Source organism: Mustela lutreola, chromosome X (assembly GCF_030435805.1).
Source record: "Mustela lutreola isolate mMusLut2 chromosome X, mMusLut2.pri, whole genome shotgun sequence".
NCBI classification, from domain to species: Eukaryota; Metazoa; Chordata; class Mammalia; order Carnivora; family Mustelidae; genus Mustela; species Mustela lutreola.
The window spans coordinates 109,355,900-109,500,078 of record NC_081308.1 but is presented as its reverse complement, the minus strand read 5'-3'; positions in this window follow the sequence as shown (position 1 = coordinate 109,500,078).

Below are 144,179 nucleotides of genomic sequence, written 5' to 3'. Positions count from 1 at the left end.
AAAATGCATGTTAATATCTATAATACAAGCTGTAGAATTCTACTTTGTTTCTAAGTTAATATTTTCAGAATCAACTTGTTCTTAAGGCTATCTTCTTTGATGAACCCATAGCTCAAGGCTTAGATAATTCAAGGGACACATCTAATAGAATATATCTGTATCTATATCTATATCATCTATTTCTGTACCTATACCTATCTATATATCTGTATTACATGTGTTTTGATTTCCAAATACTGGAATTTCTGTAAGTTATGCCTCACACCACTTTCACTCATCAGCACTGTTAAGTTGTAAATGTGTAGAAGGCAAAAGCCATGAATGGGAGGTCTGCTTTGTGATATCAAAGTTGTAGTATATGAAATTCTATATTATAGCACAAAGGCTTAAATGTTTTTTTCATTATAAAATTTAATACAATACATAAATACAGACCCCAAATTATCTCTGCTTTCCAACTCAGAATCAACTTGATAAAGTCTAAACTTCCTTCAAAAGTCAGCTAAAGATATACCTACTCTTTATTTTTTAAATATTTATTTATTTATTATTTTAGAGAAAGAGAGATAATATGAGTGTGGGGGGACAGAGGGAGAGAGAAAGGAGCCTGACGTGGGGCTCCACCCCCAGACCCTGGGATCATGACCTGAGCTGAAACCAAGGGTTGACCACTTAACTGGCTAAACCACCCAGCTACCCCATACCTATTCTTTAAATATGTATTTTTTTTTCTAAAATAAATGTGTACTATTTGATCAAAAAATTAATAGTTTAAAATAGAAAAAATTGAGTCAAAAACTTAATATCTGTTTATTTCTATTCAAAATGCATACTGTACATCTTATTCATTGTAAAGTTTGTCAATTATAAAATTATTTTTGCTTGTATATGCATTTATGTAATATTTGAAGTTCTATGAGAATGGTTATGTTTTTGTTTTAGCTATACACGCACATTGTTATTTAATAGTACTCACCATAGGTGTTGAATTAATGAATAGATAAGAAAGAAACTTTTCATAATTCTACATTAAAAATGAATGATTCTTTTTCCACATGCTCTACTACCTATTGTCAACATGTGTGCATGAAGATATAATTATTTATTTTCTCTAATCATCTGATATTGACATAAAACCCATTTTCTACTTTTGCATAACCTTCATAATTACCACCTCATTAAGTACATAGAATTACATTGATATAATATGTCATAAGTTACTTTACTATTCAAATTTCATGAATACATAATGCTACAGTTAAATGTTTGCACACACATACTTTTTTCTGAAACGTTTCTTGGAGAGAATTTCTATAATAGAAGAGGAGTGAAGTGGTTGTGTACAAATAGTGATAAAACCTGGACTAATAATAAAAATCAACTATTTTAAAGTACTAGAAAACATCCAAAGCAGAGCAAAGTCAGAGGACAGTTTCTTCTTGAAAAACTGTATATGCAAGAGAAAAGAAATGTGAATTTTACTCTTCTTGGCTCAGGCAGTTACCCAAACAGAAAATGGTTGGGCAGAAAATAATAGCTCTACTAGTTTGATAAACAACAGAACAGATGTTAGGACTGGATAATAAGCCATAAATTAAATACAGAGATTCCGGAAGAAGGGGCGCCTGGATGGCTCAGTGGGTTAAGCCTCTGTCTTTAGCTCAGGGTCCTGAGATCAAGCCCTGCCTTGGGCTCTCTGGAAAAAAAAAAAAAAAAGAAAGAAAGAAATTCTGGAAGCAAAAGACATGAGAAGGAATGAGACCCAAAATCTTACTGTAACTCTTAGCTGTCTACTAAACTACACATGTGCATGGCAAAGCACAAGTGACACAGCACAAAGAAATAAACAAAACAAAACAGAACATAACACCTAACAGGGGCCAGAAAGGTGTTTTGCATTGAAAGACACAGCTGCACTGGATGAGTTTTTTGAAGTTGCTCCTTTCTCAACTGTATGGATTCCTCCCAATGAAGGCTACCTGGGAAAGCATAAAAGGAAGTCTTATTTGACTTAGGGTATTAGATGATAGAGCCCAAGTATGGTCAATCAACTGGAAATTTAAAGAATACCCAGAAGCAAGGACACTACAGAGATTACCTGTGAAATCTGCCTATGAACCCTGTCCAGAGTTTTGGTCTAGCAACAAACTACAATTTCAGAGGAGAACCCAGAGAACCATGTTAAAAAATACATCAGGTATGGGTGCCTGAGCAACCCATTGGGTTAAGCCTCTGCTTTCAGCTCAGGTCATGATTTCAGGGTCATGAGATCGAGCCCCACATCATGCTCTCTACTCAGCAGGGAGCCTGCTTACCCCTTTCTCTCTCTGCCTGCCTCTCTGCTACTTGTGATCTCTCTCTGTCAAATAAATAAATAAAATATTAAAAAAAAAGAAAAGCTCATCAGGTAAAAGCTACAAGAGATAGCAGCTGTTGCCCACTATAAGGTAGAAATAATTTAGTAACTGGTTCAAACAGCTACCTACAAGAACAATGACAACAAAAATTCCCAGAAGATCATAGGTGGCAACTGAGATATACATGAATAAAGGTCACTGGAAATGACAAATATGTGGATTAATATAGTATATAACAAAAATATTTTGTTATCTTTATATTAATATAATAAGAGTTATATGACAATTTCAAGCAAAACATTGTATTGAAGGTTTTATAATTCATACCATTTAATATACTTAAATCATATTTGGTGACAATAGTACTAAGAATTAGGTTTAAACAGAAATATACTTGTGCAATATTCTTGTATTTTTTGGAGGTAAGTCAGTATTAAAACTATATACATTATGTGAATAAATGATGCATATTTAAATCTTTGAGAAGTCATCAAATAAGAGCTAAAATAGTCCAAAAATTCAATAAGTCTGACTGATTAATAACCTAAAAGAAAACATTAATAAAAGTAGAAATTATTATAGCCAATCAAATAGAAATTCTGTAGTTGAAGTGTGTAATACATGAGCTGGAAATTTCACTTGTTGAGTTTAACGGATTTGATATGCCAGAAGAAAGAACCAGTGAGTAAGAACATTGATCAATAAATATATTCTAGTCTGAAGTAAAGAAGGCCAAAAGAATAAAAAGTGAGTAGAGCTGCAGAGACTTGTGGGACATAATCAAGAATATCAACACAGGGGGAGGAGGTAAGATGGTGGAGTAGTAAGAGGGCCCTAGGCTTGCCTTGTCCCCCAGCTAGATAAATATCAAATTATTCTGAATACCCAAGAAATCAATCTGAGGACAGACATAGAAAAAAAAAAAAACTACATGAATAGAAAGGAGAAGCCTCATAATGGAAGGTAGGAAGTGCAGAGACATGATTTGGGGGAGAAAGTGATCATGGGTGTAGTGGAAGAGAGAGGGCTCTGGTCACAAAATGAGGTGAGAGAAAGGCCGGATTGGGGAGAGAGAGGAGAACACACAGGGGATCACACAATGAAAAAAGGAAACACTTTCCTCAAAGCCACTGACTGGGAAAATGAGCAGTGCTGATTTTTGTGAGTTTTCACAATCAGCAGGGCTAAAAGACTGGAGTTTTAAAGGTCTGCTGCATGGTTGGTGTGGAGTCCTGAGGGTGCTGAAGTGCTCTTGTGGACAGGGATGGCAAAAAGCCCAGGAGCAGAAAGTACAATCTGAGGATACCCTGGGAGGCACTGGGATAGATGGTTCCCCCTTCATAGAGCACAACTAGAAGAGATGGCATCCACTCTCTGAAGGAAAGAAGAGCCTGAAGATACCATTACCCTCCCTTGTCTGTCAGCATAGGTGCAGAGACACCTGCTGAGACCAGCTAATCTAAACACTGGCTCTTTGCAGTGCTTTACTAAAAATTTCATGCTCGAGTAGGTTGGTGCACCTCCCTTTCTGTGACAAAACTGCATCAGTCCCAGGGCAGTGAGACCTCCCTTAGAGGATCAGTGTGGGTCCCCACCACACCAGGTTCCTAAACTTTGGAGTTTTTAAACTTAGCCAGCCTGCCTGAAATAAAATATAGGTGCACAGCACTACCAGGCAGTCAAACAGCCCAGATGCAAACAGGGTGAAGTCATGGATCTGAGAGACACCTGGGACACATTGGGGAAATGTTTTCACTCTTCTGGGAAGATTTCCTGGACAGCAGCAAGTGGAAACTCTCCTCTCCAAGGATGAAGGGAGGGGGCTGGTGCCATTTCTCTCACTTGCTCCACAGCATAAACTAACTTCAATAAGCAGCATGACACCAACACCAGTGGACAAGCCTCTTACACCAAGCTCCCCCGCCACACTCGTTCAACATGTGCTGTTTTTTCTAAGGCAGGTGTACCTGAAAACAGTAGACTCCTCCCACAAAACACCCAGTACAAACCCCCTGCATGAACAACATCTAATGACCACAGAGTTCTTCAGAGAAATAGCACCAGGTCTCTTTTGACAAGCCAAGCAGAGCACACCTAGTTAAAACTTGCCACACTATGGCCAATGTCCAAACAGTCACCCCTTCAGGCAAAGAGAAATTCTGCCAGACTGGCCAGAGGGAAAGAGTAGCCAAAACACAGCAGCAGAGGGCACATAGCATACACAAGAGACACATTCTGAAGCACTAGGTCCTGGACAGTTTATGACATCTTCTTCATAAAGCCATTACTCTCAAGAGCAGGAAACATAATAGGTTTTCCTAACTCACAAAAGATAGAGACCTAGACAAAATGCAAAATGGAAGAATTCATGTCAAAAGAAAAAGAAGAAAAAATCACGGCCAGTGTTGTAATCAAAAGAGATATAAGCAATATGTCTGATTCAGAATTTAAGGCAACAAAGATAAAGATACTAGCTGGGTTTAAGAAAACCATCTATGACACCAGGGAGTCCCTTACCACAGAGATAAAATATATAAAAACTAGTCAAGTTAAAATGAAAAATGCAATAACTGAACTCAAAACTAACTGGGTATAAAGACCAAAATGATGGAAGAAGCAGAGGAATGAACAGGAGATACAGAAAATAAAAGTATGGGAAATAATGAAGCTGAAAAGAAGAGGTAAAGAAAAATATTAAATCACAAATGTATATTTCAGTAATTTAGTGAATCAATAAAGCATAATAACATTAATGTCATAGGAGTCCCAGAAGAAGAGTGGGAAAGGAAGCAAAAGGTTTATTTGAGGAAATTATAGTTGAAAACTTTCCTACTCTGAGGAAGGAAAAAGATATTCAAATCCATAAGGGCACAGAGACCTCCCATCAAAATAACAAAAGCCAGCCAACTCCAGGACATACTGCAGTAAAATATGCAAAATACAGTTAGAAAAAATCCAGAAAACAGAAAGGGGAAAGAAATTCTTAACCTATCAGGGAAGACAAAACAGGTTAGCAGTAGATATCTCCAAAGATACCTAGAATACCAGATTAGAGTGGCATGATGTATTCAATGTGCTGAATGGGAAAAATATGAAGCCAAGAATACTATATTCAGCAAGGTTATCATTCAGAAGAGAAGGGGTGATAAACAGTTTCCCAGGCAAAGAAAAACTAAAGGAATTCCTGACCACTAAAGAACCCATGCAAAAAATATTAAAGGGGACCTTTAAATGGGAAAGAATGACCAAAAGCAACAAAGTCTAGAAAGGAACAGAGAAAATCTCCAGAAGAAATGAAAAAAAAGTAATATGATGACACTATATTCATATCTATCAATATTTACTATGAATGTAAAAGTACTAAATGCTCCTATCAAAGGACATAAGGAATCAGAATCGATTTAAAAGCAAAACAAAACAAAAAACACATCAATATACTGCCCTCTAGAGACACATCCTAGACATAAGGACACCAGCAAATGGAAAGTGAGGGGATAGAGAAACTTCTACCATGCAAATGAGTCTCAAAAGAAAACTGGAGTAGCAATACTTCTATCAGACAAATTGGATTTCAAACCAAAGTCTACCAAAAGATGAAAAATGGCAGTATATCATAATAAAGGTATCTATTCAACAAGATCTCAAAATTATAAATATTTATGCCCCCAAAATGGGATCAGATAAATATACAAAATATATTGGAATATTCTTCAGAATAGATAAACGCTAAGTCACAAATCAGGCCTCAGAAAATACACACACACACACAAAAATGAGATCATACCATGCTTATTTTCAGACCATAATGTTATGATACTTGAGTTCAAACACAAGAAAAACTTTGAAAGTCCACAAATACATGGGCCTTAAAGAATATCTTACTAAAGAATGAATGGATCAACCACGAAATCGAAGATGAAATTTTAAAAAATGCATGGAAATAAATGATAGTGAAAACACTACTATTCAAAACCTTGGGGATGTAGCAAAAGTGGTCATCAAAAGAAAGTATATAGCAATACGGCCTACCTAAAGAAGCAAGAAAAGTCTCAAATACACAACCTAAAATTACACCTGAAGGAGATAAAAAAGAAAATATGAAGCCCAAAGCCAACAGAAGAAGGTAAATAATAAAGATTAGAGCAGAAATAGTGATATAGAAACAAACAAACAAACAAGCAAACAAAGTAGAACAGGTCAATGAAACCAGGAACTGGTTCTTTGAAAGAATTAATAATACTCATCAACCCCTAGCCTGACTTATCAAAAAGGAAAGATAAGGGATCAAATAAATAAAATCACAAATGAGAGAGGAGAAATCACAACCAACCCCACAGAAATACAAACACTTATAAGATAATACTATGAAAAATTATATGCCAACCAATTGGGCAACCTGGAAGAAATGGACAACTTCCTAGAAATTTATAAACTATCAAAACTAAAACAGGAAGAAATAGAAACTTGAACAGACCAGTAACCAGCACAGAAATTGGTTCAGTAATCAAAAATCTCCCCAAAACCAGAAGTCCAGGGTCCGATGGCTTCACAGGGGAATTCTACCAAACATTTAAAAAAAAGAGTTAGAGAGGAAGAAAGGAGAAAGAAAGAAAGGAAGAAAGAAAGGAAGAAAGAAAGAAAGAAAGAAAGAAAGAAAGAAAGAAAGAAAGAAAGAAAACCTATTATTCTTATGTTCTTTCCAAAAAAGGGGGGGGGGGAATGGAAAAGAAATGAAAAAAAGTCCAAATTAATTATATGAAACCAGCATTATCCTGTTTCAGAAGCAAAATTATCCTGATTCAAAATAAAGACTCCACTAAAAAAGTAAATTACAGGCCAATATCTCTGATGAATGGGGATGCAAAAATTCTTAACAAATACTAGCAACTCAAATTCAACAGTACCTTAAAAGAATGATTCAGTGGGAGGGAGGCAAGATTGTAGAGGACTAGACAGCCCATTTCAACTAGTCCCTGGATTTTAGTTGGATATCTATCAAACTATTTTGAACAAAGACGACATCAGCTTGAGATATAAGAATACATATCCGAATCTCTACAAGTGGAAAATGACTGCTTTTTGCAAAGTAGAATGTGAAGAGTTGTGAATCTGAGGGGATATACCAGAAGGTAAACAGAAGGGGGAGGAATCCCCCATAAGCTGGGTCTTGGAAAGTGATATAACACTGGAGAGCAAAATCAGAACTCTTAGATATCTGTTTTAGTGAGAGACATGACTCCCTGAAAGTGGCTCTGGAAATGAAAAGGCAAAATTCTAGGTAGGGTATTGGTCTCAGTATATGGGGAACCAGAAAGCATAAGGGGATGCCTGAACTGATAAAGTGCCCAAGAAGTGGAGCTAGGAATGATCAGGTTATAGTCAGCAAGTCCAAGAAGGGACTCTCAGCTCAGATCGCCACAAATTTCAAGCCTGGCCTTTCAGTAACCACTCTATTCCTGAGCAGCCTGAAAATGTCTAGAACCTGCCTGACCAGGCAAAAATATTCCTGTCATAGAGGCAAAAAGTATACCACCCGAAATCAACAAGTTCAAAAAGACCTCCAAACAATTGTGAAATTCATGAATCATAATTTTAGACAAGAGGTCTTAAGGAAATCTAGGGAGAAGAACTACCCTACATACAGAGGAAAGACCATCAGAATAATGACAGTCCTGTCCACAGAAACCTGGCAAGCCAGAAAGAGCTGGCAAGATGTATTCAGGGCACTAAATGAAATGAACATACAACCAAGAATACTTTATCCAGCTAGGTTCACATTCAGAATGGATAGAGAGATAAAGAGCTTCCAAGACTGGCAAGGTTTAAAAGAGTATGTGTCCACCAAGCCGGCATTACAAGAAATTTAAGGGGGTTCTACAAAAGAAGAAAGAACCCAAGAGTGACATAGAACAGAAGTTTACAGAGACAATCTATAGAAACAAGGACTTCTCAGGCAACATGATGTCAATAAAAACATATATTTCAATAATAATTAACAATGTGAATGTACTAAATGCTCCCATAAAACGGCAGATTTGCAGATTGGCAAAAACAACAAGGCCCATCTATATTGCCTATAAGAGACCCATCTGAAACCTAAATATACATCCAGACTGAAAGCAAAGGGATTTAGAAACATCTTTTATGCCAAAGAGCCTCAAAAGAATGCTGGGATAGCAATTCTCATATCAGATAAAATAGATTTTAAACAAAATACTGTAGTCAGAGATACAGAAGAACACTACATAATTCTTTTTTTTTAATTTTTAATTTTTTATAAACATATATTATTATCCCCAGGGGTACAGGTCTGTGAATCGCCAGGTTTACACACTTCACAGCACTCACCAAACCACATACCCTCCCCAATGTCCATAACCCCACCCCCCTTCTACCAACGCCCCTCCCCCCAGCAACCCTCAGATTGTTTTGTGAGATTAAGAGTCTCTTATGGCTTGTATCCCTCCCAATCCATTCTTGTTCCATTGATTCTTCTCCTACGCACTTAAGCCCCCATGTTGCATCACCACTTCCTCATATCAGGGAGATCATATGATAGTTGTCTTTCTCTGCTTGACTTATTTCGTTCAGCATGATACGCTCTAGCTCCATCCGTGTTGTCGCAAATGGCAAGATTTCATTTCTTTTGATGGCTGCATAGTATTCCATTGTGTATATATACCAAATCTTCTTAATCCATTCATCTGTTGATGGACATCTAGGTTCTTTCCATAGTTTGGCTATTGTGGACATTGCTGCTATAAACATTCGGGTGCACATGTCCCTTTGGATCACTACGTTTGTATCTTTAGGGTAAATACCCAGTAGTGTAATTGCTGGGTCATAGGGCAGTTCTATTTTCAACATTTTGAGGAACCTCCATGCTGTTTTCCAGAGTGGTTGCACCAGCTTGCATTCCCACCAACAGTGTAGAAGGGTTCCCCTTTCTGCGCATCCTCGCCAGCATCTGTCATTTCCTGACTTGTTGAAATTAGCCATTTTGACTGGTGTGAGGTGATATCTCATTGTGGTTTTGATTTGTATTTCCCTGATTCCAAGTGATATGGAACACATTTTCATGTGTCTGTTGGCCATCTGGATGTCTTCTTTGCAGAAATGTCTGTTCATATCCTCTGCCCATTTCTTGATTGGATTATTTGTTCTTTGGGTGTTGAGTTTGCTAAGTTCTTTATAGATTCTGGACACTAGTCCGTTATCTGATATGTCGTTTGCAAATATCTTCTCCCATTCTGTCAGTTGTCTTTTGATTTTGTTAACTGTTTCCTTTGCTGTACAAAAGCTTTTGATCTTGATGAAATCCCAATAGTTCATTTTTGCCCTTGCTTCCCTTGCCTTTGGCGATGTTCCTAGGAAGATGTTGCTGCGGCTGAGGTCGAAGAGGTTGCTGCCTGTGTTCTCCTCAAGGATTTTGATGGATTCCTTTCACACATTGAGGTCCTTCATCCATTTTGAGTCTATTTTTGGGTGTGGTGTAAGGAAATGGTCCAATTTCATTTTTCTGCATGTGGCAGTCCAATTTTCCCAACACCATTTATTGAAGAGGTTGTCTTTTTTCCATTGGATATTCTTTCCTGCTTTGTCGAAGATTAGTTGACCATAGAGTTGAGGGTCTATTTCTGGGCTTTCTATTCTGTTCCATTGATCTATGTGTCTGTTATTGTGCCAGTACCATGCTGTCTTGATGATGACATCTTTGTAATAGAGCTTGAAGTCCAGAATTGTGATGCCACCAACATTGGCTTTCTTTTTCAATATCCTTTTGGCTATTTGTGGTCTTTTCTGGTTCCATATATATTTTAGAATTATTTGTTCCATTTCTTTGAAAAAGATGGATAGGACTTTGATGGGAATTGCATTAAATGTGTAGATTGCTTTAGGTAGCATAGACATTTTCACAATATTTATTCTTCGAATCCAGGAGCATGGAACATTTTTCCATTTCATTGTGTCTTCCTCAATATCTTTCTTGAGTACTTTATAGTTTTCTGAGTATAGATTCTGTGCCTTTTGGTTAGGTTTATTCTTATGTATCTTATGGTTTGGGGTGCAATTGAAAATGGGATAGACTCCTTAATTTCTCTTTCTTCTGTCTTGTTGTTGGTGTAGAGAAATGAAACTGATTTCTGTGCATTCATTTTATATCCTGACACTTTACTGAATTCCTGTACAAGTTCTAGCAGTTTTGGAGTGGAGTCTTTTGGGTTTTCAACATATAGTATCATATTATCTGCGAAGAGTGATAGTTTGACTTCTTCTTTGGTGATTTGGATGCCTTTAATTTCCTTTTGTTGTCTGATTGCTGAGGCTAGGACTGCTAGGTTTATGTTGAATACCAGTGGTGATAATGGACATCCCTGCCATAATCCTGACCTTAGCGGAAAAGCTTTCAGTTTTTCTTCATTGAAAATGATATTTGTTGTGGGTTTTTCATAGATGGCTTTGATGATATTGAGGTATGTGCCCTCTATCCCTACACGTTGAAGAGTTTTGATCAGGAAGGGATGCTGTTCTTTGTCAAATGCTTTTTCAGTATTTATTGAGAGTATTGTATGGTTCTTGCTCTTTCTTTTATTGATGTGTTGTATCACATTGATTTGTGGATGTTGAACTAAACGTGAAGCCCTGGAATAAATCCCACTTGGTCGTGGTGAATAATCCTTTCAATGTACTATTGAATCATATTGGCTAGTATTTTGGGGAGAATTTTCGCATCTTTGTTCATCAAGGATATTGGTCTATAGCTCTCTTTTTTGATGGGATCCTTGTCTGGTTTTGGGATCAAGGTGATGCTGGCCTCATAAAATGAGTTTGGAAATTTTCCTTCCATTTCTATTTTTGGAACAGTTTCAGAATAGGAATTAGTTCTTCTATAAATGTTTGGTAGAATTCCCCTGGCAAGCTGTCTGGCCCTGGGCTTTGGTTTGTTTGGAGATTTTTAAGGACTGTTTCAATCTCCTAACTGGTTATGGGTCTATTCAGGCTTTCTATTTCTTCCTGGTTCAGTTGTGGTAGTTTATATGTTTCTAGGAATGCATCCATTTCTTCCAGATTGTCAAATTTATTGCCGTAGAGTTGCTCATAGTATGTTCTTATAATAGTTTGTATTTCTTTGGTGTTAGTTGTGATCTCTCCTCTTTCATTCATGATTTTATTTATTTGGGTCCTTTCTCTTTTCTTTTTGATAAGTCTGGCGAGGGGCTTATCAATCTTATTAATTCTTTTAAAGAACCAGCTCCTATTTTCGTTGATTTGCTCTATTGTTTTTTTGGTTTCTATTTCATTGATTTCTGCTCTGATATTTATGATTTCTCTTCTCCTGCTGAGCATAGGGTTACTTTCTTATTCTTTCTCCAGCTCCTTTAGGTGTAGGAAAAGTTGTTTACCTGAGACCTTTCTTGTTTCTTGAGAAAGGCTTGTACGGCTATATATTTTCCTCTCAGGACTGCCTTTGTTGTGTCCCACCGCTTTTGAACTGTTGTGTTTTCATTATCTTTTGTTTCCATGATTTTTTTTCAATACTTCTTTAATTTCCCGGTTGACCCATTCATTCTTTAGAAGGATGCTGTTTAGTCTCCATGTATTTGGGTTCTTTCTAAACTTCCTCTTGTGGTTGAGTTCTAGCTTCAGAGCATTGTGGTCTGAAAATATTCAGGGAATGATCCCAATCTTTTGATACTGGGTGAGTCCTAATTTAGGACCGAGGATGTGATCTATTCTAGAGAATGTTCCATGTGCACTAGAGAAGAATGTGTATTCTGTTGCTTTGGGATGAAATGTTCTGAATACATCTGTGGTGTCCATCTGCTCCAGTGTGTTGTTTAAGGCCTTTATTTCCTAGCTGGTCTTTTGCTTGGATGATCTGTCCATTTCAGTGAGGGGAGTGTTAAAGTCCCCTACTATTATTGTATTATTGTTGATGTGTTTTTTTGATATTGTTATTAATTGGTTTATATAGTTGGCTGCTCCCACGTTGGGGGCATAGATATTTAAAATTGTTAGATCTTCTTGTTGGACAGACCCTTTGAGTATGATATAGTGTCCTTCCTCATCTCTTATTATAGTCTTTGGCTTAAAATCTAACTGATCTGATATAAGTATGGCCCTCCTGCTTTCTTCTGATGTCCATTAGCATGGTAAATTCTTTTCCTCCCCCTCACTTTAAATCTGGAGGTGTCTTCGGGCTTAAAATGAGTTTCTTGTTGGCAACATATACATGGGTTTTGTTTTTTTATCCATTCTGATACCCTGTGTCTTTTCATTGGGGCATTTAGCCCCTTAACATTCAGGGTAACTATTGAGAGATATGAATTTAGTGCCATTGTATTGCCTGTAAGGTGACTGTTACTGTATATTGTCTCTGTTCCTTACTGATCTACCACTTGTAGGCTCTCTCTTTGCTTAGAGGACCCCTTTCAATATTTCCTGTAGAGCTGGTTTGGTGTTTTCAAATTATTTCAGTTTTTTTTTTTTTTAAAGATTTTATTTATTTGTCAGAGACAGACAGAGAGAGAGTGAGCGAGCACAGGCAGACAGAGAGGCAGGCAGAGGTAGAGGGAGAAGCTGTCTCCCTGCCAAGCAAGGAGCCCTATGTGGGACTCGATCCCAGGACCCTGGGATCATGACCCGAGCGGAAGGCCGCTGCTTAACCAACTAACCCGCCCAGGTGTCCCAATTCTTTCAGTTTTTGTTTGTCCTGGAAGCTTTTAATCTCTCCTTCTATTTTCAAAGATAGCCTAGATGGATATAGTATTCTTGGCTGCATGTTTTTCTTGTTTAGTGCTCTGAAAATATCATGCCAGCTCTTTCTGGCCTGCCAGGTCTCTGTGGATAAGTCAGGTGCCAATCTAATATTTTTACCATTGTATGTTACAGACTTCTTTTCCCGGGCTGCTTTCAGGATTTTATCTTTGTTACTGAGACTTGTAAATTTTACTATTAGGTGATGGGGGTGTGGGCCTATTCTTATTGATTTTGAGGGGTGTTCTGTGAACGTCCTGAATTTTGATGCTCATTCCCTTTTCCATATTGGGGAAATTCTCGCCAATAATTCTCTCCATTATACCTTCTGTTCCCCTCTCTCTTTCTTCTTCTTCTGGAATCCCAATTATTCTAATGTTGTTTCATCTTATGGTGTCACTTATTTCTCGAATTCTCCCCTCGTGGTCCAGTAGCTGTTTGTCCCTCTTTTGCTCAGCTTCTTTATTCTCTGTCATTTTTTCTTATATGCCACTAATTCTTTCTTCTGCCTCATTTATCCTAGCAATGAGAGCCTCCATATTTTATTGCACCTCATTAATTGCTTTTTTGATTTCAACTTGGTTAGATTTTAGTTCTTTTATTTCTCCAGAAATGGCTTTTATATCTCCTGAGAGGGTTTCTCTAATATCTTCCATGATTTTTCAAGCCCGGCTAGAACCTTGAGATTTGTCATTCTGAAATCTTTAACCAAATGATAAGAGATCCCAAATCGTGAGGGGGGAGAAAGGGTATAAAAAGACATTCAAAAAGAATAAAAAAAAAGAAAAGAAAAGAATTAAAAAAAAGAAAAGTAAAGAAAAATATAATAAAGAAAAATATATATATATATTAGATAAACTGGTTTAAAAACGTTAAAAAAGAAAAGGGTAAAAGTCAAAAAAAAATTAGCAGAAGAAGAGAAAAAAAATGAAAAAGAAAAAAATTAAATTAACTGCAAGACTAAAAAAATCACAGGGAGAAAGCCATGAGTTTTGTGCTTTGCTTTCTCCTCCTCTGGAATTCTGCTGCTCTTCTTGGTATTCAAACTGAACTCCTTGGTAGTGGACTTGTTCTTGGCTGGATTTCTTGTTGATCTTCTGGGGGAGGGGCCTGGTGTAGTGATTCTCAATTGTCTTTGCCCCAGGCGGAATTGCACCGCCCTTACCAGGGGCTGAGTAATCTGCTCGGGTTTGCTTTCAGGAGCTTTTGTTCCCTGAGCACTTTCTGTAGAGTTCTGGAGGACGGGAATACAAATGGCAGCCTCCTGGTCTCTGGCATGGAGGAGCCAAGAGCCCGGGGCCCCACTCCTCAGTGTGCCCTCAGAGAACAGCGCCCAGTTACTCCCGTCTGCCTGAACTCTGGCCGCACTCTGAGCTCACCGAGCCTGCGACCAGTTCAAGGTAAGCCTGAGCTGTGATCTTACTGTAGGCTCTGTCTCTGTAGCCGGTTTTCCCATTCCAATACCCACAAGCTCTGCGACATTCAGACACCTCCCATCCTTCTGTGACCCTGCGGGACCTGAGGCCACGCTGACCCCGCGTGGGCTTTGCCCCAGTTTAGCCTCTGGAGCGATGTCCGTCAACGGAACAGACTTTGAAAAGTCCTGATTTTGTCCTCCGTTGCTCTGCCACTTGCCGGGAGCCGGCCCCTACCCTGGGGTCTATCTTCCCGTCACTTTGGATTCACTTCTCCACCAGTCCTACCTTTCAGAAAGTGGTTGTTTTTCTGTTTCCAGAATTGCTGTTCTTCTTCTCTTTGATCTGCCGATTGATTTGCAGATGTTTGCAATCTTTAGATAAGCTATCTAGCTGATCTCCTGCTAACTGAAATAGTCTCAGCCTGCTACTTCTCCACCATCTTGACTCCTCCCTGAACACTACATAATTCCCAAAGGAAATATCCACCAAGAAGATCTAACAATTATAAATATTTATGCCCCCAATATGGGCGCAGCCAATTACATAAGAAAACTGTTAATCAAGATAAAGTGTCATATGGACATGAATCCATTAATAGTAGGAGATCTTAACATGCCACTCTCAGTAATAGACAGATCATCCAAGCAGAAAATCAATAAAGAAACAAGAGCATTGAATGACACATTGGAACAGATGGACCTCATAGATATATACAGAACATTCCACCCTAAAACAACAGAATACACATTCTTTTTGAGTGCACATGGAACTTTCTCCAGAATAGACTACATACTGGGTCACAAATCAGGGCTCAATTGATACCAAAAGACTGAGATTATTCCCTGCATATTCTCAGACCACAATGCTTTGAAACTGGATCTCAACCACAAGAAAAAGCTTTGAAAGAATTCAAACACTTGGAACCTGAAGACCATCCTGCTCATGAATGTTTGGCTCAATTAGAAAATCAAAGAACTTAAACAAGTCAGGGAGAGCAATGAGAATGAAGACACATTGATACAAAACCTATGGGATATGACAAGGTTGTCAAAGGGGGAAATATATAACCATCCAAGCCTCACTCAAAAAATTTTTAAAATCCAGAATACACCAACTCTCTTTACACATTAAGGAACTGGAAAATCAACAACAAATTAAGCCAACCCCATTCACATGTAGGGAAATAATTTAAGACTAGACCAGAGCTCAATGAATTAGAAACTAGAGATACAGTGCAACAAATCAATGAAACTAGAAGCTGGTTCTTTGAAAGAATTAATAAGATCCATAAACCACTAACAAAACTAATCCAAAAGAAAAGAGAGAGGACCCAGATAAATAAAATTATGAATGAAAGGTGAGATCACAACTAACACCAAGGAAATAAAAACAATCATCAGTAATTATTAACAGCTATTTTTCAATAAGTTAAGCAACCTAGAAGAAACGGATGCACTCCTAGACATCAATAAACTTCCAAGACTAAAACAGGAAGAAGAAATTGACAACCAGAATAGACCAGTATCTAATAATACGATTGAAGTAGTGATCACCCCCCCCTCAAAAAAACAAGACCCCGGAACCTGACAGACTGCCTGGGGAATTTTAACAAACACTCAAAGAAGAAATTATACCTAGTCTCCTGAAGCTCTTTCAAAAAATAAAAGCGGAAGAAAAACTTTCAGACCCTTGCTATGAAGACAGCATTACCTTGATCCCATACCAGACAATGACCCCATCAAAAAGTAGAATTTCAGACCAATATCCCTGATGAGTATGGATGCCAAGATTCTCAACAAGATTGTAGCTAATAGGATCCAACAGTACATTTAAAAGATTATCAACCACGACCAGGTGGGATTTATCCCTGGCATGCAAGAGTGGTCAACATTTGCAAATCAATCAATGTGATAGAACAAATCCATAAGAGAAGAAAGAAAAACCACATGGTCCTCCCATTTAATGCAGAAAAGACATTTGATAAGATACAACATCTGTTCCTGAATAAAAATCTTCATAGTATAAGGATAGAGGGAAGTTTCCTCAAGTTCATGAAATCCATCTATGAAAAACGCACAGCAAATATCATTCTCAATGTGAAAAAGCTGAGAGCCTTCCCACTGAGATCAGAAACATGACAAGGATGTCCACTCTCACCAAAATTATCCAATGTAGTAACAACAATGAGACAATAGCAATGAGACAATAAAAAGAAATAAAATGTATTCAAATTGGTAAAGAAGATTTGCCAAATTGGCAAATCTGTTCGCAGATGACAAGATACTTTATGTGTAAAACCCAAAAGACCCCACTCCCAAATGACTAGAACTCATACAGCAATTCAATAATGCAGCAGGAAACAAAATCAATCCACAGAAATCAGTTGCTTTCTTATACACTAACAAGGAAAATATAGAAAGGGAAATTAGAAAATTGGTTCAATTTACTATAGCACCAGGAGCCATAAGATATCTGGGAATAAACCTAACCAAAGAGGAAAATGATCTGTACTCAAGAAATTACAGAACACTCATGAAAAATATTGAAGAAACTAAACAATTAAAAAGCACTTCATGCTCATGAATCAGAAGAATAAACATTGTTAAAATGTCTATATTGCCTAGAGCAATCTACACTTTCAATCCCATCTGATCAAAATTACACCAGCATTTTTCCAAGTGCTGGAACAAACAATACAAAAATTTGTATGGAACCAGAAAAGACCTCGAATTGCTGAGGGAATGTTGGGGAAAAAAAAAAAAAAAAAAAAAAAAAAAACTGGGGGCATCACATTGCCTGATTTCAAGCTTTACTACAAAGCTCTGATCACCAAGATAGCATTGTACTGGCACAGAAACAGACACATAGACCAGTGAAACAGAGTGGAGAGCCTGGATATGAACCATCAACACTATGTTCAACTAATCTTCAACAAAGCAGGAAAAAAATATCCTTTGGAAAAAAGACAGTCTCCTCAATAAATGGTGGTGGAAAATTGGACAGTTATGTATAGAACAGTGAAACTCAACCATTCTCCAACACCATGCATAAAGATAAACTCAAAATGGATAAAAGACTTCAAGGTGAGGCAGGAATCTATGGAAATCCTAGAAGAGAACATAGACAGTAATCTCTTGAACATTAGCCACAGCAACTTCTTTAAAGACACATATCCAAAGGCAAAGGAAATAAAAGTGTAAATGAAGTTTTGGGCCTTCATCAAGATCAAAAGTTTTTGCACAGCAAAAGAAACAGTCAACAAAACAAAGAGGCAACCCACGTAATGCGAGAAGATATTCACAAAAGACACTACAGACAAAGCACTGATATCCAAGATGTATAAAGAACTCTTCAAACTCAACACCCAAAGAAACAGATAATCACATCAAAAATGGGCAAAAGACATGAACAGACACTTCTCCAAAGAATACATAAAGATGGCTAACAGACACATGAAAAAATGTTTATCATCATTAGCCATCAGGGAGATTCAAATCAAAACCACATTGAGATACCATCTTACAGTAGTTGGAATGGCCAAAATCAACAAGACAGTAAACAACCTGTGTTGGAGAGGATGTGGAGAAAGGGGAACCCTCTTACACTGTTGGTGGTAATGCAAGTTGGTGCAGCCATTTTGAAAACAGTGTAGAGATTCCTTAAGACATTACAAATAGAGCTACTTATGACCCTGAAATTGCACTACTGGGTATTTACCCCAAGGATACAGAAGCAGTGAAAAGAATGGCCACATGTACCTCAATGTTCATAGCAGCAATGGCCACAGTCGCCAAACTGTGGCAAGAGCCAAGATGCCTATCAACAGATGAATGGATAAAGAAGATATGGTCCTACATACAATGGAATATTATGCCTCCATCAGAAAGTTTGAATACCCAACTTTTCTATCACCATTGACAGGACTGGAGGAGATTATATTGAGTGAAATAAGCCAAGCAGAGAAAGTCAGTTATCATATGGTTTCACTTACTTATGGAGCATAAAGAATAACATGGAGAACATTAGGAGAATGAAAGGAAAAGTGAATTGGGGAGAATCATAGGGGTAGATCAACCATGAGAGACTGTGGACTCTGAGAAATGAACTGAGGGTTTTGAAAGGGAGGAGGTGAGATGGGTGAACATGCTGGTGGATATTAAGGAGGGCACATAGAGCATGGAGTACTGGGTGTGGTGCATAAATAGTGAATCCTGGAGCAATGAAAAAATAAAATTAAACAACAACAACAAAAAACCAGATACATAGGCCAATGGAACAGAATGGATACCCCAGAAATGGACCCTCAGCTCTATGGTCAACTTCCAATGAATCAGGAAAGAATATCCAATTGAAAAAACAAACAAACAAACAAACAAACGACAGTCTCTTCAATAAATGTTGCTAGGAAAATTGGACAGCTATATACAGAAGAATTAAAGTCAAACATTCTCTTAGACCATACACAAAGAGAAACTGAAAATAGATGAAAGACCTCAAGATGAGACAGAAAGCCATCAAAATCCTAGAGGAGAACATAGGCAGTAACCTCTTCAACAACAGTCACAGCAACTTCTTTTAAGAAGTCTCTCTAAAGACAAGTGAAACAAAGCAAAAATGAACTTTTAGGGCTTCATCAAGTTAAAAAGCTTCTGCACAGCAAAGGAAACAGCCAACAAAACTAAAAGGTAACCCATGGACTGGGAGGAGATATTTGCAAATGACATTACAGATAAATGACTGGTATCCAAGATCTATAAGGAACTTCTTAAACTCAACACCCAAAGAACAAATAATCCAGCCAATAAATGGTAGAAGACATGAACAGACACTTCTTCAAAGAAGACTTACAAATGGCCAACAGACACATTAAAAAATATTCAACATGACTAGCCATCAGGGAAATTCAAGTCAAAACCACAAGGAGATACCACCTCATACCAGTTAGAATGGCAAATATTAACAAGACAGGGAACAACAAATATTGACAATGATGTGGAGAAAGGGGAACCCTCTTTCACTGTTTGGGATCCAAGTGTATGTTTGGGACACATGCACTGTCTGGAAAACAGTATGGAGATTCCTCAAGAAGTTAAAAATAGAGTTACCTTATGACCCAGCAATTGCACTACTAGGTATTTACCCCAAAGATACAGATGCAGTGAAAAAAAGGGGCACATGAATCTCACTGTTCATAGCAGCATTGTCCAGAGTAGCTAAACTATGGAAGGAGCCTAGATGTCCTTCAACTGATGAACGGATAAAGAAGATGTGGTTAATATATACAATGGAATATTACTCAGCCACCAGAAAGGATGAGTACCTACCATTTGCATTGACATAAATGGAACTGGAGGTGATTTTGCTAAGTGAAGTAAGTCAAGCAGTGAAAGACGATAATCAAATGGTTTCACTTATATGTAGAACATAGGGAATAGTGCAGAAAACCATAAGGGAATGATGGGAAAACTGAATGAGAAGATATCAAAGAGGGAGATAAAGCATGAAAGACTCTGGACAAACTGGAGGTTATAGAAGTGAGGGGGTGGGGGGATGTAGTATCTAGGTGATGAGTATTAAGGAAGGCATGTGTTGTGATGAGCACTGGGTGTTATATGCAACTAACAAATTTTAAACACTACATCACAAACTAATGATGTGATATATGTTGGCTAACTGAACATAAGAAACAAACAAAAAAATGAATGATTCACCACCATCAGGTCTGATTTATTCCTGGGCTGCAGGTGTGGTTCAATATTAGCAAATCTGTCAATGTGATACACAATAACAATAAAAGTAAGGGTAAGGACCATATAATACTCTCAATAGATGCAGAAAAGTTATTTGGCAAAGCACAACAACCATGCTTGTAAAAAAACCCTCAACAAAATAGGGTTAGTGGGAACATCCTCAACATCATAAAGGCTGTATATGAGGACCTACAACTAATATAATCCTCAATGGGGAAAATCTGAGAGTTTTCCTCTATGGTCAGGAACAAGACAGGATGTCCACTCTCACCACTGTTGTTTGACATAGTAGTGGAAATTCTAGCCTCAGGAATCAGACAAAAACAAGAAATAAATGGCATCCAAATAAGCAAGGAAGAAGTTAGTCTTTCACTATTTGCAGATAATATGATACTCTATGTAGAAAACCTGAAAGATTCCACAAAAAAAAAAAAAAAAAAAAAAAAAAAAAAAAACTAGAATTTATACAGGAATTCAGAGAAGTCACAGAAAACAAAATCGACATAAAGAAATCTGTGGCACTTATATACACTAGTAATGAAGCAGCAGAAAAAGAAATCAAGGAACAGGCTTATTTATAATTGCATTAAACACCATAAGGTATGCAGGAATGAACCTAAATAAAGAATAAAAGATGTGTAATCTGAAAACAGGAGAACACTCATGAAAGTCTTTGAAGAGGACACAAAGAAATGGAAAAATATTTCATGCTCATGGATTGGAAGAACGAATAATGTTAAAATGTCTCCAGTGCCCCCAAAGTATACACATTTAATGCAATTTCTATACATTTGATGCAATTTCTATCAAAATACCACCATTATTTGGGGGGGAAGAGCTGAAACAAACAATCCTAAAATTTGTATGAAACCACAAAATTTCCTGAGTTGCCAAAGCAATCTTGAAAAAGGAAAGTGACTCTGAAGGCATCACAGTTCTGGACTTCAAGTTATACTACAAAGCTGCAGTGATCAAAACAGTTAAGATATTGGCACAAAAACACACACACACATCAATGAAGCAGACTGAAAAGCCCAGAACTGAATCCACAACAATATGGCTAATTAACCTTTGACAAAGCAGGAAAGAATATGCAATGGGGAAAAAAGGCAGTCTCTTCAACAAATGATGTTGAGAAAACTGGACATCTACACTCAAAAGAATGAAATCAGGCCACTTTCTTATACCATACATAAAAATTAATTCCAAATGGATGAAAAACCTAAACATCATACAGGAAACCATCAAAATACTAGAGAAGAAAACAGGCAGCAACCTGTCTGACATTGGCCATAGCAACTTCTTTCTAGGTATTTCTCCAGAGGCAAGGGAAACAAAAACAAAAATGAACTGTTGGACTTCATTAAGATAAAAAGTGTCTGCACAGTGAAGGAAATAATCAACAAAACTAAAAGGCAGCCTACAGATTGGGAAAAGATATTTGCAAGTGACACATGTGATAAAGGGTTAGTATCCAAAATATATAAAGAATTTACAAAACTCAAAACCCAACAAACAAATAATGCAGTTAAAAAATGGGCAGTAGTCATGAAAAAACAGTTTTCCAAAAATGACTTACAGATGGCCAACAGACACATGAAAAGATGCTCAACATTATTCATTACTATGGCAATACAAATCAAAAGTACAATAAGATACCACCTCATGCCTTTCAGGATGGCTAAAATTAACAACACAGGAAACAATAGATGTTAGTGAAGATGTGGAGAAAGGGAAACCCTCTTCTGCTGTTGGTGTGAATGCAAACTGGTATAGCCACTCTGGAAAGTATCATAGGGGTTCCTCAAAAGGTTAAAAATAGAAATACACTATGACCTGGCAACTGCATTACTAGATATTTACCCAAAGGATACAAATATACTGATTCAAAGAGACACATGCACCTTCATGTTTACAGCAGCATTATAAACAACAACAAATTGCATGAAGAGCCCAAATGTCCATTAACTGATGACTGGATAAGAAAGATGTGGAATATATACAATGGAATATTACTAAACCATTAAAAAAGAATGAAATTTTGCCACTTGCAATAATGTGGATGGAGCTAGAGTGTATTACGTTAAGTGAAATAAGTCAGCCAGAGAAAGACAAAGACAAATACCATATGATTTCCTCATATGTGGAATTTAAGAAACAAAAAAATTGGACATAGGGGAAAAAATGAGCAAGGCAAACCATAATAGAGACTCTTAACTATAGAGAACAAAAGGAGCGTTGCTAGAGCGGAGGTAGGCTAAATGGGTAATGGGCAGTAAGGAGGGCACTGGGTGTTTAGTGTTAAGTAATAGATCATTAAATTCTACCCCTGAAACTAATATTACTCTTTATGTTAACTAACTGGAATTTAGATAAAAATTTGAAACTTAAAAAATAAAAGGAGTGTACTTGTCATGATGAGCACAGGGTGATGCATGGAAGTGCTGGATTACTATATTTTACACATGGAATTAATATAACATTGCATGCTAACTAACTGAAATTAAAATAGAAGCTTAAAAAAAGAACATCAACATATGCATAGTGGGACTTCCTCAAAAGGCAAGAAAAATGTATAAAAAAGTATTTTAGAAATAATAACCTAAAGGATACCTGGGTGGCTCACTTGGTTAAGTGTCTGCCTTTGGCTCAGGTCATGATCCCAGGGTCCGGGATTGAAGCATGCATCAGGCTTCCTGCTGAACAGGGTATCTGCTTCTCCCTCTCCCTCTTTCTGCCACTCCCCTTTCTTGCATGTTCTCTTTGTATGTGTGTGTGTGTGTGTGTGTGTGTCAAATAAATAAATAAAAATCTTTTTTTCCAAAAGAAAAAAAAAAAGAAAGAATGCCACAAAATTACATAAATTACATTTTAAAAATAAACATACACATGTGAGATGATCACCAAACTTCTAATATGGTAAAAATCAAAGAGATTCTATACTTCATAGTACCAAAAGAAAAACAAAGACAATATTGAAAGTAGCAAGAAAAAAAGTAACTCATTACATATAAGATATATGAATATTAATAACCAATTTAACATTAGAAACCATGGATACTACAAGGTATTGGAATGACTTATTCAAAGTTTTCAGTAGTAATATTAACACAGAATTTTCCAGGAATTCTACATTCAGGTAGCATCAGCAAGATGGTTGAATTGGAAGCCCTGACTTCTTTTCCCTATAGGAACACAGCTTTAGCATTACATGGATTAGTTACTTTTGTAAGAAATCTGAAAACTGAATGAGATTCTCCCACACCACAAGGAAGTACAAAACCAACCAGATCAGAACTAGTAGAAAAATTTTGAACACCTACTTGCCACAGTCTCTACCTCTAGCACAGTGCCATATGATTAAGAGAAGACCCCAAATTCCCAGCTTCAACTTTAAGAAGGAAAAAGCTATGCCATGCGTGAAAGTTCCAACTTTTCCAGGTACTGCTCAAAAGCTAAGATTCTGCTTGCCTGTCTTGGAATATTGATGGGGTTTGGCATAGTCTAGATGTCTGGGAAGCACTGCAAGCAAATTTGGTCGTTTTAAGTAGCATGAGAGAACTTGCCACAGCCTCTTCCCTGGCCCCAGAGTAGAGTAAGTAGGTAAATAACTATCTTTCAGCTTTTTGCTGAGGAGGAAAAGAGTTACACCTTACATTCAGTGTTTCGACTTTGCCAGGGGACACCCCAGAGACTAGCTTATGTCTTTCCTATCTGGGAATGCTGACAGAGTGTGGTATACTCTAGATGTCTAGAAAGTGTCTAAAAATAAAGACAGCAGTTTGGAACACTGAAAAAGTTTGAGAAGTCCATGATATCTTTTGCCAGCCTGACTGGCGAAGGTCTTCCCCTATACAAGATCGATCTGTGAAGACTGGAAGAGTTGGTGTTTTTTTCTAACATGTAGATACCAACACAAAGACTCAAGCAAATGAATAAATAGTGAAATATTATCCAACATAAGAAAAAAAGTAAAACTCTAGAAACTGACTCTAATGAAACAGATGTATAGGAACTCCATGACATAGAATTCAACATAATAATAATAAAAATGTCCAATGTACCAGGAAAGCAATGCATAAACAAAGAGATAGGTGTATGGTATATGAATACAATACAATATTACAAATGTTTTAAAAGAAGGAAATTCTTCAACAACATAAATGAACTTTGAGGACATTATCCTAAGTGAAAGCAGCCAGTCACAGAAAGATAAATACTCTGTGATTCTACTTAAACGAGATATCCAAAATAGTCAAACTCATAGATGCAGATAATAAAACCACTAGTGGTTGCCAGGGATGGGGAAAATGGAGAAATGGGAGTTGCTATTCACCTGGTATAAAGTTTCAGTTACACAAGAAGAATAGGTTCTAGATATATGCTATGTAGCACTATGACTATAGCTAACAGTACTCTGCTGTATACTTTAAAATTTGTTAAGAGGATAGATCTCATGCTAAGTGTTCTTACCACAACTTAACAAAAAAGATTCTGCATCTAGTAAAAATCCTCCATATATTATAGAAAAATTAAATCATCTCCAGGTAATCAAAAACTGACAAAGCATATCACTAGCAGATATTCCCTAAGAGAAATATTAAAGAGAGTCCTTCAGGGGGAAATGAAAGGACCCTAGACAGTAATCTGAATCTTCACAAAAAATAAAGAATATCAGAAAATGTAACTAAATAGGTAAATATGAAAGAAAGTATTAATCTATTTATTGTTGCTATCTCCTAAGCTCTATTCTATCTGATTTAGAAGATAACTGCATAGAACAATGATTTTAAATCTGTTTTTAACCAACGTACAATGCATGTATTTTTTTGTAAAATACAAGTATGCAATTTACATAAAGCAATAGCACAAAACAGGAAGAGGAAATAGAGCTATATTTAAGCAAAATTTTTCTATACTATTTAAGTTGATATTAATTAGAGCTAGATGGCTTTTGTTTGGTTTTGGTTTTGGTTTTGGTTTGGTTTGGTTCTTCGGATTTTGTTTTTATTTTTGTAATCTCTGTGCCCAATCTGGAGCTCAAACTCATGACCCCAAGATCAACAGTTGCCTGGGCTTCCTACTGAGCCAGCCAGGTGCCTGAGGCTAGATGTTTTTAATGTTAATTGTAAACTCTAGGCCAATCACAAAGAACATTACTTAAAAATATAGTAAAAGAATTGTCAAGAGAATGAAAATGGTATACTATAAAGTACCTGACAAGAAAGTAGGCAAGAATTATGGAATGGAGGAACAGAAAAAAAGATATAGACAAAATAGCAAAATAGATGATGTTGATCCTTCTTATTAGTAATTACATTAATTATAAATGAACTAAACACTCCAATTAAAACATCAATCAGCAAAATGGGTGAAAAAACTATGACCTAAATACATGTTGTCTACCAGAGACAAACTCTAGACCCAAAGCCACAAATAGGATGAAAGTTTAAAGATGGAAAAATAATATGCCATATGGACAATTTCCTCTAACTAGTGGTAGAAGTCAGAGAAATTAAAAGTGTGAATAGGATATAATACACCATTGCTGGTTTGAAATGGAGGGATACCTAGACCAAGGAATATAAGTGACCTCTAGAAGCTGAAAGTGGACCCCCACTGACAACCAGCAAAGAAACTGAGAACTCAGTGTTAAAACTGCAAAGAAATGAAATTTTTTTTAAAGATTTTATTTATTTGACAGAGAGAAAGATCACAAGTAGGCTGAGAGACAGGCAAAGAGAGAGGGGGAAGCAGGCTCCCTGCTGAGCAGACAGCCTGATGCAGGGCTCGATCTCAGGACCCTGAGATCATGACCTGAGCCTAAGGCAGAGGCTTAACCCACTGAGCCACCCAGGCGCCCCAAGAAATGAAATTTTCAACAACATGAATGAGTTTTGAAGTAGATCCTCTCTAAAGCCTCTGTTTAAGAACCCAGTGTGGCCAGCACCTTGACTTTGATGCTGTGAGCAGAGGAACCCAGTTGAGGCTGCCTGGACTTCTAACCTACAGAACTATGAACGGATATATGTTTTTTTTTTTTTTTTTTTTTTTTAACCACTAATTCTGTGGCTTTGTCAAAATTTGTCAAAGAGCAATAGAAAACTAATATAGTCTCATGTTTTCTAATTGTTTCACGTGCCTTATCTTCCTTAGGAGATTGCAAGCAACTGGAAGGATAGAACCAAGTCTTGTAAGTATAGCTAGCACACAAGGCATATAACATGATACATTAAAGATCAGGATCAGGTAATTGAATAAAATACCAAGATTCACTTATATTTTTGCTTACCCCACCTGAATATCCCTGACTTCTCAATCATCCCTAATATGTCCAAGATTCTTTTAGGGTAATGTAACAGACTTAGAATAATGTAGCTGGGGTAAAACAACAATAAGAAAAACAACAACAACAACAACAAAAACTCTACATTTTAGGGAGGTTCCAACAATTTCAAGATTGTATTTAAAATACAAAATACATTTCATCTTTTTGAGTAATTAATATGCTTACATCCTATTAGGGAAGACAAATACTGTGTATCCATTGTTACTGTTTCATAACTTACTTTCTTTGGCTTCCAATAATAAATCATACCAATATAAATTTTTTTTCAGATCTCAATATCTCACAAGTTACAAATGCTTATTAATTTCTATAATATCCTTTTTCTTTATCATTTTAGTTTAATTTTACATAAGGGCACTCTGAAAGTAATGAATTTTCAGAAGTGTATGTACACACTCTCACTTCCCTGAAGAAAATGTTCTTCTTAACATTAATAACTCTCTTATTAGATGCTCTGTTGGGAATATGTAAGTGATAAAATTATCACAAAGTTAATATCTCTGTCAGTTTTTAGAACAAAGAAAAAGTAACTTCCCTTCATGTAAAGATAATGAACAATTAACAAGTAAAATCATAATTTCACAGATAGTTGCCCATCTAAATTCACTCATATTGAGGAAAGAAGTAAAGCTACATTAAATTTTAATCAGATTTCACAGCTGCTGAAATATATTCATGAAATACTTGATTGACATTCCTAACACAAACAGAATAATCTATAAAAAGGACTATTACATTTTAAGGTCAGTCATGTCAAGTTTATCCTCCTACGTTCAAAATTTGTCATATTGAAAGATTGTAGCTATTTCCTTATTTTCTTAGTTCATTCCTTATGACTTCATCTGCAAATAAAATTTATGCAAATGTCTAAAATTAGGTTGGAAAAGTTATGGTTCTAACATAGAGGAATGGGTTTTCCAGGAATGAGTTATCATTCTGCTTTTTCCAAATGGATTTGTTGATCATATAAGAAAGCTTTGTATGCCCAGCTTTGTAGTGAAATTATATTAATTTACCCTGTTGTAACAATAATATTACTTTTATTACTTTATGGTCTATTATTATATGATCTCTATACATACTTCCATTATAGACCCTCCTTGTAATATTTCTAGAGTTCTAGGTATGAAAGGAGGCAAACATAAAAATAATCTATGAATGCAGGTGAAAATTTCTCTAAGAAAAAGTACACAAGAAAATACTGATTTGGGGCGCCTGGGTGGCTCAGTGGGTTAAAGCCTCTGCCTTTGGCTCAGGTCATGGTCTCAGGGTCCTGGGATCAAGCCCCACATCAGGCTCTCTGCTCAGCAGGGAGCCTGCGTCCTCCTCTCTCTCTGACTGCCTCTCTACCTACTTTTGATCTCTGTCTGTCAAATAAATGAATAAAATCTTAAAAAAAAGAAAATTCTGATTTACCTAATAGATGTTTCAGAGAAGGTAATTTGCTTTACAAAAAAGAAGCATTTTATTTACAATATTTAGTGTGACATTTAAATAATACTTGACTCACCTTCCATATAAAACAATATGCACTTTCTCATTTTAACTTAGTTTATTTTTTCTGTTTTTTTTTTTAATTTCTTTTCAGCGTAACAGTATTCATTGTTTTTGCACCACACCCAGTGCTCCATGCAATACGTGCCCTCCCCAATACCCACCACCTGGTTCTCCCAACCTCCCACCCCCTGCCCCTTCAAAACCCTCAGGTTGTTTGAGTGTCCATAGTCTCTCACGGTTCACCTCCCCTTCCAATTTCCCTCAACTCCCTTCTCCTTTCCATCTCCCCATGTTCTCCATGTCATTTTTTTAGGTTCCACAAATAAGTGAAACCATATGATAGTTGGATCTCTCTTCCTGACTTATTTCACTCAGCATAATCTCTTCCAGTCCTGTCCATTTTGATACAAAAGTTGGGTATTCATCCTTTCTGATGGAGGCATAATACTCCATAGTGTATATGGACCACATCTTCCTTATCCATTCAGCCACTTTGGAGAATAGTGTGGAGATTCCTCAAGAAATTAAAAATAGAGCTTCCCTATGACTCTGCAATTGTACTGCTGGGTATTTACCCCAAAGATACAGATGTAGTGAAAAGAAGGGCCATCTGTACCCCAAAGTTTATAGCAGCAATGGCCACAGTCGCCAACCTGTGGAAAGAACCAAGATGCCTTTCATTTTCATTTTTTTTTTTTTATTTTGACAACAGCACTTAACATGTGATCTAGTATCCTAACAAAATTTTAAGTGAACATCATCTCTAACTATACTTTCAGTGTTACACAGAAGATTTCTAGAGCTAATTTATCTTGCTTGACTGGAACTTCACTTGCCTGCCCCATTAGTGGGTCCCCATTTCTCTCTCCCTACAGCCCCTGGCAACCACCATTCCATTCTTTCATTTGATGAATTTGAATATCCTAGATTCCTCATATAAATGGAATGGTTATCTGGGTTGCTTAGTCAGTTGAGCATCTGACTCTTGGTTTCAACTCAGTTCTGATCTCATGGATCCTCTGATTGAGTCCCCTTTCAATCTCCATGCTCAGCAGAAAGTCTGATTAAAGATTCTTTCCCTCATCCTCTACCCCTACCCCCAATCATGTTCACTCCCACACACTCTCTCTCCTCCCCTCCCTCTAAAATAAATAAATCTTTTTAAAAAAATAAGGGGAATGCTGCAGTAATCGTCTCTGTGACTGAATTATTTTACTAAGCATAATGTCTTCAAGGTTCATCCACCTGGTAGCATATTGCAGATTATTTTATTTTTTAAAGCTGACTAGCATTACATTGTACATCTTGTGAAAAGTGAAATGAAATGGAGTCGCATATGTCTAGGGGTTTTAAAAGTAAGCCAGTTTGAAAAGTCCTTTATAGATCTTTATCTATATCTTTATCTGATAAGACATCTGCAAATATCTTCTCCCATTCTGTAGGTTGTCTTTTGGTGTTGTCAACTGTTTTCTTTGCTGTGCAAAAGCTTTTTATCTTGATGAAGTCCCAGCAGTTAATCTTTGCTTTTGTTTCCCTTGCTTTGGAGATGTGTTTAGCAAGAAGTTGCTGTGACTTATCAAACTCAACACCCTAAAACCAAATAATTCAGTCAAGAAATGGGCAGGAGACATGCAAAGACGTTTCTCCAAAGAAGACATACAGATGGCCAATAGACACATAAAAATTTTTCAACATCACTCAGCATCAGGGAAATGCAAATCAAAACCACAATGATACCACCTCACAGCAGTCAGCATGGCTAACATTAATAAACCAGGAAACAAAAATGTTGGCAAAAATGTGGAAAAAAGGGAACCCTCTTACTGTTGGTGGGAATGCAAACTGGTGTAGCCATCTGGAGAACAGAATGGAGGTTCCTCAGAAAGTTAAAAATAGAGCTACCTTACCACCCCTCAATCACACAATTGCACAGTTTGGAGGTTCCTCAAAAAGTTAAAAGTAGGGGCGCCTGGGTGGTTCAGTGGGTTAAGCCGCTGCCTTCGGCTCAGGTCATGATCTCAGGGTCCTGGGATCGAGTCCCACATCAGGCTCTCTGCTCAGCAGGGAGCCTGCTTCCTGCTCTCTCTCTCTCTCTCTGCCAGTCTCTCTACCTACCTGTGATCTCTCTCTCTGTCAAATAAATAAATAAAATCTTAAAAAAAAAAAGTTAAAAGTAGAGATACCATACCACCCTGCAATTACACTACTAGGTATTTACCCAAAGGACACAAATGTTGTGATCCAAAGGGATACCTGCACCCCAATATTTATAGCAACAATGTCCACAAGAGCCCAGATGTCAACTCTGCCTTTTGTCTATGTCAACTGCATATACCAGTTTTCCTCATCCATTGTGTCTATGGACATTTATGTTGCTTTGACATCTTAGCTATTGTGAATAATGCTGCAAGAACATAGGCATACTAACATCCTTTAGAGATTCTGATTTTATTTTTTTGTATAAATAATCAGAAGTGGAATTGCTGGATTATATAGTCGTTTACTTTTTAATTTTTTGAGAAGCCTCCATACTATTTTTATAGTACCTGTTCCATTTTTAATCCCTACCAATAGTGTAAGAGTTTCAATTTCTCCATATCCTAAACATCTGTATTTTGTGGTTGTTTGTTTGATTGATTTTTTACCATGTTATGTTAGTTATCATAAAATACATCATTTAGTTTTTGATGCAGTGTTCCAAGATTCATTGTTCATGTACAATACCCAGTGCTCCATGCAACACATGCCTTCCTTAATACCCACCACCAGACTCACCCATCCTCCCAACCCCTCCCTTCTAAAACCCTCAGTTCGCTTCTCAGATTCCACAGTCTTTCATGGTTCATCTACTCCTCTGATTTACCCCAATTCACTTTTCCTTTCCTTCTCCTAATGTCCTCCATGTTATCCCTTATGTCCCACATGTAAGTGAAACTTACTTGACTTTCTATTGCTTGACTTATTTCACTCAGCATAGTTTCTTACACTGTTGGTGGGAAAGCAAGTTGGTGTGGCCACTTTGGAAAACAGTGTGGAGATTCCTCAAAAATTTAAGAATAGAGCTATCCTATGACCCAGCAATTGCAGTACTTGGTATTTACCCCCAAAATACAGAGGTAGTGAATGCTTTATTTTTTAAAATATTTTATTTATTAATTTGAGAGAGAGAGAGAGGGAATGAACTGTGAGGAGGGGCAGAGGGAGAGAAAGAAGTAGACTTCATTCTGAGCAGGAAGCCTAATGTAGGGCTCAAACCCAGGATGTGGAAATCATGACCTGAGCCAAAGGCAGATGCTAAACCAACTGAGCCATGCAGGTACCCTTGTTTGTTTTGTAATAGCTATCCTGACATGTATGAGGTGATGTGTCTTTCATGGAAAAAAAAAAAAAAAAGTCTATTCAGGTTCTTCACCCATTTTGTTTTCTACTAACTTCTTTTTATGGCAAATAATGCATCATAGTTTGCTCTGGCCATTTTTTTTTTCCTGAAGCTTAGTAACTGCTCTGTGCTTTTCATCTTAGTTTTATTTGTGCTGTTTATCTGCTTAGTTTTATTTATTCTTACTACTAGTTCTTCCATTTCTTTTAATAGCTTCTCAACATAATTTCTACAGATTCTATCACCACCCAGTTATTTATCATTTCTGTATTTTTATTATTCTACTTATCACTTCTGGAAATCTACAATAACTTCTCTCTATACTAGTTGTTTCCTAAGCTTCCTTTTCCTGGAACTTACTTTTGCATTTTGCTTAAGTTATATTTCCTAATTTTATGTATTTTCCTAAAACTTGTGTGTGTGTGTGTGTGTGTGTGTCTGTAATGCACCATCCATTTATTCCATCAGATTCAAGATTAGTATTTATTCCTTTAATTTTTCTATATTTTTAAAAATGTTCACAAACGAGTTAATTAAAAATGTAAATGTACAAAAAACTAAAAATGATGGCACAGAGGCAAAAAATTAAGGTGATGACCCTTTCAATATGCCCATCTCTTGAGTTACTCTGCTTCAGTCTAGTCTACTTGCCTTCTAGACTTGATGAATGCCATCTTAGTATCTCCCTGAAGTATCATTTTGGAGAACATTTTTAACCTGATTTATTTGGATGACTAGTTTTCTGTCACCCCATTTGTTTGTTTGTTTGTTTTTAACTCCCTCTTTTTGGATCACACATTTTAGTATCTTTTGGGTTTTTATTTAAATTCTTGTTAGTTAATATACAGCATAGTATCAGCTTCAGGTTTACAATATAGTGAATCAACTCTTCCATAAAACACCTGTGTTCATTACAACAAATGCACTCCCTAATCCCCATTACCTATTTAAACCCTCCCCCACCCACTTCCATTTTGGTAGCCATCAGTTTGTTCTCTACAGTTAAGAGTCTATTTCATGCTTTGCCTGTTTCTTTTTTTGTTTTGTTTTGTTTTGTTTTCCCTTGGCTCCTTTGTTTTATTTCTTAAATTCTACAGGTGTGTGAAATCATATTGTATTTGTTTCTGTTACTTATTTTACTTAGCACAATACTCTGTAGTTCTATCCATGTCATTGCAAATGACATTATTTCTTCTGGCTGAATAATATTCCATTGAATGTATATACCACATCTTCTTTATCCATTCATCAGTTGGTGGACACTTGGGCTATTTCCATAATTTGATTATTATAATGTTTCTATAGACATAGTGGTAGAGGTATCTCTTTGAATTAGTATTTTTATATTCTTTGGGTAAACAGCTAATAGTGCAATTGCTGAATTACAAGGTAGCTCTATTTTTAACTTTTAATGAACATCTCTATTTTCCAGAGTGGTTGCACCAGTTTTCATTTCCACTAACAGTGCAAGAAGTTTACCCTTTTTCTCCATCTCCACCAACACCTGTTGTTTCTTGTGTTGTTTATTTTAGCAAATCTGATAGGCATGATGTTATATTTCGTTGTGGTTCTGTTGTGCATCTCCCTGATGATGATGTTGAGAATCTTTTCTTGTCTGTTGGCCATCTGAATATATGTTTTGGAAAAATGTCTATTCATGTCTTCTCCCCATTTCTTAATTGTATTATTCATTTCTTGAGTGTTGTGTTTTATAAGTGCTTTGTAGATTTTGGACACTAAGCATGTACAAGATACACTATTTGCAAATATCTTCTTCAATTCTATAGATTGTCTTTTAGTTTTGTTGACTGTTTCCTTCACTGTGCAGAAGCTTTTTGTTTTGTTGAAGTCCCAATTGTTTACTGTTGCTTTTGCTTCCCTTGCCTCAGGAGACATAGCTAGAAGAAAGTTGCTAGACCCATGTCAAAGAAGTTATTACCTGCCTTCTCTTCTAGGATTTTGATGGCTTTCTGTCTTGCATTGAGATATTTCATCTATATGGAATTTACTTTCATTTATGGTGTAAGAAAGTAGACCAGGTTCATTATTTTGTATGTTGCTGTCCAGTTTTCCCAACACTATGTTTTGAAGAGACTCTCTTCTTTCCATTGGATATCCCTTCCTTCTTTATTGAGGATTATTTGACCATATAGTTGAGGGTTCTTTTATGAGTTTTCTATTCTGTTCAATTGATCTATGTGTCCATTTTTATACCACTACTATCTTATTTTGATTACTGTGACTTTGTTACATAGCTTGAAGTCTGGAATTGTGATGTCTCCAACTTTTCTTTTCTTTTTATGATTAATTTGGTTATTTGGGGTCTTTTGTGTTTCCATACAAATTTAAAGATTGTTTGTTGTAGCTCTGTGAAAAATGTTGGTATTTTGATAAGGATTGCATTATATGTATACATTGCTTTGGGTAGCATAGGCATTTTAACAATACTTGTTCTTCCAATCCATAAACTTTCCATTTCTTTGCATCATCTTCACTTTCGTTCATAAATATGGTATGATTTTCAGAGTACAGATCTTTTACCACTTTGGTTAGGTTTACTCTTAGGTATCTTATCGTTTTTTAATGCAATTATAAATGGGATTGATTCCATGATTTCTCTTTTGGCTGCTCCATTATCAGTGTATAGAAATGCTACAGAGTTCACTACATTGATTTTGTATCCTGCAACTTTACTGAATTCATGTATCAGCTCTAGCATTTTGCGGGGGGGGGGGAACTCTTTCAGGTTTTCTGTATATGGTATCATGTCATCTATAGGTAATGAAAGATCTGCTTCTTCTTTGCCAATTCAGATACCTTAGTATCTTCTTGTATCTTCTTTAAAAAGTGTTCAGAGAAGGTAAATGTTCCTTGAATATACATTCCTGAAAATTTCTTCACTATAGCATTACACTTAATTTTTGCCTGGGTATAAAATTCTAGGTTGAGAATCATTATACACTAAAATTTTTATGTATTATGTTAGTCATCATAGAGTATATCATTAGTTTTTGATGTAGTGTTCCATGTTTCATTGTTTGCATGTAACACCAAGTGCTCCATGCAATCCATATCCTCTTTAAAATCTATCACCATGTTCATTCATCCACTCCATCCTCTCCCTTCTAAAACTCTCAGTTTTTACATCAGAATTTTGAAGGCACTGCTTAACTGAATTCAAGTATGCAGGGTTCTGTTAAGAGATATAAAGAAATTCTGAAATCTCTATTTAGGTGACTTTTTGCTTCTTCTCTAGACACTTAAAGCTTTCTGCTTTCAGTGTTCTGAACATCCACTCTGGGAAAGGAACCATAACAGTATCTTTGTGCTTCATTTTCATCACTCCCATATTACTATAGAAATATTAAAATGACACTTCCCTAAAATATTTCTCTTATTACTAGACAAGTTGATATATGTAAAGTATTTATGTAAAGTTTTAGATCACTCTATCAGGTATGTTGTAAGGGGCATGTAAAAGTTCTCTAATATTCCTATGCTCGAAAATTTTCTTGAATCATCAATTTGATCTAAACTTCCTCTCCATTTTCTCTGCTGTTTTCGATGAAATTCCTATAATTGAGATTTAGTGCTTCTTAAGGTTGGTTGTTTTATTTTCTTTTACTCCTATTTTCTTTGTCTTTATCATTATGTTTGACTTTCTGGAAGAATTCTTCAACTTGAGTGTCTAAACTTTGAATTTAGTTTTTCATTTTTGTTAATATATTTTTAGCTTTCCTGAACACTCTTTTGTTCTAATTTCATGAATGTAGTATTTCCATTATTTTTCTGAACTTGTAATAATAATTTCTGAAGTTGTTTTTTTTTTTCTCCTTTATCCTTTCCATATTTCTATACAGAACTTGATATTAGTGCCCCACCAACATCTCCTTCACTTGACTAGTGCAAGCATTTCCTAGATGCTGGTATGAGTACTTCCTGGTAGGGAACCGCAGGTGTCCCCACTTCAGAGCACTGTACTTAGTAGAAATGAAGAAGCACTGCCCAGAAGTTTATACCCTCCTCCAAGCAGCCAGCTTGCTTCCACTGATTGACTAACAAGGATAAAAATAATGTGCCACCTTCTTCCAAGGTGAGACTACCTCTATGGTATGATTTATATCTCATTACTCCTCATTAGCCTAAGCTTTGGCTGTTTCCAGAAGATTGCTTTGCTTTCTTCACCTGTCTTATATAGTTGCTGAGATAGTATAACACAAACCCTCTACTTTTGCAAGCACCATCACAACAATCATTTTTCAGAAGAATCTTATCTGCTTCTGGAGAGCCTAACTTAAGACACTTCCTTTATGTATTTTTTTTAATGCTTATAGTTTTTCTTATTTCTTTTCAGTGTTCCAAAATTCATTGTTTATGCACCACGCCCAGTGCTCCATGCAATACGTGCCCTCCATAATACCACCAGGCTCAGCTAACCCCCCCAACCCCCTTCACCTCCAAAACCCTTGGTTTGTTTCTCAGAGTCCACCATCTCTCATGGTTTGTCTCCCCCTCCAAAACCCTCAGTTTGTTTCTCAGAGTCCACCATCTCTCATGGTTTGTCTCCCCCCCCCAATTTCCCCCATATCACTTCTCTACATCTCTCAATGTCCTCCATGTTATTCCTTGAGGTTTCTTTTTTTTGTTTTGTTTTGTTTTGTTTTTTTAAGTAGGATCCATGCCCAGTGTGCAGCTCAATGTAGGGCTTAAGCTCATGATATTGAGATCAAGACCTAAGCTGAAATCAAGAGTCAGAGGCTTAAACAATTGAGAAACACAGGTATTCCCACATTCTCTTTCTTTAAAGTTGTTCCCCACCACCATGGTGTGTTTTTAAGATTTATTTCTCTATAGAAGCTTTCCTTACACAACTTGTAATTTGATATTAAAGTGTTTACCATTTTCCTCTTGGAGAAGTCAGATTTCTCATGGAAGTCTATTTCTGTCTATGCTGGAGGGTAAGAGCATGGCTGCAAGTGTTTTGGGAGGCTAATGGAAGAAGATACTCCGGGGTTTCATCATTCAGTATTCTAATTTGAGACTTCCTTTTAACTGGAAAACTTTTGTAACTTGAATTTTGTGCATGTCCCCCTATATATGACTGAAATATTGATTAATTAAAATATGCCTGATATCTAAATAACACTTTATTTTCTTAAGGGCTATACAATTTTCATGATATGTTGAAAAAAAAAACAAAAACAAAAACAGTGGCTTTATGTTAAGTGCTCAATTTCTAGTTGTGACATTTTTTCAAATGTATGTGTGGTCTCAAGGAGTTCATTTAATATTTTCTAATCTCACCTTCTTTCCTGTAAAACGGTATTTTGGATGTGGAATGGAGAGAGAGAGAGTAGATTAAAAAGTATAATTATTTTCATACAAAAATTCCCACAAGATTATTTCAATGTTTGTTACAAAAGATGTATCCATACCTGATGTAATTTCTACAAAATTTTCTATTAATTATTTAAAAACTGTACTATCATGCAGTTTCACAGTGAAATTTTAAGGTTGAAACACATTAAGATGTAATGTGATGCTGGAATGCAGTTTCCCAAAGTTATCATTACTTCACACTCAAAGGAAAAATTTGGGAAAAGAACTCTCCAGTTAAGGAAAGTTGTAGATTCATGAAAAAAAATCTCCTTCAATCATTGCTGAATAATTTTTGAAACCACAGACAGCTTTTGAGGTTAACTGGCATTCTGTTTTTTTTTTTTAATTTATTATGTTATGTTAATCACCATATAGTACCCTAGTTTTTGATGTAGTGTTCCATAATTCATTGTTTGTGTATAATATGCAGTGTTCCATGCAATCCATGCCCTCCTTAATACCCATCACCAGACTCTCACCCATCCCTGCAACCCCCTCCCTTCTAAAACCAAAAGTTTGTTTCCCAGAGCACATAGTCTTTCATGGTGTGCCTCCCCTCCAATTTCTGACCCCCCCCTTCATTTTCCTCTTCCCTCTTCTCATGTCCTCCATGCTATTTCCTATGTTCTACAAAAAAGTGAAACCATATGATGATTGAGTTTCTCTGCTAGACTTATTTAACTTAGTGTAATCCCCTCCAGTCAGTTCCATGTTGATAAAAAAAGTTGGGTATTCATCTTTCTGAAACCTGAGTAATATTCCATTGTGTATATAGACCACATCTTCTTTATCCATTTGTCTGTTGAAGGGCACCTCAGCTCTTTCCACAGCTTGGCCACTGTGGACATTGCTGCTATGAACATTGGAGTTCATTTGGCCCTTCTTTTCACTACAACTGTAACTTTGGGGTAAATACCTAGTAGTACAATTACTGGGTCATAGGGTAGCCCTATTTTTAACTTTTCGAGGAACCCCACACTGTTTTCCAAAGTGCCGATAACAGCTTGCATTCCCACCAACAGTGTAAGAGGTCTCCCATTTCTCCACATCCTCACCTACATTTACTGTTTCCTGCCTTCTCAATTTTTGCCATTCTAACTGGTGTAAATGTGGTATCACAATGTGCTTTTAATCTGAATTTCCCTGATGGCTAATGATGATGAACACTTTTTCATGTGTCTGCTGGCCAGTTTTATGTCTTCTTTGGAGAAGTATCTACTCATGTCTTCTGCCCATTTTGTTGACTTGATTGCTTTTTGGAAGTTGAGTTTGAAAAGTCCATTATAGGTCTCAGATATCAGCCCTTTATCTGTAGTGTCATTTGCAAATATGTTCTCCCATTCCGTGGGTTGTCTCTATTTTGTTGACTCTTTCTTTCATTGTGCAGAAGTCTTTTATCTTAATAAAGTCCCAAAAGTTTGCTTTCACCTTTGTATCCCTTGCCTTTGGAGATGTATCTGAAAGAAGCTGTTGTGGCCAAAGTTGAAGGGCTTACTGTCTATGTAATCTTCTAGGACTTTGTTGGATTCCTGTATCACATTGCAGTATTTCATCCATTTAAAAAAAATTTTTTTAATTTATTTTCAGCATAACAGCATTCATTGTTTTTGTACCACACCCAGTGCTCCATGCAATCCGTGCCCTCTATAATACCCACCACCTGGTACCCCGACCTCCCACCCCCCAGCTACTTCAAACCCCTCAGATTGTTTTTCAGAGTCCATAGTCTCTCATGGTTCACCTCCCCTTCCAATTTCCCCCAACTCCCTTCTCCTCTCTATCTCCCCATGTCCTCCATGCTATTTGTTATGCTCCACAAATAAGTGAAACCATATGATAATTGACTTTCTCTGCTTGGCTTATTTCACTCAGCATAATCTCTTCCAGTCCCGTTCATGTTGCTACAAAAGTTGGGTATTCGTCCTTTCTGATGGAGGCATAATACTCCATAGTGTATATGCACCACATCTTCCTTATCCATTCATCAGTTGAAGGGCATCGTGGTTCTTTCCACAGTTTGGTGACTGTGGCCATTGCTGCTATAAACATTGGGGTACAGATGACCCTTCTTTTCACTACCTCTGTATCTTTCGGGCAAATACCCAGTAGTGCAATTGTAGGGTCATAGGGAAGTTCTATTTTTAATTTCTTGAGGAATCTCCACACTGTTCTCCAAAGAGGCTGCACCAACTTGTATTCCCACCAACAGTGTAAGAGGGTTCCCCTTCCTCCACATCCCCTCCAACACATGTTGTTTCCTGTCTTGCTAATTTTGGCCATTCTAACTGGTGTAAGGTGCTATCTCAATGTGGTTTTAATTTAAATCTCCCTGAGGGCTAGTGATGATGAACATTTTTTCATGTGTCTGATAGCCATTTGTATGTCTTCATTAAAGAAGTGTCTCTTCATATCTTCTGCCCATTTTTTGATATGATTATCTGTTTTGTGAGTGTTGAGTTTGAGGAGTTCTTTATAGATCCTGGATATCAACCTTTTGTCTGTACTGTCATTTGCAAATATCTTCTCTCATTCCATGGGTTGCCTCTTTTTTATCTTTGTGTATGGTGTAAGAAAATGGTCAAGTTTCATTCTTCTGTTTATAGGTGTACAACTTTCCCAGCACCATTTTTTGAAGAGACTGTCTTTTTTCCAATGGATATTTCTTCCTGCTTTGTTGAAGATTATTTGACCATAGAGTTGAGGGTCCAACTCTGGGCTCTCTACTCTGTTCCATTGGGCTATGTGTCTGTTTCTGTGCCAATACCATGCTGCCTTGGTGATCACAACTTTGTATTATCACTTTAAATCAGGCAATGTGATACCTCCAGCTTTGTTTTTCTTTTTCTATATTTCTTTGACAATTCAGGGTCTTTTCTGGTTCCATAGAATTTTTAGAATTGTTTATTCCAGCCCTTTGCAAAATGTCATTGGTATTTTGATTGGGGTGGTGTCGAAAGTATAGATTAATCAGGGAGTCATAGACATTTTAACAATGTTTATTCTTCCAATGCATGAGCCAATCCATGAGCATGGAATGTTTTTCCATCTTTTTTTGTCTTCTTCAATATCTTTAATGAGTGTTCTGTAGCTCCTAGAGTATAGATCCTTTACCTCTTTGGTTAGGTTTATTCCAAGGTATCTTACAGTTTTTGGTGCTACTGTAAATGCAATTGATTCTTTAATTTCTCTTTCTAGTTTCATTGTTAGTGTAAAAGAAAGCAACTAATTTATTTGCATTGATTTTTTATACTGCTACATTACTGAATTGCTGTATGAGTTCTAATAATTTCGGGATGGATTTTGGGATTTTTACATAAAATATCATGTCATCTGTGAAGAGATTTTGACTTCTTCTTTGCCAATTTTAATACATTTTACTTCTTTTTGTTGTCTGATCACTGTTTCTATGACTTCCAGTGCTTGTTAAACAATGGTGGCGAGAGTGGGGATCCTTGTCATGTTCCTGATATTAAGGGAAAGGCTCTCAGCTTTTCCACATTGCAAATGATATTGTCTGTGGGATCTACATATTTTGTATTTTTTATGAAGTTGAGGAATGATACCTTTATCCCCATACTCTGAAGAGTTTTAATCAGAAATGGATGCTGTATTTTGTCAAATGCTTGTTCTGCATCAATTGCAAGGACATATAGTTTTCCTCTCTCTTCTTATTAATGTGTTCTATCATGTTGATTGATTTGCAAATATTGAACCAAACTAGCATCCCAATCCTATTCATGTACTGTTGGATCCTATTACTAGGGTCTTGAGAATTTTGGCATCTGTATTCATCAGGGATATTGGTCTGAGATTCTCCTTTTTGATGGGGTCTTTGCTTTGTTTGGGTATCACGATAATTCTGGCCTCATAGGATCAGTCTGGAAGCTTTCTTTCTGTTTCTTTTTTTTTTTTTTAAGATTTTATTTATCCAGTTGACAGACAGAGATCACAAGCAGGCAGAGAAGCAGGCAAAGAGAGAGGAAGGGAAGCAGGCTCCCCGCTGAGCAGAGAGTCCAATGCGGGACTCAATCCCAGGACCCTGAGATCACGACCTGAGCCGAAGGGAGAGGCTCAACCCACTGAGCCACCCAGGTGCCCCCATGTCTCTAACTTTTTAAGGTAATGCAGTTACAATAACCTTTATGTACTTATCTGCTACTCTTGAACACTGTCATTTCTAGATTGGTTTCTGTTTATTGATTTCTGTTACCATTTATGATTTACCATTTATGATTATGAGCCACCCAGGTGCCCCTCTGTTTCTAATATTTTTTAAAAAACAGCTTCAGGGGAATAAATACTATGTCTTCTTTGACTATTTGGTACAATTACCCAGGGAATCCATCAGGTCCTGGACTCTTGTTTTTTGGGAGGTTTTTGATCACTGTTTCAACCTCGCTACTGGTTATTGGCCTATTCAGGTTGTCAATCTCTTCCTGTTTCAGTCTTGGTAGTTTATATGTTTTCAGAAAGGCTTCCATTTCTTCTAGGTTGCTGAATTTATTGGCATATAGCTGCTGATAAAATTTCTGATAATTATATTTATTTCCTTGGTGTTAGTCGTGTTCTCTCCCTTTCCATTCATAATTTTATTAATTTTGGTCCTTTCTCCTTTCTTTTGGATAAGTCTGGCCAGTGGTTTATCGATTTTATTAATTCTTTCAAAGAACCAATTCTAGTTTTGCTGATGTGTTCTACTGTATTTCTGGTTTCTAACTCATTGATCTTTACTCTAATATTAATTATTTCCCTTCTAGTCCATGGGTTTTGGTTTAATTGGTTGTTGATTCTCCAGATCTTTAAGGTGTAAAAAGAGTTTATGTATTCAGGATTTTGCTGTGTGTGTGTGTGTGTGTGTGTGTGTGTGTGTGTGTGTGTGTCTTGGATGGCTATGTATTTCACGATCAATACCACCTTTGCTGTATCCCATAGGTTTTGGACCAATGTGTTTTCATTCTCATTATTTTCTGTTAATTGTTTAAGCTCTTCTTTGATTTCCTGATTGATCCAAACATTCTTTTTTTCTTTTTTAAGATTTTATTTATTTATTTGACACACGGAGAGAGATAGTGAGAGACAGAGCACAAGCAGGGGGAGTGGCAGATAGGCAGGCAGAGGGAAAGGGAGAAGCAGGCCCCCCGCTGAGCAAGGAGCCCGATGTGGGGCTCGATCCCAGGACACTGGGCTCATGACCTGAGCTGAAGGCAGACGCTTAACTGACTGAGCCACACAGGTGCCCCGATCCAAACATTCTTAAGCAGAATAGTCTTTAGCTTCTAAATTTTTGGATTTCTTCCAAATGTTTTCTTGTGATTGAGTTCCAGTTTCAAAACATTGTGGTCTGAGAATATGCAGGGGAAAATATCAATCTTTTGGTATAGGTTGAGACTTGATTTGTGGCATTATGAGGTCTATTCTGGAGAAAGTTCTGTGTGTGCTTGAGAAGAATATGTATTCTGATGTTTTAGGGTGGAATGTTTTATATATATATATATATATATATATATATATATATATAGTCTATCTTGTCCAGTCTATCATTTAAAGCTCTTGTTTCTTTGCTGATTTTCTGCTTAGAGAATCTTGTTGAGTGTTTTGAGGTATCCTACTCTTAATGGATTATCTTAAATAAGTCTCCCTCTTTTCAAAAATATTTTATTTATTTATTTGAGAAAGAGAGAGAGCAAGCATGAAAGGGGGAAGGTCAGGGGGAGAAGCAGACGCCCTCTGAGCAGGGATCCTGATGCAGGGCTGGATCCCAGGACTCCAGGATCTTGACCTGAGGTGAGAGCAGTTGCTCAATGAACTGAGCCACCCTGGTGCCAAATAAGTCTCTTTATTTTAGTTAACAGTTGGCTTAAGTAATTGGATGCTCCCATGTTGGGGGCAGAGATATTTATCATATTTAGATGTTCTTGTTGGCTAGACCCTTTAAAAATGATATATCATCCTTCTGTATCTTTAACTACAGTCTTTAGCTTAACATTAAATTTCTGATAGAATTGCTACCCTAGCTTTCCTTTGAGGTTCATTGTCAGAGATGATTCTCCATCCCTTTACTTTCAGTCTGAATGTATCTTTAGGTTCAAATGAGTCTCTTGTAGACAGCATATGGATGGGTTCTGTCTTTTTATCCAATCTGCAACCTGTGCCATTTTATGAGAACATTAGGCCCATCATGTTGAGAGTGATTACTGAAAGGTATGATATTATTGTCATCATGCTGCCTGTAAAGTCCTTGTTTCCATAGAATGTCTCTGTAAATTTCTGTTCTATATTACTCTTAGGGTCTTTATCCTTTTATAGAACTCTTCCTTAATATTTCTTACAGTCATCACATATTCTTGTTGATTCAGTCAGTCCTGGAAGCTCATTATCCCATCCATTCTGAAAGACAGCCTTGCCAGCATAAAGAATTCTTATTTCTATGCTCTTCTCATTTAGTACCCTGAATATGTCTTTCCAGCCCTTTTGGCTTGCCAGATCTCTGTGGACAGGTCTGATATTATTCTTATGTTCCTCCCTCTGCAGAATACAGAATCCCTTCTCCCAACTGCCCTTCAGATGGTTCCCTCGGCTCTAAATTTGTGAGTTTTACTATTACATGCCTGAGTGTTGGTGTGTTTACCTTGATCTTGGGAGGGGTCCTTTCTGCCTCTAGTACAGGAATGTTTGTTTCATTCCCCAGATTAAGGAATTTCTCAGCTATGATTTGCTTACATATGTATTCTAATCCTCTCTTTCTCTCCACCCCTCAGTGATCCCAATAATTCTCATATTGTTAGGTTTCATTGTATCATTTATTTCTCTAATTCTGTTTTCATGGATTTTAAGCTGTATATTCCAAGCCTCCTCCTGATCTTTCTTTTCTATCAGTTTGTCTTCTAGATCACTAATTCATTCTTCTGCCTCATTTACCCTAGCTGTTAGAGTATCTAGATCAGATTGGATCTCATTGATACCATTTTTTAAGTTCTGCCAGATCTGATCTCATTTCTGCTCCTAAAGAATCTATGTTGCCAGTAATAGTTTTCTCCAGGCTGGCGATTGTTTTCCTAGCTGCTTCCCTGAAGTCTTTTTCTGGTATCTTGCTTATATATATATATATATATGTATTGGATCTGTGGTAGAGGATACTGTCTCTGGGTCTTTTCTTTGTTGGAAGATCCTTCTCTTAGTCATTCTGTTGAGTTGTGGTTGAGGCGATGTGCAACTGAAAATATCAAGGTGTACCCTGGGAAAGTTTGGAGCAATCAGAAGCCACCACCAAAATGAAACAAAACAAAACAAAAAACCAAAAACCCAGTTATAATGAAACCTAAGATTTATAAAGTACAAAAACAAAACAAACAAAAATACCCCCCCCCAAAAAAAGGAAACCAAAATAAAAATTGGGGTGGATGAAGGGAAGGTGGCTCTAATCCCTAGATGTGGGTGAGGAAGGGTATTTCAGTTCTTCCTGGGTGTATTTTGTTCTCTTTGTTTGAAAACTCTACTTCCCACAGATACAGGGAAATAAAAATGAGTATATTTATAAAGGTAGTATTGGATAGGGTTAAAAGGACTACATTGAAGCTATACTTATATCTATCTATCTATCATCTACCTATATAAAGAAAAAGGAAAAAAGTATATATGTGAAAAAGTTCATGTTAAAATTCTCTATGGAATATGTTACATTAAACATCTATTGAAATGATAAGTAAATTAAAAAAAAAACAGAAGAAAGAATGAGAGAAAGAAAAAGAGAAAGAAAAGTTGTATCTAATAAATACAGTCCGTGAGGCAAGACCAGGAGCTTTGTATACTGTTTTCCCCTAGTGTGGGGGTTTTAGTTTTATGGGGATCCTGAGGTTGCTATTCTATTGTTCTTCCATCTTGTTTTCTGGAGGAGGGGTCTACCAGGTTTTTTTTAAGTCAATCCTGGTTGGGCAGAGTTGCCCTGCTTCCCATCAAGGTACTGTGCTTATGGAAACTGTTTTTTGGGGCTTTTGTTCTCTGGAAGCTTTTCTTTTCTTGCAAATTTTCATGCCTTTCCAGAGTGTCAGAGCAAAGCAAACTGTCTGCATCCAGACCTCCACCTCAGATGAAAGAAGCCACAGTGCTCCTTTGTGAATCCTCCAGAATGCAGTCTCCCCCTCTATAAGCACCACTGCAAACCACAGCATCCCACACTGCCAGTGATCCTCTCAGTGGTGGACCCTGGCCCTCACTTTTCTCTGCTCCCCTGTGCCACCAAAACTGGAACAGTGTTGGTCCAGTCAAGCCCAGGCCCTGGTGGCCACCAGCCCTGGGTGTGTAGGCACATGTCCAAGGCTAGTCCTCTCGGGCACAGGCTACAGCTGCAGCCGGCCCTGGAACTGTGGGCCCAAGTCTGTGCCTACAGCCACTTGGTCCAGACATTTGGCCCTTAAGCCCCTGTGTTCTGTCCGAGCACTCTTATCGGTCCCTCCCAATCCCACCACTATTGTTCTCAAAGTTATCACTAGTCTCCAGGTGCAGGATGCTTTTGCACTGGGATATTGCTTTCCAATGGCTAGTTTCTGGTGGCTCTCTCCCCCTTCTATTAATCCTCTGATATCTGTTCATGCAGTCACAACTCTGTCCTTCGTACCTCTCTGCTGATAATCTTCTGCCCCCACAGAGATCTAGATGTGCATCATTTTACATCTCAGACTGATTTCATGGGTGTTCAGAGTGGCTTGGTAGATTTCTAGCTAAATTCATGGGCCCATTCCCCCGACTCCTCTGTCATCTTGAAAAATTAACTGGCATTCTAAATCTTCTAGCTACTCTGATCATTGATCTTTGTATTGGAGCCTTTTGGATTGTCTGGCCATAGGCTAATTTTCTGAGAACCATGTTTTTGGAATGGCAAAATGATGTATGGGTGTCATCTGATGTAAGATGGACAAATGTAAGAAGGACTAATCAGAGACCCTTCTTCAGATATTTGTAACTGTATTTGTAACTGTAGCTGAGAGAACTATATAAGTTTCTCTTCAAGTTTGTTTTTTGTTTGTTTGTTTGTTTTTTACTTTTAACATATAAATTCTGTCATGCAAACTGGAGAAACAAAGAAAGATGGTCTCAGGACAAAGACAATGAAATAGAAAATAATAATGAAAACCCTGATGGCATCATTGGCCTTAGTTCTTTTCTTATTTCTTATTTCCTTCTGTCCTTGGATTACTTGAGAAATCATATTTATTTACAATAAATTATATCTTTCTTGCTTAAGCTAACTCGAGTGGTTTAACTGCAACCCAAAAAGTCCTAATGTATTCTAATTATTATTATTTATTCCACTATTTGATCTTGAACTCAGAATTAGATAAGTCAATATCATAGAAAAGTCAATATCATAGAAAACAATGGTTCTGGGATGCCAGGGTGGCTCAGTTGGTTAAGCCACTGCCTTCGGCTCAAGTCAATATCATAGAAAAGTCAATATCATAGAAAACAATGGTTCTGGGATGCCAGGGTGGCTCAGTTGGTTAAGCCACTGCCTTCAGCTCAAGTCATGATCCTAAGGTCCTGGGATCAAGTCCCGCATCAGGCTCCTTGCTCAGCAGGGAGCCTGCTTCTCTCCCTGCCTCTGCCTGCCTCTCTGCCTGCTTGTGTGTACTTTCTCACTCTATCTCAGGCAAATAAATTTTTAAAATCTTTAAAAAAAAGAAAACAATGGTTCTTAAATCTGCTACATATCTTTATGGGCTTTAAAAATCTAAAATTCCATTTTGGTGGGAGTGGAAGCATGGAGAAAGCAACAACTACTTGTGAAATATAAACTTTTAGGAATTTAAAACCTATATCCATTCACCCAGGAACAATGCCTATGAAAATCCATCCCAAGGAAACTGATCCAAAATGTAGGAAATTTTAAATCTATTAATATAAACATGATTTATAGTGATGAAATCAGAAAAAAAATCTATATGAATAACAACTTTTTAAATTGTGATAGAAAATTTAAAGCAATAGTTTTTTGAAAATGAATTTTAATAATGTGGAAATATTACTTCCATTTTAAAGAAAATATTTGAAATTTTGCAAAAAAATAAATTTCGTATTAAATTCCTCTCACATATTAAGATCTCCTTGAATTTTCATGCAAAATTTTCTTATCATAAAAGAGATTAAAGACAAAACAAAGAAAGAAAAAGACATACCATGCTCATGGATTAGAAGAACAAATATTAAAATGTCTATACTACTCAAAGCAATCTACAGATTTAATGGTATAATAAAACACCAACAGAATTTTGCACAGAAATAGAATTGGAACAGAAACTAGATCACAGAACTAGAACAGAAAATTTTAAAATGTATATAGAACCATGAAAGACCCCAAATAGACAAAGCAATTTTGAAAAAGAAAAGCAAAGCTGGAGGTATTGCAATTCCAGGCTTCAAGTTATATAACAAAGCCACAATAATCCTAATAGGTTGTACTGGCACAAAAATAGATGCTCAGATCAGTGGAACAGAATAGGAAACCCAGAAATCCACTATTATATGGTCAATTACAAAGCAGAAAAGAATATCCAATGGGGAAAAAAAAGTTTTCAACAAATGGTGTTGGAAAAACTGGAGAGTAATACCCGAAAGAATGAATCTGGGCCACTTTCTTACACCATATTAAAAAATAAACTCAAAATGGACTAAGACCTAAATGTGTGACCTAAAATTATAAAAATCCTCAAAGAGAGCATATACAGTAACATCTCTGACATTGAACATAACGACATCTATGTCTCATAAGACAAGATAAATAAAATCAAAAATAAACTATTGGGACTACATCAAAATTAAAAAAAAAAAAACAAACTTCTGTATGGTGGAGGAAAAAAAAAAACTAAAAGGCTATCTATCGGATGGGAGAAGATATTTGCAAATGACATATCTGATAAAGTGTTAGTATCCAAAATATATAAAGAACTTATAAAATTCAACACCCCCCCAAAACAAATAATCTAACTCAAAAAATAGGCAGAAGAAATGAACAGACATTTCTTAAAAGAAAATGTCCAGATAGCCAACAGACACATAAAGACACTTCTCCAAAGAAAACATACAAATGGCCAACAGACACATGAAAAAATGTTCCACATTACTTGCCATCAGGGAAATAAAAATCAAAACCACAATTGAGATATCACTTTACACCAGTCAGAATGGCTAAAATAACAAGACAAGGACCAAAAAATGTTGGTGAGGATGTGGAGAAAGGGGAACACTCCTACGCTGTTGGTGGGAATGCAAGCTGGTACAGCCACTCTGGAAAAGAGTATAGAGATTCCTCAAGATGTTAAAAATAGAGGTACTGTATGACCCAGCAATGCATTACTGGGTATTTATCCCAAAGATACAGATGTAGTCTACAGAAGGGGCACATGCACCTCATTTTCCACAATAGCCAAACTATGAAAGCAGTGTCCACAATAGCCAAACTGTGCAAGGAGCCGAGATGTCCTTCAACAGATGAATGGATAAAGAATATGTGATTCATATATACAATGGAATGTTATTCAACCATACGAAAGATTGAATAACTGCCATTTGTGTCAACATGGGTTGAACTGGAGGAGATTATGCTGAGTGAAATAAGTCAATCAGAGATTGACAATTGTCATATGGTTCTACTTATATGTGGAAAATAAGAGTAGAGGACCATAGGGGAAGAGAGGGAAAACTGAATGGGAAGAAATCAGATGAAGACAAACCATGAGAGAATCTTAACTCTGGCAAACAAATTGAGGGCTGTAGAAAGTAGGGGGGGGGGAGATGGAGTAATGGGCTGATGGACATTAAGGAGGGTATGGGATGTGATGACCACTGGGCGTTACACACAATTAATGAACACTACATCAAAAACTAATGCTATACTATATGTTGGCTAATTGAATTTAAATTCAAAAAAAGATGCTCAGCATCAGTCATCATCAGAGAAATGCAAATTCAAACTTCAATGAGATATCACCACACACTTGTCAGAATGGCTAATATTAACAACACAGAAAGCAACAGACGTTGGTGAAGATGCAGAGAAAGGGGAACCCTCTTGCTCTGTTGGTGAGATTGTTAGCTAGTGTTATCACTCTGGAAAATAGTATAGAGGTCCTCAAAAGTTAAAAATAGAACTACCCTAAAATCCAGTAATTGCACTACTCAGTGTTTACCCAATAATTATAAAAGATGAATTCAAAGGGATACATATACCCCATTTTTTTTTATAAAGTCTCAAATGGAATATTATTCAGTCATGTAAGAGAATGAATTCTTGACATTTGCAATGTATTGTTAAGCAAAATAAGTCAGTCAGAGAAAGACGAATATCATACGACTTCACTCATATGTGGAATTTAAGAAACCAAAGGTGGGGAGAGAGGGAAGACAAACCAAGAAACAGGCTCTTAACTATGGAGAACACTGATGGTTGCCAAAGGGGACGAGGTTGAGGAGTATGGTTGAAGTAGGGGATGGGGTTTAAGAGTACACTTATCTTGATGAACACTGAGTAATGTATAGAATTGTTGAATCACTATATTATCAACTTGAAACTAATATAACACTGTATATTAACTAACTTGAATTAAAATAAAATTTAAAAATAAATTAAATTGACGTATTTAAAAGTGATCTATATTGGTTAACATTTCCATTCTCTAGTTCATCTTACATGTTCAGAACACTGTTTAAAGATGCATATCTTTTTCAGATTATGTTAAGGATTATCTCATCTATAAAGAAAAATGGAAAACTTTGGCATTTTCTATATATACATTGTTGAACCTATTTGCAGAAGAAGAAGAAGAAGAAGAAGAAGAAGAAGAAGCAGGAGGAGTAGGAGAAGAAGACGGAGGAGAGGAAGGATAAGAATAAGAATAAGAATAAGAATAAAAAGAGGAAGAAGAAGAGGAGGAGGAAGGAAGAGAAAGCTATTTGTCATTCTACTTAAAGAATTTTAATAATTCAGAAAATTTCTGAGCTTTTGAAAATATGATATTTACTATGGACATATTAGGTCTATGTAAAGACACAATGGCACCTGAAGAAAAACTAGAATGAAATCAGAACCTCTGACATCGTGACTAACTGAAGCATTCAGCCCAGAATTTTAATGAGTAATGATGAAGACCCTATAGGTCCATAGTGAATATCGTATTTTCAAACATGCCCCTTATTTTTTTTTACATTCTGGAATTTGATGAAACAGTCTGTTTTTGCTTAGTACATGGCATTTTATAGATTTTAGAACTATCCAATCTCAGCTGAAGCAATATTCTTGTACTCAAAAAGTTACAAAAGGGTTAAATATAACACCCATGGTAAAATTAAAATTATAATCACATTTGTTGTAATTCAGAAAAAATGAAATATCAAATACTAACAACCTTTGACTAATATATGTGTTATAACCATATTAAGTTTTAAGAGCTCCCATTTCATATTCCCATGTTCTTTACTATGGCTGATACTTCCCAAGGTTCTAATAAGAACGAATAATAAGAATAATTAGAAAAAAAAAGTTAAACTCACAAAAACAAAACAGAATGGAGGTTGCCAGAGGTAGGATGTTGGAGAAATGGGGATGTGTTGGTCAAAGGATACAAACTTTCAGTTTCAATATAAATAAGTTCTGATAATCAATATGGTACAACATGGTGATTATAGTTAATACCACTGTCTGTATGCTGGAAACTTTCTTAAAATACATTTTAAACATTATCTCTCTCTCTTTCACACACACACACACACACACAATGTGAGGTAATAGAAATGTTAATGAATTTGATTGTGATCATCATTTCACAATGTATACACATACACGTCACACACACCATTTTAATTGTCAATTAAAAGTTTTACATTTATCACCTCATTTAATGATATCATATATCTCATCACATAGATACTAGAATACTAGAATATGATAATTTTATGGATGGGGAAGCACAGAAAGTATAAATGATTTTACCAAGGGCATATAGTTACAAAGGGTTGGAGCCAGAATTCAAACCCTGGCAATATGACCCCAGTTTTGTTATCAAAAAGTAAACTTTCCCAAAAGATATTGGCCTGACTTTTGACTAAGAATTTTCTTGACATTGATATAACAGGTTGATTCTCTTCTCTCCTCAAACTGCTTATTTCACTCAATTTAATGAACCAACAGATAAAACGTTAACATATTCTTCATTAGCATTATTCATAAATCTGAAAGCAAAGGAATGGAAGAAAAGCAACTGTGGTATAGGGACCAGTAGACATACAATGTGCAGGTTGCTAAGGTAGACGATAGTGAGAAAGACCTCTCTAAAGAAAATAAATTGTACCTGGAAAAAATGCCATGCCCTCTATTTCCCTTTTGTCCACAGATTTAAGCATCAATATGTACTACTGTTTTTAATTTCTGTAATTAAAGTATTTATCAGATATTTTAAAATAAGTATAAGAAAAGAGCCAAATAAGAAAATAAGAGGCTAGAATTCAATAAAGGAAAGTTTAGTGCTCCCAAATTTGCTGGATTTTGGTCTTCCCCTTCTTGAATTGGCAGTATATCAAGATATGCACAAACTAAATTAGGGAGCAGCTCTATACAGCATTTCCTCTCTACTCTGCATTCTCTGAATGCACTGACCAAAGGTTTCTTAATTTCATACATCATTTACAACTAGTTGTGTTGCTCTGTAGTCATTACTGGGCTCAGCCTGAGCACCAAAAAGGAACACAAAGCAACATATAGACATACATATTTGGCATTGTCACAATGCAAAATAGTCCAAGTCCACTGCACTATGACTCTAGAAAAGTCACACACCCAGAATATAAAGTGCCCAAGAACTAATTAATCTTTGTGATTGTTTGTCAAAGCAAGTCAGATATGTATGCCAATTCAAAATAAGTCCCTCACTACTGTGGAAGTCATATTAAATAGCTGAAGGAACCCAAGGCAGGAGTTTTCTTAATAGAATGAATGTTGGGCATGCTTTCTATTTACCAAATTTAACTGTCTCATTTATTAGACTCACTGTCAGTCATCAAAGTTAAATTTTAAGCTTTTGTTGAGATAAGAAATTATGACAAGAAAAATCTTATTTACGTTGGAATTTGAGGTTATTTTAAAATGCTTTGTTTATCTGTTGTACTTTTTTTTTTCCCCCACCCAGTTCCCCTGTAGGAAGAGCAAATACATTGCACTTTTTAGAGGTTATTGGTTTATGTCACATTATACATACTCAAACTTTGTCCTTTGGGTAAAATGCCTATCTTTGTGAGATATATGTCTAGGACAAATTTAGCATGACCTATGCATCAGTCAGGGTTCTTCCTAGAAGTAGAACAAATGGTATATATATATATATATATATATATATTCTGAATATCTATATCTAATGTACTGAGAGAGGCTGAGTTCTTTGAGGAATTGGATTACAGACCATGTAATTATGGAGATCAACAACTATGAAATCTGCAAGGCAGGCTAGCAGGATAAAAATTCATGTAAGCATTGATGATGCAGTTTTGAGTCCAAAACTCATAAGACAGAACAGCAGAGTGAAAACTGCAGCATAATTTTTATGTTACAGTCTAAAGGGCTTAAACACCTTTGGAAAACCTCAATCTTTGTCTTTAGGCCCTGGACTGATTGTATGAAGTTCACCCTCATTATGAAGGGTAATCTGCTTTAACTTCAACTGATTGTAAATTTTTATTGCACATAAAAATATTTTCATAATAATTAGACAATTATTTAACCAAATAAATAGGCACTATACCTTAGCTAACCTGACACATAAAATTACCCATTATAACCCAAACACACACACACACACACACACACACACTCCAGCCTCATTATCACTGTGTTCTAAACCACTGACATTAATCATGTTAAATATTTAAAGAAAATTTTATATAACACATTTTTAGTGGTTAAAGTCCATGAATTACTAAAAAAAAAAAAAAAAAAAAATTGAACTTTCCTTGATGGCTTTCTGAGAGGTATGCTCTTCTTTTCACTGAAATTAATTATATGACAGTTAATATGCTAATCTACTGAGAATGAAGTAGTATTCCTGTAAGTAGGTTGTTTTCTTTTCTACCATTCACAGGGGTTGAGATTCCAAAATGTGTAAATGCTTAGTTTTGCTTAGCTAATAGTACTGAAGATAAATCTATTCATTACAGTATTTATCCTCTTGGCAATGGACCAACATTACTTAAACCAAGCTAAAAACCTCTCGAAATAAAATTTCATGTACCTAGTGCCATTTTGGAAAAGAAAATGTTTGATGGACTAGTTTAATGATTGAAGGCTACAAGAATGCCATTTTGGACAGCTTTTAAATTACACTGCTTGCCATCCACGACACAGATATTCAGAGGCTTGGATAGTTTACCTATATAGTCATAAACCATGTGATAGCAGATGGGATTTTGTATCTATCACCTGCTAAATATGGATCAGTATCTACATTTGAAAATTAATTCTGTAATATTTAGAATTATTAGTTAGTGGTCAGTTTTCCTCACTTAATTTTGAAGTCCATGTTAATTTTTTCTAGACAAACCGGTGCTTTTCTCCAAAGGTTACCAACTTTATCAATTTCATTTAGAAACTATTTTTTTTTTTTTTAATTTTTTATTTTTTATAAACATATATTTTTTATATACATATATTTTTATCCCCAGGTCTGTGAATCACCAGGTTTACACACTTCACAGCACTCACCAAATCACATACCCTCCCCAATGTCCATAATCCCACCCCCTTCTCCCCAACCCCCTCCCCCGGCTATTTTTGAATGTCTTTTGTTTTCAGTGCTCTAAGATTCATTGTTTATGCACCAAGCCCAGAGCTCCATGAATACATGCCCTCCTTGATCAAAAGCTTACTTCTATCAGTAACAAACTAAGGCTACAATTCAGCATAATCTCAGAAAATTAAAACACATCCTTTATTAAAATTTGGACATGCCTATTAAAATTAATTGAGACCTTAGCTCTTTGCTAGACTCTTTCTTAATGGGCTTGGAGAAAAAGAGAATAAATCCAGAAAACAAAATACTTTTTTTAATGACTATGGTCCGTATTAATTTTGGTTGGTTTAAACTAAAATTAATTGTATATTTCTACTTTAAATGTTTATGACTATCTTCCAGGAAATACATACATGTTTTTAAAAACCAAGAAAGTACTTTATTTGTCAAGCAAACAAACAAATGAACAAAAACAATACTGAGAAAATACAAGATAAAACAATTTAAAAGAATAGTATTAATTTAAAGGTCAGATTTTGCTAGTTAAAAGGACAACCTAGCCAGTGGATTATTAAAAGCTTCATTAATAGTCAATGAATTGCTGGCTGCAGTCATACTTTTGTACAACTGCTAAACCAGGGACAGAATTTATTCATTTAATTTAAATCTTGTGCTTATAGTTCTCTAGTGATTTCATTAGACAGATGAACTGACTTGTACATGACAGAGTTTTCCTTTTGGAGTTTGATGTATTTCATGCACATTGATTTCTATGGAAGACCCAAAGAAAACCACACCTCTAATGTGATTTCTGAATAACTAGATTTTAGTTACTGAGGAAGCTAGAGTTGAAACAAATTTTGGGCAGAGTCCCTAATCTCCTGTGTATGTATCTAAATACTGTAATATTGCATTTCAGTTAACTCCTTTATGTTTGGTTACAAAATTTCCAAATATACTTTTATATCAGAAGATAAAAAATACTATCAAATCACAAGAATATATGAGCACTTTACTAAATTTTAGTAAAAATAGAAATGCTTTCACAATGTTTATAAGAGTATTCATACATTCAACCAAGGAGTTATCATGAACACATGTAAGCAATGTGATTTTAGTTTGTGGACACTTAAAACTCCAAAATTCTGAACCTTATCTTCTCTATCTTCTAAATAGTGAGAAATATCAGTAATTCCTTTTTTCTTTCATTCAATTAAATCAGCAGAATAGAAAAATTGGAAAACTGCACTGTGTTTTCCTTTGCTGATGTTCAAAATAATGGTAACAAATTATGCGCTATGAAAAAGTAAGATTTTCTGTACCAGCATTAGTGATTCAAGATAGGTCTCTCTACTAAGTTATCTCACTGATCTTGTGCCATCAAAATCCATTCTTCCTACTATTACGTTATGGGAAGTGTAGATAGTTATGACATGTCGGATAGCCCCCTAAGCATATCAATAAGGCTAGAGAGACAACAAAACAAAGGGTTTTGTTACCAATCAAGCAATTGATATTGAGCATCTCAAGGGTGCTTTGAGATCAGAGTATTAGGGGAATTACATTTTCCACACATGACAAATATACTGTTTCCTTTCTTCCCTCCAAAAACAGAAAGCTAAAAAACAAGAACCAAATCATCTTCCTGTATGACAAAGAAATCCTTGCTCAGTCTTCTGACCTGAAACACTGTTATATTCAATATATCACACAATAAAAACAGTAACATTGCACAATGTACCTGCAATGAATGTTTAAACTATATTAATATTCATTGAGTAATCATTTTAACCATGGTTTTATGTAAGCCAGACCAAATCATGATAATAGATCTTAGATTCCTGTTTCTTCACACTGTCACTGAATTGGATCAACACTGTTCATAGTAAATAATCAAAATATTGTAGTCATGAATTGCCTTGAAAAACTAAGTAGTGGTAAATTAATAGTGTCAGAGATTTAAAGCAGATTCTTCAATATAGCAAATGAGATCAGAGCATATAAAAGAAATGACAGTCTTGGAAGGTCCCAAGTTTCTCAAAATAAAAAGCTAATGAGCTATCTGTGGTGCCTCTATATAAATATCCTGTTTTAAAAATTCTTTGAATAAACAGGAATATATACTATCTTGATACAAGAAGTGCTGTGAAAAGTATATCAAGTATATATTCCTCTCTTTAATGAGTGATCCAAATAACATGCTCATGTAGTAGATGCTTCAAAATTTCATAATTATTTGCTTTGTTCATATTTATATCATTTAAATGACTTTTCAGAATCATAGAAAACTACTAAACCTGAATAAAGCAAATAAAAGGTTTGCCATTCTCTATCAGTTTATCTGACTCTACAAAAGAAACTTCTAAGAAGCCAAATAAAACACATGTTCATTAGCCTCATGTTTTCATAGTTGGAGTGACTTTGTCCATTCAATTACTCTATGATTCTCTCTACTTTCTAAAGAAGCTATTTTTCATATATAGATAGATAGATAGATAGATTTTAAGGAGGAAAATATTACAAGAATACACCAGATAAGCATTTCATGAATCTTGACTTATTCCCATGTAAACTGAAAAAAAAATTTCTGAGATATTGTAAAAATAATGAAAAAGAAAATTAAGAATATATCCCTTAAATAGTTTCAACATATCATTTAGCTTAAAGTTCAGCTCAAGCCCAATGTTTCCCTGTTGATTTTGTCTGGATGATCTATCCATTGCTAAAAATGGGGTATTGAAGTCTCTTTCTATTGTCTTATTTTTGTCTATTTTTTCCCTTCAGAGTTGTTAGTATTCACTTAATATATTTAGGTGCTTCAATGTTGGGTGAATATATATTTATGATTATTATATCTTCTTGAGGAACTGACCCCTTTATTATTATGTAATGACCTTCTTTATCTCTTGTTACCATTTTTGTCTTAAAGTCTATTTTATCTGATATAAGCATAGCTACTCCAGCTTTATTTTGGTTTTCATTGGCTTTGTTAATATTTTTCTACTACTTCACTTTGAGTCTGTGTATGCCTTTAAAGACGAAATTGCTGTCTTGTAAGCAGTATGCAGTAATTAGATCTTGTTTTTGTTTTGTTTTGTTTTTGGACAATTCAATATATTACATCTAGAGTAATTGTTGATAGGTATAAACTTACTAATGTCATCTTATTAATTGCATTGGGACTTTTTTTGTAGTTCTTTTTTTCTTTTATTGCTGCCTTCTTTGGGACTTTTTTTCCCCCTTATAACAGTGTATGTTCTAATTCTCTTTTTATCATCTGTGAATATGCTGTGGCTTTTGCTTTGGATTACCATGAAGTTTACAAAAAAGAAAAATCTTAAAAATATAATCTAGGGGATGTTCCTAGGAAGATGTTGCTGCAGCTGAGGTCAAAGAGGTTGCTGCCTGTGTTCTCCTCAAGGATTTTGATGGATTCCTTTCGCACATTGAGGTCCTTCATCCATTTTGAGTCTATTTTCGTGTGTGGTGTAAGGAAATGGTCCAATTTCATTTTTCTACATGGGGCTGTCCAATTTTCCCAGCACCACTTATTGAAGAGGCTGTCTTTTTTCCATTGGAAGCAAGGGCAAAAATGAACTATTGGGATTTCATCAAGATCAAAAGCTTTTGCACAGCAAAGGAAACAGTTAACAAAATCAAAAGACAACTGACAGAATGGGAGAAGATATTTGCAAATGACATATCAGATAAAGGACTAGTGTCCAAAATCTATAAAGAACTTAGCAAACTCAACACCCAAAGAACAAATAATCCAATCAAGAAATGGGCAGAGGACATGAACAGACATTTCTGCAAAGAAGACATCCAGATGGCCAACAGACACATGAAAATGTGTTCCATATCACTCGGCATCAGGGAAATACAAATCAAAACCACAATGAGATATCACCTCACACCAGTCAGAATGGCTAAAATCAACAAGTCAGGAAATGACAGATGCTGGTGAGGATGCGGAGAAAGGGGAACCCTCCTACACTGTTGGTGGGAATGCAAAGCTGGTGCAGCCACTCTGGAAAACAGCATGGAGGTTCCTCAAAATGTTGAAAATAGAACTGCCATATGTCCCAGCAATTGACTACTGGGTATTTACCCTAAAGATACAAACGTAGTGATCCAAAGGGGCACGTGCACCCAAATGTTTATAGCAGCAATGTCCACAATAGCCAAACTATGGAAAGAACCTAGATGTCCATCAACAGATGAATGGATCAAGAAGATGTGGTATATATACAATGGAATACTATGCAGCCATCAAAAGAAATGAAATCTTGCCATTTGCGACAACATGGATGGAATTAGAGCATATCATGCTTAGCGAAATAAGTCAAGCAGAGAAAGACAACTATCATATGATCTCCCTGATATGAGGAAGTGGTGATGCAACATGGGGGCTTAAGTGGGTAGGAGAAGAATCAATGAAACAAGATGGGATTGGGAGGGAGACAAACCATAAGTGACTCTTAATCTCACAAAACAAACTGAGGGTTGCTGGGGGGAGGGGGTTTGGGAGAAGGGGGTGGGATTATGGACATTGGGGAGGGTATGTGCTTTGGTGAGTGCTGTGAAGTGTGTAAACCTGGTGATTCACAGACCTGTACCCCTGGGGATAAAAATATATGTTTATAAAAAATAAAAAATTAATAAAAAAGAAAGAAAGAAAAAAATATATATATAATCTAGGGGTGTCTGGGTTGCTTAGTTGGTTGGGCATTTGACTCTTGGTTTTAACACAGGTCCTGATCTCAAAGTCATAGGTTCAAAGCCCAGGTCAGGCTCTGCTCAGTGGGGAGTCTGACTGAGATTCTTTCCCTCTTCCTCTGTCCATCTTGCTCATGTTCTCTTTTTTTCTCTCTCTCTTTCTCTCAAATAAAGAGATAAATCTTTAGAAAAATATATAATTATTTATCACTGGCCAATTAGTTCTTTCTTGACCTTGAGCCATGCACCTTGGGGAAGGTGGGGGGGGCAGTAAAAGACAAAGTGCATCTCTTACTTACCCTCTCCAATGTAGTCAATTCCATACAATGTGCTGGGATTCATTTGCTAAAAATCTGGACTTCCACAAAAGCTTTCTGCTTTATGTGTGACTATCTAAGACAGTGATTTCTAGGGGCTTCTGGACCATGACCAAGAAGATTTGGGGCCAGTTCAGGGGTCAGTGCAATGTCCACAGCAAGGACCAAGGTATCTATGACAATTGTATAATGTATAAGGGGACAAGACTCCTCCTGGGTCCTTTGGCATATGGTGCTAAATCCCAACATACACAACTTTTGTCAATGGAGAGATGACAAATTATTATTATTGAGGGGTGAATCCAGTGAGGGACTTCTTATTCAACCATATTTGCTAATACCAATCACCTCTCACTTTTTAAGGATAATTTCAAAGAGTAGAGAATTCTATATATTATGTTTTTCTTTTCTTTCTTTCTTTCTTTTTTTTTTTTTTTTTTTTTTTTTTTTTTGTAATCTCAACATCCCTCTCTTCTTGTTGGAATGGTTACTGAAGAGAAATCAGATGTATTTCTTATCCTTGTTTCTTTATTGATAAGGCTCAACACACTGGGTATAGAAGAAACATACCTCAGCATAATAAAGGTCATATTTGACAAACCCACAATTAACATCATATTCAATGCTGAATTATTGAAAACTTTATTGATAAGCTTTGTTTAGGTGTTTTTCTTTATTTTTTTTTTAATTTGAAAATGATAAGATTAGTTGTGTTGTGGAGGGGAGCATTTATCTTTCTTGATGTTCTCTGAATATCCTGAAGCTATGGTTTGTTGTCTGACATTAATCTGGTGAAATTCTTAGCCATTTTTGTTTCAAATATTTATTTTTATTCTATCTTTTATTCCCTCAGCTGGATTCTAATTTAGTTGCTCTGAAGTTGGGTGCATATACATTTATGATTTTCATATCCTTTTAATTTGATGCAACTAAATATATTATGCAAATGCTAACAGATCTGGAAGAAGAAGTAAACAATGACACAACAATAGAAGGGAAATTGAATACTCCATTTCCAGCATTAGATAGATAGATCCTCCAGGCAAAAAGCCAATTTAGAATCACTGGAAAAACCATACTTCAGATGAGATGGGCCTAATAAATATATAGAGAACTTTCCATCAAATAGCAGCAAAATATACACATTTTTTTTAGTGTGCACAGAGCAGTTCTCAGGATAGATTATGTGATGGGTCACAAAATAAGTTTTAGCAAATGCAAAGAAATTGAAAATATACCAAGTATATTTTCTCACCACAGGATTATGAAACTAGAAATCAATAATATGAGAAAATCTGGATACTTCACAAATATGTGAAGATTAAACAATGTGCCACTGAATAGCCAATGGGTCAAAGAAGAAATGAAACAAAATTGTTTTCTTGAAACAAAAATCAAAACACAATCTATCAAAACTATGGGATGCTGCAAAATCACTTATAGCAGGAAAGTTTATGCCAACAAAATGCATACATAAAGAAACAAGAAAGAACTCAATCTTACATCATCCATCAAATAACTTGAAAAAAAATTAAGACCAATTTTAGCAGAACAAATAAAATAACAAAACTCAGTGCCCAAAATAAGAAAGAAAGAAAGAAAGAGAAAGAAAGAAAAAGAAAGAAAGAAAGAAAGAAAGAAAGAAAGAAAGAAAGAAAGAAAGAAAGAAAGACCAGGACACAACAGAAAATGTCAATGATACTAAGCTGTTTTTGGAAAGGAAAAGAAACTTGACAAATCTTAGCTAGACTAAGAAAAAACCCCACAATATTAAAATAAATAAAATCAGAAATGAAAGAGGAAGCACTTATAACTATACCACAAAAATGCATAGGGTTGTATGAGACTACTGTAAAATATGCCAACAAATAGGATAACCTAGTAGAAATAAAGAAAAAAAAAATTCCTAGAAACATACAATCTACCCAAATTGAATCATGAAGAAATAGAAAACCTGAGTTGACAAATAATGAGCAAGAAGATTTTATCAGTAGAAAAAAAAAACCAAAAACCCTCCCAGCAGGGGTGTCTGAGTACCTCAGTTGGTTAAGGATTTCTCTTCAGCTCAGGTCATGATCTTGGGGTCCTGGGACTGAGCTACACAACAGGTTATCTGCTCAGCAGGGAACCTATTTATCCTTTTCTCTCTACCTGACTCTCTGCTGACTTGTGCTCTCTGAATTTGTCTCTCTCTCATCAAATGAATAAATAAAAATACAAAAAAAAAAAAAAAACTCCCAAACTTGCAACATAAAAAAGCCCAGGACCAGATGGTTTTACTGGTAAATTCTACCAAACATTTAAAGAAGAATGAATGCCAGAGCACCAGGATGCCTGGGTGGCTCAGTCAGTTACGCACCCTACTCTTGGTTTTGGCTCAAGTCGTGGTCTCATGGATCATGATCATGGATCCAGCCCCACATCAGACTCCAAGCTTAATAGGGTTCTTCTTGAGAGTCTCTTCCTCTGTGTCTCCCCACTTGCACAAATTTGCTCATTCTCTCTATCAAATAAATAATCTTTTAAAAAATAGAGTGAATGCCAATCTTCTTCACATTGTTCCAAAAAATTAAAGAGGAGGTAGTACTTTCAAACTCAATTTTAATTGTTATTTTTTAAATTCAGGTATAATTAACATATAATGTTATATTCAGGCATATGATATATTGATTCAACAATTCTATATATTACATAATGTTCACAATGATAATTGTAGTCTTCATCCCTTCCACCTATTTTTATGAGGCCAATATTATCCTTATAAAAAAAAACAGATAAGGACACCACAGGACAATAAAAGTATATATCAGTATATCTAATCAATATAGATGTAAAAACTCTCAACAAACACTAGCAAATCTAATTTAAAAACACATTTAATGGATCATACACTATGACAAAGGGGAATTTATCTGGGGAATACAAGGATCACTGAACATAAGCAAACTACCAAATGTGACACACCACATTAATAGAATGAAAAATAAAATAATATGATAATTTCAATAAATGCAGAAAAAATTAGACAAAATATAATATCCTTTCATGAAAAAAAAGTGCCCAACACATTGGGTATAGAAGAAGCATACCTCAGCATAATAAAGGTCATATTTGTCAAACCCACAATTAACATCATATTAAATGTTGAATTATTGAAAACTTTTCCTCTAAAATCAAGAACATGATACAGATGCCCACTTATCACTCTTATTAACATAGAACTGGAAGTCCTATCTCAAGCAATCAGGCAAAATAAATAAATGAAACATATCCAAATTGGAAAGGAAGAAGTAAAATTGTCATTGTGTTATATAATCTTATATAGAGATAAAATTTTAAAGATTCAACCAAAACACTGTTAGAACTAATCAACAAATTCAGTAATGTTGCTGAATACAAAATTGGCATATATAAATCAGTTCTGATGTTCTACAAAATATCTTAAAAAGAAACAAACAATCCCATTCAGAAAAGCATCAAAAACAATAAAATACTTGGGAATAAGTTTAACCAAGAAGGTGAAAAATCTGTACACTGAAAACAACAAGACTTTATGAAAGAAACTGAAGACACAAACAAATTAAAAAGAATATCCCCATGTTCAATTGCACCCATGTTCATGGATTGGCAGAAGTAGTATTGTTTAAATGTATATATTACCAAAAGCCATCTATAGATTAAATATAGTCCATTTTTTGAAATTCCAATGGCATTTTTCACAGATATAAAACAATAATCCTAAATTTTGTTTGGAATTACAAAAGACCACAAATAGTCTAAGCAATATGGAGGGAAAAAAATGCTGGAAGCACCATGCCTCCAGATTTCAAAATCTACTACAAAGCTACAGTAATTAAACAGTATGGTACTGGTTGCCTGGGTGGCTCAGTTAGTTAATCAACTGCCTTCAGCTCAGATCATGATCCTGGAGTCCCGGGATCAAGTCCTGCATTGGGTTCCCTGCTTGGCAGGGAGTTTGCTTCTCCCAATAACCTCTCTCCTCTCATGCTCTCTCTCTCTCTCTCAAATAAATAAATAAAATCTTAAAAAAAACAGTGTTTTCAGTGTACAGATTTTTCACCTTCTTGGTTAAACTTATTCCCAAGTATTTTATTGTTTTTGATGCTTTTCTGAATGGGATTGTTTGTTTCTTTTTAAAATATTTTGTAGAACATCAGAACTTATTTATATATGCTGATTTGGATATGTTTCATTTATTTATGAAAATAGACATGTAGAACAATAGAACACAATAAAGATGCCAGAAATAAACTCTCACGTATGTGGGCCACTAATATTTGACAGAAGATACAATAACATTCAGTAAGATAGTTATAGTCTCTTCACAAACTGTGTTGGGAAACTGGGTAAACATATGCAGAAAATGAAATTAGACCCCTGCCTTCTACTACTGATTAAAGATTTAAACATAAGACCTGAGGAATAGGAGTTAAGATAGTAGAGTGGTAAGATCTTTTGCTTGCCTCATCTCTCAAACACATTAGATAATTATCAAATTATTCTGAATACCCAGGAAAGAAATCTCAAACTGCACAACAGTGGGAGAAAATAGGTCACATTGTGGAAGGAAGAAGGTGTGGTGATGTAATTTGGGAGAGAAAAGAATCACAGATGCTGTGGAGGGGAGAGAGCCCTGATCAAAGAGAGAAGAGAGAGAAATAGAAAGAGAAGAGAGAGAGAGAGAAAGTAAGAAGAAATTGCACAAGAAAAACACCTCCCCCAAACCTTTGACTGGGAAGATGACAGGGGCTGATTATCTTGAGTTTTTTACAAGCAGCAGGGCTGAAAGTCTGAAGTTTGCACCATCACCACAGTTAAGCCTGCCAGGCATAGCAGTGTTCCTGCAGAGAAGGAGGGCAGAGGCCTCAGAGCAGATGCCATGTTCTGAGGATCCCCTGGGTCACACTGGGAGAGACAGTTGTCCTTCCTGGAGTGCATTTAGGAGAGAAATCACTGTTTCTTGGGGAATAGAAGAGCTGGTGGGAAACATTGAGCTGAACTGTTCATTAACATAGGAGTAGAGATGCCTGCTGAGGGCAACTAACCTGGATGTCGGCTTTTTGCTACAATTTACCATAAAATCCAAGGCTCTGCCTGATTATGCAACTGCAGTTCTGGGACACACCAGGACCAGTCACAGCATGGTGAGACCCTCTCCCAAAAGGTCAGTGTGGGTGTGGTCGATGCCAGGAAAATTTGGAGATTTGAACCCCAGCTATGCATCTGAGAAAAAAACACAGGACTACTGTGTGCTGCCAGGTGGGCATACAGCAAAGAAATAGACAGGGTGAAGGCAGGGATCTAACAAAAACATGGAATACAAGAGGAGAGATTGTCCACTCTTCTCTTGGGCTACCTAAAGAACAATGGGTGCACAATCCCCTCTCCCAGGAAAGAAGTGCTGCTATTTTTTCCTCTTCCCATGAGCACGGATGGACTTCAGGGAGTTGTACAGGACACACAGTGGAGGCTTGAGCCACATACACCAATCTCCACACACATGCACCTTGCAGGTGCCTTTTCTAATAGGTCAAGTGTGATTGAGAACCAGAGCAACAGCAGGTCCTTCCCTGGAACACCAGCACAACCCCCACACACATGGTCTACTGATCATAGAGTGCTGCTGCAAAGTTTCAGCTCTAGTGTAATTATGACTGAACAGACGTTTTCTTAACATACAAAAGAAAGGGACCTAGATAAAATGCCAAGACAGAGGAATTCACCCCCCCCCCCAAAAAAAGAACAAGAAGTAGTCATGGCCAGGGAGTTACATCAAAAGAGATGTAAGTGAAACCATATGATAATTGACTCTCTCTGCTTGACTTATTTCACTCAGCATAATCTATTCCAGTCCCATTCATGTTGCTACAAAAGTTGGGTATTCGTCCTTTCTGATGGAGGCATAATACTCCATAGAGGAGAAGGGAGTTGGGGTAAATTGGAAGGGGAGGTGAATCATGAGAGACCGTGGACTCTGAAAAACAATCTGAGGGGTTTGAAGTGGCGGGGGTGTGGGAGGTTGTGGTACCAGGTGGTGGGTATTATAGAGGGCACAGATTGCATGGAGCACTGGGTGTAGTGAAAAAATAATGAATACTGTTTTTCTGAAAATAAATAAATTGAAAAAAAAAGATGAGATTGGGGGGGAGAGAAATTATAAGTGACTCTTAATCTCACAAAACAAACTGAGGGTTGCTGGGGGGAGGAGAGTTGGGAGAAGGGGTAGGGTTATGGACATGGGGGAGGGTATGTGCTATGGTGAGTGCTGTGAAGTATGTAAACCTGGCAATTCACAGACCTGTACCCTGGGGAATAAAAATACATTATATGTTAATAAAATAAAAAAAAAATAAAAACAAAACAAAACAAAAAAGAGATGTAAGTAATATGCCTGAACCAGAATTTAAAACAACATTAATACAGACACTACTTGGGTTTGAGAAAAGCATAGGGAAAACAAACAAACAAACAGAGACACCCATACTGCAGAGATAAATGACCTAAAAACTAGTCCTGCTGAAATAAAAAATGCTATAACTGAGATGCAAAACTGACCAGATGTAATGGCCACAAGGACAGAAGCAGAAGAATGAATCAGTGATATAAAAGATAAAGTTATTAAAAAAATGAGCTGAAAAAAATGGAAAGAAAAATACTGTATTATGAATGTAGATTTAGGGAACTCACCAACTTCATAAAGCATAATGATATTTGTATCAGTGGAGTCCCAAAAGAAGAGAGGGAAAAGGGTTATATGAGCAAATTATACCTGAAAACTTCCCTAATGTGGGAAAACAGATACCCAAAACAAGGAGGAACAAAGATCTCCCATCAAAATAAAAAAGGCCAGACAACACCAAGACATATTGTAGTAAAATTGCAAAATACAGAGATAAAGAAAAAAAAATCCTGAAAACAGGAGAAAAGAAAACATTTTAATGTACAAGGGAAGACAAATCAGTTTAGCAGCAGATATCTCCAAAGAAATCTGGCATATCAGAATAAAGTGACATGATATCTTCAGTATGCTGAATGGGAAAAAAATATGCAGTTAAGAATATTTTATCCAGTTAGGCTGTCATTCAGAATACAATTAAATATAAAGTTTTTCCCAGAAAAGAAAAACTAAAAGAGCTCCTGACCACTAAACCAATCCTGTAAGAAATATTAAAAGGGGCCTTTGAGTGGAAAAGTCCAAAAGTGACAAAGATTAGAAGGAACAGAGAAAATCTCCAGAAGCAAATGATTTCACATGTAATAAATTCATACCCATGAATAAATTCATACTCATGATGATTCACTTTGAATATAAATGGACTAAATGCTCCAATCAAAAGACCAAGGGTCACCCATGGTTGAGCCTGGTGGTGGGTATTAAAGAGGGTATGTATTGCATAGAGCACTGTGTATTATATGAAAACAATGAACCTTGGAAAACTACATCAAAAACTAATGATGTATTGAATGATGACTAACATAACACACACACACAAAAAGACAAAAAGTATCAAAATTGATACAAAACAAGAATCATCTATATACAGCCTACCATATACTCATTTTAGAGCTAAAGACGCCTACAGATTGAATGTGAGGAGGATAGAAAAACATTTATTGTGCTAAGGGACATCAAAAGAAAGCTGGAATAGACAAACTTATATCAGAAAAATTAGATCTTAAGCCAAAGACTATAATAAAATATGAAGGGGCTCCTGGGTGGCTCAGTGGGTTAAAGCCTCTGCCTTCGGCTCAGGTCATGGTCTCAGGGTCCTGATAGAGCCCCACATCAGGCTCTCTGCTCGGTGGGGAGCCTGCTTTCCTCCTCTCTCTCTGCCTGCCTCTCTGCCTACTTATAATCTCTGTCTGTCAAATAAATGAATAAAGTCTTAAAAAATAATAAGATACAAAGAAGGACACTATATCATAATAAAAGGGTCTATAAAACAAGATCTAATGGTCGTAAATATTTATATATATATATATATCACACATATATATGTATTCATATTTATTGTCAAATATATTAATATATTGATATAATACACATAATATGTAATATTTATTATATATTATATTGCAAATACACAATTATAATTGTATATAATTAGATTACATACTAATATTAATTATTATAGATCAATAATTGATTATATATAAATTATATTTGATTTAGTAAATGTAATAATTATATATAGAATATATTAATGTGATATATATTAAATTATATAAATTATAAAAATGTATATATAAATAGATATATAAATATATAACTTAATAACAAACATAAAGGAACTCATTGGTAATAATATAATAGTAGTAAGGGACTTTAATACCCCACACACAGCAAGGAGCAGATAATCTAAGGAGAAAATTAACACAGAAACAATAACTTTTAAAGACATACTGGAACAGATGGACTTAACAGAACACTTCATCCAAAAGCAGCAGGATACGTATTCCTGTCAACTGCACATAGAACATTCTCCAGAACATATCACATACCAGGTCATAAATCAGGCCTCAACAAGTACAAAAAGAAGATCATACCATGCATATTTTCAGGATACAATGTTATGAAGCTTGAAGTTGACCACAAGAAACATTTTGGAAAGCCCACAAGTACATGGGCATTAAAAAACATCCTACTAAAGAAGGAATGGGTTAGGGGCGCCTGGGTGGCTCAGTGGGTTAAGCCACTGCCTTTGGCTCAGGTCATGGTCCCAGGGTCCTGGGATTGAGTGCCGCATCCGGCTCTCTGCTCAGCAGGGAGCCTTCTTCCTCCTCTCTCTCTCTCTCTCTCTCTCTCTCTGCCTTCCTCTCTGCCTACTTGTGGTATCTCTCTGTCAAATAAATAAATAAATTCTTAAAAAAAAAAAAAAAAGGAATGGGTTAACCAGGAAATTAAGAGAATGGTTGAGTTTCACATTGCTGTCCAATTTTCCCAGCACCATTTATTGAAGAGACTGTCTTTTTTCCACTGTATATTTTTTTCCTGCTTTGTCAAAGATTATTTGACCATAAAATTGAGGCTCCATATCTGGGTTCTCTACTCTGTTCCACTGATCTATGTGTCTGTTTTTGTGCCAATACCATGCTGTCTAGGTGATCACAGTTTTGTAGTAAAGCTTGAAATCAGGCGATGTGATGCCCCCCAGTTTAGTTTTTTCTTTTCAACATTTCTTTAGCAATTCAGTGTCTCTTCTGGTTCTATATAGATTTTAGGATTGTTTGCTCCAGCTCTTTGAAAAATGCCTGTGGAATTTTGATTGGAATGGCATTGAAAGTATAGATTGCTCTAGGCAGTACAGACATTTTAACAATGTTTGTTCTTCCGATCCATGAGCATGGAATGCTCTTCGACCCTTTTTGTGTCTTCTTCAATTTCTTTCATGTGTGTTCTGTAGTTCCCCGAATACAGATCCTTTACTTCTTTGGTTAGGTTTGTTCCCAGGTATCTTATGGTTCTTGGTGCTATAGTAAATAGAATCAATTCTTTCATTTCCCTTTCTATATTTTCATTGTTAGTGTATAACAAAGCAACTGATTTCTGTACATTGATTTTGTATCCTGCCACATTACTGAATAGCTATATGAGTTCTAGTAGTTTGGAGGTGGAGTCTTTTGGGTTTTCCATATAAAGTATCATGCATCTGTGAAGAGAGGGATTTGACTTCTTCATTGCCAATTTGCATACCTTTTATTTCTTTGTGTTGTCTGATTGCTGTTGCTAGGACTACTAGTACTATGTTGAATAACAGTGGTGAAAGTGGACATCCTTGTTGTATTCCTGATCTCAAAGGGAAGGCTGTCAGCTTTTCCCCATTCAGGATGATATTCACTGTGGGTTTTTCATAGATAGATTTTATGAAGTTGAGGAGTGTTCCCTCTATCCCTATACTTTGAAGGGTTTTAACCAGGAATGGATGCTCTATCTTGTCACAAGGTTTTTGTTTTTGTTTTTGTTTTTCCTGCATCAATTGAGAGGACCATGTGGTTTTCTATCTTCTCTTATTGATTCATTCTATCACATTGATTGATTTGTGAATGTAGAACCACCCTTGCCTCCCAGGAATAAATCCCACCTTTTGTGGTAAATAATCTTTTTAATGCACTGTTGGATCTTTTTAGCTAGGATCTTGTTGAGAATCTTAGCATCCATATTCATCAGTGATATTGGTCTGAAATTCTCCTTTTTAGTGAGGTCTTTGCCTAGTTTGGGGATCAGGGTAATGCCGGCTTCATAAAAATATTCTGAAATTTTTCTTTCTGCTTCTATTCTTTGAAACAGCTTCCGGAGAGTAGGTATTATTTTCTTCTTTGAAAGTTTGGTAGAATTCCCCAGGGAATCCACCAGGTCCTGGGCTTTTGTTTTTTCAGAGGTTTTTGATCACTGCTTCAATCTTGTTACTCAATATTGGTCTATTCAGGTTGTCTGTTTCTTCCTGATTCAATATTGGAAGTTTATTGGATTCCAGGAATGCATTTCATCTAGGTTGCTTAGCTTATTGGCATATAACTGTTGATAATAACTTCTGATGATTGTTTCTACTTCCTTGGTGTGAGTCATGATCTCTCCCTTTACATTCATAATTTTATTAATTTGGGTCCTCTCTCTTTTCTTTTGAATTAGTTTGGCCAGTGGTTTATTGATCCTATTGATTCTTTCAAAAAACCAGCTTCTACTTTTGTTGATGCATTCTACTGTATCTCTAGTTTCTATCTCATCGATCTCTCCTCTAATCTTGATTATTTCCCTCCTCGTCTGTGGGGATGGTTTAATTTGTTGTTGATTCTCCAGTTCTTTAAGGTGTAAAGATAAAAGGTGTATTCTGGACTTTTCAGTATTTTTGAGGGAGGATTGGATGGCTATGGATTTCCCCCTTAGGATCACCTTTGCTGTATCCCATGGGTTTTGGACTGATGTGTCTTCATTCTCATTGGTTTCCATGAATTGTTTAAGTTCTTCTTTGATTTCCTGGTTAATCCAAACATTCCTAACCAAGGAGGTCTTTAGCTTTCAGGCATTTGAATTCCTTCCAAACTTTTTCTTGTGTTTGATTTCCAGTTTCAAACCATAGTGGTCTAAGAATACACAGGGAATAATCTCAATCTTTTGGTATCAGTTTAGTCCTTATTTTTTACCCAGTATGCAGTCTATTCTGGAGAAAGTTCCATGTGCATCCAAGAAGAATGAGTATTGTGTTGTTTTAAGATGATATGTTCTGTATATATCTATGAAGTCCATCTGGTCATTCAATGTCCTTGTCTCTTTATTGATTTTCTGCTTGGATTATCTGTCTATTACTGAGAATGTAATGTTAAAATCCCCTACTATTAATGTATTCATATCAGTATGACTCTATATCTTGATTAACAGTTGTCTTATGTATTTGGCTGTTCCCATATTGGGGGTATAAATATTTACAATTTTATATCTTCTTGGTAGATAGACCCTTTAAGAATGATGTACTGCCTTTCTTTATCTCTGTCTACAGTCTTTAGTTTAATATCTAATTTACGTGTATGAGAATTGCTATCCCAGCCTTCTTTTGAGGCCCACTGGCATGAAAGATGCTTCTCCATCCCTTCACTTTCAGTCTGGATGTATCCTTAGGTTCAAAATGGGCCTCTTGTAGACATCATATGGACGCATCCTGTCATTTTATCCAAACTGCAACACTGTGCCATTTTATGGGAGCGTTTAGGCCATTCATGTTGAGTGTGATTATTAAAAGACATTTTTATTGACATCATGTTCCCTGTGAAATCCTTGTTTCTGTAGATTGTCTCTGTGAATTCCCATTCTATGACACCCTTGGGTTTTTTCTTCTTTTGCTGAACCCTCCTTAATATTTCCTGTAGTGCCGGCTTGGTGGTCACATACTCTTTTAAACCTTGCCGGTCTTGGAAGCTCTTTATCTTTCCATCCATTTTGAATGTCAGCATTGCTGGATAAAGTATTCTTGGCTGCATGTTTTTTTCATTTAGTGCCCTGAATACGTCTTGCCAGCTCTTTCTGGCTTGCCAGGTTTCTGTGGACAGGTCTGATGTTATTCTGATGGGCCTTTCTATACATGTAAGGAATTTCTTCCCCTAGCTGCTTTCAAGAGCTCCTGTCTAAAATTATGATTCATCATATTCATAATCAGGTGTCTCGAGGTCTTTCTAGATTCTATGATCTTTGGGGGTAACTTTTCTGCCTCTAGGACACAAACACTGGTTCCATTCCCCAGATTCGGAAAATTTTCATGGAGAATTTGTTCAAGTATATCCTCTAGTCTTCTTTCTTTCTCTCCCCCCTCCAGGAATTCCAATAATTCTGACTTTGGAATCTTTCATGGTGTCATTTATTTCCCTAATTCTGTTTTCATGGCTTCTAAGCTGTTTGTTCCAGGCCTCCTCCTGATCCTTTTTCTCTATCAGTTTGTCCTCTAGATCACTAATTCTATCTTCTACCTCAGTTACCATAGCTGTTAGGTAATTTAGATAATATTGAAACTCATTTTTAACTTCTTCCCTGTGGCTTTCACTTCTGACCTAATCGCTTCTGTGTTGCCATTATGTTTTGTTTTGTTTTATTTTGCTTTTATCCAACTCAGCCATTGCTTGGATATTTGTTACCCTAAATTCCCTTTCTGACATACTGTTTATGTTCATATCCAATAGCTCTGATGGAGAGAGTACAGTCTCTGAAATTTTCCTCTGTTTGGCATTCCTCCTCTTAGTCATTTTGTTGAAAGATGGCTGAGGGGATGTGTAGCTGAATGTATCAACCATGATGCAGGCAAGGTGTACCCTGGGATGCTTCTGAGTTATCAGGCATCCCCACCAAGAAGAAAGAAAAAAGAAAAGAAAAAAAGAGGGAAAGAGGGAGATGGGGGGAAAAAAGGAAAAAAAAAGAAAAGAGAAGTCCCAGCCAGAATGAGCCCCAACGTTTAGACTTTCTTGTTTGTCAAAAATGGACAAACAAGAAACAACAACAACCAGAAAAAAAATGACAAAAGTAAATGACAAAAAAAAAAAAAGAACCCAGCCCAAATGAACCCCAGTATAAGATTTATATAATACCAGAATAAAAACAAATTCACAGAGACACTGACAGAAGAAAAAGTTGGGAGGGTGGTTATAAATCCTCAGTGTGGGTGAGGAAGGTTGTTTTGATTCTTCCTGGGTCTATCTAGATATCTTTGTTAAAGGACTCAACTTTCCAGAGATAAAAGGGGATTAAAACTGTTTTATATATGGGGTAATATTTATTAGGGAATGAGGATACCTTCAAGCTTATCTCTATATGAAAATTTAAAAAAATAGAAAAGAGAAAGAAAAACATAGTTTTTTTAAATCAAAATTTCCAGTTAAAAGGTTATTACGGAATTTGTTGTATTGTGATGGCAAATTGGTCTAAAAATAACAAATAAATAAATAAAAAGAATGAAAGTAGTGGGAATGAATTAAAAGTAAAAGTTGTATCTATGAGGTATACAGGTTTTAGGACAATACCAGGAGCTTAATATCTTCTTTTCCCCTGATATTGGGGTTTTATAATTTTATGGGGACCCTGTGGTGGTTGTCCCCTTGCTGTTTTGTTGTCATTGTTGTTTTTCTTGTTGTTTTGGCTGGCTTTCTGGGGGAGGGGCCTGAGGCATTGTTTTTAAGTCAGTCTTGTTTGGGATGAGTCCTCCTTCCCCCTATCAAGGGGTTGGGCACTGAGAAAACTGGCTTTTGTTCTCTAAAGGGTCTGCCCCCCCTTTTTTTTTTGGAGATTTAGAGGGAAGCAAACTGTACCCAGACCTCCTTCTAAGGGAGAAGTCTCAGTCTGTTCCCCTCTGGGTGATCCAAAGCATGCAGACTCCCCTTTTGTCCCCTCCCACCAGCAGAGCACATACCCATCCACCTTCTCAGGGGTCACAAGAGCTCCGGCTTCTCTCTGCACCCTGGTTCTACTAAAGCCATGATATTGGTCCAGGGAGCTTGCTTCCAGTGATTGCCTTTGCTGGGCAGCTGTCTGGGCAGGTCCAGCTGAGCCCAAAGATCCCAAACAGAGACAGCCTGGTGAGATTTTCACAACCACCTGGACTGGAAGTGTTCAGACCCTAAGCTGATCCTAGCACCCATTGCCTAGTGCCCACACCGACCTCTCTCAGAGGAGTGTGTCGTGCAGCACACATGTTAAGTGCAAAAGGCTGTGGTTCCAAAGAGTGCAGGCTGGTATTTACCCAGACTCTCATGAGTGTCAGTGGCTCAGGTACCATGGCCTGGAGGCTTTGCCACACTCTCTCTGGCAGGGGTTTTCACCAGCAGTGGCTCTCTTGGGTCCATGGGCTTAATTCCATACCTCTGACTGCCTGATTCCACCAGTTGCCCTTTAAGATCTTTTGCTCTCTTTGAGTGCTTTTAACCAGACTCCAAGTTAATGCTGATCCCCAATCACAGGACACTCTCATATTGGGATATTAGTTTTGAGTGGGTTGCTTCTGGTGGCTCCCTCTCCTTTCTGTTTATCTTCTGATATCAGTCCAATGTACCCACTCCACGTCGCCTGTCCACTGGCATCTTCTGTCCCCATAGAGATCCAAAAGTGTATAATCCTACATTTCAGGCTAATTTCATGGGTGTTCAGAGTGTTCTGGTAGATAATCAGCTCACTTTAGGGGACTGGTTGAAACGGTATCTCCTACTTCTCCACCATCTTACCCCCCTTCTGGACCAACCCCATAATAATCCTAACTCAAATTGAGCAGATCTACTCCATATATACAGTGAGGTAATAGGTGGCAAAAAAAAAAAAATCCATTACACTAAGTATATTGACAAACTGTACACAAAATTAAATCAAATATTTTCATTGGAATATAGATATCTAGACATTGTTGAAATTTCATCATAAATGTGAGTTTTTAAAAAAACACATTAAAAAAACAACAACAGAAAAGTAGGGGTAGCACATATTACATTTCTTTTTAACATATTACCCAATTATTAGGTCTATCCTAATTCCTTACTCAGTTGATCCACTGCACTAGAAAATAGCCCATCAATACCTTTCAGTCAGTAATGACCTTGGCATCACATATACTACCTTTCTTTTAAGTTCACCAAGCATAGGGGTCTATTACATCCATCTGCCACATTCTGTTATCTGAAAGTAGATTGATTTAGTGATGATCTAGTACTGCATGTGCACTGACCAGACATTGTTCTTCTTTCATCCAATTTTCCTAACAGTGATTAGCACTTTATATTCATTAACTCACTTGGTCTTCTCATGATTTTCTTTTCATCTGTAAGTCTAAATAATTTTCTATCATCAAAAACTCTGTTACTTCCTTTTTTCTTACAGTCCCAAAAAGACAATGAAACTACACTGGAGAGGACAACAAAACAAAGCAAAACAGAACAGAACAGCAGCTATTCCTATTATCACTTCTTTTTACATGCATTATGGGGTTTGGTAATTCAATAAAGTTTCAATAAGGGAAATATGGGTCATATTCACAATCTCACAAATGCTATATCTTGTATATCACAGAAACTGTACCTTTTACTCTGGGCTTTTAAATTTAGAAATGAGGAGACTAAAGAGCAGTAACTGGGAGAGTTCAAGTCCAGTTTATCTACTCTTTTGCCCAGAAAAAAAAAAAATAGCCACACACACACACACACACACAGCTTCTCAACTTAGGATGAGGTTATGTCCCAATAAACACATTGTAACCTTAAAATACTAAAAGCCAAAAATATATATAAGGGGTGCCTGGGTGGCTCAGTGGGTTAAAGCCTCTGCCTTCAGCTCGGGTCATGGTCCCAGGGTACTGGGATCAAGCCCTGTATCAGGCTCTCTGCTCAGCAGGGAGCCTGCTTTCTCCTTCTCTCTGCCTGCTTGTGATCTCTATCTGACAAATAAATAAATAAAATCATATATATGTGTGTGTGTGTGTGTATATATATATATATATATATATATATATATATATATATATATTTAATATACCCAGACTACCAAATATCATAGCTTAGGCTAGCCTACTTTATATATGCTCAGAACATTTATATTAGTATACAGTAATACAAAATCATCTAACACAAAGTCTGTTTCATAATAAAGTGTGAAATATCCAATGTAATTTATTAAATACTGTCCTGAAGGTGGAAAAAAAAAAATAGTTGTATGGGTACAGAATGGTTGTAAGTACATGAGTTGTTTACCCTCATAATATTGTGGCTGACTGAGCTACAACTCACTTCCCCTGCTCAGCATCACAAGAGAGTATCCTACTACATATCACTAGCCCAGGAAAAGATTGGAATTTGGGGTGGCTGGGTGGCTCAGTCATTAAGTGTCTGCCTTTGGTTCACCCCACATCAGGGCTCCCTGCTAGATAGGAAGCCTGCTTTCCCTCTTCCACTCCCAGAACTCAACAAAAGTAGAGACTTGTGTTCCTGCTCTTGCTGTCTTTCTTTCTGTGTCAAATGAATAAATAAAATCTTTTTTAAATGATCAGAATTCAAAATTCAAAATATAATTTCTATTGAATGAACATCATTTTACACCATCATAAAGGTGAAAAATTAAGTAAAACTATCATAAATTGCAAAACATTTGTATATATAATCACATAGAACAGGAGAGGAAAAAGTAAAGACATGCACGCACTAAAGAAATTACGGTGCTAAACACTTGATTGGTTCTTTCTTTTTATTTATTTGTTTGTTTGTGTTTTTTTTTTTTGGATTGGTTCTTTCAAGTGGAAAGTTTAAGTCTTCTTAAAGCTTTGGAATTTTTTTTTCTACATTCTTTCTTTTTTAAAAATGTCATCGCCTCTACTCTCATTCTTTTCTTGGATTCTATCATTCAATCCTCCTGGTTTCATATTTTTTCCTTCTATTTTCCACATTTTTAGTATATATATTAGGAGTGTTGTGTTTGGTGGGATTTTTGTTTTGAGGGATTTTATTGCCTTTAGCATTAAATCAACTTATTTAACTTTTTTAAAAAAATAATAAAACAGTATATGTTACAATATAAATGACCAAGTGTCACTCTGGCACATAATATAGTGAAGTAATAAGATTTTTGCTGCAACATTTAAAATCAATATGTGACATTTAAAGATTCAGATTGATAAACATACATTATTTTGCCACATCACAAAAGCCACAAACTTGATTGCTGTTTTGGCATAATTGTTGAGCAATTCTTGTTAAAGTGCTTAACAGAATAATGTACAAACTTCTTTTGATATACACTGTAATCCCAAGCCTGGAAACAGTACCTTTTTAAACCTATATAAAATATTGGGTTTTTGTTCAAATACAGTTGACCCTTGAACAAGATGGTTTTGGACAGTATGGGTCCACTTATATGAGGATTTGGGTTATATAGGGTATGTGTATATTAAGCTTTAGTATATAAATATCAAAGGTTTTCTAAAAAAAATTCTGATTTCTTTATATGAAATGGAGTATTTCATATCATGGCTAGTAATATTTGATATTCTTGGTTTTTAAAAAATCACTTTCACCATATACAAGCACACTTTCTTGAAAGCTGCCATTTTTACTTTTTCCTTCATAATCTGAATTCTCTTTTTTTTCCGCTTGCTATATTGTGCTGACTAGTACTTTTGGGAAAATGTTGAATAGAAAAGGTGATAGTTAATATTCTTGTCTCATTCCTGGTGTCAATGTAAAAACTTTTAATATTTTATTATCAAGTGTGGTATTTACTGTAGATTATTTTTGACAGTCTATATCAGATTAAGGGAATTTCTTTCTAGTCATAGATCAATAAGAGATTTTCAAATAATAGACTTTACTTTTAGAGATGTTTTAGCCTTACATGAAAATTGAACATTAAGTATGAGGGTGGGATGCCTGGATGGCTCAGTCGTTAATTGTCCACCTTCAGCTCAGGTCATAATCCCAGGATCCTAGGATTAAGCCCCTCATTGGGCTCCCTGCTCAACAGGAAGCCTGCTTCTCTATCTCCCACTCACCCTACTGTGTTCCTGCTTTTGCTGTCTGTCTGTCAAATGAATAAATAATATCTTTTAAAAAGAGAGAAAGAAATAAAGTATAGAGATTACCCATATATCTCCTTATCAACACTGTACCCAATTTTCCATATAATTAGCATCTTGCATTACTGTTATACATCTATTATAATTGGTGAAACAATTTTGATACATTTATTATTTAACCAAGCCCAGTGTTTGCATCAGGGTTCACTCTAATTTGGACATTTCTGTTTTTGACAAATACATGCTATGATATATCTGCCATTATTACATTATAAGAAATAGTTTTCCTGTCCTAAAAATCCCTGTGCCCCACCTATTCACTCCTACCTCCCTCCACCCCAAACCTGTGTCAAGCACTTTTTTTTTTTTTTACTGTCTCTATAGTTTTGCATTTGTCAGAATTTCAGTTAGTTGGAATCATAAGTTTTTCCTACATACTGCTTTCATTTAGCATTATACATTTAAGTTTTCTCCATGTCCTCGAAGGCTTGATAGCTAAATTATTTTTGTCACTGAATAATATCCCACTGCATGGTAGTGCCATGCTTTACTCACTGATTGAAGGACAGCCTGATTGCTCTGATAAATAAAGCTATTCTAAACATTTATCTATGATTTTTTTGTTCAGACATAAGTTTTCAATTCATTTGAGAAATTACCTGGAAGCAAAATTGCTAAATAGTATGGTAACATTATGTTTACCTTTGTAAGAAAATACCAAACTGTCTTCCAAAAGTGGCTATACCATTTTCTATTTCTGTTCCTGCTACTCCACAACCTCACTAGCATTCGGTCCTATCAGTGTTTTGGATTTTGACTATTCTAATAGGTATGGCGGTATCTTCTTATTTTAATTTGAAATCCCATAATGTATAATGTTAAATATAAAAGAATAGAAAAAGAGGTCACATACTGGTAAAATATATATATATATATATATATATATATATATATATATATATAGTTTTTATTTACATTCCAGTTAGTTAACATGCAGCATAATATTTTCAGGTGTACAATATAGTGTTCCAACACTTCCATTACAGACCTGGTGCTCATTAGAACAAGTGTACTCCTTAATCCCCATCACCTATTTCATCCATTCCCCAACCCTTTCCCCTCTGGTAACCATATTATAAAGAACCAGTTTGTTCTCTATAGTTAAGCGTCTCTTTTTGGTTTGCCTCTCTTGCTGTTTTTCTCTCCCTTTGCTCATTTATTTCTTGAATTCCATGTATGAATAAAATCATATGGTATCTGTCTTTCTCTGACTTTCTTATTTCACTTAGCTTACCTCAGTCCTGCTCCATCCATGTCATTGCAAATGGAAAGATTTCATTCCTCTTGATGGCTGTGTAGTATTCCATTGCGTATATATACTACCCCTTCCTTCTCCATTCATCAATAGGTGAACTCCTGGGCTGTTTCCATAGTTTGGCTATTGTAGATAATGCTGCTATAAACATCGGGTGCATGTATCTCTTCAAATAAGCATTTTTGTATCCTTCAGGTAAATAACTAGTAGTGCAATTGCTGAATCATAGAGTATTTCTATTTTTCACTTCTCATTGAAACTACATGTGTTTTCCTCAGTGGCTGTACCAGTTTGCATTCCCACCAACAGTGCAAAGGGATTCCCTTTTCTCAACATCCTCCCCAATACTTGTTGTTTTTTGTGTTGTTGATTTTAATCATTCGGGCAAGTGCAAGGTGATAGATCATTGTAGCTTTCATTTGTATTTCCCTGCTGATAAGTAATGTTGAGCATCTTTTCATGTGTCTGTTGGCCTTCTGGATGTTTTCTTTGGGAAAATGTCTATCCATGCCTTCTGCCCATTTCTTAACTAGATAATTTATTTTTGGATGTTGAATTTTATAAGTTCTTTATGTATTTTGGATACTAAGCCTTTATCAGATATGTCATTTAGGAATACCTTCTCCCATTTTGTGGATTACCTTTAGTTTTGTTGATTGCTTCCTTCACTGTACAGAGTATTTTATTTTGATAAAATCCCAGTAGTTTATTTTTGCTTTTGTTTTCCTTGCCTCAGGAGACATATCTAGAAAAAAGTTGCTGCAGCCAATGTCAAAGAGTTTACAGCCTGTGTTCTCCTCTACGATTACTTTTCATTTAACAGAAAATATTTGCAGATATTTGCTAAAAGGTCTTGTGTCTAAACTATATAAAGAAAACAAAACACATTTTTAAATTGTATTTTAAATATAAGTCATTTTAGCAAATATTTGCAAATATTTTCTGCCAGTATGTGGCTTGTCTTTCCATTCTACTAACAGTGATTTTTAAACAGTAGACATTTTATTTTACATGAATTATCAAGTTTATTTTACATGAATCATGATTTGGATGTTGTATTTATAAACACTTATTGCCAACCCAAGAGTACCTACATTTTCTCATGTTATTTCCAGAAATATTATGGCCTGGTAATTTACATTTAGATATATGATCCATTTCATCCAGTTTTTTGTAAATTGTGTAATATAATTTATAAATAATTACTTCTTTTGCATGTGAATTTTCAGCACCATTTGTTGTTGAAAATGCTATCCTTTGTACACCAAATTGTCTTTGCTCTTTATGAAATATCAGTTGGCTATATATTAGAAAAGCATTCTATAATTACCCTATAGAAAGTAGAAGTCCTCCCACTACAAGCGCACACTAATTTTCTATGTCCTTGTTTTACTTTTATCTTCTTCAGAAGCCTATTTATATTTTACATAGTACATCTGTATATATATTTGTTTATTGTAATTTTTCTCTAAAATATTAGTAACAACAGTGACTTCACATCACTGTCACTAGCACCTCTAACAGTGTCTGATACACAGTATCAAGACATATATATTGACTTATTGAATAAATAAATAAGTTGATGAATTAAAAATATGATTTTAAGTCAACCAGATTAATTGGAGCTCTTTTTAATTATGTGTGTTCAAAATTATGTGAGTAGCTTGAACTGTCATCTGTGACAAAGAATATGTAAATACTATGCAAACCTCAATAGGGTAGCACTTGGCATTTGAAAACAGATTTGACAGCTTTGTAGATGTAGTTATAGTAAGAATCATTTAAATACATAAGCAAAATTAGCCAACTCACCTTAGTTTACTCATGTTTTGTAGGGGATAAGAGTCAACTATTTATTGCATATCAAAATTTCCATTCACAAATAACATTTAATCACCCCAAAATATGTTGATCTAATATATTTATTATATTAATAAATTTTGGCACCACACAAATTTTTGAGTAATATATTTAGATTATTATCTAGCCATATACATTGTTATAAAAATGGCTAATTCTGGTGCTATATTCAGAAGGAATATAATATACATAGACATCTTTTGCTTATGAATCAAAGAATCACTTCTAAAATACCTAAAACCTTCACTATCATGGGTTTTGAATCAGAATTGTTCAGGTTGACTTTATTATAATTTACTACGTTTAAGTGTGCTTTATCTATGTCTGAAACAAGGAAAATAAAACATATTTCAGGAGTTTCACAGTTCTAGATTTTGGATCTCTTTTTACACAATTCATTAAATTTGGTCACAACATTTGGTCAAATGGCAGGTTTTGAAAATGCAAAACAGGAGAGTTATGTCTGTAATAGGTTACAGCTCCCAAATTGACCATAAAACAAAACATATTGTTACCTGGCATCAGAAGCAAGAACTGCCGTATGCTCACAGTTTCATTTTCATAGTGTTGCTTTAATATAAAATCCTAATTTAATATATTTCTATTGTTTGTTAGATTATTCTTTTAAAGGCATGGGTAGGGATATACAGAGGAAAATGAAGCAATATTTGATTCAAAATATGCAAAGTATCACAGACTCTTTACAAAAATTGTATAGAGAACTACTGTCAATGTTACATGTTTAGGATCCTTAATTAGGGAGATTTCCTAGCATGAAACTCACTAAAGAAACAACTTTATCATAAACTTGTGATTTATATTTGCCATTTCAATAGGTAGTGATTGTAACTTGTCAATTGGACTGTATATAATAGTATCCAGATTGCAATGAAAAATAAGAAAAAATTAGAAATTGATAGACAAAATTTTTTTCTGGATTTCTAAAGTAGTATAAACTATGATTTGGGATTCAAAGTTTGAGAAGTTACAGAATGAAATGAAATCTTCAAGGGCTTTCATAATACTTATGCCATTTGACCTAATTTATTGTACATTTTAAAATTTCTCTCAAAAAAAAAACAGTGTGAAAACACTTATAAACAAGGCTTTTAGCCATTCTTTTATATAGAATACATAAAACTAAAACATGCTAAATAACCCACAGTTTAGCATTTTAAAAATGAAACTTTGGTACATCTATAAGATATGACATAAAAATAAAGTTACAGAATATTTATTGATATAGGATAATGTTTACCATGTCTTATTAAGTGAGAATTGGCAAATATTAGCTGTTACTGTAAGACACCAATTGCATGAATGGATACTTTCTAAGTACACAATAAAAGACTGGAAATATATAGTCTTTTTTAGACAATGTATATGGCCATACATGACAGTATTTTCAGTACTGTCCACAATAGTCAAACTATGGAAGGAATCTAGATGTCTACCAACAGATGAATGGATAAAGAATATGTGAGATATATATATATATATATATATATATATATATATATATATATATGAATACTATGCAGCCATCATAAGAAATTAAATCTTGCCATTTGCAATGATGTGGATGGAACTAGAAGGTATTATGCTGAGCAAAATATGTCAATCAGAGAAAGACAATTATCATATGATCTCCCTGATATGAGGAATTTGGGAGGCAAAGTGGGGGCTTGGGGGGTAGGTAAGGAAAAAAATGAAACAAGATGGCATCAGGAGGGAGACAAACCATAAAAGACTCAATCTCACAAAACAAACCGAAGGTTGCCAGGGGAAGGGGGATATGGAGAGGGTCGTTGGGTTATGGACATTGGGGAAGGAATGCACTATCGTGAGTGTTGTGAAGTGTGTAAGCCTGACAATTCACATACTTGTGTCCCTGGGGCAAATAATACATTATATGCTAATAAAAAATTTAAAAAAAATAAAAAAGAAGGATAGTTAAAAACAATTTTTTCAGTACGTTTCTCCTTCTAGGCATGTGGAAAGAGTACACTTGTCTTCTTCCCCTGAAGTAAACTTAACCATATAAGTTTATTTGGCCAAAAAAAAAAAGAACAGGAATGATATTTGCTATTTCTAGTTAGAGATATTTAGCAGCAGCGCATGATTTTCCATGCTTACCTTCCCTGTAATCACAGCATTTAAAGTCTGATATGGAGAATTTAGTGTCCTTAAAAATGGTGGAGGATTTATTTAGTGTATAGCCCTAAGTGAATATTTTATAGGATCCCTATAGACCTTTGCATTACAGTTAGCATAAGCAATAAATGGTATCGCTGTTTTAAGCCACTTACAGTTGCAGTTTGTTATTGCAAGACAATCCAGCATATCCTTACTGTTTATACAGTATAACATTTTTGGTGGATCTCTCTGCTTCAGACATTATGAGTATTTTTTTCTATGTTCTTTATCTGTTTTTTTCCCCTAAATATTCAGGATGGTAATAAATTATTTATAAAATAATAATGAATAAGCCTTAATAAAGAAAATTTTATATTAATGAGTTATTCTTTTGATATTTCTATAAAATTTATTTTAATAGACCACCAATAACCTCTTTATTAAAGTCAGTATTTAAAAACAATTTAGTATGTCACTCAAGAAAAATATAATCACACTCTTTTTTTAAAAAATGCTTTTTATTTATTTGACAGAAGGAGAGATAGCAAGAGAGAGAGCACAAGCAGAGGAGTAGGAGAGGAAGAAGGCTTCCCATTGATCAGGGAGCACAATACAGAGCTCGATCCCAGAACCTTGAGATCATGACCTGCACCAAAGGCAGATATTTAATGATTGAGCCACACTGGAGTACATAATCCTAGACTCTTGATAAGAACTCCTATGGGTTGCTCATGGATTGGAAGAATAATCTTTGTTAAAATGTCTATGTTGCCCAGAGAAATCTATACTCTCAACACCATCAAAATCAAAATACTAATGGCATTTTTCAAACTGCTTCAACAAGAAATCCTAAAATTTTTATGGAACCAGAAAACACCCTGAATTGCCAAGGAAATGTTGAAAAAGGAAAGCTGGGGGCATTGCATTGCTTGATTTCAAGCTATATTACAAAGCTGTGATCACCAAGGCAGCATGGTACTGACACAAAAACTAACACATAGATCAATGGAACAGAATAGAGAGTCCAGATATGAACCCTCAACCACATGGTCAACTAATCTTCAACAAAGCAGGAAAATATATTCAATGGAAAAAAAGACAGTCTCTTCAATAAATGATGCTGAGAAAATTGGACATTTATGCATAGAAGAATGGAACTGGAACATTCTCTTATACCATACCCAAAGATAAACTCTAAATGTATGAACGACCTCAATGTGAGACAGGAATCCATCCAAATCCTAGAGGAGAACACAAGCAGTACTTCTTCAACATCAGCCATCAGGGAAACAAAAACAACAATGAACATTTGTGACTTCATCAAGATAAAAATCTGCACAGCAAAGGAAACAGTCAACAAAACAAAGAAGCAACCCACAGAATAGGAGAAGATATTTGCAAATGACACTACAGATAAAGCATTGCATTATAGGTAAAGATCTATAAAGAACTTCTCAAACTCAACACCCAAAAAATAAGTAATCAAGTAAAATATATGGGCAGAAGACATGACTAGACACTCCTTCAAAGAAGACATACAAATGGCTCACAGACACATGAAAAAAAATTTTTTCATCATTATTAGCTATCAGGGAAATTAAAATCAAAACCACACTGAGATACCTCATTACACCAGTCAGAATGGCAAAAAATGACGAGGCAAGAAGTAACTGATGATGTGGAGAAAGGGGGACCCTCTTACACTTTTGGTGAGAATGCAAGTTGGTACAGCCACTTTGGAAAACTGTGTAGAATTTCCTTGAAAAGTTAAAAGTGGAGCTACCTCATGAACAAACAATTGCACTACTGGGTATTTACCCCAAAGATACACATGTAGTGAAAAGAATATGCACCCTGATATTCATAGCAGCATTTCCACAATGGCCAAACTGTGGAAAGAGTTGATATTCCCTTCAACAGAGAAATGAATAAAGAAGATGTGGTCCATATATACAATGAAATATTACTCAGCCATCAAATACCAAACTTTTGCATCAGCATGGATGGAACTGAAGTATATTATGTTAAATAAAATAAGTCAAGCAGAGAGAGTCAATTATCATATGGCTTGACTTATTTGTGGAACATAAGGAATGACATGGATAACATGAAGAGAAGGAAAGGGAAAATGAAGGGGGGGGGGATCAGAGGGGGAGAAGAACCATGAAAGACTATAGGCTCTGAGAAACAAACTGAGGGTTTTAGATGTGGGGGTTGGGGAATGGGTTAGTGAAAGCACTCCTATGGATTACTGACATGTTAGATACCAAATTCTTTTTTTTTGTAAATATTTTATTTATTTGAGAAATAGCACTAGCAGGGGAGGGACAGAAGAAAAGCATATTCCCTGCTGAGCAGGGAGTCCAACAAGGAGCTTGATTCCAGGACACCAGGATCATGACCTGAGCTGAAAACAGATGCTTAACCCAAATCTTTATACAAAAATTTTTCTTGGTAATGTACCAACATTTGGAACTTAATTGTGAAAATTGGAAAACATCAGAACATGAAGAAGAATGGACTAAAATTATGAATAACTATCTACATCTAATGTGTTTTCTTGCAATAAGAAAAATATTTTATATGTTTAAGATTTTTTTTTCAAATATTCTTTGAAAAAAATAACAAGAAAAATATTATATGGGAAAACAACAAAATCCTCCCAGAACATAATAGCAGTTATAATTCACCGATACATACTATGTGTCAGTCATTTTAGGTTCTCCATTGCTAATCCTTACTACAGCCCTTCAAGATTAGCATTATCATTTTTTTCACAAGTGAAGAAAAGCAACTTGTTCAAAACCATACATAAAACTAGAAATTATTAACAGCAAAAATAAAGGAATGCTCTGAGGAACTTTCTGTGCACAAATTTGATAACCTATACAAAATGGAAAAATTCCTTGAGAGACACAATTTGCAAAAAAATCTCACACAAGAGGAAAAAGACAGTCTGAAGAGGACTATATCCATTAAGTAAATTGAATTGATAATAATTTCCCAAGACAGAAAGGGCCCAGGACTAGATAGGATTACTGGTTAATTCTACTCAACATTTAAGGAAGAAATTATGCTAATTATCTAAAATCTTTTCAAAAGTATAGAAACAAAGTGAATACATTCTGCTACAGTCTGTATGCCCATCATTGCCATAATATCAAAACCAGAGAAAGATAACACAAGAAAACTAGAGACCAATATTCTTCATTAACATAGATGTATAAATCCTCAGCAAAACATTAGTGAAACAAATCCAACGATGCATAAAAATTATACACCACAACCACGTAGAATTTATCCCAGATATACAAGTAGTATAGCACAGTAAGCTGTGCTTATATGGTGACAGGAAGTATATGGAAACTCTCTGTACTCTCCTCTCAATTTTGTGTAAGTCTAAAACTCTTCTTTAAAAAAAAAAGTCTATTGGGGCGCCTGGGTGGCTCAGTGGTTAAGCCGCTGCCTTCGGCTCGGGTCATGATCTCAGGGTCCTGGGATCGAGCCCCGCATCGGGCTCTCTGCTCAGCAGGGAGCCTGCTTCCTCCTCTCTCTCTGCCTGCCTCTCTGCCTGCTTGTGATCTCTCTCTGTCAAATAAATAAATAAAATCTTAAAAAAAAAAAAAAAAGTGGAAAAACATTCTAAAAAAAAAAAAAAAAGTCTATTAAAATTAGGTGACAATTGAAGTAAACAAGCAATGATTCAATTTTTTTTGATAAGTGGATAAAATTGTCTCTAAAATATACAAATACCCAATAAGTATATGAAGAGGTATCCAACATCATTAGCCACCAAGAAAATGCAAATCTAAAACCACAAAGACATTCCACTTCACACCCACTGGCATGGCCATAATAAAAAAGACAGTCAATAACAAATGTTGAAGATGTGGAGAAATTTGAATTCTCATACATTACAGTGTATAATAGTATTGTCACTCTGGAAAAGTGTTGTACTTCTTAAAAATTTAGATATCATGGTCCCTTGTGTCCCAGGAACCATGATTTTAAGTATATACTCAATTGGAAACATATATCCACACAAAAATTAATTCATAAGTATTCATAGCATCATTACTCAGTTTCCATAAAGTAGAATAAATTCAAATATCTATTAACTGATCATGGATATGTATGGGATATGCATCTATACAAGGTAATGTTATTGAGCCATAAAAAGAATGAAGTACTAATATATTTTGCATTATTTTATTTAATTATTATTATTATTTAATAATATTTTACATTATGGATAAACTTGAAGACATGCTAAGTGAAAAAAATAGTCACAAAATATATCATATTGTTTGATTCTATTTATATGAAATGTGCCAAATAGACAGATCTACAGAAACACAAGAGATAGTGGTTTCCAGTGGCTAGGGAGGGGGAAAGTGAGAAATTACTGCTAATGAGAACATTTTTTTTTAGTCTCTCTGGTGTTCCATTCACTCTTTCCTCTTAGAAGTATAGACTGATAAGTTTTGTTTAACTTAACATGACACAAATGGTTAATTTACTACAGATTTACAAAAGGATCAGAGGCAATAACCCTTTGTTTTTCTTCTTGATGGGCAAAGATTTTGTGTTAGAGGATATCAATGAGAGGATGTGACTGCCAGGTGACCCACAAGATCAACCCAGGCAATCAGAACATCCTAACTCCCTCTCTTATCCTCGGAATGTGTACTACACTAGGAGCAGTTACAAGGATAAAGTGTTGAGAGAGTAAAGCGTTCTTGAGACCATCTGGATTCTATATATTACTAAACCCAGTTAAGTCTTCTGTATAAACGTTCAAGATTCCAGCAGGTAGATGTAGCAATCATCAATTTATCTTGTAGCTGGCCAAGAGAAGTCTTATATTTGAGTTACTTTGTTTATTAAAACTTCCACCTGCCAATTTGGAGGTCTACCTCATCTTCTGGTCTCTTATTGCTCTCTGCATGGGGTCCAGTTTCAGATTTTACTCGGGGAACTCTCAAGGCTGCAACTCAACATTGTGGCAGTGACAAAGACCACTCTTCTGGGACCACTACTGAAAATTCGTTGATTTTCAGAACAGCAGATATGAGTATGAAGAAAGTTCCTGTTGTTACCAGCCAAAGCCAATGAACTAACATAATTGCTGTCCTCTATACTATTTGAGACATTTCATCTGTTTATCCAGCAACTGTTAACTGAGTCTTGATCATGTTCCAGATACTGGAGTTTGTGTGACAATGATGATTTAGTAAGATCTGATAACTAAAATATCTTGGGATCAGTGGTTTTTACAAAGCCAATTTCATTTTTTGTTGTTAATGAAGATGAAGAAGATGATGATGATGATAGGGTTATTGATGTCATTATGCTACTGATTTACCAAGAGAAGCTATTGGGATGAGTACCTTTTTGTTTCATCAGTGTTTAACAAGATTTTTTTTATAATATTAATGGAACTAAAAGCATATAAGATAAAGTGCAATTACCATTCCAATGAAGAAATTACCATTTCTAATTTCCATTAGAAAATGGAAATTTGTACATTGGAAGTGGAGCTTAGTAGTTGTACGACTTTAGGAATAATCTCTTCTCCTCAATTTCTTTATTTGTACATCAGTGACAATAATGCATGTGCTAAAGGTTTTTCATGTTGAGTGAAATAATTAGCATATTAAAATACCTGGCATTTTTTTCTGGCATATAGAAGATGCTCAATAAAAAAAAAAAACATTTCTGAGGGTGTCTGGGTGGCTCGGTTAAGCGTCTGATTTGTGATTTTGGTTCAGGTCATAATCTCTGTCATAAGCAGCTCTGTGCTCAGTGAGGAGTCTGCATGAAATTATCTCTCTCCCTCTACCCTTCTCTCTGCCCCTCCCCATGGTCTCACTCTTTCTCTTTCTAAAAAAATAAATGTTTCATTTTATATATGTACAACATCTTCTTTATCCATTCATCTGTTGAAGGACATCTCAGTTCCTTCCACAGTTTGGCTATTGTGCACAATGCTGCTATGAACACTGGGGTGCATGTGCTCTTTCTTTTTACTACATCTGTATATTTGGGGTAAATATCTAGTAGTGCAATTCCTGGGTCATAGTGCAGCTCTATTTTTAACTCCTTGAGAAATATCTATACTGTTTTCGAGAGTGGCTGTACCAACTTGCATTCCCACCAGCAGTGCAAGAGTGTTCCCCCTTCTCCACAACGTTGTCAACATTTCTGGTTTCCTGTCTAGTTAATTTTGGTCATTCTAGCTGGTGTAAAATAGCATATCACTGTGGTTTTGATTTGTATTTCCCTGATGGCTAGTGATGTTGAACATTTTTCATGTGTCTGTTAGCACTTTGTATTCCTCAGCCACCAGAAAGGATGAATACCCACCATTTACACTGACATAGATGGAACTGGAGGGGACTGTGTTAAGTGAAATAAGTGAAGCAGAGAAAGACAATTATGATATGATTTCAGTCATATGTGTAACATAAGGAATAGACTGGAGGGCCACAGTGGAAGGGAAGGAAAACCGAATGGGAAGAAATCAGAGACAGAGAAATCATGAGACTCTGGACTCTGGGAAACAAAATAAGGGTTACAGAAGGTAGGGTTGGAGAATAAGGTGACTGGGTGATGGCTATTAAGGAGGACACATGTTGGAATGAACACTGGGTGTTATATGCAGCTACTGTATTGTTGAACATAATAAATAAATAAGTAAATAAATAAATAAATCTTTAAAAAAATCCCATTGAAGAGCAATATTACTTAGTGGGAAGGGTAAAGACTCAATGAGGCATCACTTAGAGACAAACAGTAAAATGTTAGAAAAATTAGTTAATTTTGCAAAAATCAATTTAGTGCTTAGTCTTAAATTGTACAATAAATTAGATTACATTTGAATTAAAATTCAAATATATAAAAAAATAAATAAAATAAAACTCAAATATATTACTTAAAACTATAAATATATTAAAATAAATGAAAGGTCAAAGCACCTGAGTGGCTCAGTAGGTTAAGCCTTTGCCTATGGCTCAGGTCATGATCTCAGTCCTGGTATCGTGCTCTGCATTGGACTCTCTGCTCAACGGGGAGCCTCCTTCCCACTCTCTCTCTCTGCTTGCCTCTCTCCCTACTTGTGATCTCTATCTGTTGAATAAATAAATAAAATATTTTTAAAAAAGGAAAAAATAGTCAGTATTTGTAAAATCCCTTTATAAAGATTTCCTAAATTTTAATGAATCAAATATATCCCTAAAATGGGGAGGAGTCAAGATGGCGGAGAAGTAGCAGGCGGAGACTACTTCAGCTAGCCGGAGATCAGCTAGATAGCTTATGTAAAGATTGCAAACACCTGAAAATCCATTGGCAGATTGAAGAGAAGAACAGCAATTCGGGAAACAGAAAAACAACCACTTTCTGAAAGGTAGGAGCAGCGGAGAAGTGAATCCAAAGCGACGGGAAGTCGGGCGCCTGGGTGGCTCAGTGGATTAAGCCGCTGCCTTCGGCTCAGGTCATGATCTCAGGGTCCTGGGATCGAGTCCCGCATCGGGCTCTCTGCTCAGCAGGGAGCCTGCTTCCTCCTCTCTCTCTCTCTCTCTCTGCCTGCCTCTCTGCCTACTTGTGATTTCTCTCTGTCAAATAAATAAATAAAATCTTTTAAAAAAATAAAAAAAAAAAAAAAAAAAAAAAAAAAAAAACAAAACAAAAAAACAAAGCGACGGGAAGATAGACCCCGGGGGGAGGGGCTGGCTCCCGGCAAGCGGCAGAGGAACGGCGCACAAAATCAGGACTTTTAAAAGTCTGTTCCGCTGAGGGACATCACTCCAGAGGCTAAACTGGGGCAAACCCCATGCGGGGTTAGCGTGGCCTCAGGTCCCGCAGGGTCACAGAAGGATCGGGGTTGTCTGAGTGTCGCAGAGCTTGCGGGTATTGGAACAGGAAAGCCGGCTACAGAGACAGAGCGAACAGTAAGCTCATAGCTCGGGGTTACCTTGAACCGGTCGCAGGCTCGGTGAGCTCGGAGCTTGGCAGGAGGTCAGGCAGACGGGAGTAACTGGGAGCTGTTATCTGAGGGCGCACTGAGGAGTGCGGCCCTGGGCTCTCGGCTCCTCTGGGCCGGAGACCAGGAGGCCGCCATTTGTATTCCCAACTTCCGGAAATCTACGGAAAGCGCTCAGGGAACAAAAGCTCATGAAAGCAAACCCAAGCGGATTACTCACCCCGCCCAAGGTAAGGGCGGTGCAATTCCGCCTGGGGCAAAGACATTTGAGAATCACTACAACAGGCCCCTCCCTGAGAAGATCAACAAGAAATCCAGTGGAGACCAAGTTCACCTACCAAGGAGTGGGGTTTCAATACCAAGGAGAGCAGCAGAATTACAGAGGAGGAGAAAGCAAAGCACGGAACTCATGGCTTTTTCCCTGAGATTTTTTTATTCTTGCAGTTAATTTAATTTTTTTCTTTTTCATTTTTTGTTCTTTTTCTCGCCTTCTGGTAAAATTTTTTTTTCTTAACTTTTACCTTTTTCTTTTTTAACATTTTTTAACTAGTTTAATATATATATATTTTCTTTTTTTATATTTTTCTTTATTTGTTTTCTTTTATTTAAATTCTTTTCTTTTCTTTTCTTTTCTTATTTCTTTTTTTTTCTTTCTTCCTTTTTGAACCTCTTTTTATCCCCTATCTCCCCCCTCACGATTTGGGATCTCTTTTAATTAGGTTAAAGCTTATTTTCCTGGGGTTGATGCCACCCAATTTGTATTTTACTTGCTCCTTCATATACTCTTATCTGGACAAAATGACAAGACGGAAAATTCAACACAAAAAAAAAGAACAAGAGGCAGTACCGAAGGCTAGGGACCTAATCAATAGAGACATTGGTAATATGTCAGATCTAGAGTTCAGAATAACAATTCTCAAGGTTCTAGCCCGGCTTGAAAAAGCATGGAAGATATTAGAGAAACCCTATCGAGAGATATAAAAGCCCTTTCTGGAGAAATAAAAGAACTAAAATCTAACCAATTTGAAATAAAAAAAGCTATTAATGAGGTGCAATTAATAATGGAGGCTCTCACTGCTAGGATAAATGAGGCAGAAGAAAGAATTAGCGATATAGAAGATCAAATGACAGAGAATAAAGAAGCTGAGCAAAAGAGAGACAAACAGCTACTGGACCACGAGGGGAGAATTTGAAAGATAAGTGACACCATAAAACGAAACAACGTTAGAATAATTGGGATTCCAGAAGAAGAAGAAAGAGAGAGGGGAGCAGAAGGTACACTAGAGAGAATTATTGGGGATTATTTCCCCAATATGGCAAAGGGAAAAGCATCAAAATTCAGGAGGTTCAGAGAACGCCCCTCAAAATCAATAAGAATAGGCCCACACCCCGTCACCTAATAGTAAAATTTACAAGTCTCAGTGACAAAGAGAAAATCCTGAAAGCAGCCCGGGAAAAGAAGTCTGTAACATACAATGGTAAAAATATTAGATTGGCAGCTGACTTATCCACAGAGACCTGGCAGGCCAGAAAGAGCTGGCATGATATTTTCAGAGCACTAAACAAGAAAAACATGCAGCCAAGAATAATATATCCAGCTAGGCTATCATTGAAAATAAAAGGAGAGATTAAAAGCTTCCAGGACAAACAAAAACTGAAAGAATTTGCAAACACCAAACCAGCTCTACAGGAAATATTGAAAGGGGTCCTCTAAGCAAAGAGAGAGCCTACAAGTGGTAGATCAGAAAGGAACAGAGACCATATACAGTAACAGTCACCTTACAGGCAATACAATGGCCCTAAATTCATATCTCTCAATAGTTACCCGGAATGTTAATGGGCTAAATGCCCCTGTCAAAACACACAGGGTATCAGAATGGATAAAAAAACAAAACCCATCTATATGTTGCCTCCAAGAAACTCATTTGAAGCCCGAAGACACCTCTAGATTTAAATTGAGGGGATGGAAAAGAATTTACCATGCTAATGGACATCAGAAGAAAGCAGGAGTGGCAATCCTTATATCAGATCAATTAGATTTTAAGCCAAACACTATAATAAGAGATGAGGAAGGACACTATATCATACTCAAAGGGTCTGTCCAACAAGAAGATCTAACAATTTTAAATATTTATGCCCCCAACTTGGGAGCAGCCAACTATATAAACCAATTAATAACAAAATCAAAGAAACACATCAACAATAATACAATAATAGGAGGGGACTTTAACACTCCCCTCACTGAAATGGACAGATCATCCAAGCAAAAGATCAGCAAGGAAATAAAGGCCTTAAACGACACACTGGACCAGATGGACATCACAGATATATTCAGAATATTTCATCCCAAAGCAACAGAATACACATTCTTCTCTAGTGCACATGGAACATTCTCTAGAATAGATCACATCCTCGGTCCTAAATCAGGACTCACCCAGTATCAAAAGATTGGGATCATTCCCTGCATATTTTCAGACCACAATGCTCTAAAGCTAGAACTCAACCACAAAAGGAAGTTTGGAAAGAACCCAAATACATGGAGACTAAACAGCATCCTTCTAAAGAATGAATGGGTCAACAGGGAAATTAAAGAAGAATTGAAAAAAATCATGGAAACAAATGATAATGAAAATACAACGGTTCAAAATCTGTGGGACACAACAACAGCAGTCCTGAGAGGAAAATATATAGCGGTACAAGCTTTTCTCAAGTAACAAGAAAGGTCTCAGGTACACAACCTAACCCTACACCTAAAGGAGCTGAGAAAGAACAAGAAAGAAACCCTAAGCCTAGCAGCAGAAGAGAAATCATAAAGATCAGAGCAGAAATCAATGAAATATAAACCAAAAAAATAATAGAGCACATCAATGAAAATAGGAGCTGGTTCTTTGAAAGAATTAATAAAATTGATAAACCACTGGCCAGACTTATCAAAAAGAAAAGAGAAAGGACCCAAATAAATAAAATCATGAATGAAAGAGGAGAGATCACAACTAACACCAAAAAAATACAAACTATTATAAGAACATACTATGAGCAACTCTACGCCAACAAATTTGAAAATCTGGAAGAAATGGATGCATTCCTAGAAACATATAAACTACCACAACTGAACCAGGAAGAAATAGAAAGCCTGAACAGACCCATAACCAGTAAGGAGATTGAAACAGTCATTAAAAATCTCCAAACAAACAAAAGCCCAGGCCAGACGGCTTCCCGGGGGAATTCTACCAAACATTTAAAGAAGAACTAATTCCTATTCTCCTGAAACTGTTCCAAAAAATAGAAATGGAAGCAAAACTTCCAAACTCATTTTATGAGGCCAACATCACCTTGATCCAAATCAGACAAGGATCCCAACAAAAAAGAGAGCTATAGACCAATATCCTTGATGAACACAGATGCGAAAATACTCAACAAAATACTAGCCAATAGGATTCAACAGTACATTAAAAGGATTATTCACCACGACCAAGTGGGATTTATTCCAGGGTTGCAAGGTTGGTTCAACATCCGCAAATCAGTCAATGTGATACAACACATCAATAAAAGAAAGAACAAGAACCATATGATACTCTCAATAGATGCTGAAAAAGCATTTGACAAAGTACAGCATCCCTTCCTGATAAAAACTCTTCAAAGTGTAGGGATAGAGGGCACATACCTCATTATCATCAAAGCCATCTATGAAAAACTCACTGCAAATATAATTCTCAATGGAGAAAACCTGAAAGCTTTTCAGCTAAGGTCAGGGACATGGCAGGGATGTCCATTATCACCACTTCTATTCAACATAGTACTAGAGGTCCTAGCCTCAGCTATCAGACAACAGAAGTAAATTAAAGGTATCCAAATCGGCAATGAAGAAGTCAAATTATCACTCTTCACAGATGATATGATACTATATGTGGAAAACCCAGAAGACTCCACTCCAAAACTGCTAGAACTTGTACAGGAATTCAGTATAGTGTCAGGATATAAAATCAATGCACAGAAATCAGTTGCATTTCTCTACACCAACAGCAAGACAGAAGAAAAAGAAATTAAGGAGTCAATCCCATTTACAATTGCACCCAAGACCATAAGATACCTAGAAATAAACCTAACCAAAGAGGCACAGAATCTATACTCAGAAAACTATAAAGTACTCATGATAGAAATTGAGGAAGACACAAAGGAATGGAAAAATGTTCCATGCTCCTGGATTGGAAGAATAAATATTGTGAAAATGTCTATGCTACCTAAATCAATCTACACATTTAATGCAATTCCTATCAAAGTACCATCCATCTTTTTCAAAGAAATGGAACAGATAATTCTAAAATTTATATGGAACCAGAAAAGACCTCGAATAGCCAAATGGATATTGAAAAAGAAAGCCAACGTTGGTGGCATCACAATTCCGGACTTCAAGGTCTATTACAAAGCTGTCATTATCAAGACAGCATGGTACTGGCACAAAAACAGACACATAGATCAATGGAACAGAATAGAGAGCCCAGAAATAGACCCTCAACTCTATGGTCAACTAATCTTCGACAAAGCAGGAAAGAATGTCCAATGGAAAAAAGACAGCCTCTTCAATAAATGGTGCTGGGAAAATTGGACAGCCACATGCAGAAAAATGAAATTGGACCATTTCCTTACACCACACACGAAAATAGACTCAAAATGGATGAAGGACCTCAATGTGTGAAAGGAATCCATCAAAATCCTTGAGGAGAACACAGGCAGCAACCTCTTCGACCTCAGCCACAGCAACATCTTCCTAGGAACAACGCAAAAGGCAAGGGAAGCAAGGGCAAAAATGAACTATTGGGATTTCATCAAGATCAAAAGCTTTTGCACAGCAAAGGAAACAGTTAACAAAATCAAAAGACAACTGACAGAATGGGAGAAGATATTTGCAAACGACATATCAGATAAAGGACTAGTGTCCAGAATCTATAAAGAACTTAGCAAACTCAACACCCAAAGAACAAATAATCCAATCAAGAAATGGGCAGAGGACATGAACAGACATTTCTGCAAAGAAGACATCCAGATGGCCAACAGACACATGAAAAAGTGCTCCATATCACTCGGCATCAGGGAAATACAAATCAAAACCACAATGAGATATCACCTCACACCAGTCAGAATGGCTAAAATCAACAAGTCAGGAAATGACAGATGCTGGTGAGGATGCGGAGATAGGGAAACCCTCCTACACTGTTGGTGGGAATGCAAGCTGGTGCAACCTCTCTGGAAAACAGCATGGAGGTTCCTCAAAATGTTGAAAATAGAACTGCCCTATGACCCAGCAATTGCACTATTGGGTATTTACCCTAAAGATACAAACGTAGTGATCCAAAGGGGCACGTGTACTCAAATGTTTATAGCAGCAATGTCCACAATAGCCAAACTATGGAAAGAACCTAGATGTCCATCAACAGATGAATGGATCAAGAAGATGTGGTATATATACACAATGGAATACTATGCAGCCATCAAAAGAAATGAAATCTTGCCATTTGCGACAACATGGATGGAACTAGAGCGTATCATGGTTAGCGAAATAAGTCAAGCAGAGAAAGACAACTATCATATGATCTCCCTGATATGAGGAAGTGGTGATGCACCATGGGGGCTTAAGTGGGTAGGAGAAGAATCAATGAAACAAGATGGGAATGGGAGGGAGACAAACCAGAAGTGACTCTTCATCTCACAAAACAATCTGAGGGTTGCTGGTGGGAGGGGGTTTGGGAGAAGGGGGTGGGATTATGGACATTGGGGAGGTTGTGTGCTTTGGTGAGTGCTGTGAAGTTTGTAAACCTGGTGATTCACAGACCTGTACCCCTGGGGACTAAAAATATATGTTTATAAAAAATTAAAAATTAAAAAAAAATCCCTAAAATGTTATATTTCATTACATTAGATGAAAAATTTTACAACAAAAACATAAATAAACTAAAATTATAATATAACAGGCTTACATGAAGGTGACAATATGAATATTAAATTCACAGATTTTTCTTTCTGCTCTATGTAATTTTCCATACTTCCTTCTTTTTAACAATGACTGTTGTCTGTAATTATAACCAGAGAAAATAGAAATATGCACAAACACAAACAAACAAAACAAAAGTATTTATTGTCAATGACCTGAGTTCAGACCCCACTTTTATCACAGTATAATATTTTGTTCTGCATAATTCTTTATAAGTGTGCAATCTGTGTAATCTTTATTTTTTTTTATATAGAGGCTGAGGGAAAGAGAACTTCTGAGCAGGGAGGAGTGGCAGAAGGAAAGAGAGAGTAAGTATGCTCCATGTCTAAAAGCTCAGCTCATTTGCACAACACTGAGATCATGACCTGAGCTGAAATCAACTGATTAACTAAGGCACCCAGGCATCCTTGTTTAATATTTATTTAGCAAGTTACTTAATTTCTCTGCTCCTTTGATTGTTCATTTGTAAAAAGAGGAATGGGGGAGGCAGCAGCAGCGGTAGAGCATCGGGGAAGCTGGTCAGAGTAGAAATAGATAGGAGAAGTAAGATGGCAAAGAAGTAGCAGAATGAAATGACATCAGGTCCCAGGAGATCAGCTAGAGAGTTATCAAACCATTCCAAACACCTACAAACTCAACAGGAGATAGAAGAGAAAAGGATCAGCAATTATAGTTACAGAAATGCTACCACTTTCTGAATGGTAGGTCATACAGAGAAATGAATTAAAAATGATGGGAATATAGACTGCAGATGGAAGGGCCAGTTCCTGGCTCCTGGTGGAGCAGTAGAACACAAAATCAAAATATTTAAATGTCTGGTCCACTAAGGGACATTGCTCCAAAGGCTAAGCCGGGGTGGAACCCTCATGGGGAGAGTGTGCTCTCATATCCCTGTTGGGCGGTCACAGAAAAATCAGGGGTGTCTGAGTGTGGCAGAGCTCCCAGGTATGAGAGCAGGGTAGCCAACTACAGAGACAGAACCAAGGAGTGAGTTTTCAGATCGGAGTTACCTTAAACCATGATCCAAGGCACAGTTGGACCAATTCTCCTCAAGCAGGGACTCCACAAGTAGCAGGTTTGGAGAGCCCTTCTCCTTTCTCCCACAGTGGGAGTGGTGCAGGAATCTTCTGGGTTTGGATATCAAATGGAACTGTGTGACAGAGCTAGAAACAATGACAGACCATGTGAGCACAGACTGTGGCCAGAGACCAGAGAGACAGGAGTGATTGACAGCCTTACTGAGGGCACACTGAGGAATGGGGCCCTAAGCTCTCAGCTCCTTCAGGCCAGAGATTTGGAGGCCACCATTTTCATTCCTGTCCTCCAGGCCAGAGATTGGGAGGCCACCATTTTCATTCCCATTCAGGGAACAAGCTCCCAAGAGCAAACCTGAGCAGATAAATCCGCCTGGCCTGTGGCAAAGGCAGTGCAATTCCGCCATGGGAAAAGACATTTGATACTCACAGCAATGGGCCCCATGCCCTGAAGATCAGCAAGAACATCCCACCAATACCAAGCTCAATGATCAAGAGAACAGTGGAACTACAGAGCTAGGGTAAAGCAAAGCATAGAATACATGGCTTTTTGCCATGATCCTTTACTCTTCCAAATTTATTTTATTTTATTTTTTTCTTTTTTTTAACTTTTCCTCTTTCCTCCTTTAATGTTTTTTTAACTAGTTTATATTAACAATAAATTTCTGAAAAAGATTTTTTTAAACTATCATTAGTATAGTCATATTTTATCCCTTCATTGTACTTAACCTTATTTTTATGTACATATAGGTTTCTTTTTCATTAAAATTTTTTGATACAATTTCTACTAATAGATTAAAATATAGCCTAAATCTAGCACATGGCTTTGTTCGAGTCTCCAGCCTGAGCACACTCCTCTTTTTTTTTTCTCTTTTTCTGACCAACTTATCTAATCAATTCCTTTTTAGATTTTGTTTTTAAATTTCATCTTTACAGTCATATTTCATCCCTTCATTGTGTCCACCCTTATTATATATATATATATATATATATAATTTCTTTAAAATTTTGGGAGGAAGTTTCCTCTAAGAAACCAGAATACACCCAAAATAAAGTGGGTGGCTCTGTTCTATTTACCAGTCATATAGATAGGTATAGATATAGATATGGATATAGATATAGATTTTTCTTTTTTCCCCCATTCTTCTCCCGCCCAGTTTTGGGTCTCTTCTGATTTGGTTAGCGTAAATTTTTCTGGGGTCTTTGCCACACTTTAAGTATTTTATTCTCTCATACATATATTCTTACCTGGATAAAAAATACAAGGCAGAAAAACGTACCACAAAAAAGATCAAGAGGAACTACTGAAGGCAAGGGACCTAATCAATACGGACATTGGTTAAATGTCAGAATTTGAATTCAGAATGACGACTCTTAAGGTGCTAGCTGGGCTCAAAAAAGGCATAGAAGATATTAGAGAAATGCTTTCTGGATAAATAAAATCCCTTTCTGGAGAAACAACAAAATAAAATCTAACCAAGTTGAAATTAAAAAAGCTATTAATGGGGTACAATAAAAAATGGAGGCTTTTACTGCTAGAATAAATGAGGCATAAGAGAGAATTAGTGATATAGAAGACCAAATGATGGAGAATAAAGAAGGTAAGCAAACAAAAGACAAACACCTACTGGACCACGAGGGGAGATTTCAAGAGATAAAGTGATACCATAAGACTAAACAATATTAGAATAATTGGAATTCCAGAAGAAGAAGAAAGATAGAGGGTCAGAACATATATTGGAGTGAATTATAGTAGAAAATTTATCTGATAAGTCAAAGGGAACAAACATCAAAATATAGGAGGCACAGAAATCTCCCCTCAAAATCAATAAAAATAGGTCCACATCCTGTCATCTAATAGTAAAACTTACAAGTCTTAGTGACAAAGAAAAAAGCATGAAATCAGCTTAGGACAGGAAGTCTGTAACATACAATGGTAAAAATATTAGATTGGCAGCAGACTTATCCACAGAGACCTGGGAGGCTAGAAAGAACTGACATGATATATTCAGAGCACTAAATCATAAAAAAAAAATGCAGCCAAGAATAATATATCCATCTAGGCTGTCATTGAAAATAGAAGGAGAGATAAAAAGCTTCCAGGGTGAACAAAAAGGAAAAAAATTTGCAAACACCAAACCATCCCCACAGGAAATATTGAAAGGGGTCCTCTAAGCAAAGAGAGAACCTAAAAGTATCAGACCAGAAAGGAGCAGAGACAATATACAGTAACAGTCACTTTACAGGCAATACAATGGCACTAAATTTATATATTTCAATAGTTAACCTGAATGTAAATGGGCTAAATGCCCCAATCAAAAGACACATGGTATCAGAATGTATTTAAAAAAAAAAAAGGCCCATTGATATGCTGTCTTCAAGAAACTAATTTTAGACCCAAAACCACTCCAAATTTAGAGTGAGGAGGTGGAAAACCATTTACCATGCTAATGGACATCAAAAGAAAGCTGGGGTTGCAATCCTTATATCAAACAAATTCAATGTTAATGCAAAGACTAAAATAAGAGAGGAGGAAGGACACTATATCATACTTAAAGGGTCTGTCCAACAAGAAGATCTAAAAATTTAAAATATCTATGCCCCTAACATGGGAACAGCAACTATATAAACCAATTAATAACAAAATCAAAGAAACACATTGAAAATAATACAATAATAGTAGGGGACTTTAAAAACCCCCTCACTGAAATGAACAGATCATCTAAGCAAAAGATCAACAAGGAAATAAAAGTTTTAAATGACACACTGGACCAGATGGACGTTACAGATATATTCAGAACATCCCATCTCAAAGCAACAGAATATAACTTTTTATCTTGTGCACATGGAACATTTTCCAGAATAGATCACATCCTGGGTCACAAATCAGGTCTTAGGCAGAACCAAAAGTTCTGTATATATATATATATATATATATATATATATATATATATATACAAACCTTTCTCAAGAAACAAGACAGGTCTTGAGTGTACAACCTGACACTACAGCTAGATGAGGTGGGGAAAGAACAGCAAAGAAAACCTAAACCCATAAGGAGAAGAGAAATTATAAATATCAGAGGAGAAATCAGTGAAATAGAAACCAAAAGAACAGTAGAACAGATCAACAAAACTAGGACGTGGTTCTTTGAAAGAATGATTAAGATTGATAAACCCCTGGCCAGACTTATCAAAAATAAATGAGAAAGTACCCAAATTAATAAAATAATGAATGAAAGAGGCAAGATTACAACAAACACCAAAAAATACAATTATAAGAACATATTATTAGCAACTATATGTCAGCAAATTTGACAATCTGGAATAACTGGATGCATTCTTAGAGAGATAAAAACTACCAAACCTGAACCAGGAAGAAACAAAAAACCTGAACAGACCCATAAGCAGTAAGGAGATTGAAGCAGTCATCAAAAATCTCCCAAAAAACAAGAGTCCAGGGCCAGATGCCTTCCTAGGGGAATTCTACCAAACATTTAAAGAAGATTTAATTCCTATTCTCCTGAAACTGTTCCAAAAAATAGAAAGGGAAAGAAAACTTCCAAACTCATTTTATGATGCCAACATTACTTTGATTACAAAATGAAAGATCCCATCAAAAAAGAGAATTACAGACCAATATCCTTGATGAACACAGATGTGAAATTTCTCACCAAAATATTAGCCAATAGGATCAAACAGTACTTTAAAAGGATTATTCACCATGACCAAGTGGGATTTATTCCTGGGCTGCAAGTTTATTTCAACATCTGCAAATCAACCAATGTGATACTATACATTAATAAAAAAAAGAACAAGAACCATATGATCATCTCAATAGATGCTGAAAAAAAATTTGCAAAGTATAGCATCCTTTCTTGATCAAAACTCCTCAAAGTGTAGGGATAGAGGGTACATACCTCAATATCATTAAAGCCATATATGAAAAACCCACAACAAATATCATTATCAATGGGGAAAAACTGAAATTTTTTCCCCTAAGGTCAGGAACACTGCAGGGATGTCCACTATCACCATTGCTATTCAACATAGTAATAAAAGTCCTGACCTCAACAACGAGAAAACAAAAAGAAATAAAAGGTATCCGAGTCAAGAAAGAAGAAGTCAAACTCTCACTTTTTGCAGATGATATGATACTTTATGTGGACAACCCAAAAGGCTTCACTCCAAAATTGCTAGAACTCATACAGGAATTCAGTAAAGTGTCAGGATATAACATGAATGCACAGAAATCCTTTGCATTTCTATACACCAAAACCAAGACAGAAGAAAGAGAAATTAAGCTGATCCCATTTACAATTGAATCCAAAACCATAAGATAGCTAGAAATAAACCTAACCAAAGAAGCAAATAATCTGCTTGCAGAAAACTATGAAGTACTAATTGAGGAAGACACAAAGAAATGGGAAAATGTTCCATGCTCATGGATTGGAAGAACAAATATTGTGAATATGGCTATGCTACCTAAAGCAATTACACTTTTAATGCAATCTGTATCAAAATACCATTTGATAGGAAATGAGGAAGACACAAAGAAATGGGAAAATGTTCCATGCTCATGGAACATGAAGGAATTGAGGAAGGAATTGAGGAAGACACAAAGAAATGGGAAAATGTTCCATGCTCATGGATTGGAAGAACAAATATTGTGAAAATGGCTATGCTACCTAAAGCAATTACACTTTTAATGCAATCTGTATCAAAATACCATCTTTTTTTTTCCTGAAGAAATGGAACAAATAATCCTAAAATTTTTATGAAAGAAGAAAAGACCTCAAATAGCCAGAGGAACATTGAAAAAGAAAGCCAACATTGGTCGCATCACAATTCCAGACTTCAAGATCTATTACAAAGCTGTCATCATCAAGACAGTATGTTACTGGCTCAAAGACACATAGGTCAATGAAACAGAATAGAGAACCCAGAAATAGATCCTCAACTCTATGGTCAACTAATCTTCAACAAAGCAGGAATGAATGTCTGATGGAAAAAAGACAGCCTCTTCAACAAATGGTGCTGGGAAAATTGGAAAGCCACATGCAGAAAAATGAAATTGGACTATTTCCTTACACCACACATGAAAATAGACTCAAAATGGATGAAGGACCTCAATGTGAGAAAGGAATCCATCAAAATCCTTGAGGAGAACACAGGCAGCATCCTCTTTGACCTCAGCAGCAGCAACATCTTCCTAAGAACATCGCCAAAGGAAAGGGAAGCAAGAGCAAAAATGAACTATTGGGATTTCATCAAGATCAAGCTTTTGCACAGCAAAGGAAACAGTTAACAAAACCAAAAGACAACAGACAGTATGGGAGAAGATATTTGCAAATGACATATCAGATAAAGGGCTAGTGTCCAAAATCTATAAAGAACTTAGCAAACTCAACACCCAAAGAACAAATGATCTAATCAAGAAATGGGCAGAGGACATAAACAGACATTTCTGCAAAGTAGACATCCCGATGGCCAACAGACACATGAAAAAAATGTTTCACATCACTTGGCATCAGGGAAATACAAATCAAAACCACAATGAGATACCACCTCACACCAGTCAGAATGGCTACAATTAACAAGTCAGGAAATGACAGATGTTGGTGAGGTTGCAGAGAAAGGGGAACCCTTCTACACTGTTGGTGGGAATACAAGCTGATAAAACCACTCTAGAAAACACTGTGGAGGTTCCTCAAAAATTTGAAATTAGAGCTACCCTATGACCCAGCAATCCTTGGGTATTTACCCTAAAGATACAAATGTAGTGACCCAATGGGGCACATGCACCTGAATGTTTATAGCAGCAATTTCTGCAATAGCCAAAACTATGAAAAGAACCTAGATGTCCATCAACAGATGAATGGATAAAGAAGTGATATATATATATATATATATATATATATATATATATATATATGCAATTGAATACTATGCAGCTATCAAAATATGAAATCTTGTCATTTGCAACAATGTGGGTGGAACTAGAGGGTATTATGCTGAGCGAAATAAGTCGATCAGAGAAAGACAATTATCATATAATATCCCTTACACGAGCAATTTGAGAGGCAGGCAGGGTAGATTTGGGGAATAGGGAAGGAAAAAATGCAACAGAGACAAACCATAAGAGACAATAAAACCATAAGGGATTTGGGAGATAGGGAAGGAAAAAATGAAACAGAGACAAACTATAAGAGACAAACCATAAGAGACTCTTATTCTCACAAAAAAAAATTAAAAAAAAAAAAAAACCTGAAGTTTGCTGAGGGGAGGGGGGTATGGAAAGGGTGGTTGGGTTATGGACATTGGGGAGGGTATGGGATATGGTGAGTGCTGTGAAATGTGTAAGCCTGATGATTCACAGACCTGTAGTCCTGGGGCAAATAATATGTTATATGTTAATAAAATAATAATAATAAAAAAAGAGGAATGGTCTCTATCTTTCAGGAGTATTTTGAGAATTGTTAAATAAGTCTTTGCTTCCTAACAAAATGTGCAAAAATAATGAGACTGCCCTCTTTTTCCTACTATTTATATTTTCTTGTCCTATACTCCACCTTTGGCCCATTTGGTATCACACATTAAAGATACCTTTAAAAAATGTTCGAATTAGGGGCACCTGGGTGGCTCAGTGGTTTAAAGCCTCTGCCTTCAGCTCAGGTCTTGATCCCAGGATGCTGGGATCGAGCCCCACATTGGGCTCTCTGCTCCATGGGGAGCCTGCTTCCTCCTCTCTCTGCCTGCCTCTCCGCCTACTTGTGCCTCACAGTCTGTCAAATAAATAAATAAAATCTTTAAAAAAAAAATGTTCGAATTAAGCTAGTTAGTGCAAATGAATATGGATTGTCCCATTTAGACAGTTTTTGAACAAGGCCAATTTATAGTCTACTGATGTCCATGATGATATAGGACTTACCATGTTGACAATGCATTTCCTAGTAATGTGTAAACTAAGCAAACAATATAAGGTTTTCAAGTTACTGGGTTGAGAATGTTGCTGCAGACAATTACCACTGATTAGGAAGTCTTTACTTGGTTCAGTTAGTTACAAAAGATAAAATGCATGGCATAGTTCTACAAACTGTGGAGACAGACATTTAGTCTTATTAGCTCCTCTCCAGATCATAAAACAACCAGGTTTCTGGTAGTATCTCATGTGGCTCTGTCCTCGTCCTTATGAGTGAAGATTCTATAGGTGACTTCAATGTTAACAGAAAAAATAGTCTATTAAATTTTCCAATAATATACAACTAAAATGCACAGTTATATTACTTAATAGAGTTGTGATTCAACATGGCCTTCATAGGCTGAGGTGACTAAGGAAAATAATTAATGTTAAGTTTTTCATTTCTGTTTATAAATACACACTTGAAAAAGTGTTGCATACAATATAATGTGAACGGTTTTAAGGACTATCCTAGAAAGAATTTCTATACAGAACTAGAGGTTACACAGGATGATCAACCAGGGCCCTTGTGACTTAATTTACTTGAGACTATGTTTCTAAAAAAATCATCTCCTTTTCCTTCTAGTCATCTCCTCTAAAAGTAAATTCTTTGCCTAAGGTTTTGCCAAAAGTTACCAGTTCTCCAGTTCAGAATGAGACTGGGAACACACAGAAGCTCCCCTATATGTCAGCAGAGCTTTTTCCACCACCACACTAAGGCTTCCCTTAACAGTTGCATGGAAAAATTACTACTAGGATATTCATTCACCTTTCCTCTTTTTGCTCCACCTATTTCTCTCTACGTAATCTACTTTTAATGAATTTTTGTAGTGACCCGTATATTTCTGGGCACACACCAGCAACTGATAAATATACTTAGAAAGAATCCATACACTTACTGTTTTTATGTCAATTTTTCCTATTTCTGCTTGTTTTTTTAACTTTTTATTTGTTTTCTTTAATTTAAATTCAATTAATTAACATATAGTGTATTACTAGTTTCAGAGGTAGAGTTCAGTGATTCATTGGTCTCATATATTACCCAGTGCTCATTACATCATGTGCCCTCCCCAGTGTTCATCACTCAGTAACCTCATCCATCCACATCCCTCTCCTCCAGCAATCCTCACTTTGTTTCCTATGATTAATAGTTTCTTATGGTTTATGTCCTTCTCTGATTTTGTCTTGTCTTATCGTTCCCACTCTTCCCCTATGCTCCTCTTCTTTGTTTCTTAAATTGCACATATGAGTGAGATCATTAATAATTATCTTTCTCTGACTTATTTCACTTAACATAATACCCTCCAGCTCCCTCCACACCTTTTCAAATGGCAAGATTTAATTTTTGATGGCTGAGTAGTATTCTATTCTGTGTGTATAAATATATACATCACCTCTTCTTTACCCATTCATCTGTCAATGGACATCTGGGCTATTTCCATAGTTTTAGGATATTGTGGACATTGCTGCTATAAACATTAGGGTTAAGGTGTCCCTCCAAATCATTACATTTATATCTTTGGAGTAGATACCTAGTAGTGTAATTGTCAGGTCATAAGGTAGCTCTATTTTCAACTTTTTGAGGAACGCCCATACTGTTTTCCAGAGTGGCTGCACCAGTTTGTGAGTGTAAGTGTGTTCCCCTTTTTTTACATCTTGCCAACAACTGTCCTTCCCTGACTTGATAACTTTAGGCATTCTGACCAGTGTGAAGTGGTTTCTCATTGAGATTTTGATTTGTATTTCCCTGATGCTCAGTGATATGGAGCATTTTTTCATGTGTCTGTTGGCCATCTGGATGTCTTCTCTGGAAAAATGTTTGTTCATGACTTCTGCCCATTTATTGATTGGATTATTTGTTCTTCAGGTATTAAGTTTGATAAGGTTTTATTATAGATTTTGGATATTAGCCCTTTATCTGATAAGACCTTTGCAAATATCTTCTCCCATTCTGTCAGTTGTCTTTTGGTTTTGTCAACTATTTCCTTTGCTGTGCCAAAGATTTTGATCTTGATGAAGTCCCAATGGTTCACTTTTGCCTTTGTTCCCCCTGCCTTTAGGTATGTGTCTAACAAGAAGTTGTTGCAGCTGAGGTATAGAGGTTTGTGCCTCTGTTTTCTTCTATAATTTTTATGGTTTACTCTCTCATATTTAGTGCAACCCCTATCAAAATACCATGGACTTTTTTTTCACAGAGATGGGGAACAAATAATTCTAAAGTTTGTGTGGAACCAGAAAAGACCCTGAATGACCAGAAGAATGTTGAAAAAGAAAACCAAAGCTGGCATAATTACAATTCCAGACTTCAAGCTCTATAACAAAGCTGTAATTACCAAGACAGTATGGTACTGGCACAAAAACAGACTCATAGATCAATAGAACAGAATAGAGAGCACAGAAATGGACCCTCAACTCTATGGTCAACTAATCTTTGGCAAAGCAGGCAAGAATGTACAATGGAAAAAAGACAGTCTCTTCAACAAATGGTGTTGAGAAAATTGGACAGTCATATGCAGAAAAAAGAAACTGGACCATTTTGCTATACCATATGCAAAAATAGACTCTGATGTGTTTTTCAATAAAATTTTTTAAAATGCTATCAAGAATGGATTAAGAGTCACTTATGGTTTGTCTCCGTCCCAATCCCATCTTCTTTCATTTATTCTTCTCGTACCCACTTAAGCCCCCATGTTGCATCACCACTTCCTCATATCAGGGAGATCATATGATAGTTGTCTTTCTCCGCTTGACTTATTTCGCTAAGCATGATACGCTCTAGTTCCATCCATGTTGTCGCAAATGGCAAGATTTCATTTCTTTTGATGGCTGCATAGTATTCCATTGTGTATATATACCACATCTTCTTGATCCATTCATCTGTTGATGGACATCTAGGTTCTTTCCATAGTTTGGCTATTGTGGACATTGCTGCTATAAACATTTGAGTACACGTGCCCCTTTGGATCACTACATTTGTATCTTTAGGGTAAATACCCAATAGTGCAATTGCTGGGTCATAGGGCAGTTCTATTTTCAACATTTTGAGGAACCTCCATGCTGTTTTCCAGAGAGGTTGCACCAGCTTGCATTCCCACCAACAGTGTAGGAGGGTTCCCCTTTCTCCGCATCCTCGCCAGTATCTGTCATTTCCTGACTTGTTGATTTTAGCCATTCTGACTGGTGTGAGGTGATATCTCATTGTGGTTTTGATTTGTATTTCCCTGATGCCGAGTGATATGGAGCACTTTTTCATGTGTCTGTTGGCCATCTGGATGTCTTCTTTGCAGAAATGTCTGTTCATGTCCTCTGCCCATTTCTTGATTGGATTATTTGTTCTTTGGGTGTTGAGTTTGCTAAGTTCTTTATAGATTCTGGACACTAGTCCTTTATCTGATATGTCGTTTGCAAATATCTTCTCCCATTCTGTCAGTTGTCTTTTGATTTTGTTAACTGTTTCCTTTGCTGTGCAAAAGCTTTTGATCTTGATGAAATCCCAATAGTTCATTTTTGCCCTTGCTTCCCTTGCCTTTTGCGTTGTTCCTAGGAAGATGTTGCTGTGGCTGAGGTCGAAGAGGTTGCTGCCTGTGTTCTCCTCAAGGATTTTGATGGATTCCTTTCACACATTGAGGTCCTTCATCCATTTTGAGTCTATTTTCGTGTGTGGTGTAAGGAAATGGTCCAATTTCATTTTTCTGCATGTGGCTGTCCAATTTTCCCAGCACCATTTATTGAAGAGGCTGTCTTTTTTCCATTGGACATTCTTTCCTGCTTTGTCGAAGATTAGTTGACCATAGAGTTGAGAGTCTATTTCTGGGCTCTCTATTCTGTTCCATTTATCTATGGGTCTGTTTTTGTGCCAGTAAACAAACTGAGGGTTGCTGGGGGGAGGGGGTTTGGGAGAAGGGGATGGTATTATGGACATTGGGGAGGGTATGTGCTTTGGTGAGTGCTGTGAAGTGTGTAAACCTGGTGATTCACAGACCTGTACCCCTGGGGATAAAAATATATGTTTATAAAAAATAAAAAATTATATTTAAAAAAAAAGAATGGAACTCATACGTTACTCTTTATTCTCTATGCATTTATATTTTTAAAAATCTCAGTCTGGGACACCTAGGTGTCTTAATCTGTTAAGTGTCTGACTCTTGATTTTAGATCAGGTCATGATCTCGGAGTCCTGAGATGGAACCTCATGTCAGGCTCCATGCTCAGCACAGAGTCTACTTGAGATTTTTTCCCGCCTCCTTCGGCCCACCACCCCCACTTTCTCTCTCTCTAAATTAATTAATTAATTAAATCTATTAAAAAAAAAAAAAACTTGGTCTTATTTTTTGTACCAGAAAGTGTAAGTAATAAGAAATTGCTTCCATAGGCTTTACATTCATATAAACATTTTTACACTAAGCACTTGCATGACCTGGAATTTGTTTAATTATTGATATTCATACAGGATCTTGTAGACATTTGAATACCTCCTATTGAGAAAAGGTTGAATTGGTCAGAATACTCTGAATTGCATAGGTAAATATGAAATACATGAAATGTAAATATGTAAGCTATGTAAAATGTAAATATGTATGTATGTAAATGTAAAATATAAATACGAAAGCTATGTCTTACAATTTCAGGTTTAACAACATGAAAGTGCATTATCCTATGTTTATATGGTGCATTTTACAGTACAGTCATGTTACTTCAGATCTATGTGAACTTAAAGCAATGGAGAATTCAAAAGCTTTGATATGACAGCCACTATAAAAGAGCAATAAGAAAAACTGCCTTGCAGTTTTCCATTTAACTCTTAGAAGTGATACTTGACAGCCAGTATAAAAGAGCAATAGTGATAGTTGACAGTTCACTTTTATTTTTTAAGATATTATTTATTTATTAGAGAGAGAGAGAGTACATGCACACAAGCAGGGGGAAAGGAAGAAGGAGAAGCAGGATCCCTGCTGAGCATGGAGCTCCATCCCAGGACACTGGGATCATGACTCTATCCAAAGGCAGATGCTTAACTGACTGAGGCACCCAGGCACCCCAACAGTTTACTCTTAGTATAAGTAAATTATTGAGGTGATTACATTTTGTTTAAAAGACCCATACATTCTTAGGACACTTGTGCACAAATACATTTGGAGCCTAAGTGGCCATTTCATCTCTTCATTCTACACCTTCCGTTAAGAAAAAGGCTTGTGTTGACTTTCTGAACATCGTATCCTGCAGTAGGAAGGACAACAGCCAAGGATGTAGTATGGGAAACTCTTTCTCAGTGTAGCTCTTTTTAATGCTTCTCCTTTTGACTCTGTTGTGTTTCTGTCTCCCTGAGCTTTCTTTTGACAATCTCTGAAGTGTGTGTTTCCCTAGAAAGACAGATTGGCCCTGCCAGATTCCCATCAAAAACACATAAATGAAAAATGTGGCATTAATACTATCATCACCCCAATAAGAAAACCTAAAATGATAATGTTAACTTTCCTCTTCCCCTTATAATATTTATATCTAGATAGGGTGGAAAATGACCCCTTCATAAATGAATTCCTGTTGATTGAAGTTATAGCATTACCATGGGTGCCAAACTTATTCTTCACAGACTCCTTGGGGTCCAAATCTTTAAGTGCTGTCTGAAAAATGTATCATGATAAAATAATATTCTGGTCAAAAGCACAAGCAAAGCTGCTACATCCACACTGTCCTGAATCACAGTGCAAATGAGAAAGAATGAAAATTTGTTGAGCCCTCCTTTTCCAACTGTTTCTAGTTCATGGTGTTCAATCTCTCTGAGAGTTTGTTTTCTCTGAGCTGGATTATTTCTAGATAAGTGACTGATTGATACTGTGCTGCAAATATGATAAAGAATGAGCATGACTTCAAGTTTCATGCTTCCAAGAAGAGAGTGACATCTTTCAGGCACTTTGGCAAATAGATAAGAAGGCTCTTTCTTTCTCTTTCTTTCTTTCTCCTTTCTCTCTCTCGTTCTTTCCTTCTTTCTTTTTCCTTCTTTCTTTCTCCTCCTCCTCCTCCCCCTACTCCTTCTTCTCCTTCCTGTTTCTTCTTATTATTATTTTTATTTTTTTTAAAAATATAGTCTCTTCAAAGCAAACACACTGAGATGCATTCCTTACTCCCCCACCCCGGTATAGACATAGTCCTGCTTCTATGTAAAAAAAAAAAAAAAAAAAAAAGTATAGATTAGGTTTTATATTAGCTGAAATGTTTATTTATTTTTTAAGATTGTTTGTTTGTTTGACAGAGAGAGTATGCACGTGTAGGGGGAAAGGCAGGCAAAGGGAGCTGGAGAAGCAGGTTCCTGGCTGAGTAAGGTGCTAGACGTGGTGCTCAGTCCCAGGACTGACCTGAGTCAAGGGCAGATATTCAACTGGCTGTGCCACCTAGGCACCCCAAATTGTTTATTTTTAATATCATGTATGTTTGACAGCAATGTGACTATCACCAACTAATCCTATCACCTTTATTTAATCTACCCCCTCAGGGAACCTTTGATTTTCCCTTTCATTCTGCCTTGATTAGGACATGTTTGTGACCTTAACAGAAAACTAAAGTGCCATGATCACTTGAAAAGATTTCAGTGAATTTGAATCTCCAAAAAATGTTTGGATCTTAATTTTTAAGCTCAGCATATCAATTTTTCTCCAGCAAAAATAAAGTATTTTTCCATATACCCTGTTTATATGAATATATATAACAAGCACATTCATAAAAATAATCCATATTGTAAGATGATATATTCAAGGGAAGTTATTTTTAAATTCAAAATTTCCCAAGCCTACTTCATGATTTATATAATTGAGCAATGTTCAGTTTTACCAAAATAAGGCAGTGTTGTGCAGTGGTAAAAAGTACAGGTCTTCAAGTCAACTATAAAGAATTTAAACTAACCTTACCAGGTCTACTCTTCTGTAAAATGGGAAGAATAATAACTAGCTCAAAGGAGTGATGTTAAGATTAAAGTATTAGTACATTGCCTTACAATCCATAAATGTTCAATAAATGACAGCTTAACAACAAAAACAAAAGAGCAAATTGATTGTATACAAATAAAGCAGACTTGAAATACAGAATTTTCTGATGTAACACACACACACAATGATAATAGTGACCTTCATTTTACTAGGACATATACTCCATAAATAACTGTATCAATGGATCATTTGGACGGAAGCAGAGTACCCATCTTCCTCCCCTGAACATTGTCCTTTCTCCATTTGAATGTTTGTTTTTAAGATAGTTTTATAATTTAAATCACAACTTGATAAACTGCTACTGCTTTTCAGAAATGCCTAAAGAATTGTCATCTGTGGCTGTGTGATCCTGCAAAGGGGACAGAAAAGGAAATTTGTCATAGGCCTGCACTCTATTGAGTTCCAGAGAAAGGAGTTGTTCTAACTGCTTTATACTCTCACCACTATTGTGGGAACAGGCTGAAGGTAAAGAAGACTTAGGGGAAAACAACTTGATGCTGCAAGTCAGTCAGAATTTCTCACTTGTTTTCTGGGACTGGGGATGTTAAACAAGGCCATATTTAAAGTGACAAGAAGCTTTGGAAACTCAAGTGAAAAAAGTTTATCTCAGGTTTCTTGAAAATCTAGGCCATGATCTTCATGGCATTTTAGTTTTCTGTTAAGATCACAAAGGTGTTAAGTACACACATTTTCCTGTGCTTATCAAGGAGCATAAGGACTTAATAGAAATGATGGACTTTATATAATATTATATACATTTATTAGAGTGCCAAGAAGTGAAAAAAAGAAGTTGGAGAAAAGATAATTGAATTGGCTGCTGGAAGAGGGACATGATCTGGATGCAAAAAAAAAAAAGAATAGCAAAATAGAAATATTGTTTATGTGAGAGAGGGAAAATCAACTATACTTCTTTATAATGAAGGAAAGAGAAGACTGAAAATAAATCCATAATTTAGCATTAAAAATAAATATTATATTTGACTATGCTTCTGCTGCAATATAGTTGAAGAATCTCATTATTGGCACAGAGTAGGTGGGTAATAATTATGTAATGAATGAATAGAAACTCCAATAATTTGTGTGATCTAATTTAGGGAAATCAGTTCAACAAGCATTTATTGAGAACCTATTATGTACAGTTAGATGAAGGATAAAATTACAAGTCACCTAATCTCCAAGGTCTCAAAATGTATGATAATTAGTCAAAGTCTTGTTTTACTGATATGCCTTTTTTCACCCTGGTAAACCTGCAAGACTTCTTGAAATAGAGCAAAACTTTAGTATGCTGATAAGAGCTTATAAGAACATCTGCACAAGAAACATCTCCCAACTAGATTGCACTGTGCTAGACATTTACAAAACAATTATCAATTATGTTTTCAATTAAATTAAAACAATGTGCTATCTGAGAAGGTTAAACATTATCAGAAATAAGTTTGACAAACAAATCTATTATCATCCAGTTATAGATAGTCTGGTAAGGGGAAAATAATATAGATACAATTTAATTTTGTTTAAGTTAAGAATTATAGGATTATGGAACTAAAATAATCATTCATCTTATTTTATTTTTCAAGATTTTATTTATTTGTTTGTCACAGAGTGGAGGGAGCAACAGGCAGAGGGAGAAGCAGGCAGAGGGAGAAGACTCCCTGCTGAGCAAGGAGGCTAATGTGGGACTTGATTCCAGGATTCCAGGACCCAGAGATTATGACCTGAGCTGAAGGCAGATGCTTAACCAACTGAATCACCCAGTCATCCCTGAAAAATACTTTGACTATATAATGCAATCATCAAATTTTATAAAAGTGGATATTAAGAACCTATAAGACTGAGAGTCAAAAATGAGCTAAAAAGGAAATAAGATTTAAACTAAGACAATCTGAATCTCAGTTCTATGCTATATCTTATATTCTTGCCATCTTGAATGGGACTTTCAGTTCCATATTTTATTTTAATGCAAGTAATGAACAAAAGTTGCTAAAGATCAACTTACTATACCTAACCATTTTGTCTACAGATAACTTTGAAAATGATGAGGTCATGGGCCAAATTGTGTCACAACATGTTTGACCTACACATTAAGCAGCTTTTGTATTATTTGCCAATGTTTTATTTTTAGTTAATTTGTTTTAATATTTTGTTTTTATTTAAACTTTAGTTAGTTAATATGCAGTGCAATATTAGATTCAGGAGTAGAATTTCGTGATTCCTCACTTACACGTAATACCCAGTGCTCATCACTCATCACAAGTGCCCTTCTTAATATCCATCACTCATTTAGGACATCCTCCACCCACCTTCCTCTATCAACTCTTAGATTGTTCTCTATAGTTAAGAGTCTCTTTTGATTCGCCTCCCACTCTTTTACCCCCCTTTCCCTATATTCAACTGTTTTTTTTTTTAATTCCACATATGGAATTTGTGGTATTTGTCTTTCTCTGACTGACATTTCATTTAATAAAATACATTCCAGCTCCATCCAAGTTATTGCAAATGGCAAGATTCCATTTTTTTAAATGTCTGGGTAATATTCCTATATACATACATACCACCTCTTCTTTATCCATTCATCTGTTGATGGACATCTGGGCATCTTCCATACTTAGGCTCAAAAATTTCTCAAATACACAACCTAATGCTACACCTAAAGGAGCTGAGGAAAGAACAACAAAGAAAGCCTAAAACCAGCAGGAGAAGAGAAATCATAAAGATCAGAAAAGAAATCAGTGAAATAGAAACCAAACTAAACCAAACGAAAACAAACAAAAACAACAATCGAACAAATCAATGAAACTAGGAGATGGTTCTTTGAAAGAATTAATAAGATTGAGAAGCCCCTGGCCAGACTTATCAAAAAGAAAAGAGAAAGGACCCAAATAAATAAAATCATGAATGAAAGAGGAGAGATCACAACCAACACCAAGGAAATACAATTATAAGAACATACTATGAGCAACTCTACACCAACAAATTCGACAATCTGGAAGAAATGAATGCATTCCTAGAGACATATAAACTACCACAACTGAACCAGGAAGAAATAGAAAACCTGAACAGACACATAACCAGTAAGGAGATTGAAAAAGTCATCAAAAATCTCCAAACAAACAAAAGTCCAGGGCCAGATGGCTTCCCAGGGTAATTCTACCAAACATTTAAAGAAGAATTAAGTCCTATTCTCCTGAAACTGTTCCAAAAAATAGAAATGGAAGGAAAACTTCCAAACTCATTTTATGAGGCCAGCATCACCTTGATTCCAAAACCAGACAAGGATCCCATCAAAAAAGAGGATTACAGACCAATATCCTTGATGGACACAGATGCAAAAATTCTCACCAAAATACTGGCCAATAGAATCCAACAGTACATTAAAAGAATTATTCACTACGACCAAGTGGGATTTATTCCAGGGCTGCAAGGTTGCTTTAACATCCACAAATCAATCAATGTGATACAATACATTAATAAAAGAAAGAACAAGAACCATATGATACTCTCAATAGATGCTTTAAAAAGCATTTGACAAAGAACAGCATCCCTTCCTGATCAAAACTCTTCAAAGTGTAGAGATAGAAGGCACATACCTCAATATTATCAAAGCCATCTATGAAAAACCCACCGCAAATATCATTCTCAATGGAGAAAAACTGAGAGCTTTTCTGCTAAGGTCAGGAACACGGCAGGGATGTCCCTTATCACCACTGCTATTCAACATAGTACTAGAAGACTTAGCCTCAGCAATCAGACAACAGAAAGAAATTAAAGGCATCCAAATTGGCAAAAAAGAAGTCAAACTCTCACTCTTTTCAGATGATATGATACTATATGTGGAAAACCCAAAAAGCTTCACTCCAAAACTGCTAGAACTTGTACAATAATTCAGTAAAATGTCAGGATATAAAATCAATGCATAGAAATCAGTTACATTTCTTTAAACCAACAACAAGACAGAAGAAGGAGAAATTAAGCAGTCGATCCCATTTACAATTGCACCCCAAACCATAAGATACCTAGGAATAAACCTAACCAAAGAGGCAAAGAATCTATACTCAGAAAACTTTGAAGAGCTCATGAAAGAAATTGAGGAAGACACAAAGAACTGGAAAAATGTTCCATGTTCATGAATCGGAAGAACAAATATTGTGAAAATGGCTATGCTACCTAAAGCAATCCACACATTGAATGCAATCCCTATCAAAATCCCATCCTTTTTTTTTTCAAAGAAATAGAACAAATAATCCTAAAACTTATATGGAATCAGAAAAAACCTCGAATAGCCAAAGGAATACTGAAAAAGAAAGCCAACATTGGTGGCATCACAATTCCAGACTTTAAGCTCTATTACAAAGCTGTCATAATCAAAACAGTATTGTACTGGCACAAAAACAGACACATAGATCAATGGAACTGAATTGAGAGCCCAGAAATAGACCCTCAATTCGATGGTCAAATAATCTTCAACAAAGCAGGCAAAAATGTCCAATGGGAAACGACAGCCTCTTCAACAAATGGTGCTGGGAAAATTGGATAACCACATGCAGAAAAATGAAATTGGACTATTTCCTTACACCACACACGAAAATAGACTCAAAATGGATGAAGGGCCTCAATGTGAGAAAGGAATCCATCCAAATCCTTGAGGAGAACACAGGCAGCAACCTCGTTGACCTCACCTGCAGCAAATTCTTCCTGGGAATATCGCCAAAGGCAAGGGAAGTAAGGGCAAAGATGAACTATGGGGACTTCATCAATATGAAAAGCTTTTACATAGGAAAGAAAACAGTTAATAAAACGAGAAGATAACTGACAGAATGGGAGAAGATATTTGCAAATGACATATCAGATAAAGGGCTAGTATCCAAAATGTATAAAGAACTTATCAAGCTCAATACCCAAAGAACAAATAATCCAATCAAGAAATGGGCAGAGAACATGAAAAGACATTTCTGCAAAGAAGACATCCAGATGGCCAACAGTCACATGAAGAAGTGCTCCACATCACTCGGCATCAGGGAAATACAAATTAAAACCACAATAAGATATCACCTCACACCAGTCAGAATGGCTAAAATTAACAAGAGAGTAAATGACAGATGCTAGTGAGGATGTGGAGAAAGGGGAACCCCCCTACACTATTGGTGGGAATGCAAGCTGGTGCAACCACTCTGGAAAACAGTGTGGAAGTTCCTCAAAAAGTTGAAAATAGAGCTACCTATGACCCAGCAATTGCCCTACTGGGTATTTACCTTAAAGATAAAAACGTGATCCAAATGGGCACGTGCACCCAAATGTTTATAGCAGCAATGTCCACAATAGCCGAACTATGGAAAGAACCTAGGTGTCCATCAACAGATGAATGGATTAAGAAGAAGTGACACACACACACACACTCACACATACACACACACACACTCAATGGAATGCTATGAAGCTATCCAAAGAAATGAAATCTTGCCATTTGCAACGATGTGGAAAGAACTAGAGGGTATTATACTTAGTGAAATATGTTAATTGGAGAAAGACAACTATCATATGATCTCCTTGATATGAGAAAGTGGAGATGCAACATGGGGGGGTAGGGGGGTAGAAAAAGAAGAAATTAAACAAGATGGGATCAGGAGGGAGACAAACCATAAGTGACTCTTAATCTCACAAAACAGGCTGAGGGTTGCTCGGGGGAGGGAGGTTGGGAGAGGGTGGTGGGTTTATGGAAATTAGAGAGGGTATGTGCTATGGTGAGTGCTGTGAAGTGTGTAAACCTGACGATTCACAGACCTGTACCCCTGGGGATAAAAATACATTATATGTTTTCTGATGGAAGCATAATACTCTGTAGTGTATATGGGATTTATTCCAGAGATGCATGGGGAATTCGATATTTACAAATCAATTAGCAAGATACATCACATTAAATGGAATCAATTCTCTAATTTCCCTTTCTGTATTTTCATTGTTAGTGTATAAGAAAGCCACTGATTTTTGCACATTGACTTTGTATCCTGCCATGTTGCTGAATTGCTGTATGAGTTCTAGTAGTTTGGGGGTGGAGTCTTTTGGGTTTTCCATATAAAGACTCATGTCATCTGCAAAGAGAGAGAGTTTGACTACTTCATTGCCAATTTGGATACCTTTTATTTCTCTTTGTTGTCCTTATTTCTATGATTGCTGTTGCTAGGACTTCTAATACTATGTTGAACAAGAGTGGCAAAAGTGGGCATCCTTCTCTTGTTCCTGATCTCAATGGGAAGGCTGTAAGCTTTTTCCCATTGAGGATGTTTGTTGTTGGTCTTTCATAGATAGATTTGATGAGGTTCAGGAATGTCCCTCCATCCATATACTTTGAAGCGTTTTAATGAAGAACAGATGCTAGATTTTGTCAAATGCTTTTTCTGCATCAATTTAAAGGACCATGTGGTTCTTCTCTCTTCTCATATTAATTTGTTGTATACATTGATTGATTTGTGAATGTTGAACCATCCTTGTAAACCAGGAATAAATCCCACCTGATCATGGTGGATAATCTTTTTAATGTGCTGTTGGATCCTGTTTGCTAGGATCTTGTTGGGAATCTTAGCATCCATATTAATCAGTGATATTGGTCTGAAGTTCTCCTTTTTGGTAGGGTCTTTGCCTGGTTTGGGGATCAGAGTAATGCTGGCTTCATAGAAAGAGTCTGGAAGTTTTCCTTCTGCTTGAATTTTTTGAAACAACTTCAGGAGAATAGGTGTTATTTCTTCTTTGAAAGTTTGGTAGAATTGCTCAGGGAATCCATCAGGTCCTGGGCTCTTGTTTTTTGGGAGGTTTTTGATCACTGCTTCAATCTCGTTTCTAGATATCGGTCTATTCAGGTTGTCGATTTCTTCCTGGTTCAATTTTGGGAGTTTAGAGTTTTCCAGGAATGCATCCATTTCATCTAGGTTGCCAAACTTATTGGCATATAACTATTGATAATAACTTCTGATGGTTGTTTCTACTTCCTTTAAGTTAGTTGTGATCTCTCCCTTTTCATTCATAATTTTATTAATTTGAGCTTTTTCTCTTTTCTTTAGGATTAGTGGGGCCAATGGTTTATCAATCTTATTGATTCTTTCAAAAAACCAGCTTCTCGTTTCATTGATACGTTCTAATGTATCTGTGGTTTTTACCTCATTGATCTCAGCTTTAATCTTGATGATTTCCCTTCTTATGTGTGGAGTTTGTTTGATTTGTTGTTGATTCTCCAGTTCTTTATGGTGTAGAGACAGCTGGTGTATTCTGGATTTTTCTATTTTTTTGAGTTAGGCTTGGATGGCTATGTATTTCCCACTTAGGACTGCCTTTGCTGTAGCACCAAGAACCATAAGATACCTGGGAGGAAACCTAACCAAAGAGGTAAAGGATCTGTACTTGAGGAACTACAGAACACTCATGAAAGAAATTGAAGAAGACACAAAAACATGGAAGACCATTCCATGCTCTTAGATTGGAAGAATAAACATTGCTAAAATGTCTATACTGCCTAGAGCACTCTATACTTTCAATGCCATTACAATCAAAATTCCACCGGTATTCTTCAAAGAGCTAGAGCAAATAATCCAAAAATTTGTATGGAATCAGAAGAGACCCCAAATCGCTAAGGAAATGTTGAAAAACAAAAATAAAGCTGAGGGCATCACGTTACCTGATTTCAAGCTTTATTACAAAGCTGTGATTTCCAAGACAGCATGGTACTGGCATAAAAACAGACACATAGACCAGTGGAACAGAGTAGAGAGCCCAGATATGGACCCTCAACTCTATGGTCAATTAATCTTCGACAAAACAGGAAAAAATATGCAGTGGAAAAAAGACAGTCTCTTCAATAAATGGTGCTGGGAAAACTGAACAGCTATAAGTAGAAGAATGAAACTCGACCATTCTCTTACACCGTACACAAAGATAATCTCAAAATGGATAAAAGACCTCAACATGAGACAGGAATCCACCAGAATTCTAGAGGAGAACATAGGCAGTAATCTCTTCGATATCAGCCACAGCAACTTCTTTCAAGATATGTATCCAAAGACAAAGGAAACAAAAGCGAAAATAAACTTTTGGGACTTCATCAAAATCAAAAGCTTCTGCACAGCCAAGGAAACAGTCAACAAAACAAAGAGGCAACCCACGGAATGGGAGATATTTGTAAATGATAATACAAACAAAAGGTTGATATCCAGGATCTATTATGAACTCCTCAAACTCAACACACACGAAACAGGCAAACATATCAAAAAACAGGTAAAAGATATGAACAGACACTTCTCCAATCAAGACATACAAATGGCTATCAGACACATGAAAAAATGTTCATCATCACTAGCTCTCAGGGGGATTCAAATTAAAACCACTTTGGATATCACCTTACACCAGTTAGAATGGTCAAAATTAACAAAACAGGAAACAACATGTGTTGGAGAGGATGTGGAGAAAGGGGAACCCTCTTCCACTGTTGTTGGGAATGCAAGTTGGTGCAACCTCTTTGGAGAGCAGTGTGGAGGTTCCTCAAAGAAATTAAAAATTGAACTTCCCTATGACCCTGACATTGCACTCCTGGGTATTTACCCCAAAGATACAGATGTCGTGAAAAGAAGGGCCATCTGTACCCCAATGTTTATAGTAGCAATGGCCATGGTCGCCAAACTGTGGAAAGAACCACGATGCCCTTCAACAGACAAATGGATAAGGAAGATGTGGTCCATATACACTATGGAGTATTATGCCTCCATCAGAAAGGATGAATACCCAACTTTTGTTGCAACATGGACGGGACTAGAAGAGATTATGCTGAGTGAAATAAGTCAAGCATAGAGAGTCAATTATATGGTTTCACTTATTTGTGGATCATAACAAATATCATGGAGGACAAGGGGTCTGAGAGAGGAGAAGGGAGTTGGGGTAAATTGGAAGTGGAGGTGAATCATGGGAGACTATGGACTCTGAGAAACAACTGAGGGGTTTGAAGTGGTGGGGGTGTGGGAGGTTGGGGTACCAGGTGGTGGGTATTATAGAGGGCACAGATTGCATGGAGCACTGGGTGTGGTGAAAAAATAATGAATATTGTTTTTCTGAAAATATATAAATTAATTTAATTTAAAAAAAAGATACATCACATTAATAGGAAAAAACAATAAAAACCATATGATCATTTCAATAGGTGTAGAAAAAGCATTTGACAATGTATAACATCCCTTCATGATTAAAAAAAAAAACAAAACTCTCAAAAAAGTGGATTTAAAGGAAACATACATCAGCACAATAAAGGCCATGTATGAAAAAACCTGCAGCTAACATAATACTCAGTGGGGAGAAACTGAGAGCTTTTCTTCTAAGATCAAGAAAATGACTAGCATGTCTACTCTCACTACTTTTATTCAACACAGTAATGGAAGTCCCAAACATATCAATCAGAAAAGAAAAAAATAAAATTTGCCCAAATTGGTAATGCAGTAAAATTTTCATTATTTGCAAATAACATAATATTATGTATAGAAAACCCTAAAGATGTCACTAGAAAACTACCAGAATTGATAAATGAATTCAGTAAAGTCACAAGATACAAAATTATTATCCTTTTGCATTCCTATATATCAATAATGAATATCAGAAAAAGAAGAATATAATCCCATTTATAATTGCACCAAAAATAATAAAATATCAAGAAACAATCTTAACCAAGTAGGTGAAATACCTGTACACTGAAAACTATAAAATACTGATGAAATAAAGTGAAGATTACACAAACAAATGGAAAAATTGTCCATACTTATGGATTGGAAAAACAAATACTGTTAAAATATCCATACCACACAAAGTGATCTATAGATTTAATGTAATTCTTATTAAAATACGAACATTTTCCAGAGCTATAATAATCCTAAATTTATATGGATCTACAAGAGACCCAAAGTAATCAAAGCAATCTTGAAAAAGAAAAATAAAGTTGCAAGTATGCAAGAATATACAGTAGGAAAGAGTCTCTTCAACAAATGGTGTTGGGAAAACTGGGCAACAACATACAAAATAACGAAAGTGGACCACTTTCTTACACCAAACCAAAAAATAAGTAAATAAATTCACAATGGATTAAGGACCTAAATGTGACACCTGAAACCATAAAAATCCTAGATGACAGCAGGGAGTAATTTCTCTGATTTTGGTCCTAACAATATCTTTCTAGATATGTCTTTTGAGACAAGGAAGACAAAAACAAAAATAAATTACTGGGATTACATCAAAATAAAAATCTTCTATGCAGCAAAGGAAACCAACAAAAGAAAAATACATCCTACTGAATGGGAGAAGACATTTACAATAACCCAATAAAGGGTTAGTATCCAATATATTTAAAAACTCCTACAACTCAACATACACACACACACACACACACACACACACAAAATAATAATAATAATAATTCAGTTAAAAATGGGGAGAAGACATGAACAGACATTTCTCCAAAGACATCCAGATGACCACTAGACACATGAAAAGATGCTCAACATCACTCATCATTGGGGAAATGAAAAACCACAAAGAGATATCACATTACACTTTTCAGGATGGCTAAAATCAAAAGACAAAACATTGTAATTGTTGGTAAAGATATGGAGAAAAAAGATTCTCATACACTGTTGGTAGGAATGTAAATTGTGCAGCTACTGTGCAAACAATATGGAGGCTCCTCAAAAACTTAAAAATATAATTACCATATAATCTAGTACTCCCACTACTGGGTATTTAGCCAAAGAAAATAATAACACTAATTTGAAAATATATATGCATCCCTATGTTTATTGTAGCATTATTTAAAATAGCCAAGATATGAAAGTAAGTGTCCATTGATAGATGAATGGATAAAGAAGATTATATATATATATATATATATATAATATATATATAATATATATATATTATATATATATTATATATATATGATGAAATTTTATTCAGCCATTAAAAAGAAGGAAATTTTGTCACTTTCAACAACATGGATGGGCCTAGAGGTTATAATGCGAAGTGAAATAAGCCAGTCAAATACCACATGATTTCACTCATATGTTGAGCTTAAGAAACAAAACAAATGAAAAAAGAAAAAAGAGAAACAAAGACAGACAAATACAGAGAACAAACAGGTGATTACCCAAGGAGAGGTAGATGGAGGGATGAGTGAAATTGATAATGGGGGTTAAGAATATATTTACTTTAATAAATTTATAGCACTTAGAAATGTATAGAATTGTTGCATTATTACATTGTTCACCTGAAACTAATATAACATTGTATGTTAATTTTACTTGAATAAAAAATTACAGCTAAAAAAAGATGTTAAACAAGATTCCCAGTAATGAAATAATTTACTATGATATATTTACATGTTTATCAAAGGATAAGGGAAATTTCTAACACTGAAAATAATGTATGCTTTGGTTGCAAAACATATAATGTGAAAAATATTTCAGTTAAACTATGGTACAACAGACAGTTTGAGGAAATATTATTGTTTCAGGATTCCAAGCTGCAACTTATATACTTACAGTGCAACAATTTACTACAGTGCTAATAAGGCCTAGTATAAGCAGATAATTAATCAATTATTGGAAATATAAAAGTTTAAGTAGAGATGGCTACTGTGTAATCCAAGACCTTTTAACCAAAAAAGTAAGTAAATGCATTAATCATTTATTTTGTCTACATAATGTTCTAAAACTGGCTTGACTACTTTGAGAAAAAATATTTGCCTGCAATTATCTGACTTCTTTCTCTTTTTAAAAATATTTATTTATTTGAGAGAGAGATAAAAAGATATCATGAGTGGGGGAAGTGCAGAGGAAGAGAATAAGAGAGAGAAATAATTTCAAGAGGACTCCTCACTGAGCACATATCCTGACATGTGTCTCAGTCCCACCCCCCTGAGATCATGACCTGAGCCAAAATCAAGAATTGGAGCTTAACCAACTGAGCCACCCAGGTGCCCTGATCTGATATTTTAGAATCATATTTGTGGAGCACTGTAGTGGTCTAGTGGAATTATAATTTTATCTGAAATAGAAGACATTTTCTATTTTTTTTAATTCTTTTTCATTAAGGCCAAATAATTTTTAGAAAGAAAAAAAAATATCTCATATTTTCTTGGCCTCAGTATTATCAATTCCCCCACTTCTGCTAAAAATTTACTTTTGCCTCTATATATTCCTAGTAAGAGGATTCTCCTATCACTGTCTCTTTCACTCAACATACTTAAACTATTTAATTTAAAACAAGAAAAGAATGGACAAATCAACAATGTAAGGCAAAATCAAATCTCCCAGTACAAAGTACATTCTTCCCTCCATAATGATATATAGTTATCACCATAAAGAAATACACAGATTTAGCTTTTATTTTCCCATTTACAGATCTTTCTATAGACCTGAATTATTATTATATTATTATTATTATTATATAATTATTATAAATATTATTATTACAGCTTTAAAAATTATCATTAAAATTAGATATTTGGAGCTATAGCAAACTTTCAAAAAGATACTTGAACAGTTTCTTCCTTATAATTAAAAGGTCTTATTTAGGGCTGTACTTAAAAGTGTAGAATTAAAATAAAATAAAATAAAATAAAAAACTGTGGAATTAGTTTCCATTCAAAGTAATTCCACTTTGAGTTTGACAATTTTTGTTTGTTTCTTTGTTTGTTTTTTATAGATTCCCTGAATATTAATTTCAAAGTTGGTTTAGTTTTTTTTAATTTTTAATTTTTATTTTTTATTGTGTTATATTAGTCACCATAGAGTACATCATTAGTTTTTGAGGTAGTGTTCCAAGATTCATTGTTTATGTATAATACCCAGTGTTCCATGCAATACATGCCCTCCTTAATACCTACCACCAGGGTCACCCATCCCCCAAACCCCTCTCCTCTAAAACCCTCAGTTTGTTTCTTGGAGTCCACAGACTCTCATGGTTCATCTCCCTCTCCAATTTCTCCCTATTCAATTTCCCTTTCCTTCCCTAATGTTCTCCATGTTTATCCTTATGTTCCACAAGTAAGTGAAACCATATGATAATTGACTTTCTCTGCTTGACTTATCTCACTCAGTGTAATCTCTTGTAGTCCCATCCATGTTGATCCAAAAGTTGAGTATTCATCCTTTCTGATGACTTAGCAATATTCCATTGTGTATATGGACCACATCTTCTTTATCCATTCATCTGTTGAAGGACATCTGTGCTCTTTCCATGGTTTGGCTCTAGTGAACATTGCTGCTATGAATATTGGGGTATATATGGCCCTTCTTTTCACTACATCTGTATCTAGTAGTGCAATTGCAGGGTCATAGGGTAGCTCTATTTTTAATTTTTTGAGGAATATCTGCACTGTTCTCCAAGGTGGCTGTACCAATTTGCATTGCCACCAACAGTGTAAGAGGCACATGAAAAAATGTTCATCATCATTAGCCATCAGGTAAATTCAAATCAAAAGCACATTGAGAGACCACCTTACACCAGTTAGAATGGCAAAAATTAACAAGAGAGTAAACAACAAGTTTTGGAGAGGATGTGGAAAAAGGGGAACCCTCTTATACTGGTTTGCAAATTCATAAATTGCCAATTGGAGGGCCCCTGAGTTAACTGGAATATTGGAATTCTGATGGAACATTATTCAAATTCTAGAAAATCATGCAAAGTAAACTTGTAGAGCATTTGCAAGAATCCCAAACTAGATATCTTTAATATGTTGTCTTATTTTCCATATTCCTATTTAAAATTATCCTTATTTTCCCAAAATTTGCTTTGTAAACCTCATTTTGACCTTGATCCCACAACAATCCTTATGATAGAAAAATTATAAATGACTATATTTTAATAGCTTTAACATCCTTCTCTCATTTCCTATGCAGCCAATGAGTAATACAGTTAACTATGCTGGAGCCTTGGACATTGAGTATATAATATTGAACCTTCAAATAAAATGTATTTTGTAACTAGTTAGTAAGTATTTGGTGGATCAATTATGGTGTTATAAGTGATTCCTTCCATATTAAAAGAGATTATATTAATATAAAAATAATATTCTATCCTAATAGAGTCTTAATATTTCCAAAAATCAAGCCTTATAAAAGGAGGATGACTATTTCCTAATGAAATTTCATGGCCTGATACTTTTCTTCATGACCATATACATGAGCAGATGACAGTCAAGAAGCATCATGTGACTATCACTATATAGAGAGACATGGATTGAAGAAAGTATCTCTGGCTTCATAAAATTTAGATTCGTATTAGAATGTGTGATACACATGGAGGTATGCATACATAAATAAAATTAAATAGGACTATAGTATGAAGAATAATAATCAGTTCAAATTTTATTAGCCTCACTAAGTTTTGATAATTGAAACTGATGGATAATTCCAAAACTGAAGAGCTTACCTTGTCATGAGATAGCTCAAATTTTATAAATTTTTTTGGAGGATGTCTATCTCTTATACTAAATTAGAAATGTAATGCAAGATTCCCAGCACTTGGTTCCTGGAACATGGTATATACTCAATAAAATTTTGTTGAGTTAATGTACTTTTTATATCAAGTCAATAATTTACCTCTGAAATGTATTTTTTCTATTACTACCTAGATTTGCTCTCTGGACAAACATAGAACAAGCCTGATCTCTTTTATACAATGTAACTTTTAATATTTAATGTCACTTTTTAAATTCAGAGTTCTGAAGCTGAAGGAGTTCCCTGATTTTCAAATAAGAGTATTCAGGCACCAGGATATGTGCCAGGGAATAAAGAAAGCTGCAAGAAAGAGAAATAGAGCCACATTGTTTGCCATATCTATTCAATTGGGACATGAAAATATTTTATTTTAAAATACAGGTTCATGGTAAACTAGTATGAAAAACTCACAGGAATTTGTCAAATAAAATAAGAAATTTCAATGAAATGATATATTTGAAGAGGTCTTCTGTCAGAAAACTTGGTCTACAGAGAAATCATAGCTATTTTCCTTAGGTACCACAGGCCTACTTGTAGAAATTTTTGAAAAGACAGTTTAGTTGACTGTTATATTGTATCAATGAAGACACTGCCATCCAGAAGAAGGAAGTGACTTCACAGAAGGCACAAAATATAATAGCATATCCTTCACAAGAATCTATGTAACATTACTCATACTCAATAAATTCCTTCAACTGTGTGTGACACATTTTAAGATCTTCATTGTCCATATTAACCTCCGGCCAATATCTCTTAAAATATAATGCCTCTCCAAGTTATCCTTTAAATTGTCAACAGAGATTCCTTTCTAAAATACAAATCAATACATGAAAATTTTGTTTCCATAAACATTCAGTAGTAGAAAGTATGAAGTATTTTAAAAAGCAAAAGAATGGGAACATGTTAAAGGATCATGGGAGGCAACCTGAAAAAGTCCCCAGTGGCCAAAGCTTAAACAATATAAACAACAAATTAAATAACAAAGTTAGGCTGCAACTCAAAATCTAAAATTAGTATGCAAGAGTTGACAAATGAATAGATTGATAAATAAATAAATAAATACACAAATTTCTTTACAGAAAAATTCCAAAGAATATGTAAAGATAAAATTCCTCTAAGAGGTAGAGATTAACTATCTCATTGAGAGTGAGCTGGATTGAGTGACTTCTGTAGAATAGAGAAGCCTTTCAAATATAACTTTAAATATGAGATGACGTTAATAGAACTACAAATGTCATAGGAATATCATAAACCCTCTTACAAGGTGTGATAAGGCTAATTTACTTCTGAGATATTTTTCCCCAATTCCTTAAACTCAGTCTTATAATGAATAAAACACAAATTTTAGACATTTTGCAAAATACCTGACCAGTATTCCTCAAAACGGTGAAGGCCATCAAAAGGTCTCAGAAGAGGAGTCAAGATGGCGGAGAAGTAGCAGGCTGAGACTACTTCAGCTAGCAGGAGATCAGCTAGATAGCTTATCTAAAGATTGCAAACACCTGAAAATCCATCGGCAGATCGAAGAGAAGAAGAACAGCAATTCTGGAAACAGAAAAACAACCACTTTCCAAAAGGTAGGACCGGCAGAGAAGTGAATCCAAAGCGACGGGAACATAGACCCCGGGGGGAGGGGCCGGCTCCCGGCAAGCGGCGGAGCAACTGCACACAAAATTAGGACTTTTAAAAGTCTGTTCCACTGAGGGACATTGCTCCAGAGGCTACCCGGGGCAAAGCCCACACGGGGTCAGCGTGGCCTCAGGGCCCACAGGGTCACAGAAGGATCGGGGGTGTCTGAGTGTCGCAGAGCTTGCAGGTATTGGAACGGGAAAGCCGGCTACAGAGACAGAGCTGACAGTAAACTCGCAGCTCAGGGTGACCTTGAACCGGTCGCAGGCTCAGTGAGCTCGGAGCGCAGACGGAGGTCAGGCAGACGGAAGTAACTGGGCGCTGTTCTCTGAGGGCGCACTGAGGAGTGCGGCCCTGGGCTCTTGGCTCGTCCAGGCCGGAGACCAGGAGGCCGCCATTTGTATTCCTGTCCTCCGGAACTCTACAGAAAGCGCTCAGGGAACAAAAGCTCCTGAAAGCAAACCGGAGCGGATTACTCACCCTGGCCCCGGGTAAGGGCGGTGTAATTCCGCTGGGGCAAAGACACTTGAGAATCACTACAACAAGCCCCTCCCCCAGAAGATCAACAAGAAATCCAGCCGAGACCAAGTTCACCCACCAAGGAGTGCGGTTTCAATACCAAGGAGAGCAGGAGAATTCCAAAGGAGGAAAAAGCCAAGCACGGAACTCATGGCTTTTTCCCTGTGATTTTTTATTTTAGTCTTGCAGTTAATTTAATTTTTTTCTTTTTCAGTTTTTGTTTTTTTTTTTCTCGCCTTCGGGTAAAAATTTTTTTTAACTCTTACCTTTTTCTTTTTTAACGATTTTTTACTAGTTTATCTAATATATATATTTATTTTGTATATTTTTCTTAGGTGTTTTCTTTTTTTAAATTCTTCTCTTTTTTTCTTTTTTCTTTATTTTTTCATTCTTCCTTTTTGAACCTCTTTTTATGCCCTTTCTACCCCCTCACATTTTGGATCTCTTCTAATTTGGTTAAAGCATATTTTCCTGGGGTTGTTGCCACCCTTTTACTATTTTACTTGCCCCTTCATATACTCTTATCTGAACAAAATGACAAGATGGAAAAATTCAACACACAAAAAAAGAACAAGAGGCAGTACCAAAGGCTAGGGACCTAATCAATACAGACATAGGTAATATGTCAGATCTAGAGTTCAGAATGACAATTCTCAAGGTTCTAGCCGGGCTCGAAAAAGGCATGGAAGATATTAGAGAAACCCTCTCGAGAGCTATAAAAGCCCTTTCTGGAGAAATAAAAGAACTAAAATCTAACCAAGTTGAAATCAAAAAAGCTATTTATGAGGTGCAATAAAAAATGGAGGCTCTCACTGCTAGGATAAATGAGGCAGAAGAAAGAATTAGTGATATAGAAGACCAAACGACAGAGAATAAAGAAGCTGAGCAAAAGAGGGACAAACAGCTACTGGACCACAAGGGGAGAATTCGAGAGATAAATGACACCATAAGACGAAACAACAATAGAATAATTGGGATTCCAGAAGAAGAAGAGAGAGAGAGGGGAGCAGAAGGTATACTGGAGAGAATTATTGGGGAGAATTTCCCCAATATGGCAAAGGGAATGAGCATCAAAATTCCGGAGGTTCAGAGAATGCCCCTCAAAATCAATAAGAATAGGCCCACACCCCGTCACCTAATAGTAAAATTTACAAGTCTCAGTGACAAAGAGAAAATCCTGAAAAGAAGTCCATAACATAAAATGGTAAAAATCTTAGATTGGCAGCTGACTTATCCACAGAGACCTGGCAGGCCAGAAAGACCTGGCATGATATTTTCAGAGCACTAAACAAGAAAAACATGCAGCCAAGAATACTATATCCAGCTAGGCTATCATTGAAAATAGAAGGAGAGATTAAAAACTTTCAGGAAAACAAAAACTGAAAGAATTTGCAAACACCAAACCAGCTCTACAGGAAATCTTGAAAAGGGTCCTCTAAGCAAAGAGAGAGCCTACAAGTGGTAGATCAGAAAGGAACAGAGACCATATACAGTAACAGTCACCGTACAGGCAATACAATGGCCCTAAATTCATATCTCTCAATAGTTACCCTGAATGTTAATGGGCTAAATGCCCCTGTCAAAAGACACAGGTTATCAGAATGGATAAAAAAACAAAACCCATCTATATGTTGCCTCCAAGAAACTCATTTTAAGCCCAAAGACACCTCTAGATTTAAAGTGAGGGGGTGGAAAAGAATTTACCATGCTAATGGACATCAGAAGAAAGCAGGAGTGGCAATCCTTATATCAGATCAATTAGATTTTAAGCCAAACACTATAATAAGAGATGAGGAAGGACACTATATCATACTCAAAGGGTCTGTCCAACAAAAAGATTTAACAATTTTAAATATCTATGCCCCTAATGTGGGAGCAGCCAACTATATAAACCAATTAATAACAAAATCAAAGAAACACATCAACAATAATACAATAATAGGAGGGGACTTTAACACTCCCCTCACTGAAATGGACAGATCATCCAAGCAAAATATCAGCAAGGAAATAAAGGCCTTAAACGACACACTGGACCAGATGGACATCACAGATATATTCAGAATATTTCATCCCAAAGCAACAGAATACACATTCTTCTCTAGTGCACATGGAACATTCTCCAGAATAGATCACATCCTCGGTCCTAAATCAGGACTCAACTGGTATCAAAAGATTGGGATCATTCCCTGCATATTTTCAGACCACTATGCTCAAAGCTAGAACTCAACCACAAAAGGAAGTTTGAAAAGAACCCAAATACATGGAGACTAAACAGCATCCTTCTAAAGAATGAATGGGTCAACCAGGAAATTAAAGAAGAATTGAAAAAAATCATGGAAGCAAATGATAATGAAATTACAACGGTTCAAAATCTGTGGGACACAACAAAGGCAGTCCTGAGAGGAAAATATATTGCGGTACAAGCCTTTCTCAAGAAACAAGAAAGGTCTCAGGTACACAACCTAACCCTACACCTAAAGGAGCTGGAGAAAGAACAAGAAAGAAACCCTAAGCCCAGCAGGAGAAGAGAAATCATAAGTATCAGAGCAGAAATCAATTAAGTAGAAACCAAAAAAAACAATAGAACAAATCAACGAATGTAGGAGCTCGTTCTTTGAAAGAATTAATAAAATTGATAAACCCCTGGCCCGACTTATCAAAAAGAAAAGAGAAATGACCCAAATGAATAAAATCATGAATGTAAGAGGAGAAATCACAACTAACACCAAAGAAATACAAACTATTATAAGAACATACTATGAGCAACTCTACGCCAATAAATTTGACAATCTGGAAGAAATGGATGCATTCCTAGAAACATATAAACTACCACATCTAAACCAGGAAGAAATAGAAAGCCTGAACAGACCCATAACCAGTAAGGAGATTGAAACAGTCCTTAAAAATCTCCAAACAAACAAAAGCCCCGGGCCAGACGGCTTCCCGGGGGAATTCTACCAAACATTTAAAGAAGAACTAATTCCTATTCTTCTGAAACTGTTCCAAAAAATAGAAATGGAAGGAAAACTTCCAAACTCATTTTATGAGGTCAGCATCACCATGATCCCAAAACCAGACAAGGATCCCACCAAAAAAGAGAGCTATAGACCAATATCCTTGATGAACACAGATGCGAAAATACTCACCAAAATACTAGCCAATAGGATTCAACAGTACATCAAAAGGATTATTCATCACGACCAAGTGGGATTTATTCCAGGGCTGCAAGGTTGGTTCAACATCCGCAAATCAGTCAATGTGATACAACACATTAATAAAAGAAAGAACAAGAACCATATGATACTCTCAATAGATGCTGAAAAAGCATTTGACAAAGTACAGCATCCCTTCCTGATCAAAATTCCTCAAAGTGTAGGGATAGAGGGCACATACCTCAATATCATCAAAGCCATCTATGAAAAACCCACCGCAAATATCATTCTCAATAGAGAAAAACTGAAAGCTTTTCCGCTAAGGTCAGGAACACGGCAGGGATGTCCATTATCACCACTGCTATTCAACATAGTACTAGAGGTCCTAGCCTCAGCAATCGGACAACAAAAGGAAATTAAAGGCATCCAAATCAGCAAAGAAGAAGTCAAATTATCACTCTTTTCAGATGATATGATACTATATGTGGAAAACCCAAAAGACTCCACTCCAAAATGGCTAGAACTTATACAGGAATTCAGTAAAGTGTCAGGGTATAAAATCAATGCACAGAAATCAGTTGCATTTCTCTACACCAAGAGCAAGACAGAAGAAAGAGAAATTAAGGAGTCAATCCCATTTACAATTGCACCCAAAACCATAAGATACCTAGGAATAAACCTAACCAAAGAGACACAGAACCTATTCTCAGAAAACTATAAAGTACTCATGAAAGAAATTGAAGAAGACACAAAGAAATGGATAAATGTTCCATGCTCCTGGATTGGAAGAATAAATATTGTGAAAATATCTATGCTACCGAAAGCAATCTACACATTTAATGCAATTCCTATCAAAGTACCATCCATCTTTTTCAAAGAAATGGAACAAATAATGCTAAAATTTATATGGAACCAGAAAAGACCTCGAATAGCCAAAGGGATATTGAAAAAGAAAGCCAACGTTGGTGGCATCACAACCCCGGACTTCAAGCTCTATTACAAAGCTGTCATCATCAAGACAGCATGGTACTGGCACAAAAACAGACACATAGATCAATGGAACAGAATAGAGAGCCTAGAAATAGACCCTCAACTCTATGGTCAACTAATCTTCAACAAAGCAGGAAAGAATGTGCAATGGAAAAAAGGCAACCTCTTCAATAAATGGTGCTGGGAAAATTGGACAGCCACATGCAGAAAAATGAAATTGGACCATTTCCTTACACCACACACAAAAATAGACTCAAAATGGATGAAGGACCTCAATGTGTGAAAGGAATCCATCAAAATCCTTGAGGAGAACACAGGCAGCAACCTCTTCGACCTCAGCCGCAGCAACATCTTCCTAGGAACAATGCCAAAGGCAAGGGAAGCGAGGGCAAAAATGAACTATTGGGATTTCATCAAGATCAAAAGCTTTTGCACAGCAAAGGAAACAGTTAACAAAATCAAAAGACAACTGACAGAATGGGAGAAGATATTTGCAAACGACATATCAGATAAAGGACTAGTGTCCAGAATCTATAAAGAACTTAGCAAACTCAACACCCAAAGAACAAATAATCCAATCAAGAAATGGGCAGAGGACATGAACAGACATTTCTGCAAAGAAGACATCCAGATGGCCAACAGACGCATGAAAAAGTGCTCCATATCACTCGGCATCAGGGAAATACAAATCACAACCACAGTGCGATATCACCTCACACCAGTCAGAATGGCTAAAATCAACAAGTCAGGAAATGACAGATGCTGGCGAGGATGCGGAGATAGGGGAACCCTCCTACACTGTTGGTGGGAATGCAAGCTGGTGCAGCCACTCTGGAAAACAGCATGGAGGTTCCTCAAAATGTTGAAAATAGAACTGCCCTATGACCCAGCAATTTCACTATTGGGTATTTACCCTAAAGATACAAACGTAGTGATCCAAAGGGGCACGTGCACCCGAATGTTTATAGCAGCAATGTCCACAATAGCCAAACTATGGAAAGAACCTAGATGTCCATCAACAGATGAATGGATCAAGAAGATGTGGTATATATACACAATGGAATACTATGCAGCCATCAAAAGAAATGAAATCTTGCCATTTGCGACAACATGGATGGAACTTGAGCGTATCATGCTTAGCGAAATAAGTCAAGCGGAGAAAGACAACTATCATATGATCTCCCTGATATGAGGAAGTGGTGATGTAACATGGGGGCTTAAGTGGGTACGAGAAGAATAAATGAAACAAGATGGGATTGGGAGGGAAACAAACCATAAGTGACTCTTAATCTCACAAAACAAACTGAGGGTTGCTGGGGGGAGGGGTTTTGAGAGAAGCGGGTGGGATTATGGACTTTGGGGAGGGTATGTGCTTTGGTGAGTGCTATGAAGTGTGTAAACCTGGTGATTCACATACCTGTAACCCTGGGGATAAAAATATATTTTTATAAAAAAAAAAATGTCTCAGAAAAAAAAAATAAAATCTGAGGATAAGTCACAATCAAGAGGTCTAAAAAGACCTGATGACTAAACTTAATTTGGTATCCTGAATAGAATCCTTACATTATGAAGAAAAATACAGTAGTTCTAGAGAGTAATGTTGATAATGGGGAAGACTATGTATGTGTGGGGAAGAGGCTATATGGTAAATCTTTGTACGTTCCTCTCAATTTTGCTGTAAACCCAAAATGCTCTTTGAAAAAGTATTTTATTAAAAATAAATAAATAAATAAGATTGTAGGAAAAGAGTAGTGAAACCCCAATATGTGTAACTTTCTATTAACATGACAATGCCAATTTTTTCTTAGTTTTGACAAATGAATCATGATAATATAAGATTTTAAGATTAAGAGAACCTGGATGAAGAATATATGAAATTTTCTATACTAGGTTTTCAGGTTTTCTATAAATCTATTTTTTAAATGTTTATTTATTTTTTATTTATTATTTTTTTAAGATTTTATTTATTTGTCAGAGACAGAGGGAGAGAGAGCGAGTCAGCACAGGCAGACAGAGAGGCAGGCAGAGGCAGAGGGAGAAGCAGGCTCCCTGCCGAGCAAGGAGCCCGATGTGGGACTGGATCCCAGGACCCTGGGATCATGACCTGAGCCGAAGGCAGCTGCTTAACCAACTGAGCCACCCAGGCGTCCCTATTTTTTTAATGTTTATTAAAAGAATAAACAAACATGACATCACCAAAGACAGAATACAGAATTCTAAGGACTAGTTCCCCTACAAAAACACCAAAATTGCTGAGCAAGAACTATCAGAATCAAGTCATCAGAACTCTATGAAGTTGTCAAAGGTTTATAGCATTCAGTGAATGTTCAACCAAGAATAGGGTGACTTAAATATGTTAGGAGAACTTTGTGGTGTTTTAACTTAGACTTGTCCTACCGCCCTCACCAGGATGCGGGTGATTTTGAAGATGAGAGTTCATGTTCCTGATGCAGTTTCCTGCCACTCACCGTCACCTAATAGATCATGTTCCAAAAAAAAGTTGTGTTTCTGTTTTGACCTATCTGGAGGTTTCATGAAGGACTAAAGCAGGGTGCTTACATTTGTTCCTGTTAACCTGGAACTCTCTTGAGGCAGGAAAGTGGCTGTGTGTAAATCATTTCTCAAGACATTGAAAGGCAAATGAACGACCTGCTGCTTCCTGTGGTTAAGTTTACATTTGGCACAAACAAGGGGCCAGCACAGCCCGGGAGGTAAATGCAGGAGAGAGAATTACTTTGGAGAAAAAGGGCTTTGAGGAACACCCAAATATAATGGGGAATCTAGAAAGCCTGGACACGTGTCCAGGAATAGACACATGCTCAAAAAAGACCTGAGAAAATCCTAACCTTTACCTTTACCTCCAGGAGATCTTTAAGTTAGGTTAGAACAGGAAGTGAAAGCTAAGGCAGTACCGCAAATCACTTACTTAAGCTTTTCCCTGAAACAGAGTCAATCTGCAAAGACTGTTAGTGCATTTTCTATTCTTTTTTTTTCTTTTCTCCAGTTTTTTTCTTTTTTATTACTTGGCTTCATGTATTTAAAGATATCTCTGTCAAACCACTAGCTGACTACAAGCTAATGCAAAAGAAACTGTAAAGACCACATACACAAAAAAGAATTTTGAAAAATTACTGAATGAACAACTATAACTCACAGTAAGCAAGAACAATAACCCTGAGGAGAGAAGGAACTATATTTCCAGAGTGACCATTTTGGAATCTCCATAATGTACAGTTTTGAACAAAGAAACAATAAATTATGGCCCATTCTCAGGGGAAAAAAAAATAGTCCTGATCATTTCAATGTAGAGATGTGGTAGTTACTAGGAAATAACTTTAAATCCACTATTGCAAGTTTGCTCAAGGAGCTAAAGTAAACTTTAGATAAAGAATTGAAATAAACTGGGAGAATGCTCCCTCAATAAAAAGAGATTAACAATAAATAAAGAGAAATTATTAAACAGAAGCAAACAAAAATTCTGACACTGAAAAGTATGATAGCTATAATGAAATATAAATTCACTAAATGGTTTTAACAGATTTGAATAAGTAGAAAAAAAAATCAATGAACTTGAAAGTAGGTCAATTGAAATTATCCAGTCTAAGGAACATAATAAAAACATAATGAAGATAAAATGGATGAATCCCAAGAGATGTGTGGGATACTACCAATCATACTAACATATGCTTAATGAGATTCCTGGAAGGTTAAAAGAGAAAGAAAGGAATTATATATATGTGTATATATATATATATATAAAATACTGGTGATACACTTACTAGATTTTATAAAGAAAAAAATTTACATATCCAAGAAGCTGAACATACTTTAAGTAGAAAAACATATATAGATCCCCACTGAGACAAATTATAATCAAATGGTCAAAAGACAGAGACCCTTGGAAGTCAAGAGAGAGAAGCAACTTCTTATGTACTTATCTTCAATAAGATTACAATTTCTAATTAGACTTTGGGTGTCAGAAACCAGTGTGGTGACATATTTAAAATGCTGTAAGAAAAAAAATTCTACCCAAGGATTCTGGCAAAAACTATCCTCCAATCATGAAGGGAAAATTAATTCCCAGACAAACAAATGCTGAGAATATTTGTGGTTAGGAAATCTTTCCTACAGGAAGTACCTCAAACCACAATGAAAAAACATTAGACAGCAACTGAAAATCATATAAAAATTATAAAACTAATTGCAGGATGCCTGTGTGGCTCAGTCAGTTAAAGTTTCCTGGGATTGAGTCCAAAACTGGGTTCCCTGCTCAGCAGGGAGTCTGCTTCTCCCTCTGAACCCTGCCCCCCCACCAATGTTCTCTATCTTGTTCTCTCTCTCCAAAATAAATAAGATCTTTTAAAAATTTTTAAATAAAAAAAATTTTAAAAATTCAAAAAAATTGGCAGAATGTTTAAAACAACATGATCTACCTATATGCTGGATATTAGATGCTCTAGATTCAAAGTTACAAATAAGTTGAAAATTAAAAAAAAAAAAAAAGAAATTCCATGCAAATTGTAATTAAGAGAGCAGAGGTGGGTATTACTCAAGATAGGCTTAGATTGAAAATTGTTACCAGAGGTAAAGAGGAACATTTTATATTGATAAAACAGTCAACTTATCAAGAAGATATCAATTATAAACATGCACAGCTAACCATAGTGCTCCAAAATATTTGAAGCAAAATTTGAAGGAATTAAAGTAAAAAAAAACCAGAACAATTCTACAATGATAATTGAAGATTTCAATTACCCATTTATAATAATTGATAGTGCAATGAAATAAATGATCAATAAAAAACAAAATGAAAGAGTGGACTTGGAAAAAATAGAAGAGTTGAATGACACTATACAGCAAGACCTAATGGGTATAGAGAGAAACACTCTCTTTGGAAAGAGTAGGATAAGCATTCTTCTTAAGCACACATGGAACATTATCCATGAAGAATTTTGTGTTAGTCCACAAAACAAATCTTAAAAAAAATTAAAAGATTAAAATCATGCAGAGTATTTTTCTGACAATGAGGTTTGTTGAATGAAAATAAAGTCAATATCAGACAAAACCTGGAAAATTTACAAATATAAAAAATGAAACAAAATGAAGAATGAGTTGAAGAAATCACAAGGGAAATTAGAAAATACTTAACGGCCAATCAAAACAAAAATACAATATACCAAATATTTTGGATGCAGCAGAGGCAGTATTCATATGAAAATACATACTGTAAATAACTGCATTAAGAAACGTGAAAGATCTCAAACCAAAACCTAACTTTATACCTTGAGGGACTAGAAAAAGTAAACTAAACCAAACCTGGCAGAGGGAAGAAAATAATAAAATATAGAGAAGAGATAGAGAATTTTTGAAAACTTAATCAATGAAACCACAAGTTTGTTCTTTGAAAATATCAACAGAATTGATTACTCTTTAGCTAGAATATTAAAGAAAAAGGAGAGAAAATACAAATAATGGAAATCAGAAATTTAAAAAGGAGGTATAACTACTGACTGTATAAAAATAAAAGGATTATCAGAGAATACTAAGCAAATATCAGCAAATTATACAACCAAGATGAAATGGACAAACTCCAAGAAACACAAAACTTACCAAAACTGACTTAATAAAAAATAAAGAACCTGAACATGTCTAAAAATATGGAGATTAACTAAGTAAACAAAAACTTTCTACTGACAAAAAAGCCCAAGAGCAGATGACTTCACTTGTGATACGGAAGAATTAGGAGAAACCCTTCTAATTTTTCTTCCAAAAAATAGAAAAGGATGTATTTTTTTTCCCTTATTCTATGAAGACAGCATTACCCTGATATCAAAGCCAGACAAGAACAAAACAAGGAAAGCACAAAGTAATATCCCTCAGGAAAATAAATATAAAACCCTCTACTAAATACTAGCAAATGGAGTCCAGCAGCATAGTAAAAGAACTATGTATCATGACTAAGTGGCTTATCCCAAAGTACAAGGGTAATTCAACCTGTAAAAATCAATTAATGTAATATATGATTATATTACAATTACCAATATACCTTCATTAATAGGATGAAGGGAAAAAAATGATGATCTTGACTGATGAAAAAAGCATTTGAAAAAATCCAATACTTTTTCATGATAAAAACACTTAAAAAACTAGCAATGTAAGGGATCTTTTTCAATATGATAAAGGTAGTAATGAAAAACCCACAGCTAACATTATACTAAGTGGTAAAAGACTGAAAACATTTCCTCCATGATCAAGAACAAGACTAAGAAGCCCACTTTGACCCTGTTATTAAACATAGTACTGGAAGTTCTAGCCAGAGAAGTTGAGCAAGAATAAGAAATAAAATTAACTAAATTGAAAAGGAAGAAGTAAAACTACATATATTCACAGATGTCTTACATATAGAAAACACCAAATAATTTGTATATAACAAACAAAAAATACATTATAGCTAATAAACCAAATCAGTAAAACTGCAAGATACAAGGCGAATAAAAAAAAAAAAATCAGTTGTATTTGTACACAATACCATTGAACAATCAGAAAAGGAAATTAAGAAAACAATTCAATTTACTATACAATCCAAAAGAATAAAATATGTAGGGATCAATTTATAAGAATTTTATAGTGAAAAGAATAGATTATTGTTGAAATCCATTTGAAAGACCTAATTAAGTGGAAAGATATTCTGTGTTCACAAATAGGAAGATAAGATTTATTGTAAAGAGGGCAACACTCTATGACCTTAAACAGATGAATGGATAAAGAAGATGTGGTCTATATATACAATGGAATATCAGCTAGTGAATTGTAAACTCATTGACAATATAGTGAGTTCCCTTGGTTTTATATTTGCTTTACATTTTAGACTCGGTCCTGAAGAAATCAGCAACCCACAAAGATCAAGAGACATAAACAAACAAACAAACAAAAAAAAAGCAAACAAAAAAAGCCTGTTTTTTTGTTATAATTAGCAGGAAAAATAGGAAAAAGTATGTCTACTCCATCTTCTTGAAAGTGAAAGTTGTCCAGTAATATTATTTTAACTTCAACCCGAAAGGCTGATGCTTATTCTAATTGTATACTTCAAAAATTGTGAGGCCCATAGATGTGATCTCTCCTCTTTCATTCATGATTTTATTTATTTGGGTCCTTTCTCTTTTCTTTTTGATAAGTCGGGCCAGGGGTTTATCAATTTTATTAATTCTTTCAAAGAACCAGCTCCTAGTTTCGTTGATTTGTTCTATTGTTTTTTTGGTTTCTATTTCATTGATTTCTGCTCTGATCTTTATGATTTCTCTTCTCCTGCTGGGCTTAGGGTTTCTTTCTTGTTCTTTCTCCAGCTCCTTTAGGTGTAGGGTTAGGTTGTGTACCTGAGACCTTTCTTGTTTCTTGAGAAAGGCTTGTACCGCTATATATTTTCCTCTCAGGACTGCCTTTGTTGTGTCCCACAGATTTTGAACCGTTGTATTTTCATTATCATTTGTTTCCATGATTTTTTTCAATTCTTCTTTAATTTCCCAGTTGACCCATTCATTCTTTAGAAGGATACTGTTTAGTCTCCATGTATTTGGGTTCTTTCCAAACTTCCTTTTGTGGTTGAGTTCTAGCTTTAGAGCATTGTGGTCTGAAAATATGCAGGTTATGATCCCAATCTTTTGATACCGGTTGAGTCGTGCTTTAGGACCGAGGATGCGATCTATTCTGGAGAATGTTCCATGTGCACTAGAGAAGAATGTGTATTCTGTTGCTTTGGATGAAATGTTCTGAATATATCTGAGATGTCCATCTGGTCCAGTATGTCGTTTAAGGCCTTTATTTCCTTGCTGATCTTTTGCTTGGATGATCTGTCCATTTCAGTGAGGGGAGTGTTAAAGTCCCCTACTATTATTGTATTATTGTTGATGTTTTTCTTTGATTTTGTTATTAATTGGTTTTTATAGTTGGGTGCTCCTACGTTGGGGGCATAGATATTTAAAATTTTTAAATCATCTTCTTGTTGGACAGAAGTTATAACATCTTCTTGTTTGAGTATGATATAGTGTCCTTCCTCTTCTCTTATTATAGTCTTTGGCTTAAAAACGAATTGATCTGATATAAGGATTGCCACTCCTGCTTTCTTCTAATGTCCATTAGCATGGTAAATTCTTTTCCACCCACTCACTTTAAATCTGGAGGTGTCTTCGGGCTTAAAATGAGTTTCTTGGAGGCAACATATAGATGGGTTTTGTTTTTTTATCCATTCTGATACCCTGTGTCTTTTGACAGGGGCATTTAGCCCATTCACATTCAGGGTAATTATTGAGAGATATGAATTTAGTGCCATTGTATTGCCTGTAAGGTGACTGTTACTGTATATGGTCTCTGTTCCTTTCTGATCTACCACTTGTAGGCTCTCTCTTTGCTTAGAGGACCCCTTTCAATATTTCCTGTAGAGCTGGTCCTGATTTTGTGCACGGTTGCTCCGCCGCTTGCCGGGAGCCGGCCCCTCCCCCCGGGGTCTATCTTCCCGTCGCTTTGGATTCACTTCTCCGCCGGTCCTACCTTTCAGAAAGTGGTTGTTTTTCTGTTTCCAGAATTGCTGTTCTTCTTCTCTTCGATCTGCCGATGGATTTTCAGGTGTTTGCAATCTTTAGATAAGCTATCTAGCTGATCTCCGGCTAGCTGAAGCAGTCTCAGCTTGCTACTTCTCCGCCATCTTGACTCCTCCCCCCTGTGAGGCCCATAGAAATTAAGTAAATTCCCTAAGATTACCAGCTAACAAGTGGTGAAATCATAATTCAAATCCATTTATGTGTGACACCAAAGTTCACATAATTGACTGATGTCACGTAAAAATTGTTACATAAAAATTGGTCAAATAAAAATTGTTGTCTTCCCCCAACAGGAATTGGTGGTTTACTGTTTAATATGGTAATCACTAGCCATGTATGAATTACAAAATTTATATTAATTTAAATTAAATAAAATATAAAATTTGGTTCCTCAGTCACATTAGATAAATCTCAAGTGTTTAAAAGTCACATGTTGTAAAAGCAAAACTGAACTTTTGGGACTTCATCAAAATCAAAAGCATCTGCACAGCAAAGGAAAAAGTCAACAAAACAAAGAGGCAACCCACGGAATGGGAGAAGATATTTGCAAATAACAGTACAGACAAAAGGTTGATATCAAGGATCTATAAAGAACTTCTCAAACTCAACACACACAAAACAGACAAGCATATCAAAAAATGGGCAGAAGATATGAACAGACACTTCTCCAATGAAGACATACAAATGGCTATCAGACACATGAAAAAATGTTCATCATCACATTGAGATACCCCCTTACACCAGTTAGAATGGCCAAAATTAGCAAGACAGGAAACTACATGTGTTGGAGGGGATGTGGAGAAAGGGGAACCCTCTTCCACTGTTGTTGGGAATGCAAGTTGGTGCAGCCTCTTTGGAGAACAGTGTGGAGATTCCTCACGAAATTAAAAATAGAGCTTCCCTATGACCCTGCAATTGTACTACTGGGTATTTACCCCAAAGATACAGATGTCGTGAAAAGAAGGACCATCTGTACCCCAATGTTTATAGCAGCAATGGCCAGTCGCCAAACTGTGGAAAGAACCAAGATGCCCTTCAATGGACGAATGGATAAGGAAGATGTGGTCCATATACACTATGGAGTATTATGCCTCCGTCGGAAAGGATGAATACCCAAATTTTGTATCAACAGGGACGTGACTGGAAGCGATTAAACTGAGTGAAATAAGTCAAGCAGAGAGAGTCAATTATCATATGGTTTCACTTATTTGTGGAGCATAACAAATAGCATTGAGGAAAGGGGAGATGGAGCGGAGAAGGGAGTTGAGGGAAATTGGAAGGAGAGGTGAACTATGAGAGACTATGGACTCTGAAAAAACAATCTGAGGGTTTTGAAGGGGTGTGGGATGGGAGGTTGGGGGAACCAGGTGGTGGGTATTGGAGAGGGCATGGATTGCATAGAGCACTGGGTGTGGTGCAAAAACAATGAATACTGTTATGCTGAAAATAAATTTAAAAAAAAAAAAAATAGAGCTTCCCTATGACCCTGCAATTGCACTACTGGTATTTGCCCCAAAGATACTGATGTGGTGAAAAGAAAGGCCATCTGTACCCCAATGTTCATAGCAGCAATGGCCACGGTCGCCAAAGTGTGGAAAGAACCAAGATGCCCTTCAACGGATGAATGGGTAAAGAAGATATGGTCCATTTATACAATGGAGCATTATGCCTCCATCAGAAATGATGAATACCTGACTTCTGTATCAATGTGGACAGGACTGGAGGAGATTATGCTAAGTGAAATAAGTCAATCAGAGAGAGTCAATTATCATATGGTTTCACTTATTTGTGGAGCATAAGGAATAACATAGAGGATATTGGGGGATGGAGAGGAGAAGTGAGTTGGGGGAAACTGGAGGGGGAGATGAACCATGAGAGACTGTGGACTCAGAAACAAACTGAGGGTTTGGGCGAGGTGGGAGTTAGGGGAGCCTGGTGGTGGGTATTAAGGAGAGCACATATTGCATGGAGCACTGGGTTTGGTGCATAAACAATGAATGCTGGAATACTGACAAGAAATAAAATAACATGAAAAAAGTCACATGTTAATAACTACTATATTGGACAGAAAAATAGAATATTTTCATCATCATAGAACGGCCTATGAATAGTATGGGTTTAAAGAGTAGGCACATAATGAGACTATGAGGGATGATATAATAGATGAGCAAAGTGGTATATAGATTAATACCAATGAATGAATTTAACTGATATAATGTAAGAAATGTTCTTGGAAGATATTTTGACATCTGTAGATATATTTAGGAAAACTGGACAATGGGTTTTGTTTGTTTTGGTGTCAACTGATACATCACTAACATCTAGAACAAAACCTGGCATATAGTAGATGCTCAACAAATATTTTTAGTAAATGCCTGAATTAATAAATAAATTATAGGGGACTGTTAATAAGAAAAACTATTACTTCTGTTCAAAAACATAGGGAAAGAAATGAGCAGGTTTTCTTCAGGGAACAAATATGACCAGTACAGGGGCACCTGGATGGTTCAGTTGGTTAATCATCAACCTTCAGCTCAGGTCATGTTCCCAGGGTCCTGGAAACCAAGACCTGCATCAGCCTCCCTGCTCAATGAAGAGTCCGTTTTTTCCTCTTCTTCTGCTTCTCTCCCTGCTTGTACTTGCTTGCTCTCTCTCACTATCTCCTTCTCTCCGTCAAATAAATAAAATCTTAAAATCTATGACTAGCACAGCATTTTGAGAAAATATGTAGTAGTATATGAGACTGGAAAGGAGAATGGGAGCTAGATCATGGAGGGCCATATATGCATCAGTAAAAGATCATCTCCAAACTCCAAATATACAAATATAAATACCCCATAGTGCAATTGCTGGGTTGTGGGGTAGCTCTTTTTTTTTTTTTTAGTTTTTGATTGCTGAGGCTAGGACTTCTAGTACTATGTTGAAAAGGAATAGTGATAGTGGACAGCCCTGCAGTGTTCCTGACCTTAGGGTAAAAGCTCTAAGATTTTCCCCACTGAGAATGATATTCTCTGTGGGTTTTTCATAGATGGTTTTTATGATATTGAGGTATGTACCCTCAATCCCTACACTGTGGAGAGTTTTGATCAAGTAAGGATATTGTACTTTGTCAAATGCTTTTTTAGCATCTATTACGAGGATCATATGGTTCTTGTTTTTTCCTTTTTTTAGTTTATTGTATCATATTGACTGATTTGTGTATGTTGAACCAACATTGAAACCCAGGAATAAATCCCACTTGGTTGTGGTGAATAATAGTTTTAATGTGCTGTTGGATCTTATTGACTAATATCTTGGTGAGAATTTTTGCATCCATGTTCATCAGGGATATTGGCCTGTAATTCTCTTTATGATGTGGTCTTTGTTTTGGGGATCAACATAATGTTGGCTTCATAAAATGAGTTTGGAAGTTTTCTTTTCATTTTTAGTTCTGAACACTTTAAGGAGAATAGTTATTAATTATTCTTTAAATGTTTGGTAGAATTTCCCTGGAAAGTCATCTGGCCCTAGGCTGTCATTTGTCGGGAGATTTTTGGTGACTGCTTCAATCTCCTTACTGCTTATGGGTCTGTTCAGGTTTTCTGTTTCTTCCTGGTTCAGGTTTGGTAGTTTTTACCTCTCTAAGAATGCATCCAGATATTCCAGATTGTCAAATTTGCTGGTGCATAGCTCTTTATAATATGTTCTTTAATTTTTTTTTTTTTTTGGTGTTCATTGTGAACTCTCCCCTTTCATTCATGATTTTATTAATTAGGGTCCTTTATCTTTTCTTTTTGATAAGTCTGGCCAGGGGT